General features: G+C 36.8%; 1 protein-coding gene and 1 long non-coding RNA gene across 12 annotated transcripts; one reads left to right on the top strand and one right to left on the bottom strand.

Annotated features, from left to right (window-relative positions):
• Positions 1-29,101: 29,101 nt before the first annotated feature.
• LOC307006898 lies at positions 29,102-55,317 on the bottom strand. Its single transcript, XR_013799543.1, has 4 exons — positions 55,246-55,317; positions 54,820-54,856; positions 32,547-32,655; positions 29,102-30,449 (listed from the first exon to the last, which is right to left on the bottom strand). It is a non-coding gene; the product is annotated as an uncharacterized lncRNA (long non-coding RNA).
• cntn6 (contactin 6) lies at positions 55,285-140,192 on the top strand. 11 transcript variants are annotated; one of them, XM_079628390.1, is made up of 25 exons: positions 56,029-56,130; positions 97,380-97,455; positions 97,680-97,827; positions 101,466-101,592; positions 103,805-103,980; positions 105,280-105,375; positions 108,607-108,810; positions 112,510-112,612; positions 113,587-113,771; positions 114,652-114,794; positions 114,996-115,125; positions 116,466-116,616; positions 122,754-122,881; positions 123,997-124,169; positions 125,544-125,661; positions 125,851-125,949; positions 126,038-126,196; positions 126,964-127,113; positions 128,507-128,577; positions 129,921-130,155; positions 130,456-130,571; positions 132,116-132,296; positions 135,787-135,899; positions 138,021-138,189; positions 138,334-140,192. In XM_079628390.1, the coding sequence occupies exons 3-25, from the start codon at positions 97,767-97,769 to the stop codon at positions 138,426-138,428; spliced, it is 3,183 nt and encodes a 1,060-aa protein (XP_079484516.1). In that variant the 5' UTR covers positions 56,029-56,130; positions 97,380-97,455; positions 97,680-97,766; the 3' UTR covers positions 138,429-140,192. The 11 variants fall into 11 exon arrangements, with proteins under 11 accessions (XP_079484519.1, XP_079484518.1, XP_079484515.1 ...); XM_079628389.1 differs by lacking the exon at positions 97,380-97,455 and having other exon boundaries at positions 55,982-56,135; XM_079628386.1 differs by lacking the exon at positions 97,380-97,455.
• Positions 140,193-144,179: the final 3,987 nt, after the last annotated feature.

Raw genomic sequence — 144,179 nt, 5'->3', positions numbered from 1 at the left:
TTTTATGGAGTAACCGCTTTATTAAAGCAATAAGCCTATAGACTTGTATTTTTCCCTGTCTGCTGTTATATAGAGTAATGAGTCACATCATGGAATTAACGGCTCAGGTGATTTGCTCTAGACATTGTCTCCAGAATTGACTGAGCAGCCCTGAAGCAAATATATCAGGTCACAATGATTCAAGGACTGTACACACCAGTTGAACAACCGCCATTGATCTAAATAGCTCTCTCCAGGACCAATTTGTTCAGAAAAACATATTAAAGTTGACATGAAACGGAAATTGTGATAGTCTTTTTTTCCCCTATTGTGACGTATCTACGAGTGAAACGGCTTCTCGAAAAAGAAACAAATATGAAAATGATTTTGAATTGATGGTTATGTTTTGCTATTGCTGAGATCTCATGTGATTGACAGGTAGTCCCGGCCAAAAAGGCCACTAAACACGCTTCATCAGAGAAGAGTTTGCAAGCCAAACCTTGAAAAATGTGAGGTATGATGACCAGTCATTTTAACTAAACACTAAACACTAATGAAACAAATATATTTCTGATTGGTCATCCTCAATTTACATTTCGTCTCTGTGTTGACAATATTGATATTGGTTTCCAAGTTTAACCTTCTACCACTGTTAAAAACCTGAAAATGTCAGACATGTTTTATTCTTCCCTCTCTTTCTCTCCTCATATCTCATCACTTACCAAATCTGCCTTTTTCCACCTCCGGAATATTGCTTGTTTACGCCTGTTCTTAAATATCAATGATGCTGGTACCCTCGTTCATGCTTTCATTGCTTAACGCCAAGACTACTGTAATTCTCTCTTTTTTAGCTTACCCACTACAACACTAAATAAGCTCCAATATATTCAGAACTCGGCAGCCAGGTCCTCACACATACCAAGAAATCCTCCCACATTACTCCTGTTTTACGCAGATAACATTGGCTTACCCGTTCATATGCAATACAAGGTACTTTTCATATTCACATTCAAAGCCCTCCATGGTCTCGCCCCCCATGAACACTTTTAAACCATCATGCATTCAAATTAATTACCTTCCATTAATTGACAACCCGGAACTTTCTGCACCAACCCTATAGTTTTGTGTTTGCGCATGCGCTGTGCATGTTGAGCCTAATCTTTTCTAAAAATGTGTATTCAGACTCAGCGAGACAGCAATACAGTAATGTCCTATCTGATCAGGTGAGTTGGAAACATTTAGCCTTATAATGTTGAGGGCATTTTGTGTGTTTTATGTTTTTGCACTTAACAAACTTTCATGTCAATGTTGCATTGGCTTTTGATGTTGAGGCCAATTTAGATTAGGTGGATTGTTTTCATGTATTTCACATTGTCACGTAGTGCTTATTAACTAATATCAAATGGAGCAATTACACACACACCCATTAAAAGCTAGCGGCGTGTTTTGGTCATTTATTGTTACTCGATATACGTTGTGCACGTGACGCGCGTCACCATGTGCCAGTGTATCGTCATCGTCAGAATGCTAAGGGGATAGTTCCCCCAAAAAATACATTTTTGTCATCATTACCTGTACTCGCTCTCATGTTGTTTCAAACCTCCGTGAGTTTCTTTCTTCCGTTGAAGTCTGGTTACTGACATTCTTTAGAATATCTTCTTTTGTGTTCAACAGAAGAAAGAAACTCATACAGTACAGGTTTGGAGCAACTTCAGGGTGAGTAAATGATGAACTATCCCTTTAAATCAATGTATTTCGGAAAATAAATGTTGCGTTATATTTTATATGCCGTTATATGCATCTCTGTTTATGGTACTGTCTAAGTTTGTCACTACTGTACATAAACAAGGACCTCTGAAGCATTATATTTACAATATAATATTTACAACATGAAGGCAGTAAGGCAGTGTCATTCAGACGTACATGTCAGCTTCATTATGTCTGGCACAATGTTTCACAGGTTGGAAATCCCGCATCTGACCTTCATGGTGAAATTATACTATTAGGTGCGACAAAGCCATTGTAGAGAAAATTGCTGGGAAAATGGAATGTAATCACGTCAGATTACCTAACCGTCTACCCACAGCACCTCCGACAAGGAACATTTAAGAATGTGCTGTGAACATCAGGGGGAAAGGTTCAACGGGTTAGCTTTGACAGTTATCCCCTGCTGGCAGGCGCTGTAACTGCACTATTATGCAGGCAGAACGCATGCTTCTTCTTTGTGATTGAAAAGTAGATGCGTATTGTTGTTTACGTGAGCATTGCATGGTTATATAAGGGGCAATAGCTCTTTGAAAGATCTTTTAAACTAGAAGTATATATCTTAAAACTTTATTTTTGTTTATTACACCATTTCTTCATACAGAATATGTGAACGTAGCCTGTGGTTGTTATTCTTCATATTCCATTCTTACATAAATTATTATTCAAAAGAAGTAACTGTAAACAACTTTTGTGTCAGTTATTAAAACTTCATATTATAAGTACAGAATATAGTCTGTGTACTTCCGCATACCAAACTCCTGGGGGATTCCTGAGGGTAATGTCACTAAAGCCTAATGCTGTCAAGATCCTGCCAAAGCCCAAAGCGTGTTTATATAGATCTGCATTGCCGCATTAGTCAAACAGTCAGCATGGGACAATCATTGGCAAAAAACACCCCTCCACGTCACCTGTCAGCTTGAGGCAAAAATGTCAATGTCAAAATGACAATGACAAAAGTATTACCTGTCAGAGTAGAAAACACTGCATAACCATTTAAACGTAGCCTACACTTACAAACTGCACTGCTGATCCACCCGTTCTATTTTCCCAGGATTCTCAGCACAAGAGTTATCGACATTCCTTTACCGTGTACCACATTCGTCTCTCTTTGATCCCTCTTTATGATGGACAGATCTTGTAAGCTGCGATTCCTCCGCCGACAGATTTCAAAGGCAAGGTGTAAAAGTTAACTGGCTCAGCTTTAGCTCCACGTCCGGGTGCATTAGCTTTGTGACATTTTTCATTTTTCATACACTGCTCTAAGCGAACACATTACCATGTGTAGTCTCAAGAGCTAAACGCAATGTGGCAAATTAAGTCAAATGTTCCACGTTCATGACCTCCAGCCATAGCAACATTCATGAATGGTGTGTTAATTGGGAAACAGGGAGTTTCAAAGCTCTCGCTTCAAGCACAGTGTACAAGAACGCTCATGTCACTTGTGTTATATGTAGACATGGTCTATTTTATTCTATAGACCAGGGGTGCACAATCCTGTTCCTGGAGATCTACCTTCCTGCAAAGTTCAGCTCCAACCCTGGTCAAACACAACTGAACCAGCTAATTAAGATCTTCAGGAGCACGTGATATTTACAGTCAGATGTGTTTGATCAGGGTTGGATCTGAACTCTGTAGGCAAATCTCCAGGAACAGGATTGGTCACCCCTGCTATAGACCTTATTTAACCCCTTTTCAGCGCTGTGCTCGTTGTGTTGTGTATTTCGGTTTGTAATTTCCACTATGAAAGTAATTTTAAAATCTTCCCGGTCTCCAGTTATGACATCAGCTTCAAACATTACAACGCTCATGATAACTTTCGTTAACTCTACAATAAGTAAATCCACTTTACCAGCTAATTACTCTTCGACAGCGATACTATAGAACTATACAGAGCTACCGCAAAAGTAAAAGTTCAAACACAAAAATTCTAAAGATGGCTGTGTGTTTGTCTCTCTGCTAAGATCTATAGAACTTTAATAACTGTTCGCCTGTACTTAAAGGATTAGTTCACTTTTTTAAAAACTTTTGCTGATAATTTACTCACCCCGATGTCATCCAAGATGTCCATGTCTTTCTTTCTTCAGTCGAAAATAAATTAAGATTTTTGATGAAAACATTTTTCCATATAATGGACATCAATGGGCCCCAAACGGTTCAAGGTCCAAATGACAGTTTCAGTGCAGCTTCAAAGGGCTTTAAACGATACCAGACGATGAATAAGGGTCTTATCTAGCGAAACGCTCGCACATTTCAAAAATAAATAAAAAAGTTTAAGTTTTATAAGCACAAATGCTCGCCTTGCTCTGTTCTGTGATGCGCGTTCTTGACGTCACGTAATACGCAATTATGTTGAAAAGGTCACGCTTCACCGAGTCAGTGTTTACAAATGTGCGGAAGGAGGACCATATACACATATTCAAATGTCTTTGTGTCAGTTTATTATTTAAAATGCCCATTTCGTGTGTGTATCCTGGGTGTTGTAATATTAAAAAGCCTAAAAATAAATTTGTCAGGACAGAAATTTTGGACTTTTCATAGAAGCGTGACCTTTTCAACGTAATTGCGTATTACATGACGTCACAAACGCGCATCACAGGCAAGGCGAGCATTTGTGCTTATAAAACTTAAACTTTTTTATTTATTTTTTAAATGACCGAACGTTTCGCTAGATAAGACCCTTATTCATCGTCTGGTATCGTTTAAAGCACTTTGAAGCTGCACTGAAACTGTCATTTGGACCTTGAACCGTGTGGGGCCCATTGAAGTCCATTATATGGAGAAATGTTTTCATCAAAAACCTTAATTTCTTTTCGACTGAAGAAAGAAAGACATGGACATCTTGGATCACATCGGGGTTAGTAAATTATCAGCAAAAGTTTTTTTTAAAAGTGAACTAATTCTTTAAAAAAATAAAGGTTCCAAAGGGGGGTTTCATAGTAATGCCATATAAGAACCATTATGGTTTCCCAAAAGAACCCTTCAGTGCACACTTCTTAAAATAACCATTTTTTTCTTAATGTGAAGAACATTTGAATAATCTGAAGAACCCTTCTCCATAAAGAAACTTTCAAATGGAAATGTTCCATGAATGTTAAACGTTTTTCATGGAACCGTAGATGGCAATAAAAAAATGTGTAGCATTAGATGCAGTTGCAGTGCACTACAGACCTGATCAAGACTCAAGTTCATTTGTAAACAGAAGTTAAAGCTTAAAGAAATCGCTCGTCCAGCAAAACAATGAACAAGCTTGCTTGTAACGAGAATCAAATGCGAAATATTACCTTCTTTCAATGTTTGAGGCACATTTCATTGATAAGGTAATGAAGTATGACGCAGGTCGAGTGCAGAAAGACAGTCATTTACAAACTCTTGAAGTATTCAGGGCCACCATCTGTAATTTTACGCTTGATCTGGAGTCCCTTTATCCTCTCTTTACTGCTGAGCCTTCACTATCAAATGTACATCAGGCGTCTTTGCTCGAACGCAGATTCTGCCACAGCAGCAAGACGGATTTAATTGCCATTGCTGAGGCGCTCCGTAAGGGACAATGCAGAGGATAGGCAGCAGATAGATATGGCTGGGAGGCTCGGCAATAACGTCGAGAGCAGTGATGAATTGTGACTCTAAACAGAGTAACAGCTGATGGAGTATTGAATTTGTTTATATTTGCAATGATGGATATAATCCAAGGTGTGAGAAGCCCAGTGCAGAGTATGAATGATAAATTCTAGGGACATTGCCTTTCTTATTGATTTCATGTATTTTTTTTTATTATTGTTATTATTTCAGCCAGTAAGGTCAGCCAGTGGATTATGGATGACTTTGATCCGATTCTCCAGTTTAATAGTTTTCCCTTCTTTGCAATGGTGAAAAAAACAGTTTTTGGTGTTTTAGGGCCAATTACAAATAAGGATGTAAAGCAGAAGTCTTAAAGGTATAGCGGAGGATTTTCTTTTTCCGGGTGGGTAGCCTATACTATTGATCCACCTAAGTGTCAATCATTCTGGTGATATATTTACGTAAGGCTGTTCACACGCTGGTGTGCACTAAAAGCACAGGTTGGGCTTCCCACTGATGCCGCAGTCGCAAAGATTACTAGACAGGTAAAGATTGTCATGCTACTTGGAGAAATCCATTTAAAATCACTGCTAGTAAAAGTTAATGTAAGCGTTCCCTCTCGGGAGCAAATAGAGTGTTGCGCATGTGCATTTTAAAAAAATTTGGAGAGGGCGGGTCTTTTCTAAAATTAGGAAAGATCCTCCGCTATAGCCTACCTTTAAGTTGATGTCTATGGCCTGAGCACCAATGGTGCGAGGACCCTCGGATCAGTTTATTCAAACATATTTTTCAAAAAATATATTTGAAAATAAATTTGCAATGTCAAATATCTTAATTTTTAGATTTTAATAAATGTTTTACATTAAGCCAATATTTAATAATCATATTATATTATAAAAACATTTAAATATATTTTATTTTATTAAATGGTATTAAATTATGCCAAAACATGTTGTTATTATCCTTTTTTTCCTCAGTGGAAATTTAAAAGTATATTTGTTGTGTGTATTTTTTTCTTTTTCTTTTGTTTTATTACAATATCCAGACAGTTTGCCACACATGTGTTTAAGTTTAACCCTTGTATGGTGTTCGGGTCTGTGGGACGCGGTTTAATTTTTTATCAAAAGAAAAATGATACGATCAAATTTTTTTTTTCAAAATCAGACTCATTGGCCTTGGCTCATTTTCTGTGAAGAATATATATCAGAACATATTTTCAATGACCACACACTGTACACCCCCCTACACATTTATATTACACACAGGATGTTCAGGTCCACTGGACCCGGGGCTAATAAAAGTGTGGAAATTGTAGGTCTTGTGTACCTTTATTCTGTCCTCCTCGTGTCAGGGCCTGATGTTATTGTGTGTGTGTGTGTGTGTGTGTGTGTGTGTGTGTGTGTGTGTGTGTGTGTGTGTGTGTGTGTGTGTGTGTTTGTGTTATATGGTTTATGAGGACACATAATGACATGGGTATTACAATGTAAACATGGTTTATGAGGACATCTGTGTCCTCAAACCAAACGGCTTAAAAAATCTTTAGTATAAAAAACATACAAAATGGTGTTTTTTGAAATTCAAAAAATGGCAAAAGTTTTCTGTGATTGGTAAGTTTAGGGGTAGGGTTAGTGTAGGGGGATAGATTATACAGTTTATACATTAGAAAAACCATTACGCCTATGGAGAGTCCCCATAAACTACATATCCGTGTGTGTGTGTGTGTGTGTGTGTGTGTGCGTGTGTGTGTGTGTGTGTGTGTGTGTGTGCGTGCGTGCGTGCGTGCGTGCGTGCGTGCGTGCGTGCGTGTGTGTGTGTGTGTGTGTGTGTGTGTGTGTGTGTGTGTGTGTGTGTGTGTGTGTGTGTGTATGTGTGCGAGGGAGATATTGTGTGTAAGCGTGAGAGAGTGTGAGTGCAAGAGTGAGTTTTGTGTTTCTACCCCTGCCGTTCCCGCACAAGGTTAAATTAAGGTAAAGAGAAAATATTAACCATATATGCTGTTTATATTGCTTGTAGTTGGGATGAATTAAACATCTGTTGAGTATTTTAACATAAAATTGTTTGATAGTGTTGAATTAAAAGCCCAAAAATGCAGCGGGACCACCAGACCCACGAACACTGGCTGAATAACAAAAATATGAACACCACACAAGGGTTAAGCATCTGTAGATCTATTTGGCTGGTGCGGTACTGACATTACCATTAAGCTAGCAGAATTATATCATAATTATAAACTTTAGTTGTCTGTGGCGGTGCTGAGAGGTTTGGGGGACTCTGATTTTAAATGACAAACTTATAAAATGCATACACTTCACTGTTGATTATAGTGTATAAATGCATAGTGTATAGTGCATCATTTGGGAACTTCGTGACCATTAAAAAAGTATGTTCTATATGGTATGAATGTGTGTACTAATGTAATCAAGTCATTATCATGTACCAACCAGCGTCAGTTGCATCACTTCACCTCCATTAATAAATGATCTCCCGTGGCCTCATGGGATAGTAAAGTATCCATCGAATGCGCATTTTTAAATACTATGTATATACTGTATATAGTAACACATACTACTCTATTGCCGTGCTGTTTTTCGCATACTATATAGTAGGGAATTATTCGATTTTGGATGCAGCGTCAGTGATTTGGATGATGCTAAGGACTGCACATGCGCATTTGGCTGGTCTAGCCTAAAAAATAAGCTTTGTAATGCTATTTGAGCATAAGAAACAACATTTAAGGCACAGTTCATGTCAGCGTGAGAGCGCAATCCCAAAAATGGGCTGATGGGAGTGGAACGTTCTGCTCGTGATCTACACTCTAAAAAAGGCTGTTTTTTTTAACCCAATTTTGGGTCAAATATGGACAAACCAAAAACGTTGGATCAAAAATGCAATTTAACAATGTAACCCAATGGCTGTGTTTGTCCATATTTGACCCAAAATTAGGTTAAAACAACCCAGCATTTTTTTGAGTGTACTAATGACACGCCAATTAAAGAACACAGACACAGCCGGATCTTTTCAGTAATGACCAACGCAGTGCAATTAGCGTCTGGTCTTTTTGGGCGGTAAATAATGCCACAAATACCAGTAAATTGACTAGCGCAAACCTTAGTTTCCACACCTTTTCAGCGCTTATTTTTTACTAGATGTCTTTAGTAAATCCTGACAGTCATTTTTTAACGCCAAAAGAGGGTTTGCAAAGGCGCAAGCTGTTAGTAATTTTGGCCATTGGTCTTGGATGCCCCAAATAGCTGCCCGGACGCATTGCAAATATTGCCGCCAAGGGAACAGACTTTCCTTGAAAGGGACTTTGATTATAGTCAATTAATGCTTTAGGCAATTAACGTTTTTTCCCCCCCCTTTGTTCTCCCCCAAATTACTCTGAATCAAATAACAGTACAGACTGTACAGCGTGAGCCTTGCAAGGGAGAAAAATCAGTCATCATTGTCTAAACCGCTAACAGAGAGATGAGCTCATAGCCGTTACCGTGTAAATAGAGGAATTACATAAATGATCTAACCACTTCTTTAGTGTGTGATTCTAAGTCACAGAATAGCTATATTTCATGAAGTCAGTAATTATGTTGTCTTAAAATTCTAACCATTAAAGTCTTTAAACCTAAGTCTTCCATAAACAAGCTGATGAAAAACATACTAGAGATCCTGATTTCAATCACAAGCGCGCTCTCTACGCACATAAGACACTCAGCCAAAGCTCATTTTGTGTGTGGTTTGATGCTTGACTTTAGAATGATTGTGTTTACCATCCTTATTATTTCCTCAACAAATAGCTAAATATTAATCATCCTTATTTGCATGACTCGCAGTGGGATTCCATACACGTCTGTAATGAGATTTGATTACGCGAGATGTGACTCCATGGCACCCCGCCACATTTCTACCTCTCACACCTGTTTACTGTGTAAATGGCTTGACTTCTGATTAAGATTACAGGGAGCAAACGTCTGCATAGAAAGCACAGATCAAGTAGTAAATGGAGAGTGAGTAACTTTAGCATATTGACATTGGTTTTAATGGAAATGGTTTTGCTTGTTTGTTTTGTCATCCGTTTTCCCAGCTGCATTGGAACCGTCATGTTTACGCTGTATTTAGCAGTTGCGTATTTGAAAGGATTTTTCTGTTCTGTTTAAAAGAGTTCAATATTTTTTGTTAAATCCTGGTTTATGGTTAGGTGTATCTGCAGAAACACTTGCACTTATAAAATATTGCAGCCTGTATTGTACTGTATGTGTGTGTGTGTGTATATATGTAAAACACCTTTGACCATTTTTTAAATCCATTGTTTTCTTAGTGTGTTTAAATATAATTTGATATTATAAAATTATTAATGTAAAAAATTGGATGTTCTAAGATGCCAACTAAAAAACTTGTTAGGTTTTCACTTTTTTTTACCCCAATTTTAAACCCTTTTGTTTATTTATTTTTTACATCTATACATGTTCTTGATAATGTTTAGCTTTTCATGGAACTTTCCTTTAACTGCAGCATTCAACATTAGTGATTCACTACAACAACTATGACTTGGTTATTGATTCCCATGCAGCAAACAATTAAATGCATGACCACAGTGGGGGGAGGGGGGGAAGAAACTGTGAAAAAGGAACTTCAGTCATCTCCAATAACTGGGTCTGGGTGGCTGAAAATTAAATTGCATTTTTTTTTTCCTGCTGAAAGCGAGACCTATGCTCACCCTAATTATACTTTTGAAAGAACTGTGGCAACAGACATCACTTCTCTCTGGTATTCTTTTCATATTTGCATCTCAAAGATGAGATGGCCTTGCCCAGATAGCCCTAATTGGTACAGACAAGAGCTGTCTTTTTCTTTGGGAATGACAGAGAATAAAGGAACGTATAGATACGGCCTGCTCAGCAGCTCAAGCACTGAAATGTGACATTCTGTGCAAAATTAGATCCTTGCCTTCAAAAACTGAGAACTGTGAGTGAAAAGATCAAGGTAGAAGCTTCCAATAAAGTTAAGCTTTTAACAATACATCTGTGATATGCAACCAAAGTTTTCTGTAATGGCACATTTAAATGTTTAGTAGAATTTTTAGTCCTCCGATACATGCTGTTCACTTAGAGAGCAAACATTTTGTTCAGAATCCATTTTGGTTCTGCAATTTTTAATGTATTTCCCTGAAAAAAATGGTATTAGATGTAGACCAGGACTTGATATTATTAACTGTGAATTGATTAGATAAGACATGAAAGCAAGTATGCTAAAATAATGCCTAAATAGTAGAGCTGCACGATTAATCGATAAATGATCGAGATCTCAACACCCACGTGATCCTATGCCTGAATGACAACAATTCGCTATGTCTATTAAACCTTTTAAACCTATTAAACCTGACAAGTACGCATCACAGCAGAACATATAAATCTGCGTTTGTGCTGCCGCTGAGCCAGAGAGAGCAGTTGTCATGTAAATGTTTGAAACATCTTCACAAACTTTTTTCTTTGGAGAAGCATAAACCATTGAATCATTCACAATGAGACTATACGTTTATGTATTGTCCAAGTAAATAGGACCCATTTTTATTTCTTTGTTCACTTTACATACATTATTAAATCATTCAGGATATGATGTGTAATCGCACAGAATGGAAATTTTCCAAAACAAGTACATCTTAATAAGCTCTACAATACCTGGCAATACGATTGATTAGTTTTCCTTAACTCAAGGATAGTCATTTTCTTTTGAGGACAGCTTTGGCATCAAAATGTATTCATTAAGGAATCCCTCGAGACCAATAGTCCTTCAAAGCTTGCGCTCAGAAGCTTTTCAAAATATCTCTGAAATGTCAAAGATGCATCCTGCCCTGTTTACCTGGCTCTTTTTTCTTTTTCTTTTTGTATAAGGACCTTGTGGAATAAAATACACGGAACACTTTTGCATATCCTATAGTTTTTCAATTGCACAATCATTAAAAGAAAGAGAAGTTGAAAGATAATAAGCCAATCTATGAAACCGGTCACCTCTCTCTCTTTAGATTAAAATCATCTTTACACCAATCTTCGGTGTCATATTTTTGCCTTTGAGCTTCATTAGCGATAATGTTGGCTTTATTGAAGTTATTTGTTTTTATGCCTTGAGACTCCTTGAGACCTTGATGGAAATGAAAGTCTGCTTTTGCATTAACCCAATTCAGATGTGCAATCATGATTTCACTAATTGAGAATGGGGCCTTTTTGGGGCTTGAAGGGGTACCAGAGTTTGGCACATTGTCCCCCCCTGACAATAGGTGAACTTAAATTGATTTAAGTTAAACAGCACGGTACGTTCCAATTCAAAGATAAGTTTAGTGGTGTGTTTCAGATCAAGACCTGAACTCTTTCTGTGCAGGCCTTTCATTGCTCCATGGCGAGATAAAGGTCATTTGTTGCACTAATCCTCACATTGTCTGGGATTAGTTCTTTATCCTGTGTAAAATTGCTTTCTCTGTGGTAAAGAGGAGCTCACCGGATCCTGACAAGAGAGCTTGCCCTTGAGCTTTACAAGTTTGGCCTTGACTTTAATCTGGCTAGTTAAAAGATCAAGTCAGAAATCACAGTTTTGGCCGAAAATGTGTGATCTTGCTCCTAGAGGAGCATTTCAAACATTATTTAAAATTCAAAATTGCCCTCACATTATTGTAAGTTCATAGATCAAATCATCAAAGGAATATTTAGTCTAAAAATAAAACCACTGCCTTCATTTACTCACCCTTGTGTCATTCCAAACCTATATGATTTTATTTCATCTGTGGAACACAAAAGGAGAAATACTGATGAATGTACTGTAGTAGTCACTTTTTCATAAAAAAAAGAAGAACAAAACACAAAGCTCCATAAAAGTATGAGGATGTCATTAAAGTAAAGTAGCTTATGCACTCAGATCAGAATGAATCATTCAGTTTACTAGATTCAAAAGAATGGTTCGTGCATGAATCAGATTCAGAAATTGTTACTTTTCCCATGAATGCAAAAAAAAGAAGAGCTAGGGCACTGATGTTAGGATTTTCATTAATAATGCCCTACATTTCAGTCTGTTTCAAAGACTTTGAATATAGCGCATGAGTCATGTGAGCAACTTTTATACTACTTCTTTGCTGCTTTTTTGTCATTTTGTAGTTTGCCAGCCTCGCTCGCTCACTTTCATTTATATTGAAAGGAGTGCGCATGAATAGTCTTCAAAAGTTCAACTTTTGTGTTCCACAGAAGAACAAAATTCATACAGGTTAGGAGCGTCATGAGGGACAGTGAATAATGACACAATTGTCATTTCTGAATGAGCTATTGCTTTAATGAATCTGCATTATATAGGCCACCTTTCTTATACTAATACCTGTCACAGACTTTGGCCTACAGGCATTTACTCGTTGATGCAAACATTTAGAGAGTGAGCAAGAGCTCTTTTTTCCCCTCGGTGCTGTCAGTTTTCATTCACTGTGTGATTCCGCATCCATATCAGAGATAATAAACTCGAAGGAATCTCTTCTGAAAATAATTTACTGAGCTGATAGTCGTCAAGAACATCCCAATGCCTCTTTTCTGATCTAATCCCTTCCACAAATGTTTGTGCAGGAATTGTGTGAATGATTTTTTTTTTAGTTTGTTTTTTTTTGTCCTGGAACGATAATGAAATGAATGAAAAGATATAAATGGCTCCAGGATGAATGATTGGATGTGAAAGCCGTGATAAATGACACCATCAGTTAAGGGAACAATAGTAATTCCTTGGATGAAAACATTCTTGATCACTCATCAACTGAAGCACACCTTAGAGATAATTAGTGTTATGTGGCCAGTTATGATGGATGATAGGAACGCTTTTCCTCATGCATTATAATAATTTTTAGAAAACACACTCCACTCCACAGGAATTTCTTTGACCTTCTTTATATTGCATATAGCAGAAAAACTTCTCTGTTTTTCTTTCTCTCATAAAATATTGTTTTGGTACTTAGAAGCCTGTTAAACCTCTAGGGCATGAAATATGTTAATAATGTATTTCAACGACATGGTCTTTTTTTTAGTTGATGTTTTGACATAAAATAGCTTCAGTGACTATAATACAAATACAATTTTGATAAAAGGCAAAGCCGAAAAAATTTTAAAAAAAAAATTTTTTTTTTAATTATTTGTAACTCATCAAAGTACAAAGGGAATTGTCATTTGTCCTTTAATATTTTTCAGATTTTCCTCTCTCTGGAACTATTGGTTGCACACCATGTATCAATACAATAATATACAGTATAGACCTCAAATATGTATTTCCAATTTTAAAACCACATTATTGGTTACGTAAAAAAAAAAAAAATTGTTCAAATACTTTCTCTTATCCCACTTTGAATAAGGTGACAGCAATGAATACGCCATTCTTAAAAAAATAAACTCTCAATCTACTATGAAAACAACTTCCTGTCTGAGCAATATTGGCTCAAGCTAAGTTTGGGATCAATGCAATATATCTTTTCTTTTTTCAGATTAGCAAGGAATTTAAGAAGAATCAGCTTGTCATGACTTAATTGTTATTATAGTACATTTCACTTCCTATAGTAGTAGATTTCACTTCCTACAGCCATTAGCCCTGACTCATTTCTGCATGCATATCTTCCTTTCTGCTCTCTGGTGTAAAGCCTATTGAATCACCAGCTGTGTCAAATGTCAGATTTGTGGAGATATAACTTGTACGGAGAATTTCGTATTAGCTTCTTCCTATGGCGGTACAGCAAATTAGAAGTGTGAACAGGGATTTAATTTGTTTTACAACCCAGCAGTGACATGGGTCGTTTTGGGTATAAGCAAAGAATGAGCGAATGGTGCAGTACAATGCTTGACCTTGAAAAACAAAAAACAAAAACAACTGAGGAACATTGGAAATCGCTGAGCAAATAACAATAAAAAGAAACAAACAGCAGATGGCTGTCAATCCACTGTGTATACTTTTGTTTTACAAATATGCCATGTAACCTAAATTGCAGTATATGTCATAAAAATTTCAAGCTGCTCCATCGGAAGTCCATCCCCCCCCGAAAAAAACCCAAAAAAAACAACAGCTATAAAAGTGCAAACAGAGAAATGTTTGTTCTTTTATTGCTATAGGCTCACTCCAGGGATGGGATGGATATCATAACACTGGTTGAAGTAACAGTCAGTGATGTTGGTCTTTGGACCTTCTGGATTGGCAGCTTTATTGACTATCCTCTGAGACTGAAGAAAATCAAACACAAAACGTTCATTTTTTCACTGAAAAGCGTCCTATATGACATTAATCAGTTACACCTATATTCAAACATAATATTATAACCTGCACAGTTTTCAGGATAGTCACTTAAATGCACCAACAACTCAAATTTTTTCTCCTCTACAACCCTCTTTAGCTTATTGTGCATCCCTAAAAGAACCCCATATTTATTACCTTCCTTTAAGAAATGCATTCATCCACCCAGGCCAACTTACAAAACAATTTCCAACTCATTATTTGCTAGGTGCATAATGATGAAGTTTGGCAATTAATCCTGTGGTTACAAAATGCCATTTACAGTCTATTTTATTGATTATGCACGATAGCAGTGTGAATAGCTTAGAATACCAGGTATTTTCCCTATACCTGCGCTATAAGACCTGGAATATGTTGCATTTACCACATAATTTGGTCAGACTTTAGCTTAGGGTGGACTTCTCACTATTAACTGAATTTTGAATGAGGTTTGCCTTAATGCACTCCTAATTACTCCTTATTAATAGTTAGTAAGTTAGTTGTTAAGTTTAGATACTGGGAAGGAATTAGGAATGTAGAATATGGTTGTGCAGAATAAGGCATATGTGCTTTATAAGTACTAATAAGCAGCCAACATCCTGGTAATTTGCATGCTAATACGCAACTTTCAAAGTGAGAATTGGAACCTGAGCTAAAGTGTTACCCAGAATTTCAATAACTAGAGGAATTTCTTAGACAACTCAATGTTCCCGTTCACTATACCTTAGTTTTGAAAAACAAGCTTAGTGTTATGATGTATGATAGAGCTGCTCGGGTTCTGCCCGTCGCCACATCAGAAACGGTGACGAATGGGCCTCGGGCTGGTGATTGGAAAGCACAGTCGATAGTGCTATACTGCCATAGCTTTATCCAGATGGCCCATCCCTCGGTCAACGCCCATTCATCTTATTCATGCGATGATGAAACTGCTGAAAACATAAAGGATATATTGTGGTATATAGCTCATATAGGCAGAGGCTGCCATATGGACAGCCTATTTGTTCTCTAACTGTCTTCTAGCAGAGGACCACAATCAACACTTGGACCTCTAACCCTGAAATGGAAAACAAAAAGACATTTTCTTGTGAAACTAAAGCAATGAGAACTGATTAGAAAGTTTACCGTTATTTCACAGTTAGAAAATACATGCTATTGGCTCGACACCTTTGATGGAGCTGCAATTTCCTGTAAAGGCTTTGGAATAGCCAAACTTCACAGACAAATCAATACATTTGAAATATGACTTTTTTTTTTTTTTTGGTAATTTTCAGGCTCATTAGGCTGTATAAAATCACATTAGAGAGCTAGCAGCTCATAAATGGATCAATAGGGTCGGTGCTGAAATTGGTCTCAGGTGTTGCAAAAATTTTTTTGTATAATAAGTTTAATCTCTTAAATAAGTTGCATATTTAATTTTTTCTTATACTAGTTTCTGGGCTGGAAAATGGTGTTTTGTTTTTTATACAAAATGTGTGTGTGTGCATATATGACCCTGGACAACAAAACCAGTCTTATTTGTTTCAAATTGAGATGTATACATCATCTGAAAGCTGAATAAATAAGCTTTCCATTCATGTATGGTTTGTTAGGATAGGGCAATATTTGGCCGAGATACAACTATTTAAAAATCGGGAATCTGAGGGTGCAAAAAAAATCGAAACATTGAGAAAATCGCCTTTAAAGTTGTCTATTTCTGTTGGCAATTGTGCTGCATCCACTCACAAAAATATATTTTTTATATATTTAAGGTAGGAAATTTACAGAATATCTTCATGGATCATGATCTTTATATCCAAATTTTTGGCATAAAATAAAAATCTATCATTTTGACCCATACAGTGTTTTGTTGGCTATTGCCACAAAAATATCCATGCGACTTGTGACTGCTTTTGTGGTCCAGGGTCAAATATAATATATTTTGAATTAATTCATCAGTATTAGCTAATACATGAAAATTCATTGTTTCATAAGATTTAGATATTGCACTAACTTAAAGGTTGATAGATGATTGCAAAGTATATATCTTAAAGGGTTCTTTTCATTGGGTTGCATGTTGTCGGAGTTGGCACAAACAATGGTAGTAGAGATGAGTGCATTTGTGAATAAAAATTAGTTTGGTTTGAAAAAAAAACCACATACACTTTCCCAGAGCAACTGTTATTAATGTTGAACTGCACAGTCAGATCTGTTACAGACACAAACAGAGCAGAACTGCAACTGAGATGAATAGAAACGACAGCTCTCTCTTGGTATTATAGACCTCCTTGGTGGTAACAGGGTTTTTAAAGGGTTAGCTCGCCCCAAAATGTAAATTATGTCAGGCTACGCAACTACCACTTTCAAGCTCCAAAAAGGTAGATCGCCCAGCCATAATTAGAATGAATTGTTAATTAGAGGTTTAGCCCTCTGTTAAAGCAAGAAGGTCAATATTTTTGTATGGACTGTTTAAAAGATAATAATTTCAAATCATAAAATTACCTCAGAGACGTTCATTGTTGCAAAATAAACCCAGACGGTGATCAGGACCCAGACATGAAGCAGATAACAACCGGCTTACTGCATCTCTTACATGTTACACAATGGCATATTTGCCTAGAGATAAGTACAAGACTAATTAGTAATTATTTTTACATTTCACTAGTTATTTTTAATAATTGTTGTTGCTCTCATACTTCGAACAAGTGAAATGATTGGGATACACATACTTCATATTCCCCCTAAAGGCGTCTTTATTCTCCTAATTAAACAATCAGAAAATGTAAACTTATTCCGCAGTTTCCCTCCGAGGCGTAAACACAGACAGGACTGCGGTTTAAATTCAGAGAAAAACACGATTTTTGCTCCATGAGAGGATGCAAGGATTGTGGATTGAGTCATGATGATGTTTCTTTTATCTGTGACAAAGCACAAGGTTACAGTGAGCCGTTGTCAAAGTGTAACGTTTATTAAATGTGACCCTGGATCACAAAACCAGTCACAAGTAGCACTATATTTGTGGCAAAAGACAACAATATGGTTCAAAATTATAGATTTTTCTTTTATGCCAAAAATCAATAGGCTATTAAGTAAAGATCACGTTCCATGAAGATATTTAGTAAATTTCCTACCGAATGCAGCACAATCGCGAACATAAATGGACAACTTTAAAGGCGATTTTCTCAATGTTTCGATTTTTTTGGCACCCTTAGATTCCAGATTTTTAAATAGTTGTATCTCAGCCAAATATTTTCCCATCCTAACAAACCATACTACACCGATGGAAAGTTTATTTATTCAGCTTCCAGATTATGTATTAATCAAAATTTCAGAAAATTGACTCATGTGACTGGTTGTGGTCCAGGTTTACAAATGTGTTTCATAAACCTCTTATGAAATATACAGACCTTTTCTTCCTGAGAGATGTTCATTATAATCCGTTCATTAAAGACCATTGTGCTCTCTAGCAGGTGTTTTTGAGTTTCCTTAGTTACCTCTCGTGAAGAGGTAGTCTTTTAATGGTGGCCTTTGAGATTCTCGACTGCTGTATTCAGAAATCAAGGCCCAGATGATCCATTCTTCATATGTTGCTCATAGTGATCCTCTGCATTCAGTCTTGCAATAAATGTGAGACGCTCCAAAGTGATATTTTTTTCCCATCAACACCTGCTTATAAAAGCACATGAAACATAGCAACAATTATCCATCAACAGAGTTTTATCTCTCATGTGAGATATACGGCAATATCATGTTTGTGTGAAACCCTGTGATTCATGTTCTTAGAAAATTAACAGTGGGCTACACCAAATTGATCAGCGTTTTGAAGACGTAATATCTTGAACTTTTGCCAGTTTTGCCAAGATGATTGACAGGTCCGTTTACAGTGACAGGATGCAACAGAGAGCAACCGTTAAAGATGCAATTGTATGACGTGATAGTAGGCCTATGTCCCACAGCTTGACTATACTCTTTTGCTACACACTCAAAAGTATGACATTTTTCTTCACAAAAAGAGTACACACTTTTAGGGCATATTATAAGGCGAATCGGGACGCAGCATGTGTTACCTACGAGCTGTCAAAGGGAATGACGTTAATATATCTCACTTCTTTTTTAGAGTTGTTATTAATATTGAAACTGGCTGATCTTGTCACTTTTCTCTTTTGAAAAGAGCAACATTTTTCACCCGTCCGAGAAGTGTTTGCTGTATGCTTGTCAGATGATGTTTGATGTGTGCTCTTTATAGTAAGGAAATGGAGCAGATACATTGAGCTGTGGCTCAAACTTACTGAGGTATGGTAGATATTTTTGGACTTTTAGCTCACACAGATGGACTCTTGGAGTTTTTTCTCTGAAGTCCTGCTCTCGTCTGATACAAAGATTAAGGAATGAGATGGAGCAAGCGGGTAAGCCATTTTACTGCACACCAGGAGCAGAAGTGTTTTGCTCTAGGGCACAATGGCAGCGGAAAGGGCTCTAACTGCTCAACCAACATGTTTTCGCTCTGTGGTGTGAAAACCATGTAGAGCTGTCAAAAAACACAGATGCCCAAATTGATATTTTGCCTTTAGTGGCTGGGGAGACCAGGAAGTGTTGTAACACATTGTATTTCGACATCTGTAATTCTCTCTCTCACTTTAACGCCGTCTCTCTTGATGCTTTGCAGGTTTTGCTGTGTTTGTTAATGTGTTTAGGCGTGGCTTTAGAGATCACGCTGAAAGGAGGGTGGGATCTCTTTTTTTCAAAGCCAGCTTGCTGTTGTTAGCCTCTCTGAAATTGCCTACCCTACCTTTAAACAGAGACCTTAAAGGGATACTTGAGGATTTAGCATTAAGCGTTGTATCAGTTGAAAACCTGTAGTATTTTCGAATTACCATGCTTTCCTCCCCCATATCCCCCTGAGACGAGAGATTTATGTATTTTTTGTCTGGAAAAAATCCTTAGACGCAAAAATCGTCATTTTGCGTCATCTGAGGCTTTTTTGGCCAGAGGCTAAAAACTACAGCTAGTAGTAGTAGCTAGTTCCGCATGTTTTCAACCCGCCGATAGAGGGTGGGATCTCACTCACAGAATGTACAAATAGTGTCAGCCATCTTTTATTTGGAAGCTAAGCTAACAGGCTCTTGTTCTGTAGAGAAAGCTGAATAGTAGGGGTTACCATCCTCTTTTTCCCGGACATGTCCGGCCGTCGAGATAGTCCAAAATGTCCGGGATTCAGCGAATCATTTTGGGAGATATCAAAATCCCGGGCAGACTTGTCACATAGACTCACTAGTAGCCTAGCCTTGTTGTTTAACTGCGCTCTTACCGGTAGGCGTGGCTTGGGAGTGGCCTCGTAGGGCAGCGAAGCAAGTGCATTCTGGGAGTTGTTGTCTGTCATCCCCATAAGCCAAAAATACATTTTCTGGCTTTTCTCAGTCTAAGGCTCCAAATTCTAAAATATTTCTACTACATAAATGACCCATTTTAAATACACATTCATCTTTCCAGGGGTGAAGTATCCCTTTAAAGTAATGAAGATGGATAATGGGTGCGCTATGTTCTCAGACGCTGCATTCTCAGCGCTGTTAAACAAAGTCAGGAGCGGCATCAAAATAAAAGTCTCGCTTCCGACCCATTGGCCAAACAGAAAAGCTAATTTATATTTTAAAAAATCCTAAGACCGATATGTATCGGTTGACCAATTGTTTTTTTCTTTTTATAAACTCGAGCTGCAGTTATGTCATCTGCCGCTTTAAATGCTTGCACTCTTAAAAGCAGGATGGATTCTGACTGGCTGTCAATGTTTTTATCATTCATCTAAAAAAAAAACAAAAAAACATTATAGTTATTGTCCTTGGTATGAACGGTCCTTTAAAGATCAATTCTTGAGATTGTATAATCGACTTCAGTTCATAAAAATGAGAATCGATTAAAATCAAGAAATCAGTATTTTCTACATAGCCTGAAAGTGTTGTGCAAAGAAAAAAAAAAGACAACTTTCAGTCACCACAACTTTGATTCAACTGCATCAATTTGATTCCACCTGCATCAGGTCTCTTTTATGATTGTACTTTTGGGTCTTGCGTCATCAATGAGGAGAGGAAAAGATGCCAGTTTCACTGTGTTATTGAAGTATTTGTCCCTTTAGATTTAACTCCAAAACTTTAAATAAACTTGCCTTTGTTGGGTGGATTGCAAGATATGCAAAGAATATGAGCTGCTCTCTGAGGACATTTGATTCGGGACAACCAGAAGTGAGAAATGCATTACACTACTGTATATAATTGCAACTGCAAATAAGCAAATTATACAGTACATCATCAATAACACGGTGCAATTTACGATGGATTGCTTTCGTAATTACCAGCGGTTCCCAGACCTAAAGTATCACTTTCACACTAACCATACAAACTGAACTCTGAATTCAAACAGACTCAGGTTTGCAATAAAATATCTAGTGTAGAAAAAAAAAGAAACATTCTTATCAATTTTGAAACCGGTTGTAGGACTTAATATTTTGTTGTAAACCATGTGTCACAATCTGGTTCAGATGAAGAAAAAAAAGTTTCTACACGAGTTTCCTCAAACAAAAGGTCCTTTAATAAAACAAACAAAATCCGGTCACACTTTATTTGAAGGTGTCATTGTTACATTGTAATTATATATTTAAGTACTGAGTCATATTAATTAACTACAGTACATGTACTTATATGGTTAGGGTAGGATTAGGGTTTGGTTGAGGGTTAATTGCATGTAATTGTGCATAATTTACTGTTATTACTATGGTAAGTACATGTAACATATGTAACAAGGACACTGCAAAATAAAGTGTTACACAAAATGAATGAAAAGGATGGAACTCACAAGACAAGCATGTGATGACTTGTTAATCAGAAACCATAGTTACAAACGAGGAGCGGGAAACTGGAACTAATGAAAACAGGTGACTGATAAAAACAAATAGAATGTTCATGAAAATGAAACAAAAACAGGCAGTTTGTGACACTATGATAAATTTTTTCATGATTCTTTGATGAACAAAGTTCAAAAGAACAGCATTTATTTGAAACTTATTTTTAACTCTGATTTTAAACAGTCTCAGGTTTTCAGTAGAAGATCTAGTGTAAAGAGAAAGGTGCTCTAAGGGTAGGCTACGTTTAATGTGCTTAAATGGAGATTTTTTTCCATTGAGTTTTCCGCGTAGCCTACAGACGACATCATTGTCAAAACGATCCCCATTCACACGGATCTGCGAAGCGACTGAAAACGCTGTAGCTATTCTGCTTCCAGGCCATGGCGGTGAAACACTATAGATTGAACACGTAATATGCATTTGCATGACATCATCGTCTTCAGAGATTCGCGTTTTTGTTGTTTACATGGAGACCTTTTTCAAAAACTTGCACTTTAAAATACAATTTCAAAAGTTTGCGTTTTCAAGCACCCAAAACGCTGTTGTCGTGTACACGAACGGCCAATACACATACAAAGTTTTACGTTTTTATTTGAAAATGGTGTCTTGTAAACAGCCCCTAAATTTCAGATTGAGACTTACTATTTTAATAATTGTACTCCGCGCCAGAGTGAATTATAGCCTTGCATATAAATATTTTTTATTCATTTCCACCAGCACAAGATGTTGATACGTTCCTTGATGGCTTTTGCTGTGTGGACTATATAAGCTGCCCTTGCCTTAGGCTTTAGCATAAAAACTGCATACTTTGTACTTTATTGTTTTGGAGGTGCTTGTTTATATTTAATTACTTAAAAAGAAATACTGGGTTGTCATACAAAGTAATAAATTGCCAATTTTGTCATGCAATGCATATACATTTAGGCATTAACCTTGAATATATAGTGTCAGCAATGCTCTTTTAAATTTAATTCTGCAATCACAGGATGTCCCTGTTAAATAAACATATTGTAGGACAACACTTATTCCGCATCTGTACGTTATCAGAAAATGATTTGCTTTAACAATACGCCTTAACTGACAGTTCAAACCAAATCCACCATTTTAGATGAGACAAGTACAAGTGAATAGATGTCAAGGCAAATCCCCCTTATTGATATATATGTTGGCTACCAGCTGAAGAAAAAAACAAACAAAAAAATAAAAATTTGACCCAATGTTCAGCTTTGCTAATCTGAGGTTATACAAACATGCATTGCTTTTCCGCATTGTTTCTGACCTCAAACTTTACCTGAAAAAAAAATGTCCGACCACAGTTGACCTACAGTACATAACTTTGGAAAATATATCCAATGTGAGCTTAGATCTTGAAAGTTTGTTTCTATTTTGAAACAACTTAAGATCAAATAATACAGCAATAGAGCACAAACAAAGCTGTAATCCCAATTCCAAAATGTATATTTAAAACCATACATTGCATAAAGAAAATAAGAATGTAGATGCTGACACTGTAGACACTGATATCAGATAAGAATTCTAACTTCTTACTAAAAAATATTTAGCTATTGAAAATAATAAATGAAAGTTATATTGTTTTGCTGCAAATTCATGTATATGCAAAGCCCTTTTATTACCATTTATAGTTTGCTACCTCTGCTAACTTTGTGCATCTTTCCTAACTGTTGACATGAAGCTAATCAATATGATTGTTAACAGTCCTTCATTATCAAAAACTCAAGGGTATGTTACTAAGAAAAATGGTTTTGTTTATTTTACGTCCCTTATTTTTCACACTTAAAAAGCAATTCACCTCATTTCTCGCCTGAGTGATTAATGATTGAGCGGTGCCACCGACATCTAAGTACTCAAGCACAGAAGTTTTTAGTATTATTATAAGATGTAAACAGTTTAATTTAGGGACGGCTGCCAGAAGCTCTCATGCTGTCTGGGGACACATACAAATTTCCTTCTAGCTCTCTCACACTATGGAATATTGAAATGAAACCTGGTAGGTGTCAGATGTCATGCACTGAAGGCACATGACAGGTTTGGTAGAAGCACCACCAAAAAGTGAATAAATCTAATTATTCACTATCGTTCAAAAGTTTGGTGTCGGTTTTGGCTCTTTTGCTCACCAAGGCTGCATTTATATGAGCAAAATAAAGTAAAAACTGTAGTATTGTAAAATATTTAACAGTTTACAATCTATTTGAATGCATTTTATAAAGTAATATTCATGTGAAGGCAAAGCTGCATTTTTAGCATCATTACTCCATTCATAGTCCCATCATTATTCTTCTGATATGCTCATTTGCTACTCAAGAAACATCACTTATTATTACCAATGTTGAAAACTGTTGTGCTGCTTAATATTTTTGTGCAAACAGTGATACATTTTTTTTGAGGATTCTTTGATAAATAGAAAGTTCAAAAGAACAGCATTTATTTGAAAATGTGTAATATTATACACAAGTTTACTGTAACAATTGATCAAATCAATGCATTCTTGCTGAATAAAATGATTCATTTCCCCGAAAATCTTACTGACTGCATGGTAGTGTATATATAGACTTTCTGTATATGTAGATACTGTATATAGCATGTATGCATATTATACTAATAAAATGTTTGTATATGATATGTAAAAACAAAAAAAACACGTCTTGATTATGAGCCAGGTGGTTTAAGCTACGTCACATTCTGTGTTGTCTAAAAATACAAAGACAGTCAAAACAGTAGTTTGCTGCTCAATTTTCTCTATTACTATGTATATTTTCAAAAAAATGTTCATCGCTGACAACCTTCTCTGAAGCCCTGCCAATCTCTGTTATGAAGGCCTAACAATACAGAATATTTGATGAACTAATGGTTTAAAGGCCTAATTTGCATTATAATATTTAATTAATTCCCTGATGCTCGTGGGATCATTTGTGTGTTTGAGTGTTTGTGCACGTGCGTGTGTGTGTGTGTGTGTGTGTGTGTGTGTGATAAAGGATCTATCTCTAGATACTTCTTCAGTCACTCACCATGCATTGCCTAAAACCACAAATGAACTCCGTGTGAACTTTAAAATGGCATTTGAAAGTCTTGTTGATAAACTTAAAAAGCTCAGTTTCATAGCTCGCCTCCTTTTAACTAGATGTTGTGAAAATGGTCTGCCTTTAAAGTGTCTTTTCAGTTTAGCATTTAAACTTCTTATTTTGATAGCCCCTTTATGTGGCTCTGTTCGAAATGGACAATTAGTGTCGCTATACACCTGGAAGTAATATCCATGAATTTAACATCTAAATTTATATATACAGTACATGTAGTATGATAGTATGACGATCCAAACAATGTTTATGATGCTACTTCCCCTGCCAGACTCATGTCACCTACACTGAAGTCTTTCATTTATCATATTCTTCAGGTCTAGATAAAGAAGGTTTTTTTTGTTTTTTTTTGCCCTCAAAGTTACAAAGTTAGAGAAAGAAAAGGGGGGAAATGACAATCATACAAGAACATAATTAAAAGGCAATTATAAACAACAAACAAGCTAACATTATAACTATCGTGGCTGTCACTGATTTGATTGGAAGACAATGTTCCCGGTAATGAAACACTACAAATGTAAGCAATTATGTTTACAAAAATAAAGGTGCACGGAAGAGAATCTGTACCGATTAGAGATGATGGGCCATCATTTACACACTTCAAAAGAGAAAGACAAACAGACATATCTGGCTGTGAAGAAACAATATTTGGATCATGTTTTTTTAATCATAATTAAAATTATAATTTCTTTACTTAAAAACTTTGAATTATTCTGCATTTATAAATCTCTCTCTCTCTCTCTCTCTCTCTCTCTCTCTCTAGTATCTATCTACACACACACACTGGCTGTTTCCGAAATTACCACCTATACCCTTAAATACGACACTATTTGACAGGACAGTCGACAGCCATTTGTATGGTGTCTGAAACCATTGTGGACGTTATCAAATGTTCTCATTCAATCCCATGATGCACTGCAATAACGAGTGTCTGATGTATGCTCAACGTCAAGAGAATATACCCATAATGCACTGTGAGGGTCCCACCAGAAGATGGCGGCCGCAGCTGAATCATCCATCCATTTTCCAATTTGCTGGTCCAATGTGGCTACAGCGTAATATCATACAGGTATAAATATCAAGCGTAGCGTTAGTTATGGCAGGTCACGTTAGTCAAGCTTGCATCAGCTGACTCTCAGCTGATCCATGTCTACCTATAGGAATACGACACCTACATGTATCACTGTATACATATATAAGCTCCTTCAGTATTATCAGCAGCTATTGCGTTTCTCATGAGCGAATTGCCCTCCTCCATCCCGAGCTCCTCCTCTCGCCAGTCAGGATTTTGCATTCTGATTCCCCTTGAATCAAAATTCTTATACATGCAAGGCTGCATGGATGCGCAGGAAGTTCTCGCCCAGAACGGAACCATACCGCCAATCCAAACTGTATGCTAATTGTCAATCGTATTTGACGATAGTGGTCCTGACAGAAACCATTTTAATTGATTATTAAATGGTTTAATCAAGGTTTATACATGACAGAGTTCAAGATAAATGTTTTTTATTCTGGAGCTGCTAGTTTGCTACGTTTCAAGTTAAGCTGTAGCCCTTCCGACACACTCAATCTGGATTTCCACCAACTGCAGAAAGGGCTGCGTATCGTCTCCGCTGCGTGTCGACTCCGGGCTCCGCCGTCCTTCAATACTCATCAGATCCGGATTTGTTGCGGAACGGCTGCGGCCATGACTGACAGCTGAAGTCACGAGGACACGCGAGATCTCGCAAATTCACATATTTATCTCGCGATATAACCTGTCCCGCACAATCTGCCCTGTGCTGAATTGCTCCGGCATCCGGCAAAAATAGAAGCTCTGCGTATCTGCTCCGGAGGGTATCCGCAGCCGTTCCGCAGTTGGTGGAAATTGGGGGTCAGTGTCTAAATTCGCTCACTCATTTTCATTCACTCCTTCAAGGGGACTATATTAGTGGACTAAGGTAGAGAATATAGTGAGTGAGGGTATATGGTGCGATATCGAACACAGCAAATCATTTGGTTTAATTTAAAGATTTAACTTAAAGATTAAGCACCATCAAAATCCACATCTTCTCCATAATTCTGTAATTCTCCATATCCATAATTCTCTTTCCCATGCAATGCAGGTTCTATAACAAGATAAATGGGATCTGTCAGCAAGCTCGAATAAGAGAGGAAATGCCTGTTAAAGTCGACCTAAAGTGCTGCAATTTTCTACCCTCTTGACATCCCCTGGGAAAGCAATTCTCAGGCTTCACAGAGGACACTTACAACGTCACAATGCACCGACATCCAGCAAGAGTTTGGGGAAGGTAGAGTTTTACTCTTCTCATCTGAAACCCCTCTCTCTCAAATGAGTCTGATAGGAAAGACCTAGCTGTAGACGAAATTCAAAAGCGGCGTGACTCAATACCAGCGCCGAGGCTCTCACCTCAGGAGACTTCTCCGATCCATGGCGAACAACAGAGGCACACCGCTCACCGCTGTGACAGCCTTCAAGGTGCACAGATAAGAAAAATGAGAAATGCCACCTCTGGGAACAAGGCCGCTATTGTTCTGAAAATGAAGTTGCAGTGTGGCTTTTTCAAATGCATTGTTTGCTCCGTTTGCCCAATTTAAAAACCTGCAAAGGATCCTTTCACATAGCCTTTGACAAGCTGCCAAGTGTAACTTTGTGCCCTAACGAACACTTTTCTTCTTCGAGTGATGAAGGGAATTCATAATTAATGTTCTAGAGTGCAAGGTTAATAGCTTATTCTGAGAAGAACAAAACAGTCTTTGAATTTTGCCACTTGGCAGTTGTTTATCTATTTGCTCCTGCAATGTTCTGACAAAGAAGAGTGCTTCAACCCTGGACTCAGAAAAGACCATCTGAAGGCTATTTTGGCTGCTGTTCTTCAGCAGAGCAATTACCACGCTATATTTACAAGACAAATCATGCTAAATGGGAATGGCCCTTGATACTTTGCAAATCACAGTTAGAGATTCACTTCGTGTCTTTTTGCAAAGTTTTGTCAACTGGTATACAATCTCAACAGGGGGGCTTGCCGGGACGCAGCTTACTGCATATGTATGAACTGAATACACTACACTACAGGATGCATACTTAAAACAAGCATCAAAAGAACATCATGTGTGGCCAGGGTTTATGGCTCTTCAATAATAGATTAAGAGCGGAGCTTTAGGCATCCAAGATATCCCACTTAAAGTATGCACTGAATATATTTCTTATCCTGTTAAATTAGCCCATAAGAGGAACAATTTACAAAATAGGCTAATTCATGAATCTTTTAATCTTCGATTATTCGTCATTATAGACAACATTCACTGTATGTTTACGCGAATACTCCACACAATGGGTATTTTGACATTATTGTGATCTATCTGGCCATTCAAATGCAATTTGACGCGAAAGAGAACTAAACAGAATCTCGAATGATGGACACTTTATTCCGTGTTCACGTTATACCGTAATAGCCCTAGTTCTAACAAAATGTTAATTGCTGCACTGTTTTTATATTTATTTTAAAATATGTAATTCATTTAAGTTAAAAATATCACAGTACGGTATAAGGACCTGTTCTTTCAACGAGAACATGAACTCAAAGGTCTTAAAGGTCTGAATTTCTCTTGAAAGCAGCTCATTATGGTAGTTTATAGTGGACTGTAAGGGCCTAGACAAGGTTTCAGGGAAAAAGTGGGGTGCTTCATAAAACTTCAGTAAGAGATGTGATGAATGCTTAAAAAGCTGTGATTGCAGCAGTGCTGATAAGTGGCATGAGGCAAATCAGCAGTGAACAGCAGGAGGGTGATAACTCTCCGCCAGATCCAAGATGGCTCCCACGCTAATGCGGAACGAACAGCCAAATCTAAGATGGGCTCCCTGGGAACTTCATGTTCACATTCAAGTGTATGGATCCTTTTTGGCAACAAGCACACACAGTTTCATTTTGCTTTTGTTTTGGGGATGAACAGCATGAGACTTTCAATTAAAAAGGTAAATTAAGAGTAATGATCACGATACAGTCGTAATACTAGACATTTGTTACTGCAGTAGGGAATGCAGTGTATTTATATTAATTTTATTTGCTGTGTTGAATTAAAATGATTAATATAGCCTACACTACAGTTAAAAAGTTTTAGGTCTATTATATTTTGAAAGTCTCTTATGCTAACCATAAAATAAGAGTTTTCTAATTTATTTTAAAATGTAATTTATGACTGTGATGACAACTAAATTAATTTTCAGCAGTCATTACTCCAATCTTCAGTGTCACATGATCCTTCAAAAATCATTTTCATATGCGATTTGATGCTCAAGAAAAATGTCTTATCAGTGTTGAAAACAGTTGTGGTTTATAAAACGTTCAAATGATTCCATTTATTTAAAATGGAAATAATTTGAGACCTCAATTGTACATTATAAATGGGGGGAGGGGGATTGTTGTGGTTGTTTTTAGGTGTACATTTGATTATCCCACTACATTTTTTTGCACAAAACCTTAAATGTAACATCAATACAAACCAATGTTGTCCATATTTTGTATTTGTAACGGCAGCTGTTTCAGAAAAGACAGGGCATTGGATTCAGATGCAGTTTGACATTTATTACTAAACAAAACAATCAGAAATTAAATCCAGGGAGAGCATAACAAGAAAACAGGCAAAGAACAAAATAATCCAAACACAGGGAACTCCAGACACTGAAACAACTGACCCAATACATCCACTAAGGACAACACCAGACAAAGAACATGAGAAACATGGGGTATATACACTCAAGGGGAGATTGGCAAACAAGACACACCTGGGAACAATCAGGAACTAAATCAACAAGAAAAACTACAAAGGACTACAAAACATGGCACAGACCAGGAAATAACAAAAGTCCCCACAAGACAGGAATCATGACAGTATTGGTGACAATTCACAGGTTTTACCAGTACTCGTAATATAAATTGACACAGTTTAGGGGACAAGTAGTATATTTCTAGGATTTAAGGAGAAAAATATGTGAATATGTTATCAAAGTTTAAAAGACACACGCACACATCCAAGTATGGCGTCAGTAGCCACGCTCATGTCCAATACGTCACCTTGTGACTCCGCCCCGGAAACCCGATTTGTTATTTGTAACAGTGGGTTTCAGACATAGGCTAGTAGGTTTTAGGTGGTTTTCAGTAGTTTCCAGATTAAAAGGGTTTTCTTTAGGCGTAAGGGTATTTTGAGTGGGTTTCAGTGCAGTCTGTCATAAAAAGAAAGTAAATGAAGAAGAATTGGGTGTGAGGGTTAAGTCTTCTCGATGCCTCTTCCTGACCAATACAATATTAAGAATCGGCTGCAGGGCGGAGTTTCCACTGAACTGGTTTGAGAATATGAGTAATGAGTAAATCACGGTAATGAGAATATGACATATTTGGACATGGGCGTGGCTTCTGATGTCGCACTAATCCTATAAGCGTATAATACACACATACCCCACACCACTAATCCCACTGTAAAGGGGTTTACAGTGCGTATCATGTAAAAACTATGTTCATGTAAATTACATGAAAAATACAATGTGTGTTATAGAAGCATTTCATGTGATCGGGTTGGGAATGCAGTCGGACACACTTGAAAATATATCCAGATAAATCAATGTTGAATTGAATCGAGATCAGAACTGAATCAAATTGCAAGCTTGTGAATCGAAATTGAAATTGAATCAAATTGTGAAATTTGTGTCAATACCCAGCCCTAATACCCAGTTTGAAAATCTTATGGTATACATTTTGATGTGCAAAATCACAATATCACAAGGTTAATTGTTTTGCTAACAGCTCAGCAGATATTGACCAGATGAGGTAATCGGTGAAATAAATCACTTCCGGAGACTTGCGCTTGGAGTGCCGTCCTCTTCTGCTCTCCTCCACAGTCAGGCCTCATTGAGGATTCTGCAGAGAGATCAGTCTTTTAATGGGCTATCATTAGCTTCTCTTCATCTGCTCAGTGAAAGCGAGAAGAAGGGGGGGGGGGTGCTGGAACCGGAAAGCCGCAGCAGAAGTGACGACTTGCTTGACCATGAAAGAAAATTAATGAGACATGCATGGGTAATGAGATTACAGTGCTGTATCTCACTGGCCGGAGAGCAAGATTACCAGGTACGCCGGTTTAGGGGTGCATAGACAAGCTTGTGCAGCTTTAAAACCAGAGATAGAAACAAAGCAGGCCATGCACATATGCAATAAGTCCATAGAGGTGTGTTCACAGCGGGTGTCTGTGCTCATTTGATGATCTGCTAGACTCGCTATCTCTCTCTCTGCTGGCAGTATGTTGGGACCGAGACAGGGCAGACTATTGGTCGCAGCTGTCTGGGGTTCTCTGAGGGCCCATGCCATACGGTCGGCATGAGAACTAGAGTGGCCCGAAGTCCTGTAGGATCATTCTGACCATATTCTGCATCCATTCTAGCGGTTAATATCAAGCACAGCCTGCCGTTTCCCCAGGAAGAAGCGCAGACAGATCAGATTAGTTGTAAATTGACTTGGATATGGCACAAAACCTGTTTGAGAATAAAAAGTGTTTAATGCAGCATAAATAACTCCATGAACCCAAGGGATAGCTCACTGAAAAAAGGTAATTCTGTCATTATTTACTCACCATGTCGAGCTAAACCTGCATTCAATTCAATTATACTCTATTCACATTTATTTGTAAAGTGCTTTTTACAATATAATTTCAAAACAGCTTCACAGAAAACGCATGTGTCTACATTAAAATTTAGAGTGATCTATTATCAGAGGTGACGGTGTTCAAGTAATGTCCATAATTCAGAAATGGACAGTTTTACGATCATACAAATTACGCAGTTCTAACTAACATAATGTATTAATTTAAGGAAGAAACAATGAGATCATTGAAATAATTATTACAAGTTGTGAACATAGTGATTACAATATACAGAAAACTTGGCAGCGGTGCATGACTTCTTCTTCTGTGGAACACAGTGGGGTTCAAAACATTAGACCTTATTGAATTTTCAAATATACACAAACAGTATATATACTTTTTTCCCCATTCAGTCATTCAGGTTTGAAACAACATGAGGGCGAGTAAATTAAATACATTATTGGGGAAATTAGACGAACAGGCTTTTTTTTTTAGTTTTATACAAAAAAATATGACAATGGATATTTATGTTAGGATAATATGTTTGTTTAGTGATGTGTGTTCTTTTTGTGCATGTACACTACCTGACAAACTTTTACAGTGTTAATTTCTATTTCAGAGAAGCAGCGCAACTGTTTTCAACATTGATAATAATAAAAAAAAAATCGTGAGCATCAAATCAGCATATTACAATAATTTCTGAAGGATTTATCATTGCAATAATATTTCACAATTTTTACCTGCTGTATTTTGATCAAATAAATGCAGTCTTGGTGAGCATAAGAGACTTCTTTCAAAAACTGTGCCATTCCGAATGCAACTGAAAATTCACAGTATCAGTGTGGTGCAATAAGTGTAGCTTTAAATATATAATTACCCTTTTGAATGTTCCTTAATTCCTGAACTGTGGACAGCAAGAGGCAAGACAATGTGTACTGACCTTTGAATGTTCCATCATATGTGTTACTATCCATCTTGTCAATTATTTATCACGCTGCACCTCGCTACGAGCTATTATCCCGTTTGATATTGCAAAGGTGGGAGAAATAACATGCTGTGCTTTCTTCCGCTATGTGTGTCAGCTGTGTCTGTCACCCAGACCTGTAGGGTGTGTTCAAAAATGAATGAGCTGTGCTTACAGTGTAAATAAGCAGTGGGACGACACCGGAGGATGTTTTTAAATGCAAACACCTGCTGGTTCTACTTTGATTGGTTATCTGTGCTGCGGATTGCTTCCGATCACCGAGCTGGGCAGGGTGCCCGCTTATCAAATGCAATATTCGCATGCAAGCGTGTTCCTTAAGTTTATAAGATTGATTTTGTGTTGTGCTTTGTGAGGCTGGATAATACAACTGGTGTACTTCTTTGGCTATGAAATATACCTTTTTTTTCTCCGACATAGTGGATGGTCATGTCTCAAAAATGTTGGATTCTCAGTCTCTGTGCCTCCAAGAAGGTTAATAATCCTCTGTTAGAAACTGCTCCAGGACACTGTAAAAAAAAATGTTTTAGTTTACTAAACTTAATTTACGGTGTTTGTCCAATTGAGTTTGCCAATGTATTTTAATCGACAAAAAAAAAAAAAAAGTCAATTGATTGATGATTATGGCTTACAGCTTATGAAAACCCCAAAGTCAAAAATAGAATATTGTGAAGTTTTTTATAGCTGTAAGCCATAATCATCAAAATTATAACAAATAAAGGCTTGAAATATCTCACTTTGCATGTAATGACTCAATATCATATATTAGTTTCACCTTTTAAGTTGAATTACTGAAATAAATGAACTTTTGCACGATATTCAAATCTTTTGAGTTTCACCTGTACAGTATATATAAAGGCTTCCTCTTATGCTGATAGTCGTGGTAATTGCTGACGATGAGTTGATTGGTTAGATTATTTGAAAGTGCTCCTCCCAAACTTTGTTAATAAAACATAATTTCACGAGGTGGTTTGAGACGCATTCCAGACGAAACTGGACAAGTGTAAATGCATCTGGTTGTTGAAACCACATATGTCAATTTTACTCCTCCCAAAATGTTAGAAAAATAACGTGAGAGCATGTTATAGGCTATATGACATGTTATAGCCAGAAATTCGCCACAGGTATGGTCCATTGCAGATGAATGAATGTTCGCCGTCCCATCCTGAAGCTCAACGCACAGTATTCTACATTAAAAGTAGTGAAACTAAATTATTGTACCAATGCTGATGCTGCTCTTTCCTACTGAGATGTTGAAACTAGCTGATGCTAAATTAAATACCGCTCATAGATCTTGCTTTCGTTGACGTGAACCCCGTTAAACTTGCATAAAGTGCGGGAATTGAAGATCGAATTTATATTCGTTTTGAGGAGACACGTTTATGTGACCAAGTGTAAATGGAACAGTTTTAATAAATCAGACGGCTATCAGATCAGTAAAAAGGCTAAACAGGCCCTAAAATCTATGAATAAAAGATATTGTGAAGAGGAATTAAGTTTACTTTAACGTGATCTTCGTAAAACAAAAATGAAAAGGTTGAAATATGTCAGTTCTAAATTAGAAATTAAACCCTGGGACATAAAAGTGCCCAAACTTAAAGATGTTGTAGGAAGGGACAAACTTCATGAAAGGTTTGGAACTAGAAACTTTGAGGCTCAGTCTGAACAATTTGCTGAATTTCACTTGAGGCTGCTTTCTGTTCAGACCAATCAGTCACCCAGTTGTGCTTGGGAGTTAACGTTCTCCAAGATAAGTTTCTCGGTTTCATCAAGCTTTTTCTCGGTTGAGGAGATCTTTTTGCATATCGACAGGCATATCAATTGCATCTACTCTCCGGTCCAGAGAAGTTGTTGATAACCCTTTCACTCATTCTAGCAATCAGATCATCCGCATCATTAGCCTATGCCATGCTAGGCTGCTTTGTTCTTGTTCAGTATTGTTTGGAGAATTCTTGTGTTACTCAGTGATGATCACAAATCAGACTGGGACATGCTTAGATCGTGTTCATTGCCTCGCCAAATGCATTCAGCTTAGCCGTCTCACTGCTACTGTACACCTTAAAGCAGATCACATGACCCTATGTTTGACTGTTTCTGTTTATCTAATGTACATTTGCTACAGGCTTGGTTGGGTTTATCTTGCGGAATACACGCATTCTAATCCACTGATCTGTAATCAATGTTCTCCGCTTTATTTTTCCCCAATCTGAGACAGTGCTGGCATAGAGGAATCTCTTTTGGGACTGGGAGGATTAAACAGAGAGCGAAAAACCTGGTCCATCAATCACAGTGTCACTCCAGCATAGTTTTACGGCGGATATATCCCTAAACAAGCACAGCGGCTCGTCTACTTAATTGCATGCCCCAGTGCTGATAGCACGAAAGTAATTGATTGGGGTATATTAGGTTGGCCTAACTTGTGTTCGTACTTGTCTCACAGTCAGTTCCTCGTCTCTCTCCGTGGCCTGGCATGGTCTATTTTCTGAGTGCATCAATATTTCATTCCTGCACAATTTTTCTTTGAGAGGATTATTATCTCAGAAGGGTTGGACCTGTTTTTGAGATTTCTTTTCACCTGTTTCTCAGTGGAGTTTAAGAAGACTTAGGGCCTGTTTACACCTGGTATTAAGATGCATTTTACTCGATTGGATCACAAATGGACGACGCAAAATACAGGTGTAAACGGGGCTAAAGCGTTTTGAGCTTGTCCACTTTCGACCACTTCCCGAGGTAGTTGAAAACGCATTCATTTGGTCGAATGCGTTTCAACAAACCACAAAAGCCCGCTTACTCTCCATTATGGGAAGCTCGCTAGCCAGACGGGGTTTAAACTTTGTCGGCTGGAGACCCAAGTTTGGTTTGGAGATGAAAAACGTACCATTCAAGTTCAAGTTCAAAGTTTATTTGAATGGTATGTTTTTACCATGCACAATGTTCTCTCACCATTCCTGATTTCTAACACACACCCACATAATTCAGCGTGGTCTTGCGGCTAAGTTGCTGCTCTCCGTATGTTCTTCAGTCGTCGTCTCCAATCGTGTTCATATGTAAATAGCGTGCTTATTTCATTAGATCGATCTGTGAAAGCCCATTTATTTACCCACCCATAGTCCCTCCCCTCAAAGAGATCAGGACAGAAGTGGCTGAGAGTGGACAAAAGAGACTGATTAAAATACCAGGTGTAAACATGTATGCGTCTCCCTCATCTACTTGTGACCAAAACACATCTTAAAGTGCCCCTATTATGCTATTTTAAAGTTTCCTAATGTTGTTTTGGAGTCTCCTACAACTGGTTTACATGCATCAAAGGTTAAAAAAACTGTTTAATTTTCTCATAATATACATTTGCACATCACCAGATTTTCAATGGTTCTCAAACGACTCGCCAGATGAATCAATCTCTCTAAATCCCTCCTTTCCGCAAGCTACTCTGCTCTGATTGGCCAGACAGCTCAGTCTGTTGTGATTGGTTTACCGCGTACAGCACGCATCGAAAACCAAAACTCCCATTGCCATAACAACGTCAGCTCTGCTTGTCCTGAGGCTTCCTACACCGTAAACTAAACACAGTAACGAACAATGACGTAATTTTACCTTATCAATGCGAGCGCGAGTGTGATGATGAAACACTAGAAGAACTAGTTATTCAACCCGAACCTCCATCGCAAAGACGACTCGAGCAGGATGTTTATCAGTGATACGCTACTCAGTTTGAGGAACATTATGCAACTGTAATTCCTCACCAACAGCATTAACAAGTGCATGTCCATCAACCGATTATTTTACTTGTACTAATTTATTTACAGAGTAGGTTTCTGATATATTGCGGTTAACACGTGGAAACTTCATCAATAACAGGTCATGTATGCAATACATTAGCCGAGTTCTAGCGTGAATGACTGATGTAACAAACGTTGGTAAAACAAATCTTGCTCCATGGTTAATCTTTCCTCAAAGTAGTGAGAACGACAGACAATCTGCATAGACATAGTTTTAGGTAAAAGTGGCCCACAACTGATTAGCAGAAGTATTTCAGTTAGATAATATTGTGAGTTAGCCAGTTAGCAGGAGACCAACACAATATAAAACTCAAAACTAAGTATTTTGAACACTGTCTTTCAAGAGCAAGGGGTTTGTGAATCCTGGATTGAATTTCGAGATTTGAGAAGCCGTCGTCAGTAAAATAAAGGGAACACACAAAAGTTCATGATTATACTGCTGTGGTATCGTGGTAAAGATGAATTTTAACCACAGATTCTTCACATGCTCGTTCTTGGGCAGTGAAAAAAACTGGCTTTACCTTCACATTGTAGAGCACAGCATCTTCTGGACATGATGCTGTCCAGTATCTTCAGGAATCAGCTGCCGGTTTGAGGTTCAAGGTTTCCCTGGTGTCTGCGTGCGCAATACGTGGCCGAGCAATATGCTAATGTTTCGTCTTGACGTCACGACGAAACGACTTATGACTCGTTTGAAAGAAGAAAAAAACTAGTCAAAAACAAACATTTCATTGAGTCTCGAGTCGACTCTTACTTTTGAAAGACAATAACTTTATATACGGTGCACTTTCAGATTTAAAACTTTGCAGGATGTTTTCATTCACTTAGAGCTGTTACACACTACATGAAAGGTAATTTTAAAAAATCCATAATAGCCTTAATTCTTTTATTAAAAAATCATTAATACCAGGTTTAAACAGGGCCTTAGACTATCAGTGGGACATATTTCCTTTTTTTTTATCAAACGGCACAAGTGAAGGCATTACAAGTTCATTACATTACATTACTTTCCATTAAAGATAACAGCTGGACATTTTTTTTATTATAATATAATTTTAATATAATACATTATATTATAGCCTAGTTGTAGAAAATGTGGACTTTTTAAATTGTACATAATTTTTCAATGCATGTGTGTTCTATATATATATGTGTAGTATATAAATGTTGAATATATAATATATATAATTTAAATGTATTCAAAATATTTAAAAATGACAATAAAAAATATGTAAATTAGAATATTTAACATAATTAACATATGCAAAGTTTTGCAGAGAAAACAAATATTATAACCAAATTAATAATAAAATGTGTATGTAATAAATAAATAAAAAAAAAAAAAAAAAAATATATATATATATATATATATATATATATTATAAAATCTATGGATTTTTTGCCTTATATCCAATATTAAAGGGGTCATGACATGAGAAACCAAATTTGCCTTGATCTTTTGGTATATAAGAGGTCTTTGTACCATTAAAACGTCCTGCAAGTTTCATAGCGTAAGACTTCCTCCCCATTATATACGAATCATTTATTTAATCAAGCTCTAAATACAGCTCGTTCTGGATCCATGGTAAGAAGTGACGTCACGGTACGAAGTGACGTACCAGCGTTTGCATATGACCGCCTCCAGCGCAAGGCAACTACGCTTTAAGCGCAAGACAACTACGCTCATTTCGTATCATCGTCGGGCCCGCACGCTGCGCGCCTCACAAGTGTTCAGTCGACGGACAGCGAGTGGGTCTGTGTACAGGGAAATTACGATGCCACGCAGATGTGCTGTTCCTGGCTGTGGACAAACAACATCTTTGAATACGCTGCGAAAGATCCAGACGTCAGGGAAAAATGGATGGACTTTATTTTTTGCGGACATCTCAGTCACGGCAGTGTTAATTTAAGCGTTTGTTCTATACATTTGAAGGATGACTGTTTTGAGAACAAATCCCAAAATGATGCTGGCTTTGCCAGAAAACTGTTGCTCAAAGATAAGTCCGTGCCGACTATATTCTGGGCTCAACAACGACGACGCAAACTGTCAGTAATGTATTTAAAACTTTAAACTACTTTTTAAATACGCTGAATCCGCAAATGTTCTGGCTGGGGGAGTTAATAATTGATGCATAGGCACTGACGTTAGCCAATCATAACAGTGGGCGTTAACACTGAACTCTTACCACCCCCAAAACACCCCCAAAACAGACTGTTTGAATCAGAGGATGAGAAACAGGATGGGAAAAGGTCATAAATCACTACATTTTAAAAGTAAAAAAAAAAAAAAAACTATAGTAATACTATAATTGCACCTAAGGGAACATAATAATAAAATAAAAAAACCCATGTCATGACCCCTTTAACACATTACTCATTTAATTGCAATTGGATGAATCCAGAACATGACAAAGGACAGTACGGTCAATGAGAAACTAGGTCAACATTCGTTTAGCTTTAGCACAATGCAATAATGTTTGCTAATGTTGTTAATTAAGAAATTCAAGCATTTTACAATCTGGAGTACCTTACTTTACTGTGAGCGCGAATGGGAGATCTCATGGTCAGAAAAAGTTGAAAACCACTGAGCTACAGAAAGTCAACCTTGCCGCCTCAGAAAGAGGAGAGCTGTAAATCATGCGGTTGGGAAGTGTGAAGCAGCTCAAGCTCATGTGACGTACTGTAATTCTGAATTAGCTCTGTACTTATTTACATGCGTCATCTTTATTTCAATGGGTTATATCAGGTCTTGCATATGCACCCAGCTAATCAGATACACTCACACGTTGCCTGCTCACAAGGTTCAGATATGAGACAGCACAACCGCTGGTGGCCTACTGAGGATACCTCATTATGTAGAATTGAGCTCGGGGTAGCAGAGCTAGCTGCAATAATCCCATGCCTCACTGCTGAGCTCATTCCAGGATAACACTCCTAATGAGCTCACGTCTTCCCCCTGCGCTCACGCTGAGATCGCTGGCAGCATGTGTGCGTAATATGTGTGTCTCTCCATGTTTCATCACAGGATCACAGAGAGAGAGTAGGAGTCGAGGCCCCTGAAGTGAACAGCCTCAGTCTCTCGGATGCATTTTCGCTGTGCAATTGACACGCTAACCCAATTGTGCCTCCAGGATACAGAATCAAACGAGGCAGTCAGACACTGGCAGCAATGCAAATAGTTAGTCCTTATTTGAAGGTACTTTTATAATAGCTAAAGTCTATATTTCAATGACCGTCTGATGAAGTATACTACTCTTAAAAATGGCAAGCTCTGTCTGAAATTACCAGGCCCAATCGCATTGGCTGCTTCACACAGCCATCACAGGGTTTTTCTTATCAGTTTGCCTAGAAACAAGTTTAAAAAGTAATTGGGTTGATGCAATGTGCACTTTTGAGGAAGAACAAAGAACAATGTTAGATAAGTTCCAGGTCAGTTGGATCAAAATCTTTGAAAGATAAACTAGTAAACTTACGGGTGGGTGATATACTGTACCAGTAGACAAGATTGACCGGTAGAGATTTTGGACTATCGTCTCTATCGCGGATGTATTGCATGGTCATGAACGGTTATCGTTTGCATGCGTTTTGACGCATTGAAACTAAATAAGAGAACTAATTTCGCTATGCGCGCCGTCTGAGATGGTTTCCGAGCGCTGTCTGAGAGACCGAGCATGAAGACGCTGTTCATAGAGCGTGTGAGTACTGAATTAAGTTATTTTACCACCAAATTGGGCTTCAACAAACTTATTTGTTAAAATGCCCGTCTTTGAAAGTATCCTCGTAAACACATTTATGTCTTAAGTGAAAGTAAACAGTTGAGAAAGAAAACGCATGTAACAGTATGTTGGATCCGTGCATTTGTTCATAAAGTGACAGCAGCCTAATATACCTGGTGTCATCTGTGTCATTAATGTTAATTAAACAACAAAAAAGAGAACATCTTTGAATGCGCTTGACTGAATCCTTTTTTTCTAATTCTAATAAGAATAAATGTATATTTAATTTAAGGTCTATTTCTTTGTTCTATTGTAGTTTGTGGTCCTATATTGCTTGTAATTAGTTTCTTTGTTCTTATTTGATCACTCTCACTGCTTATTTCTTCAGTAAGCTTGAGTTTTTTTTTTAGGCTAGTATTATTTTTTTATTTAATTTTTTTTTTGTGATATTGAAACCAGTGACAGGAATTATGAAATTTCAATGGTATATTTTTTTTTATATATAAAAAACATATTTAAAGTAAAAATAACTATATTGAGCTTGTTATCGTGAAATAAAATTAATCATGTTGTGAAATAAAATTTTGGTCATATTTCCCCCACCAACATATTCGCGGGCAAAACTGAACTCTACTATTCAAAAAGTTTGGGGTCAGTAAGATTTTTACTTTTTGATAGGGTATGGGATGAAAAAAAAAAAAAAAAAACGATGAATGCGGCCTATTAGATCTCCCGCTGCCTGTGATGTCATCAGTAATAATCAAACACCAGAAAAGCAGGAAAAGAGAAAAATCCTTCACTGCTCTTGACTGGAAAACATTCAGATACTTAGCGCTCTTTGTTTATTGCTTGTAATATCTTTATTTGTTCTTCTTTATTATTTACAATTCAATTGTATGTTTTGAAGCTACTTAGTCAGTTAGCCAACCTGCAATTGTTTTAATTAAATTTTTAATTTGTACTTTTGTTTTTAAAGTAATTTAAATAATTAAATAAAAAATTACATTTACAAATAAATGTAAGATTTAAAATTGGTAAACTGATTAGTAAGAAAAAATCTTACTAATTAATTACTAACTATCAAGCATTGCTTTGGAATTGGATTGTGACTCCCAGAATCGGATCGGATCGTGAGGTGCCTAAACATTCCCGCCCCTAGTTTTTGAAAGAATGGAATTATGTTCACTAATGTCACATTTATTTGAGCAAAAAATCAGTAAAAACAGTAATAGTGTGAAATATTTTTACAATTTAACATAACTGTTTTCTATTTGAATGTATCTTTCAAAAATAAATTATTTCTGTGATGGCAAAGCTGAATTTCCAGCATCATTACTCCACTCTTCAGTGTCACATGATCCCTCAGAAATCATTCTAATATGCTCAATTGATGCACAATAATAATTTCTTAGCATTATCCATTTTGAAACCAGTTGAGCTACTTAAAGGAGAACTCCGGTCAATTTTAACATTGAGCTAATTTTTTTTGTAAATTTGGAGTGCTGTCAATACAGAGAACAACGACAAAAATCGGTGTTGCCTACACCGTGTTATCCTCTTTTTAAAATTTGCACCCTGTTGACTTCAATGGGGCAAGTTGTTTTAAACCTGCTTTTAGCCTCTTAAGATCCTTAATGTTTCATTACAAGTGCCCAGCCATGTTAGATGATAACTTCAGAGTGAACACGAGTGAATCTGACTGCAGTAGATGTGAAAGATATGAATAAAAATGATGTTATTTCAGCCAGCGCAAATACCTGTATTTAGTTCCTGTTTTCGGTCGAAGTCCAAAGTAGTCGATTGTCGAGTTCACGCGCATAGGTTTAGTTACATATGATCACGCGCGTGAACTCGACAATCGACTACTTTGGACTTCGACCGAAAACAGGAACTAAATACAGGTATTTTTACAACTTGCCCCATTGAAGTCAACAGGGTGCAAATTTTAAAAAGAGGATAACACGGTGTAGGCAACACCGATTTTTGTCGTTGTTCTCTGTATTGACAGCACTCCAAATTTACAAAAAAATTAGCTCAATGTTAAAATTGACCGGAGTTCTCCTTTAATAGCTACTGGAGCTACTGGAAACCATGATAGGGATTTAGATTCACCAATATAGATAAAAAAAAAAAAAAATACATCAGGATTCTTTGATGAATATGTTCAATAAAGTTCAAAAGACCATTTATTTGAAAAAGAAACATGAAATAAATGGATTTACAATCGGTTTTAATCAATTTAATGCATTTTTGCTGAATACAAATATTAATTTATTTTCAAACTGTTAGTTAAAAAGTCCAAAGCTAATATTTCAATATCCTTATATTTTTTTTGATATAAATATATATATATATATATATCTCAAAACGCAGTTCAGTTTAACTTTTATCACATTGTGCTCAGTTGAACATAAAGCATTGGCGGTCCTATTTCTGTTTCAACACCTATATGACAATGATCAGCAGTGTTCCATCAACTTTGCTTGATGTATCACCATCTGTCTGCTTGTCTCTGATGACATGCTTGATAATTAGTTATAAACACGGCTAGATTTAGCATTGGCATTTCGAAGTGCAGACAGTGTGTGACAGTTCCTTTTTTTAGTCAATTGCTATCATAAGCAATTGTTCAAAACTTAGAAGCAAATGAAATTTGTTTTGATTAGTGACTAATAAAAATCATATCAAAAATGTGAAAATGATAAAAGATCCCTTAATGCATTGAACTACATATTTAACCAGAGAACATCACAAATCTTTTGGAGTGCATGGAAAGTGGCTCTCATGAGGGTTCAGGTTTCGTGCATGTGATGCTGATCAATTTCGGCTGAAGCTTTTCTCTGACTGGCCCAAATTCTGTCAGCCTGAATGAATCTGAAGTGCTTGTATTTTGCCGATAAGAAGATCAAAGGATGTGGAAACTGTCGCCCACTGACTTGCCGCTGGGGTTTGGGAAGGGTCTCTTTTGTATCTATTGGTCGCATGTGAGATCTTCAGGTGTGTTTCACTGCATGTTCAGCCATTCATCTGTGAGCAGCTTGTTCCTGGCAGCACGTAGTTAATGGTTTTTCACAATGCCGCCACAAATTTTTTTTTACACATCGCCGCTGTCCATGGTGCTGAAAGATTGATTATATGGCCACCTGACATGCCTGTTACCCAGAGCAATTTATTTCTGGTCGATGGTCCCCATCATCAAGGCGACTGCCGTATTGGACCGTGCCATAACGTAGTGAAATGCTTTGAGCGAGGTCTGTACTTTTAAAAAGACATAAAAGGCAGTAAAGGATGGGAAACTGGCTTGGAGATAATTACTTTGAACTTGGAGTAGCCAGACGGCTGCAAAAAGTAATGTTGAACCACACCAGACTGAGACTTGCATTTAATGAAAAGAAGATTTTGCCACCACCATCTTTCAGTTTCATAATATTTTGGTTTAGCAGCACCAATATGTCTCAATGTTTTTGGCATGACTCATTAAATGAGTGTATCACTGTTCTTTTGCCTCACTCAGCAGTGTTGCAAGTCAGAAAAAAAATGTAATGCAGAGTACAAACATTTGAGTCAAATAATATCAGGTTCTCTGACAGGATCATTTATAATCCTCACCTCGGGAATATCATGTCACATTACTTTCAAGGAAGATTTCCCTGATTGCTCTACAAACACTTTTAACCTCCATTAGCAAATTCACTCTTGTCAACTCAGTTGAAACACCTGACAAGGACAAAGGAAGTTGTAAAACGACATTTTGCTGAGTTTTACCTTGGGGGCGACACCGTTTTCAACTGTAAATCGGTAAAAACGGTAAAACGGAAAGTCTTTGTATGCGTTTTGGCAGTTCATTTGCACGACAGCTATGTTTTGGGAACCTTAAAATGCTAACTTTTGAAAACGGGTTTCAAAGTGCAAGTTTTTGAAATGGATACCGTTATTGTCTCTGTGTAAACAAAATTGGAATTTGTGAAAATGGTGATGTCATGCGCATGCGTATTACAGTACATGCTCAGTCTATAGGCATGCGCGAGTACTTAAGAACCAAAACAACAATGGCGGACTACAGGACTGTGTTTGTGTTGCTCAAGAGACCGGTTTATTCATGCTTCTCCAGCAAGGTGATTATTTACTGCACCACTAGAGCGGAGACGCATTATTTACATACGTCAAATTCTAACATAGCCAACTAATTGTAATTATGACATCGCCAACTACTGGCCATGCATAATACAGAGTTATTAGTCTGTGACAACGGGAATCACTTTCACGACATTGTCGTCTGTACACAAAACTTTACAAAAATGCAAAAGAAAAACTTTTTTTTAAATGTTTTTGAGAACATGGTTGTCATGTAAACGTACCCTTAGTCTAGAGATTTCCAATGGCACTGGAAGTCAACAAGGCTTTAGAGGAACAAATATGTTGAACAATTATTTGTATTCATAAAGTCTGTGTCCGCTTCCTTTCTAGTTCCTTTCCTTCTCCTTTCTACACAAAAGGGTCTGAATTTGTACACTACTGTTCAAAATTTAAGTTTTTTTTTTTTTTTTTTTTTTGTAAGAATCTGCTAGGACACATTCAAGTAAATACAGATCAACAGTAACAAAGTTATTTTACTTCTTCCCAACTTTTAATGACTTCTGCCGTCTCAACATTATGAGTCATATTCCTGTATTATTGGATAACCACATTTGTTTTAGATAAACTTATGGAGCCCCAAAAGGGACATGGTGAAGAAAACATATGAGATGGGAGATAAAAAATATTTGGCAATGTTTTTGCGTTCTCTCGCAAATGTTTTGTGTTCCCCGAGAAACTTTGCGTTCGCACACAATTTTTTTTACTTTGAAGCATTTAATTTTTTTCCGCCACAATTTCCCCTTAGGGGCTCAGATCAGTATTTCATTATACACAGTATGAATGGGACTTTATATACATGAAATTATATAAAGTAGCTGCATTTATATTTAACAAAATGGTTTCTTACAAGAGGACCGTTATATTTGGAGGTCCTTAGCATTAAAAAGTTTGAAAATCCCTGTTTTAACCTCAACCCGCTGCAAATGGACATTATAATGAATAGTATTTTCTCTTGAGAAATTGTGATATTTTGGAAGATCACGAACATTCATCATTGAACATATTTTGCGCAGTGGGTAGCCGCCTAGCCAAATGAAGAGTGGGGTGTTCCCGGGGTGCTGAGTGGCCCAGTTTACTCGCTTTCCATAATGATAGAGGAAACATTAGTCGAAACACACATCTTGTGTCATATTTTGTAATATTTGCTGTGCTTTATTTATTTACCACCACTTATTTAGAGTCTTCTCACTCCTCTGAGAAAGCACCTCTCGTTCAGAGAGTTGTAAATGCTGACGGTGCATGTCAATAAAAACAGAAGGTACGCTTAATAACATTTAATTCAGCCCAGGTGACAAAGAAACGACCACAAAGCACAAAACGGCTTATAAAATCATTAAACGATGAACGAGAGTGGAGCAAATCATGTTCATGTTTGAAATTCAGGAACATTCTTTTCATATTCAGATTAGGGGCACTGCACAGCCCTCTTAATTACTTACAGCCAGATTCTCTTTTCAAGCCCCATTACCAGCAGGGGAATGAAAATCATAACGGGCCTGGAAGTAGAGTTTATCATCTCACTGCAACCTTGAGTAAGTGAGATGCACAGATAGATGTGACACTCGTAGGGCAAACCTCTACGCCGCATATACCGCGCACACATCCATCTTTGCTAGCGCTGGTTGCATAAGCAAAAAAAGACAAAAGTTTTTGGAAGAATGTGGTGCATCATTCATGCTTTTTAGAAAAGTAGGGCAACCTTGACATGTTCCCTACATTAAGGAGAGATCCTGTGGTTGTCCCACTGACACTCAGGGCAATTTCTTTCCATTTCATGTATGCAGAGTGGAACGAACATAATGAGACTCATTTGAGCGGCCACAAGCCACTACAGAGCGAGTCTCATGCTTTTTTCTTTTTGTTGTTAGGAGGATTCTCTGCATGCTTTTTGACTTCAAATCTCGCTTTTGCTTTGATGTATTTGCTGTTGCTTTTTCACATATATTTCTCTTTTTAAAGGCACTGAGAAACTGATCCTTAAAGGTGCAGTATATATATATATATATATATATATATATATATATATATATATATATATATATATATATCCGTTTGGAAACAAAATATATTCAGCTGCTATTGTGATGAATAGGAATGCTAATGTTATAGCTGTCTCTAGGTATTCCAGACCTCCTTGTAGTGAACCGTGAATGTGTAACTCAGTGCACCTTGAAGTTATTGATTTAGTGTTTGTTAAGTCAAACATACTTTGTTTTACTTGATTTAAAACTTATGTTTTATAAGTCATTGCTTGCAGCAACTACAAAGTAATGCAACTTTGCAACTTCATAATATCATGAGGAATTAAAGCAATGTTTATTTTCATAACGTTAATTAAAATGTATTGTTGCATTGTTATTAACAGTGCTGAGCATATCAGTTCGTATCTGAAAAGTAAACACATTGTTTTAGGAGAAGATTTGCACCTTGATGTTCTCGCTCCTGAGTCAACAGGAACAATTCTCACCTCCCTTGAATTGATTTGACTGAACAGACAGAGCAACATGGAGAACAAAAACAAAATAAATCAGTTTATTCTGTCCCACAAATTGAGCCTAACTTGACTAAATTTCTATATAGATTTAACTAAAACATTATTTATAGAATTATAAGACATAAGCATATTCTATTGTAATTTTATGTTTTATTTATAATATTTTTTTTTATATATTATTTATTACTTGTATATAATGGTGCCATAGCTACATCTTTCTCCATTAATGGCTGGTCAAAATTATGTCAGTATTTTATGTATTCTTTATTTGATTTAAAAAAAATTGCAAACAATACATACACAGCAAATATCTAATGGTATTTTAAAAATGTTTTGACAGTGGCTGTTATTATTGTTTTTCTTCTCTGTGAAAATGACTATTTTCCTGCTTTGTCAGAGCTCCGAACAGAAGGTCATGTTTAGTCATATGCCATAGGCTCAGCCAATAGAAATGGCATTATATTGAAGGCTTCTATGATTCTAACTGTGAGCGAAAGTTTTGTTTCATTAAAGCGAGCAGTTGGATTGTAATACAGACGTGGTGGGACGGCATTTACGTGTCGAAATTAACACGTTTAATTAGCCTGCACTGAGCAGTCCATGTTCGAAAATATACAAGAACGCGCTTCCTTTAAACAGCTCACTGCACGTGAATGAGAGAGAAAGAGGGATGCAGTAGCGCTGATTTACTCACACTGTTTGTGAAATTGAAGTCTGAAGGAGAGATTTTAAATTATCATTTCCAGCATTATAATTGCTGAGCTTAAGGTAAAATTATGCACAATACTCACAATCCCAAGCAAAAATTAATGCCCAGAAAAGATCGATACTTGGCGCCCATGTATTGATAAACATCCCGCGCAAAATATCCCAATACTATGCTGTATCGATTTTTTTCCCCCTCCCCTATAAAACAGGTGACCTGTGAAGAACTGTAGAAATCCCAAATCTCTGTCTAAAATACAGTTTTTAGAAAACCATTGCAATTGGGCCTACAAATCACAGTGATGCACTGACCGGATTGCAGACAGCGAGTCTTTCCCAAGGCTGGGAATTATGGCTAAAAAGGTTAGGCTAGGTCACAGAAGGTTCTCTCTTGGTCAGCTCTAAAACTGGGTCATGGTTTATTTCACCTCACTTGAGAATCTTCTCCCAGTAGATGCAATTAGGAGAAAAGCAGTGTAGAAAGACTGAACTACTAGCTACTTCAGTAGAAGTTTCTGCCCCATGCCCTTTGGCCATTATAAATAGCCATTACAACATTTTACCACGGTTAAAGGGTTAGTTCACTCAAAAATGAAAATTCTGTCAGTAATTGCTCACCCTCATGTTGTTCCAACCCCGTAAGACGTTCGTTCATCATCGGAACACAAATGAAGATATTTTTGATTAAATCTGAGAGCTGTCTCACTATTGTAATTGAAACTTGCCGTCCCAGAAAGTTAGTAAAGACATTGTAAAAAAAAAAAAAAAAAAAAAATTGACTACAGTGGCTCAACCTTAAGTTTATCAAGCAACGGGAATACTTTTTGTGCGCAAAAACACACACAGAAATAACGGCTTTATTCAACTATTAATTTTCTTCTGTGTGGGCCTCTGAGTAAGTTCACGTATTGTAACAGCGCAGCGCTTCTGGGTTGTACATCAGCCCAGCATCACAGGCATCAAACACATGACCAGCGTCGGCCAATAGTGAGCCTACGTTCTGACGTACAACCCAGAAGCGCTGCGCTGTTACACTACGTGAACTCACTCAGAGGCCCACACAGAAGAAAATTAAGAGTTGAATAAAGTCGTTATTTTTAGTGTGTTTTTTACGCACAAAAAGTATTCTCGTCGCTTGATAAACTTAAGCCTGAACCACTGTAGTCACTTGGACTATTTTAACGATGTATTTACAACCTTTCTGGGCCGGCAAGTTTCAAATACAATAGAAGCCTATGGAGGAGTAAGACAGCTCTCAGATTTAATGAAAAATATCTTAATTTGTGTTCCGAAGATGAAAGAAAGTCTTACGGGGTTGGAACAACATGAGGGTGAGTAATTACTCATATAATTTTCATTTTTGGGTGATCTAGCCTAACCCTTTATGTCGTGATGTTAGGCATGACGTGAATCCAGTCAGGTTTCAGAGTTGGAAATATCTGCTTAATATTTTTTCAATCTAGCACGTTATTATAATAATATCCTTTTGAGATTATGGAGCATGAGGCTAGACAAAGTACTTGTGAAAAACTAGACAACCACAAAGCCCAAATAACAATCAAAACTCGGCCCTCATGTCATATAACTTTAAAAGGCCTTTTTGGAAATGATTGGTAAAACAGAGCTTCTTTAAGCTCCTTAAGAGAAGAAAAGGAGCTTCCTTTCTCTCTCGTGTGAGGTGGCATATATAGAGCTGGTTTGACATGTCAGGGGTCCGTCTCGAAGGCATTTACTTTCTCCAAACGGCACTGCTGCGTTCCCCTGTGAAGCAATTTGCAGTGGTGGCTCATAAATTACTGAGCGTGCCAGGGATGTCACTTATTAGCGACGGATCAGTCTCTGATTGAAAAGTCCAGATGTGAAACGCAAAAGGTCGGTTTGTCTTATTTATTTTTTTACCGTTCAGAGACACCACTCTGAATGCAACGATTCCCATCTGTCTTTTTTTAGCTTGTCTAACTGGGGATCCTGCAGTGCTATTTAGGAGGTATTCACTCCTTCACAGTGCAATTACTCTGTATTGTCCTATTGTAAAAACATTTACTGGTAGGATCTATCTTTCTGGAAAATATCAGGAGAATTATGGAAACAGGTTTACCAGCTAAATACCTTGATGCGCAACAACAACAACAACAACAACAACAACAAAAAATGCCACAACAGGGGATGTTATTGGATAACTGGACTAACCAGTGGACCGATTTCATTGCACAGCATCTTAAATGTCAGTTTGGTCATTCTGAAATGCCTGAGCCAAAGTCTATCATCAAAATGATTGGGTTTAATTACCTCCCAGAACTGTCTCAAATTATTACACCATACGCCTCCGCACACAATTACATGACAAAAACATACAAAAGAGCCAAAGTGGCAGCAACTTTCATTTGTATTAAAGATATTTTGCACCAATTTCCCACAAACTTAAGATTTTTGGATGCTTTATTTGCAAATGTTTTATGCTACAGTATATTCCAATTTAGCGCACAAGTTAAATTTGCAACTGAAAGGAAACATAGCTGTTGTTATTCTTATCGTTATTTCCCTATAGTGAATTGGAAGTCTTAAAAAAAATTTTTGACCACTTATATATCGTTTTAGTATTGCTGTCACTGTAACCTGTTCAGTTCACTTTTGACTAGGACAAGTGAAGCGTCCTTTCACAATGCATTCACTTCTTCAATAACATCAAAGAAATGGCTAGAGACATTCAACTTTTGGGCTCTTTTATCTAGAAAGACACATACTCACTCTCATGCATTCAAACATAAAAAGACAGGCAGGAACTCAAAATGTGAATTGGTGTGTGGCACTATCCACAGTCCAGTGCATCTCCTACAATATCTCCCTGGCAGCAGGTAAGATGAAAGCAATGTCTCTAGCAATAAATCTTAACCATGCTCAGACTTTATATGTGATGGCAGGCTACTAAAGGCCAGCGGTTCTCAAACTGGACATTACACATGGATATTACAATTTACAAATGTTTGTCCATGTACAAATTACAATATACTTTATTTAAAGGGGTGGTATAATGCCCTTTTCACAAGATGTAAAATAAGTCTCTGTTGTCCCCAGAGTGTGTATGTGAAGTTTAAGCTCAAAATACCCCAGATATTTTTATATAGCATGTTAAAAGTGTCACTTTTTGAAGGCATAAATGCAGTTTTTGTGTCTGTGCCTTTAAATGTAAATGAGATGCTGCTCCCGCACAGGGGGTGGCGCTACAAAAGCTTGTGTCCTGAATTTCAAAAAAACTTTTAGCCTTTTATGTTCAAACCGGAGTCAGACAATGATAGAGAGACTCAAGAAGAAGTGACAACATGTAGACAACATTTCTGAATGGTTAGTTGATGAATTTATGTAGCTGATGTATAGTTATCTTCTAGTCATTGATTAGCATATTCTGTCATGATAATCTATAAATCGCGTTCCCGGGGGTGGGGTTTAAGTAAATTTTAGATGTTAAACATGATGTCACTAACCCGGGAGGAATGTTGTGTAATCCCTACCAGCCGTTTGTTGTAGTCCTTAAAAAGCTATTTCTTTAAAAGAAAATAACTTTGAGCGCCGTAACTTTGCAAATGTTGTTTATGCTCAAACAGGAATATTACACACTAACTGAAGTTAAAAAAGTGAAATCATAACCACCCCTTTAAATTGGCATTTTTATTTTTCCATGTTTTATTTCTAATTTCTGATAAATATACAATTATACAATGCGTCTTATACTTTAATACTTAATACTAAAAATCATTAAAGCAGAACAACTGTTTTCTACTTTGGCAATAATAAGAAATGTTTCTGAGCAGCAAATCAGCATCAGAATTATTTCTGAGTAATGATGCTGAAAATTCAGCTTTCACCACAGGAATAAATTACATTTTAAAATATATTAAATATATTTAAACAAAATTCAAATAGATTTAAAACAGATTAAAACTGTTAAAAACTGATTAAAACTGTTCTTTTAAATTGTAATAATATTTCACAATATTACTGTTTTTATTTATTGATCAAAAACATTTTTAAAAATCGTACAGATCAAAAACCTTTGAATGGTAATGTATTATGTGTTTTAATGCATAGACTAAATTCTTACTTCGGCAATGCAATTCATTTGAATAGATCTCAAGATATCCATGTGACAGTTGTGCTATGCTCAATTTAATTTCAAGTTTTTATAGTGGACTTATATTGTCTCAAAAACTGAATTCTGCTTTGAGCATAAATTATCCAGCTTGACAGAGTTTCAATTGCTTTTAGAAGGCAGAATTTCAATAAACTACAGGGCCCCAAATTATGAAATATATTGAGTGATTATGGGTTTGAATTAAATAAATTTCAGTCAAAATTGCATATTAACTATGACGGATTAGTGTTTTACGCATTCATTTTAAGAACAGGAATATTGTTTTTATTCAAAATGTCTCTCATACAGTCCTTAAGCTTTTGCTTTCAAGTTTGTGTCGTTGAACAATGCTGGACAAAAATAAAGGGAACATTAATGTTACTAGTGTTAACACCAATGATCTGAACGTTTGAGAATCACTGGTTTAAGCCATTGCTACTTGCTTTAAAAGTAGTATGCGTGTAAAGCTGATGCTCAAAGTCATATCTGAAGCTGTATGATATACTGTGACATTTATACAAGGATGTATCTTGTCACATTAGGCAAAGAAAAGGTCAGTCTTTTTTTAAACTTTTTAACTGAGGCCCTTTTTCTCAGTAGAGAATGATTGTGTCAGAGTGTGTTTGCCAAGCGACACGTAGGGGAGTTTGATGACAGGACACATGACTCTATATGCGTCTATGCTATACTGAGTGTAAATGAGCTACAGGGATGGTAATATAGCACTAAAAGTTAATGCACTAATTGGAGTACAGATTGGACAATGCAGTAATGACCGTTTTAAGCCTTAAAAAAAGACTTACAACTTTAGAATCTCGCCAGAAGTATTTGATCATCCGGGTACTTTTTGCCTACTCTTCTATGAGTGAGTACTGTGAATTCGGACATACATCTTTTGTCCCATACTGTTTTTTTGCCTACTATATAGGAAAGCATGCGATTTCGGATGCAGCCATTGAGTTTGTTATCTTGTGTGTATATATATATATATGCCTTTTGTTTTTAAGTTCCTCATTGTCTGGTGTTGGTTGTGTTTAAGTATGCACCGTTACTCTAAGCTCTCTTTTGTGTTGTATAAAAAGACAGACCAAAATGTATTTAAAATACATTTATTTTTATATAATAATTAGTATACTAAATCCATTAACATTTTTACTGACACATTGCTTGAGACTTACATATATAAAAATTATAATTATTTGGAGTACTTCTTTATTGTACAATGCACCTTTCTTAATATTAAGCCTTAAAATGTGTTTAATATCACTATTAGTGAGAATAGTATGATCTCTGTCTAATATCAGTCTTTAAATGCAAGATATTTAAGGTGTACCTAAAGTATATTTGCAATAGTTCCACTTTAGCACAATCAAATATACTAAAATATATCTTTAGTTGGACCTCAGCACTATTTCCGGATAACTAAAGTACATTAAGTACTAAATCACAAAAGGGTAAAGTTAGAAAAATATTATTTTTTTTATTTTCGTCATTATTTGTGGATCAAATTGTGACAATAGTATGGCTTCAGAAGACTTGCTACTGTTCAAAAGTTTGGGGTCAGTAAGATTTAGTCAAATGTTTTTGAAAATCTCTTATTCTCACATCATTAATTTGAAATAGAAATCTTTTGTAACATTATAAATGTCTTTACTGTCACTTTAGATCAATTTAATCCATCCTTGCTGAATAAAAGGATTAATTTCGTAAAAATCTTGTTTCTCTATCTTGTTGATAAATCTTGGTGTTACTCTATGGCACTATTTAGACATTTATGAGTTGACTATTCAAAATAAAAAGCGTCCATTGCCTCCCATAAAGCACTTTGTACAACTCTGTAAACCCAGTGGCGAACAGTAAAACGAGTCCCGGTTGGTTATTAAAATGTAGAACTTCGGTCAAAAGCGCTACAAAATCGCCCACCGACCAAAGTCTGTTCATCTCCATCCACCTCCAGCTGCATGCACTGCATTAAGAGTCATTTTTAGTAAAGGCCAAATAGGTGATAAACATCATAGCGAAATGAAATAATGTACCGAATCAACACCCTGCCATCATAGTCTGTGTAAAAGTCACTTTCAACCTCAACCTTCAGAATCATATAACACTCCTGAGCCAGTCATTCATCTGCAAGCTTCAGCAGTATCAGGAAGTTCATTGTGTAACGCTCGGTGTCCCACCGGAATTTGTGGTAATTACATGAAACGAATATCTTAATTGTATGAACGTGTCTGATAGCTGTATATTTGTCCTGGGTGTAGTTTATATTCCTGGAACTCTTGACACTCTCTCTCTTTCTCCTGTCTTTCCCTGTAGATAATGAAATTGAGCTTTGCGGTATCCTTGCCATATCCTTTCTATTTCCGTTGGTGGTTTTTTTTCGCTGGGGAACTTGGAGTATTGATATGCGAACAGTCATGGCTCAAGTGATACCCTCCGGAGGACAGCTCTTTGCATACATGTCCCTTCAGGTTATAATCTGTTATGTTAATATTACTTTTATGTGCTTTTATACCTTGTGTGCCTTTGTAGAAAACACACACAAAAAAAAGGATAAGCCAGCCATCTGCTTGCTTCCACACGTTTGGGAGATTGCAAGGGTCCTCATCTGTCTGCAGGAAAGGGTACAGAACCCATCAGAAAAGGTCACAATTACGGTGGAAGAAAGTAAAAAAAAGAGACAAATTCCCTCATGCCAGGCCTTTTCCTGCTATGAGGATTGAAAAGTACTAAAGAGAAATCTGTTTCTGACTGTGAGAGTTTGTTGCTAATGACGGTTGGAATTGAAAGACAATGAGGAAACCAGACAGCCTAGGAACTTCTTTTCAAGAGTCTCTTTTCAAGGAATAAACCATGAGAGGTAGTTTCAGCAGTTGGTCGTGTGGGATGTGAGCAGCAAAGTTAAGACTTCTTTCAAACACAGGCCTATTAGTATATTTATATTAGACAACACTAAAATGACTCATCTGTAAGTGAGGAAAATAGGCAACAAACAGGTCGGTATAAATACATTTAATTTAAAATGTAAATTACATTTTAAATAAAATATGGACTACTCTACATGAATATACAGTGACCCCAAAATTATTTGGACATTTGTGGATACTTAAGTCAGACCTAATGTATGAATGTAATTAACGATAAACCTTTTCACACCACTAGCCTAACTTTTGCAGTTACTTTTAACCAATGGTCCTAAGGTGAGTTTTAGTGGATGTCTAAAGTCAGTTCACACAAGTGAAATGTTTTGCTTGAAAGTGTTTATGCTATTTTTTCTTTAAAATAATTGTCACTTGGTTTGATTAGTTATAAAGGGCAAAGACATAGTGTATTTAAATATGATGTCACCCAGTGATATTAATATGATTTATATTATATACTACTACTACTACTTATAATAATCTATATTTTTCATATACACATTTGAAAGCTTTGGGTTGGTAATAAGTCTCTTATATTGCTCACCAAGGCTGTATTTATTTGATCAAAAATTACAACAGGGTTTTAATTTTTTATTTTTATTTTTTTTATACTTATGCAAAGCTGATTTTTCAGTCACATGATCCTTTAGAAATAATTATTTCCCTATGCTGATTTGGTGCCCAAAACATATTTCTTATTATTATTATCAATGTTTTTTCTTTTTCTTTGATGAATAGAAAGTTTAAAGGGTTAGTCATCCAAAAATGAAAATTCTCTCAGTAATTACTCACCCTCATGTTGTTCCAACTCCGTAAGACTTTCCTTCATCTTCGGAACACAAATTAAGACATGTTTGATGAAATCTGAGAGCTAGCTCACTCCTCCATATGTAGGCTAATTGAATTCTGCCGGTCCAGAAAAGTTAGTAAAAACATCGTTAAAATAGTCCAAGTGACTACAGTGGCTCAACCTTAAGTTTATCAAGCGACGATAATACTTTTTGTGCGCAAAAAAAAAATGTAACGACTTTATTTTAACTTTTCATTTTCTTCTGTGTGGGCCTCAGAGTTCACGAGAGCGCTGCGACGCATGCGCTAAACTGAAGGAAAAAAAAGGGGAAGAGGTCTAAAATGGTTCTAAAGTGTGCATTTCCTAGATGTCCGAACCGTGAGAAACCAACGAGAAAACGTAAAAGTGCTGCAAAATGAATGGCTTACCTTGCTTTCACACTTTCCCACCGTGAGCGTCGACTCAGTTCTCGCGCATGCGTCGTGACGCGAACTCACGTCAGAGGCCCACACAGAAGAAATTCATAGTTAAATAAATTCGTTATTTTTGTGTTTTTTTGTTTTTGTTTTTTTTTTTGCGCACAAATAGTATTCTCGTCGCTTGATAAACTTAAGGTTGACCACTGTAGTCATTATTTTAACGATGTTTTTACTAACTTTTCTGGACCGGCAGAATGAAATTGCCTAGAAGAGTGAGACAGCTCTCCGATTTCATCAAAAATATCTTACTTTGTGTTCCGAAGATGAACGTACGGGGTTGGAACAACATGAGGGTGAGTAATTAGCCTACTGACATCATTTTCATTGTGAGTGAACTAAGCAAACATTTTTTAAAGATGTTTTGTAAAATTACAATAGCCTAAATAAAAAGTTTTTGGTAAGAAAAAAAAATCTTAATGACCTCCAACGGTAGGCTATAGTAGAGCCACTGTAGGCTACACAGATAGGTACAGTTGAACCTGCTATGGCTGAAATAAACCTCTTTTCAGATAGATATTTTGTTGCAAAACATTGACCTCCTGCCATATTTTGACACCGCAGCCCTGACAGGTGAAAAAAAAAAAAAAAAACATCTTGACAGCACACAGTAGTTCATTTAAGCGTGTATTCATACAAATTAATCCTTTCCCAAATACAATGTAGCTGAAAATATCATGTGTGAAGCAGGGGAGGGGTTTCGTTCAGTTAAGAATAGCTTGCGCTTTGAGAGGAGACAGGCAACAGTTCGGACAGCAGACCTCACTGTGTCTCCAGCAGACCACATCTCTCCCCACTGTCTCCTTTCACTGCCTTTACTGGAACCAAGCTTGCGAGGTAAGGTAAGACGACCCGCTTTCATCGGTGCAATGTGTTTATCCAGATATCAATGATATGATTAGTACATCTAAATATTTTGGGGGGGAGGAAAGCATCTAACTGATTGGTTATGTTGTATGGTGCGGGAATACGTGGACGCGCCAAAGCACGCCATGCGTCTTGTGCATTTTTATTAGTTCTCCTACGAATCACTTACCTGAAGGACACTCATGTTCCTCACGTTACTCTATAGCATTAACTATCGTTGATTTGATGATCTTGTGAATTATGAATCATGCATGGCCGAGTTTTTCTCTTAAGTTTTGTTCGAAATGGCATTCTAAAATAATGGGACTGTGCGCGCGTGAATCCGACATGGGATGCGTCACACACGGCGCGTTCTTGCAGCAAGACGGCGCGCAACGTTCACGAGATGGGTTTTAAAAAGTTGAACTGTTTTTACAGTTCTACTGTCTTAAAGGGACAGACCACCACAAAATTAGATTTCTGTTATCGTTTACTCAATCTCGCGTCGTTCCAAACCAATGTTACTTTAATTGGAACACGCGCTTAATTGCATCCTCATTCTATTCACTTTCACAGTATGGTGAAAAAGAGTAGTGAACTATCTCCTTAAAAAACGGGAATAGCGCGAGACGCGACGCACCTGCCAGAGATGTCTGGCTACATGATTAAAAGTAGAGCAGACGGAACACATCCTGCGTGAACCCCAGTTTCTTATTTTGTGACAATGCTCTTTTTTTAATGAGATCAGGTGGGTTGTTACACCTTGATATTGAGTGTTAGGGTGATTGCAGTGGTTACTTTGTAAGTCTGACCATAGAGTAACACATCTGTAGCTTTGTGTCTATGTAAACATAAACATCACATATGTGTATGTTTGATCATATTACAAAAGGTTTGCATGCACTGTACCAATGTGTGAAATCATCAGTTGATGTATTGAAAAGTGCTACAACTGTCCCCATCAGCTATTATATTCCTAGTTATGTGAAACGCTTTGATGTTTTGTATCAAATTAAATAAGAGAACCTGCTGATTCGGATGATACCAGCTGTGCTATCCATTAATGTGATAAAAAAAAAGAAATAATAATAAGCCATATGTGGATTTTATATAAATCCGAATACTTCTGGGAGAATACTTGAGATTCCCATGAGTGTATAAATACCAGAAGCTGAATAAATAATGAATAGGACAAGGGAGTGTGCGCACTTGGTTTTTCTGTATGTCTGATGTCATTCTGAAGCAGCTTCCCTTGCCGTGTCTCCAGATGGTGTTGAGTGTATAACCTTCTGCTAACATCTGCTAATAAAGCAACTTTCCAGAGAGATAACTCTTAACGTATCAGCCTCCCCCTAGCAACGCACACGCTTACCAAAACTGTGTTTTTAAACTGAGCATGCACAACACTGGCTTCCTTCTGTTGACTATTAGTATTGATATAGTGAACTTATCCTTAATGCCAACAAAGTATGACTCTATAGTCCTGCATAAGACATGCTTGAAAATATACAGTGAAATCGTGATGCACTGAAAATCTAACACCTTTTCCAAGGTTGTAGGTTTATACTTTATTCATATTACAATAACGGTGATTTGATCTTTTTTCAATTTGATCTTTAAAAATTAATGTTTTTCTATTTATTTAATGTCTTTTTATGGTATGAAACTTGGAGAATGGAGTGGCATGGAGAATTTAAAAACAAATTGTAATTTCCGATCATTACAGTACAGTGATTTCTGAGGTGATGAATATACATTTCTCTAGTTATGCTCAGCCCTAAAGGCCTGTTCACACCAAGGACAATATCTATAACAATAACTATGACTATAAAGTAAAATACTAATCTTCCTATGAGAATACCTGTAGCAAAGTCCACACCACAACTAACAAAAACAACAGAGGAACTATATCTTTGGAGACCCTTTCAGAATTTTATTTTTTTTCCAGCGGATGAATGATAAAAAGTTAAAACATAATCAAAATCAAAATAATGTTAAAAACATTCAGTCAATCAGCACCACTCAACATTAAAGAGCTGGAGCATTTAGCAGGGCTATGCAGTTTCGGGAATTTCTTCGCTGTATTCTCTCTTTTTGCTCGCAGGTTTCTCTATAGAGCTCCCCCTACAGCTTCGGAATAAATATTTGACAACACTTTCAAAAAACTTTTTGTGGACTCTGAGATTCCAGAGGCTAGTAGATAAACGACATCAAAGCAGATGTGACATTCTTTAAAACTACTTTTTCATTCGGGTTTGAACATTGTGAGGGAGCGCAATAATGACTGAATTTTAGCAGATTTTTTTGCCGTAAAGCAATTCGTTACATCGCGAGGGGCGGCACAAAGTTGCAAGGGTGATTTTTCCGCTCACAGGCGATAGGGGGGTCCGAGGCGACCACCATTCAACCCAGAAAAAGTAATATAATCATTCCAATGACTCCTAAGCTGTTCAGTTAAGGTAAAAAACCTGCATAACCTGAATAGTTCACCTTTAAAGCGGCAGACGATATAACTGCAGCGTGCCAGACTGGTATTGTTGCTGAAGCAACTTTTTTACGTTTTGTTTAATTATGCATAACTATCTTTTTTTCTTTCTTTTTTTTTAGAAAAAATCATGTTAAAGTTTATTTGTACCAAAATATGTTTGCTCGCTTTTGTCCTCTGAATAAATTTGATTTGAGTTTTTTTCTTCTTCTATGAGCTCCATATTCTCACTATATTATACATACCATATGAGCCATAAAAGCCTGATGTATCAAAAATAACAAACATAGGCAATGTTTATCTTTTTTATATATATATTTTTTTTTTTAATATTTTGTCTTAAGGTTAAATAAACTGTTCCATTAAAAAAAAAATATGACTATTATTTCATGCCAGGCGTTACAAGGTTAAGAACATTATGTATTAGATCCAGTAATGTGACGTGGACCCAGATAAGCATGTTATGTGACATTTAGCAAGAATTTCCCATGGGCGCTGATATGATATGCTTAAAGAGGACGTTTGAAGGTAGTTGAGAGGGCATTTGGCAAGTTTTCCAGGAGATGTGCTTCTGCTGGCTCAAAAGCCCAAATATTCAAATACACCTCTGAAAACACAAGTTATTATTGCTTGGTAAACAAGCTCAACATGATGATGAAAGACCTTAATACGAGCACTTTCTTCAAAGAAAGGCGTTTCTATTTCTCCTGGAACAAAGATTGGCACTCTCCAAAGTGTTTCCCAAGGTGAGTTTTGAAGAGGGAAATGCTTTAATTGGTTCATGTTGAGACAAATAGTTTTTCCAGTAGAGTTATGGAGAGGGTGCCAGACATGTGGTGTCCACACCTTGGTTTGATTTGTTTTGAACCTGTAATTTGCTTTTCTCAGCAACTTTTTTTTTTTGGCGCCCCCCCCCCCCCCACACACACACACACACACACCCTTTCAGTCACATGCTCCGATTTAATGCTTCTTGGCAGTATGCGCAAGGTTCATGAATAAATCAAAGCCCTCACTGTCAATGCTTAGAGCAAGAGGGAATGGAATTATCATGTTCCGTACAGTTTTCATCCGAAAAGTACTTTCATCATTCTCCTCTTTCCTCCGTGCTAAAAATATTGCGAGCGGTTAATGCCACAGTACGTTAGAGAAACATAGCTTATTGGCAGCTTTATAAATATTAACCCGCGTCATATTTTTTTATTCACCCAAATAATAGTATTCGTTATCCATTAATAATCCAGGCCTTACGGTGAACCGAACACTAACAGCAACTTTTTTGAGATGTCACACATTTTCTTTCCTTTGAGAAGGCTTTCGAATTGTCCTCTGCCAGTGGTATAGTTTCAACTGTACATCCTTTGAGATTGCTGTGGCATCATCCTTTCTGAAAAGGAAGGTTTGATTTATGGTCTTGAGGAAGAAAAGGAACTGGATAAAGGCTTGCCATTGTTCCTCCTAAACAATAGTACTACAATAGGACAGGTTTTACATTGCATTTTTAAATGGTTGCAAAATCTTCCCTGATATCTGGGAGTGTAATGCAGAACAAAACTATTTAATTGGAATTATCGTGCGTAGAAATGGTCTAGTAAACTAGCATGGCACCAGTGAAGTATGGGAAAGAACCATGGCACCATAATCAAGTTTACAGCTGCGGGCTCGAGTGGATTTACTGTTCTAAAATGCTTTTGAGGTCCTGCAACAGATTTGGTTTTGAATTTATAACCATATTCGCCATAATTTTGGCTTTGTATGGCCATTAAAGTCGGAAGAACTTGTAACTCCTCACACACAATGGCCTCTTTTGCTTCAGGGGTTCATAAGTAAAGTTCAAGTTGAAGGATATACCCACAGAATGGTTCTAAGATTTGCATGCAAATTTCTCCCTCAAGCCTAATGATTTCGCTCTAACAACTATTCAGAGGCTTGCGAGGCTCATTTCAACCTTTAAAGAGTTTACCGGCTCATCTTTGGGATGCGTAGCCGGCAGTGACAGCCGGAAGTGTGCCTTTGGAATTTTTTAAGAAAGACTTTCTTAATTATTTGTAGTGCAAATAATGTATGTTAAGAGGATTATGAAGTTTCCTGTTTAATTTACATTGCATTATCGGTGCATTAGGAGTAGAAACAAAGTTAAGTTGCAAACTTAAATTTTTTTATTTTTGTTTATTAAACTTGGCAAATGGAAATAAGTCATGTTGCATACAAATATACTTTAAAAATGTTAAGAAATTAATATACTGCATTTGTTTTATTGCTTTTAAGGACACTTTTTGTTTAGCAATCAATCTGAAAGGTTATATCCGGAAGCAGATACTATAGTATTTTGTGTTTGTTGGAAATGGCTGCTGGCTTATACAGTTGACTCTCATCCATGGTGTTTTATGTGATACAGCAGCAGAATGAATCACTCTGCATCTTTATTAAACATGCAAGTTCAACAACATAGACTCATAAATGTTTCAGTCCTCCATTTCTAGTGAATTTACTGGAACATGAAAACTGTTACTGAAATGTCTGTTGTGGCTGGGTTTTCTCTGACCCTTTTTAAACTTTATGCATGTTTTAGATGTATAAAAAACAAAGGCCATTCATAATGTAATCCCATCAGAGTGTGCTTGTCACAGACTGCATGACACTGATTTTTATTGTTCTGTTTGTGTTAAGAGTTCTGACAAGTTTGATCTAAAGCATTCACAAAGCACAATCCCTATGTCCCTCTCCAATGTACAAAAATCAAGTATGTGCCAGTCAAAACGACTCGTCGAGCTTAGCCACGTTTCAGGGGATCGGAATGGATATGTGTAGACCTGCGTGCTATTTTTATGAGTAGGTTAATTCGCCCAACCTTTTTGTAATGCAGTCATCTTCAGCACAGGTATTAACATCACATTAACTCTGAATGAAATTTCTGAGCTTCACTCCACTGCGGAGCGACAGGGATGTAATTGAGAAAAATCCCACAGGAAACGGTTGGAAAACTGCTAGTCTCGTATTAACTTTTTTTTCATCTCTTGCCGCAAATAGCTTAATGTACCATTGCAAAAGGGAGGCTTCATTCATTTCAGAGATTCCCCCATGTTACCACTCGGCTCCAAATGTCCAAATCAATCAGCGTGGTGTGTGATGAAGACACTGAGCCTCTATTTGACATACTTTATCGAGATAGAATCCATATCCGTGGAGGTGAATTCCACCATCATCATGGGTTGAATTACAGAATCCATTCTGCAAAGTAGACTGATGCTAGTCTGGTCATGATTTGCTTTACTGGTACTTTTTTCTTCTCTTTACTGATGAAGTAGCCATTAGGGATGAGCAAACCTACATGTTTTCAAAATCGATTAGCCAGTGGGTTGCCTTGTCCACACTAATACGTTTTTGTTTAAAAACTCACCATTTTTCTCACAGACAGTGTTTTTGTACTGCGAAAACGCTTTCCCAAGTGGATACATTTTCAAATGCATTTTTTTGCGTTTTAGTGTGGATTGTAAAAAAAAATAAAGGTATATGAAAACAATGATGCATGTTTAGTCATGTATACACCAATATTGTGCCTGTTATGTGCTATTCAATATTATGATTCTTCATGCTCCCTCCCAACCATTCTTTCAATATCTGAGCCTGATGAATCTTGACATTTCTTCGTGGAATATGGCCATTATGTGTCTTCCTACATGGTTGTTTAAGAAATGAAAAGCTACACACTCCATCAATTAGGGTTAGACGAACAGTTGCCAAACATATAACATGCTAGATACATAATCACTGCAATAATGATCCAATTATTGACTCATAAGCATTTGACTATTTGAATCCAAACAGCGATTTTTGGCCGGGAGGTGTACAAACACACACACACACACACACACACACACACACAATGTAATATTGTAATGAAAAATAAATCCATTATATTCCATCACCAGTGAATATGCTTAACTTTTGTCTTTGCTTGGCTTATTACAGTTACTGCATTCAGCAAAAAAGCTGTGAACCCAATTAATGTGCATTGATACTTGAGTCAGTTAAATAATGTGATTGAATAGAATCAATGGCATAGACTCCATCTGATGATGCTCAACTGTGAGTGTATTAATTCTAATTATATCACTGACTGCTTGTTTTTTTCTTCTTCTAAAAACCCAAGTTGCAAATAAATGAAACATTACACATGGAGCTCAAACAAACAATGCATTAGAGACTTTACTTGCTACTAAGCATTCTCGGCTGTCTATAAGAATTGGCGGTTACACTTTAATTTAGGGTCTCACCATTATCTACCGGTAATTAGCATGCATATTATTGCTGTTTATTAATACTTATAAAGCACATATGAATGCCTTATTCTGCATGACCTTATTCTACATCTCTTACCCAATAAGCAGTGTATTGAGGCAAAGCCATAGTTAATAATAGTTAGTTAATAGTGAGATCTAAAGTGTGACTGAATTGGCTCTTTTTGTGTGTGTGAGAGATGCATCTAACAAAAAAAACAAAAAAAAAACATTAAAAACAAAATGTAAAAGTGAACAATGAATGAAAAAAATAGAAATAGTTCATCATATTAATACCTACTATTTAACTTTCCAATTACATGTTTTGCGAAATTTATGTTTTTGTTTGTTTTTTTGCAACCATCAAGTGAACACTCAACAGCTTGGGACACCAGACGTTTGAGGGCCTCCTGCTGGCCACAGGTGATTGAATGAATGTCTCTGGGTTCTGCACATCTTTCTTACTTAGCCAGATAATCAGGGCTTACAATATATCATGTCACAAATCCCTTGGTGGTTTACAGTCTACGGTTACCATATGACAAACAGAAAATACAGCGGAATTGGTTAATTTATTAAGTGAATTGGTGAATTTGAATCCATCTTCCATCTTTCTGAAAGACGATGCAAATTAGCACTTATAGCGATGGACCGCGCTTGTGGATCAATATCCGCAGCCATTAAAGAGCCCACAAGAAATGAACTGCACGCATCCCTGTGTACTTAATTCGAAACTTTTGCTTGTGGCATCTGATAATGAGATATCAACAGGAAGCTATCAAATTGACTTTTGCATGATATATTACATCATGTTAATTGGATGCTAAAATCTGATCAGTCTTGCCTGTTTAGTAGTGAAAAAAAATATTAGATGATCTGATCAACTCAAATTTGGTTAGCATACAACATCTCAATCGATAGCTTTGGAAAAAGTCCTGAAACGCATGTTAGAGAGATATTTAAAGAGTCGCTCTCATGATTAAAGCTGCACACTAAATAGATTTCTAATGAGCCGTTTCTCTGATAGACTGCTTACAGCTGCAATAAACTGATGCCTGTCCCTCTTAGTGCTAATCATTCAATCAGTGAATTTGCACACTGAAACGTAGTAAGAGAGGATGGAGATGTGTGTGTGTGTGTGTATGTGTAAGGAGGATTAGCCTATTAGTGTCGCAGCAATGGTCTTATGGTGCTATTTTAACTTGACAGCTGAAAAGGAAACAGAGAACAAATTCACCAAGAATATTTCCGAAATATTTTAACACTGAATGCCACGATTGACCAATCAGAATCAAGGATTCCAGAGAAATCTTTCAAAAGTTATATTGTTGTTCTTCAACATTTAGTTAAGATTTGATAAATGTTCTGCCATGATCTCTGGAATATGTTCAAAAACATCTAAATTTTTTTATCTATTTCATGCTTTTCATATGTTGGAATTGTACAAGGCTAAATGCACACAAAAGAATCAAATAGCTCTGAAATGTGAGAAAAAGGTCAAATCTAAGGGCATAATTTATAATAAATATCTATAATAAGCCTAATTTACATAAAAATTAAGTGTGTTTGTGCTAGAAAGAATAAAAGTTATCAAATTTAAAGGGATAGTTCATCTGGAAATGGAAAAGGGAAATTCAGTCATTGTTTACTCAAAACCTTTTTTTTTCTGTGGAATAAAAAAAAATAATTTCTGAAAAAAGCCTGTGTTGTTGTTGTTGTTTTGTCCATACAATGAAAGCCAGTGGGGTCCAGTGTTGGTTTGAACCCCTTTGACTTTTATTATATGCCAAAAGAAATTCTTAAAATTCTTATTTTGTGTTCCTCAGACTACAGGTTACTCTGGAAAGACATGAGGGTGCGTAAATGATAACAGCATTTTCATTTTGTGGTGAAATATCCCTTTAAAGTAGTCACTGTATAGCATTACCTCTTGGTTAGACTGGTACATTCTCAACACAATAGCGTTGCAACTTTTTATTGAAGTAAGGCATCTCATTTGCCATATGGTCTTTGACATTTTCTCAGGCCTATCTCTTGCTGTCGCCTGTGTGTTCCATTCATCAGCACCCTCGCGTTCTATCGTCAAACCGTCTCCACTCTTTATTTTCCAAGGCAACACAATGTTCTACTGAAGTGAAAAATAACTCATGACATCTGTGATTATTCCAAACCTCTAAACTGTCTTTTTCTATTACACTTGCATTGGCGTGATTGATTTAACTTTATCTTCAGGGCCACAACGTGCCTTCGTTTTCTCCGCAGCCGGCTTGTTTATGTTTGTAGCGGTTTGAGAAAGCCTTTTTCTCTCTCTCTGCACTGGAATGGATTCATAATGTGGCCCAAAAGCATGACAGGCTTGGCTTTGCGAAAAGAAAAGGCTTTGCTTTCTCTTTCTGTTGCTGCCAGCACTTCTGGTTCAAGACCTTTGTAGTAGCCTTCATTCCTCTGATTTATGCATTGTGGTTTCATTGAGGTGTAATGAAAAAAAGATCAACGCAATGGCTTTGAAAGCTTGCAAAAATTGTTCTCCGATAGAAACAGGCATATCTTTGGCAATGCTTTGGGTTAGTGGAAAGTGTCCTGTAAACACGGGTAATTCTAAGGATCTACCGTCCTGCCATCTGCACCTTCACGTACATAAATCACAATCTGATCTTTTTTTTGCTTAAGAGATAGTGGCCGTAATGCAGTCCCCAGCTGGTATTGAACCAGAACACAATGTTCTTGGCAAGGGAATCCTGATTTCCCAACATGGACCTACGATTGCAGTCCATAAATCATTTGGAGCGCCTAGTTGGAAGTGCCTCCTCCCTTTATTGGACACATTGGTTATTGTACACCAACTTTGTCATTGGTATTGTCCCTGAGAGAAGTTGCAACTGCTTGTGGCGTTGCCTGAATATGTTCAACTATATTAAAGTTCTCTGAACCTGGTAGATTCATCTTAGCATTGCACATATTGACTCGTAGCGCCGGAAAAAAACAAGTTACGTCCGGGCAATCTCTGGAGCTCATTTAAATTTGGCTCTCAAGAATCTTAATAACTAGCTTCTGGGTTCTGGTGAGATCCACAATCTACTCCAGTAATAAAATCTGGGAAACTTGCTGGATCCAGGATGGATTGTCCGTGAGCACAAGGTCTTGGAGACAATGGGTTCCATTGGGGTGTAGAGATGATGGCTCATTTTCAGCATGGCTTCACAGAGTAGAAGCTCATTATTTAGTGCTTGAAAGAATCTCACAGATGGAGACTCGTTCCCAGGTTTAATGTGGATGTACTAAAGGACGAGTCTTGTACGAGATTCCCACGGGATAATTTGCAGGGGTGAGTGGGAGTTTTTGAGAACAGGCTACAATCTACCTTTATATGGAATGCGGCCCAATGTTTGCCAATTAGACCATAATCTACCCGTGTGAGGGGGAGAAAATGATTAAAGGAGAAATTAAAGTGGTGAAGGGCCAGTGTAGAAACTAATGGCGGAGGCGACAACACCTCTAGTGCACTGATAACTAGATTGAAGATATCTCTAATAAAAATGACTGTTGAAAGGGAGATTGTCTTCACTAATTAAACACTTACTTTTACCACTCTTCCGTTGTTATGTTTATTCTAGTGCACATTTCAGATTACTGTGCAATCATTCCAGTTCTTAGATGGCCATAAACAGGTTGTTAGGACTTAAAATGGTGCTGGCAAATTTGAAAGAACCATAATTTCAGCCATAGCAGAAACGTAATGTTAGTGTCCGAATTTCTACTCATCACATTTCCATTTGCAGACATATAATTACTTGTCAGTTTTGAATCAGTCACTGAGGTAAATTGTTTATCTGGCTGAGTGTCACTTGAATATGTTTAACTGGCCATTTTAGTCAAGTGTTATGGCTGCTATTGGATTTGATATTTAAATTGATGTTGATGAAGAAAAAGGACACTTTCAAAAATATTCATAATTACGTCATGAGGAATTAAATTATCTAAATCCTAAAATAGAAAAAAAAATCAATCTAAAATTTACTTATTCTGCTTACATATGGTGCTGGTAATATTGTGAATCCATACTGTTTAGCACTTCTATGAAATATGAACACTGCAAATATTTATTTTCTTATTTTTTTTTTGTTAAATTATCTAAAAATCCTTATGTCATTATGCTTCTAAATCTTAAGCAAATGCTTAAGACAGGGTTTTCTAAACTGAACTGCTTAGATGTAAGATATCTACTTGACATACCCCCTAAGATGATAATAATAATAATAATTAATATTATAATTAATAATTTGATAATTATAAATAGCAATTTTATTTGACACTACAATTATATTAATGATCGAATTCTTCACTTTCAAACCCTCAAGATTTAAATATTCCAAATCCTCACGCTTTTATTTTGGCAAACAACTACTGATCTTGTGTTTTTGTGGGCAGGGGTTCGTAAAAAGTCAGTTGAAATTATTTTAAGAGCACTGGTAAACCATATATTATTATATAATATAAAATAATTTGTCACAATACACAGAAATGAGTGGTTGTCAATAGAAAAACATGTTCTTCTGGCAGAATGTGTATTTCTGCCATCTACCAGCAGTGGCTAGCGGCTTTTTATAGAGCTGTGACCTGTTTCAATGGGACATGTGTCAATATAGGAAAGAAAAGTCTTGGGGTGTACAGACAGTCTAGCTGCTGGAAGCTGCTGCACTTTTGCTTTTTTAGGATTATGTTCTCAGCTTGAATACCAGGCTTTGATAGAATCATTGTGGGACTGTTAGAGACCACTATTAAATATTACAATATTTAAGAATCATGTATTCTTCATTTACACCATTTTCTCTTTTTTTTTTTTACCAGTTTGAATGTAACTGTGAAAAGCTAATGATAGCTTGAGGGACTTTAGCTGTGAATTTAGCCTGCTCTAGATTTAACAGTACATACCCTGCTGCTTTTATTAGAACAGTTACTTGGATTTATTAGCACGAATGTATATTTTGCACTATATGTGTATGCACATTTTGGATGTTTAAATATGTATTATGTGATTCACAAAGCGCTTAAAATGCTTACGAGCTTACATCGACCCTTCATCTATTGCTTCCTTGTGGGCTGTTACTGACAACAAGATAATTGAGGTTTTTAGCATGGGCTAAACCCCACCACCATTAATGGAGCAGAAATAAAAATGCTGTTTCAATTATATAATTGTCTGCCACCAATAATCCTTCCTCTCTGCCAGAGTAAATGAGTCTCATATAATGTTGATTTTAGACCTCATCTAATTCTAAGCACTAAAATCTCATTCATCTTTTGTTGGTGTAAAACAGCAAGAGGATATGAATTATAAATACTGTCTCGGCTTGAGCGAGTGCAATTTCGTCTACACACATATCAGTCCCATGTGCCCCAAACAAATATGCTTGTCACTTTGCATAATGTATAAGTTACAGGGCAGACTGGTTGTGTCTGTTAATGTAATGAGGAGGGTTACCTGAGCTCCCTCCTGCTAGCAGTGCAAAATCTGATGGTGGAAACTCAATCTCGTTGTTTGAGAATAGCAGGGTTGATTAGATTTCGGTTTATTGTCCAGAACCAGTTGATTTCAAGGACTAATTTTCAACTTTTGGAAGTGAAGTGCATGTGGTTTTCATTCAGCACTGTGCTGGTTATGTGTTTTTGAGTGCATTGGTTTGTTACCTCATATTGTGGCTGATTAACTTTAAATTAAGTCTTCAGAGTTGTTGTAGATTAGCGTTATTTGCATTATTCTTGTAATTAGCTTTGTAATTAGAAAATGTGACAAAGTCACGGCATGTGTCCAGAGATATTAGATAGAAGATGGACCACTACTGTTTAAAAGTTTGGGATTTTTGTTTGTTTGTTTTAAAGAAATTAGCAAGGATGCATTCAATTCATGAAAAGTGAAAGTACATTGTTACAACAACAACAAAAATAGTGTAAAAGAAGCAATCTCTCTGTTTTTAACATGTAAATCTGGTGCAAACTTTTTTTTTCACACAGTGAAGGTAGTGAATGTACGTCTGAATGAGTCTAAGAGCTGACCTTGCTGCTCAGATGCAGCCAGATGGTTAAGTGCAGTAAACACAGAGAGGGTCAGAGCACACAGAGTCCTCTGCCACATGGTGCAGTCAACACAGCGGGACTGCACGGATCAAGGCACGCGCAGGTCTCTAATGCAGATGGTAATTCGCGTGGAAATCCACATCAGAGTTGAAGTTAAATACTGTCTGATCTGCCTGGCTTTGACAGGTGTTGAAGATTACCAAACATTCAGATTGCACCAATCAGGACTGAATTGAGAATGGCAATTTGAATTGAGGCAGCAGACAGGATGCAGAATAATATTTAGAAAATTAATTTCAAGAATTAAAATTAATTTATTTTAATCGTGACAACTCTCGGAGTAGTTTTGGAATGTTAATGAATATGGCAATGTTCATGTATTTGGTCTTGGCGGAGTAGGTCTGCTATGATGCTGCAGGGCAGGTATGGACTGCCATTAGATACACAGAAAATCTGCTGTGAGCAATATGCTGCTGCCGAATATATTGAAATACATAAAACCCCATAACAGATCTAGACAGGTGGAACTAGGGGAGGTGGAGGGTTTCAGAAAAACTGATTGTGCGCTACAGGACGAGTCTGAAGTAAACCCTGAACCAGACTATTTGAATGTTGAGCAAGCAATCTCATTGGCTGCTGAATCAGCAGAGGTCAATCTGTTTGCCATGTATGTGGTAATGGTGTGATTGCTTGTAGATTTCATGTAAATGAATTATCAGTCTGCACCATCTAGTTTCATGGTTTAACTAGATATTGTATTTCTGTTTGTGTAGCTTTTAATAATGCATTTCTTATTTTAGTATGAATTACATTATGTAATACACACATATGGGGTATGTATGAGATATAAGATGTTTTGGATTAAGTTCTATATGTAAATAATATATTACATTTAATAGAACCTAATATATGTTTTTCCTTTATTTGACCTGTTAATCCCTTTTACCTAAATGGCAGCATAAAACACACCTAAACATAAAACAATATAACTAATATTAAAGCACTGACATTGGCTTTTGTAAAAGTATATTCCTTGAGTAAAGGCCCCAGAGTTTATTATAGAGTCTTTTGAAGTGTGTTTGAAGAAAAGGCAGTGGATGCAAACACCTTCCTTCAAAACTGTCAGTGCATTTTGTGTACACCTCCCCAAATGCAGATTAAGTTTACCAGGAGGTGTTTAGAGTTCCGATTATAGCATTTATTTTCATGACTAGTTTCAGGACTACCTTGACAACTGAACTGTTCTACAGTGATATGAAAATATAATTCAATGGAGCACATGAAGTGGGATTTTCAAGCTACCTGACAAAAAGCAGGTTGTTTTTTGTCATTTGTCATGATCCAAAAAAGTGTGAAAAACAGCTCTTTCTTGCACATCCAAAGGTCCCAGGATGTCACACAACACGTTTTGAGTCTGCTTTGGACCTGTTGTGGGAAAAAAAAAAATTCTCGCAGTGTTTTTGATCTCTCTTTACATTTGCATATGCCTGTAGGTATTAATCTGGAACTGGTTGATGTGGTGATTCTCTTAATGTTGACATTAAATTGACTTTCTTAATCCGGAACACGTTCCTGATCTTTCTATGCACAGTTCATCAGAGCACATCTTTTCCAAAGATATACGTTTGTCTTTCGTCATAACTTCCTCTGCCTCTGAAATGAAGTCACCCATACCCCATAGGTTTTTAGTTCATGTGTTGTTGTTTTTATTGGAGAGAATGCAGGTAATGAGACATGACACAGGCCATATTTTATTAGATTTATATATTGTGAGCATTTGCACTATCTATTGTGCCAAAGCTCTAACAATCTGTCATAATTTTTTCAATACTGTTTGATTTGATTCATGTTAACTATAAGTTATTACATTTGATTATATTTTATTTGTTTTCTATTTATAATTATTTGTTGTTGGTTTTGTTGTTTTTTTGTCATAATTTTAGACACTGTTTAGACAAATTTAGTCGCTTGATGTGATTTTACTGATAGCTATCCAAACATGAAAAGTCCAAATGTAAATGCTCTCCACGATACAACGGTAATCCGATTTCCAGATGCAGTTTGAGTGCATGTTGTGCGGGATTACTAGACTTTGTTTATTCTGTTTTGCAGAGACGCATTAATGTGGTCGAGACTCGAGTCTAAATGGGATGTACATACAGAATAGGAAAGCAGTGTGTAAAATTGGATGACAAAAATGAAAATATGCCTATTATGCATTGTGTATAAGCATACAATATAACTGCTGGTAATGATAGACCTGCTTAGTTAGCTTGACTATCAAGTCTAGTGTTATTTTGCATCTTTTTCCAGCTATGGCTTTTGTCACATGATTGCCATCTGCTCCAGCTTTTCTCCATTGATCCTCCCATGCTCTCAGTGCGATCTAACACCATCTAACAGAGATGTCGGCTGGCTCTCCCACTGACATGACCTTGAGTGGAGGGATACCACTCTCTTCAAACTGGAGTTGACAGAGCATGGATTTAGAAATGGCATCTTTTCAAATAATCACCATCTCCTGTTGGACAGGTCTTAGCGGGTCCCCGTAAGGACAGTGTCTCATTCACCTAGAGATAACATTTGACTGACATTAGCTTTAACAGGAGCCAAGGCGTCCTCATAAAACCTCCAGCCATGGCAGAAGCAACTGTCCTTCAGCCTTTATCTCGTCCAGTCTTGCTGTGTGTTCTGGAATATATTATAAGACCTGGCTTTACATTTGATATATTCAAATGAGCATGACATCCCCAGACCAGCTAAACCTCTGCTATCCTCGCTCAGGCTTATCTTCCTATAGGCAGATGAAACCACGTTTGAGATTACTTTTTATGCATTAAAAGTTTGGAAACCCCATTAATATGGAGAATCTCATATTTGCAGAGTTCTCACTCCATGTTTGAGCAAGAGTTTTTTTTAATTATTTTTTTTTTTAACATGCATCAGGTCGGATAGTGGCGTACTGCAAGTGACAGCGCTCAAAGTAATGAAGTCATGCACAGACGTTCGTATCAGAAATTTAAATAAAAGGACATATATATATATATATAGGTTTAAAACATGTTTATAGTGCGGGTAAGGGCGAGTAAATGACAGGATTTAAAATTATCCTGAAAAAATAAAAAGATTTTAATTTTTAAAAATGTATTTTTAATAAATATATTTATAAAACATACAAGTAAATATATTTTATTTCATCTTTTTAGATGTGTGTAAAATATGTGGTACCATAAACATGCAATTATGATTTCTGTTTGCATACATTTACGCTGTACATTGTTTTGCTTAGATATGGTTTCAGTCAAATAAAAGACCCAAATATATAAACCCACTGGTAGGGTGTTCTGTATGCCAGTGAGGTTGGATAGATTACTCTTAGCCTCTGTGTCTAGCGTGCGCCGTCAAGGTGATAAGTCCTCCCTATTAAGGGAGATAACTTTGACTAATCATACCGAATTGCTTTCATTAGGGTGACTGAATTGGGAGGCATACATATAAAAGACAGTCTCAGCATGTTCTCTTAAACACATTCCACACTGCTCGATTCTTTTGCTAACACCCATGCTGGCTGTTGAAGAGCCAAGCACTCAGGACATCAAAGGTAGTTGTAAAAGCAAGGTGAACTGGGTCAGTCACTCTGCCCGGCATTCGTGTGATTTCAGTCCAGACGTGGTTACGCAACTCGCCCCAAACTGAGACAAAGTTGTTGTTATTCCTTTGAACTTAATTATCCTTGATGATATTAGGATGCTTTCAGCGGCAAGGAATTGGTGTGATTCATTTCGTCGGAGAAGGAGAAAGCTACAAGTGAAAGCAATATTAAAGATGAGATTCTTGAGATGGCCAAAAGCATTTCTCAGGAGTCATTATGAAAACGCGTCGAAAAAATATCACAGCAATAAGAGACATTTCTTAAAAAAAAGATATCAAACGATAGCCGTAAACACATTTTGGCTGGCTTACAGTTATAAATGCATTAATTTGACTATGCCAGCACTATTATTTTGTGTCTATACTTATGTCACCCTCTAGCACTGTCTCGTCTCTTTGCATGATAATGACTGTTATAGAAGACTGTATATATTTTGATAGGAGGCAACTCTTTAATATTCATGTCTGCTCATGCTGAACATGAAGCGTTGGAAGGATTTTGGATCCCTTTTCTTTGACTTGGCCAGGCATACCAGACTTGTCAGAAGAAATTCTAAATGATGTCAGTAAAATGAAGCTGCAGGCATTTCTGACTGACTTCCAAGAATGGGTTTTGTATCTAGTTTGTAAGTGTGTTGAATTGTTTGATATTTACCTTGTACTAACAAGCTCTTAGTTGCAGCATTTATAGATCTAAAGATAGTTGACCCAGAATGAAAACTCTCTTATCATATATATATATATATTAGGGGTGTAACAATATATCGTGCCACAATATATCGCAATACAAAAATGCAACAATACGTATCGTGGATAGTGACAATATGTATCGTGGAGAGTTCACCCAAAATAGAAATTACTGTATAAGAAAAAAATCATGTTTTCAGAGTTTTAGTGTCAGTACTACATTAAACTACTATATAATGTTAATTATAATGTATAATAATGCAATGGTCAGCTTCAGAATCATGAATATTTTTATTCTGGTGTCACCATTATCCTTGAATTACAAGCACCAAGTCCAAACCTGTTCATTTAAACCCACAATGTAATATCAAAGTTAGCATTTTAATCAACAGTAAATTTTTTGTTAACCTTTTATCATATGTCTTGGGAGTATCGTAATAATATCGTATCGTGAGTTCAGTATCGTGATATATATCGAATCGTGAAATGAAGGTATCGTTACACCCCTAATATATATATTTTTTTTTTTTCAAAACCGCTTCGGGCCCCAATGTCTTTCATTGTAAGGACACTCATACATTCTTTAAAATGTCTTCTTTTGTGTTTTAAAGAATAAAGAAAGTCTCCGTTTAGGTTGTAGTTTTGGACATTCTCCGGGCTGTGATCAGATGCGCTAAGGCACAGCATGGCGTTTCATGTGTCATTGAAGTTCATTCAAAGGTTCAAATATTCATGTTGAAGAAGAGCATATTTCATTCTTGTATCTGGATTCGTCCAATTGAATATTATTATTCACAGTCACAATTGAGGGATTTTAATTATGAAACACATGCTTTGGTTTCTTTGGATTTCAGTCTTAACGACAAATGGTGGGATACCCCAGGGATTTGTCCTTGGAGATTGTGTCTGTGCATATTCTCACGATGAAACGATTATCCAGAAATGAAAAAAAAAGAAAAAGAAATTGTCATTTTCTCACCCACGTTTTGTTCCAATCCCATATGCTGTTGTTTTTATTGCCATGAAATATGAAAAACAATTTTTGAAGAGTCTTCACACTGGTCTTTTCCGTACAGTGCTGTAAATGACAGCAGAGAGGACGAGTCAGATGCACATTTAACTCTTTTCCCGCCAGTGTTTTTTTTTTTTAAATGGTTGCCAGGCAGCCACCGCCAGCATTTTTTATCATTTCTACAAAAATTCCATGGCCCCCAGAATATTTTGTTGGATATCTGACATGCAATATGGCATAGCTTCATGTATTATTTTTTTATCAACACTTGAAGGTCAATAAGTTTCATAACATTTTTTGGACAAAAAGCGGAGAAAATGTAACTTTTTTTCAAAGACTACAGCGTGCACAAGCAATGCTTTTATCGCCTGTTTCTGCTTCTTTATTGCATGTTTTGATCTTAAGATTAAAGCAGGGCTATGCAGGTTCGCAAATATCTTCGCTGTATTGTCGCTTTTTGCTCACAGGCTCACTCTATAGAGCTCCCCCTACAGCTTCGGAATAGATAATTGACAACACTGTCGAAAAACTCGCTGTCGACTCTCAGATACCAGAGGCTATAGATCAACGACATCAAAGCAGACGGGACATTCTTTACAACGTCGTCTTCATTCGGGTTCAAACAGCGCGAGGGAGCGCAATAATGATAGAATTTTAGCAGATTTCTTTTTGCCGTAAAGCAATTCTTTACATCGCGAGACCTGATGTCACGCGATACTTCCTGACTCCGCGTCCGGCGAGCCGCCGGCTCTAAGTTGCAAGTGTGTTTTTTCCGCTCACAGGCGCTCGTGGGGTGCGAGACAACCACCATTCAACCCGAAAAAAGTCATGTAACTATTCCAATGACTCCGAAGCTGTTCGGTTAAGGTAAAAAAAAGTTACTTAGAGCACCTTTAAATGAGTGATTAAATGTACTCTTTCAGAAGTTGCGTAATGGCACCCCCTACCTTAGAACAGTGAAAACACGGAAAGCATGCAGGGATAATTCCGAATAGTTCACTTAAAAAATATTTTGAAGAATGTCGGTAACCGAACAGTTAATGGACCCCATTGACTTCAATGGTAGGAAAACAAACTATGGAAGTCAATGGGGTACATCAACTGTTTGGTTACCGACATTCTTCAAAATAACTTCTTTTGTGTTTAGCAAAAGTAAGAAATTAATTTCCTATTCCTTTAACAGGCCCGGTGAGAGTTAACCTGAGCTGTGGTAGAAAAGAGTTGCATGGAGAATTCATTTCTTTAATTCACAATGTCTGTGATGGGTAATCACAAAGCTTTGATATCCAATATAGCACCGTTGCTTGCCAATTGTTTCCTGTGTGAGAGAGGCATCAGGAGAATAACAAGAACGGAATCTTTCCGATGCTTAAAAAGCAAATTAAAAAAAGTAAAGGCAAATCAGCGTGCTTTGATTGCAGCATGGACATGTTGATCTCAGGCGGTCCACAGACACTCTTTCTCTGCGCTCTCAGGTTGCCCTGTATCTCCGGATGAATAGATGTGATTGCTCGTCTGGGCTGAGGACTCAGACTTCTCCTGATCCAGGCTCTTGATATTTATAGTATTTGTAGCTGTGCTGCAGGATGATTGAATATACTGAGGCTGTAAATAATAAAGCTCTCCTAGATGCCAAGCACATAAACAAGAGCAGAGTGCATGTACTGAACCAAAGAATGAGGTCAGGTTACTCTCATGGGTGGGGAAGGGTTTTTGTCTCTTGAAACAGTCAATAACAGGGGCTCTTTCCTTCCCTCAGGGCTTTATAATATGGTGAAGATGAGCTGGATTTATGTTCAGTTTTGTTAAAAGTCTTGAAAGTACTTATACTTGGGTCGAGATTTCGTTGTGGTTTCTGAAGCTTAAATATTGAAATGCACTACAATTTAAAAGTCAGTAAGATTTTTTTTTTTTTTTAAAGAAATGAATACTTTTATTCAGCAAGGATCCGTTAAATTAACCAAAGGGACAGTAAATACATATCATAATATATCTTTATTTAAATATAAAAAATCTTAAACATAATGGTTCATTGCCAGCTTTCCCAGACATGGTTACGGTGTACCTTCAAAATTATATTTCTCATTTTTACAGCTGTTTTGCATATTGTCGTTTGGGGCATGTTTTCGTGTTTTCACATATTCCAAAATGTCACAGTATCTAATAAATATATGCTGGCAACGATTATGCAAGGATATGCATAACTCTTTGGCTCTTAAATTCAAAAGATGTATCCTTGATCTTAAGAATGAATGAAGACGACGCTCGCCTTTCAGAATTCGGAATTGGTTTAGCGTCCTAACAAACCACTGTGTGAATGAAGCATCTCTTTCAGTGGAGTCCTTGATGTACATTTGATGTCCCTCTATCTCTTACACACAGAGGCAGTTTCTGATTCCTCAGAGGAAAAGCTGCTGAAGGACTGTGCTGTCTCAGTTGGAACTGTTCAGTTCTAGTAATATCAAACACTAAACTGACAAATGCCCACTTCAAAAAAAGAGAATTTAGAAGGCAAATGTTACTAAGACGCTCACACTTCGATCCAAAATAAAGTCTGATATGTTTTAAAAAGCACAATTCGAAGTAGAGATTTATATATTCTGATGTATAAATCGTTTTTAATTTAGGTTTTATTTTGTGCTTTTCCGTGCACAAAACTTCTCTCTTTATTCTACAGTATTTTGGGCGGTTGCTTGCTAGCTGTCTGATGGTTAAATTACTGATATATCTTAAATAATATATTATTAATAATATAGTTGTACATATTTTTTTCAAAATTGAAACAAAATACACAACACTAAACATCCCAGTTGATATATTCCATGTTCACACATTTGTAGCCGACTTCTAAATATGAAGCAATTATAAAAATCTTCTAAAGCTTTGAAATGAGTAAGTGCTTAGAGGAGCCAGGCAAAGATATCAGTGATTTAAAGCCTGGCGGAGGTTTAATGGCCATTGAAATCCTGATCTCGGTGCGTAGCTGTTTATCTCGCTGTCTTTCTTTCTTTCTCTCAGTCATGCAGACCCTTGTCATGTCTTTTGCCGCAGTTTATTTATATCTGTCAGTGTGTAGTTGAAATAGGCAAGTATATGCAAATAACTTCATATAAGCCAGTAATCTAAAAATAAAAGAATGGTGATGATAGAGGCTTGAGAGAGATTGATTTCAATTGTCAGTAAATTTAAATGTATGTTTTTAACAACTACTTTTCCCCAATGTTAGCTAGCCACCACCTTCAAAACATGTTAGTATTCCAACTCTATACTCACCCTCATGTTGTTCCATACCTGCATAACTTTTTTTTTTTTCTGTGGAATCACAATAAGGTGAATTTTTGAGGTGAATCCTGCCAGTTCGTTTCAAAATAATGAAAGTGAATGAGTAATGGTGCTGTCAAGCTTTCAAAAGGGCGCAAAAGCACCATAAACAAGTATCATAAAACTGATTTATATGACGTATGTGCTATATTCCAAGTATTCTGAAGCTATATGGTAACTTTTAGAAGATAGAAGTTGTTATTCCCATGAGGGCGAGTAAATAATGACAGAAATTTCCTTTTTGGGTGAACTATAGACCTTATGTAGCTCCGCCCCTTTTCAGCGCTGCGCTCGTTGTGTTCTGTCTTCCGGTTTGTATTTCCACAGCATGAAGGTGAGATCTTGCAGATTTACGAATGAACCGCTTGTTTTAAAATCTTCCCGGTCTACTGACATTTATTATGACATCCGCTCCACACATTACAATGCGCATGATAACTTTCGTTAACTCTGCAATAAGTAAATCCACTTCACCAGCGAATTACTCTTCGACAGCGATGCTATAGACATGTACAGAGCTACTGTTAAAACAGAATTTCAAACACAAAATTCTAAAGATGGCTACGTGTTTGTTTCCCTGGTGCAAAAACAAATTGCGAGCACTGCAGTCCTGAGCCATGACAAGAGCTAATTTCTTGCCCAGACTTGCTGATATCACACATTCCCTATACCCTACATCCACAATGCAAATTCTTTCACTCTAATTGTGATTTTTCAGAAGCACATGGAGGATTACCAGCCAGTAGCTACAAGGAAGCATGCGTTCAGCATTAGCTGCATGGGTGGCTGTTGTTCAGCGTGCTTCAGGCACATGATTGGCATCCCTTTAACCAGAAAGCGTTTTAGCGCGTTCAGCTTCCCGCGTTCCGTCCCAACGATCTCTGTCTGAAAGCTAATTGGCCTTTGCGTTAGAGCCAGGATAGAGCTGGCAAATCTGTCAGGCTAAAGAAAGTTATGATAATTGTTACAGTTGCATTTCTTTGTGCAGATGGTGGTTTCCATGTTTTCTTGTAATGAATAAAATATGATTCAGGACAGTGCGTCAATCTTTTATTTTCATTTCACGTCCTCTTCTTATCGTGCAGTGGGTTTAATAATGCACCTCAGTTTATATTTTAATCATATGTACATGCACTACCAGTCAAATGTTGTGATCAGTGCAGTTTTTATAACCTTTTATTCAGCAAGGGTGCATTAAATTGATCAAAGGTAAGAGTAAACACTTTAACATTTATACAGAACATTTCAAAGAATCCTAAAAAAAAAAACGTCTGCTCTTTTTTTAAAAGTAAGTCTATGGATGATTCTTGTGATAATTGTCAATACAATTACACAAATTATCTAAAATATGGTAAAATGTTGTTGCAGGCGACTGAAATTAGTATATAAAGATACTCAGATTGGATATAAGCAGTATTCTTTGTCCTTTGGTTTGGAAGTGTAAGCTGTAAATGAAACATTATTTTGGACTTTTTAGGACTTATTTTTCTTTTACAGGGAAAAAATTGGAAATTAAAACATTAGCTCAAAAGATTGTTTGGGTTTGTGTGGTACCAGTTTAGCATGTACCTGTAACATGATTGATAATGTTGTTAAATTGATAATGCCAATGAACCGATATGATCAATATTTTTGCACTTTAACTCCCCACTTGTTGATGTATAACCAGAGAGCCAATCACCTTCTTATACGGTTCTAACTCGTATCTCATTAGAAATGGATTCTCCTTCCTTCTTAATCCCAAGGATTGCTGTGGCGTATTGAAACGCTGCTCCCCAGCAGCAGATAATGGAACCAAGAGCGATGTTGATGCATTATAGAGACCCGTATCAGCCCCAGACTCAGTTAGAATTAGCATGGGAAATCTTTTTCTGCTATGTATTATCTTTTTGTGAGGGTGCCGTATCATAGGAGAGCTTAGCTTGCTTACAGTGCCTACAGGGTATTTGCTGTGTTTACTCCCTGCCACTGGATTCAAGAGATTACCAGAAGAATCCAGCAATTTGACATGAGCAGGGCACCTGTCATTTTATTCCTAATATTGACATTTATTTTTCAAGCAATATTCTTTCCGTGGATTAAAAATGCAATAAGAGATTACACTGAGGTGCTGAGATTTTTTTTGTTGTTGTTGTTGTTGTTGTTTTTTTTTGGCTTTTTAATCTTAATTTAGTGTAAATTCAAGTCACTTTTGTTTATGTAGTGCTTTACAGATGGTTTTAAAGCAGCTTTACAGTAATAACAGGAAAATGATTCAATGATGCAAATTAAGTTCATTTCGGCTGTACAGCAGCTCTAAAAGAAAATCGTGCCATTGTTCAGCTGAAGTCTGTTCAGTGTTGATTCGCTTCCGTTGTAAAGATCATCAATTATTAAATTAGTTAATTTTATAAAGCAGTTCTGCAGAAAAGTGCGATGTCATCATCCAGCTCAGTTCAGTTCTCATCCAATAGTGTCAGTGCCATCAAATCAATAATATTGTTGAATATTAAGTGTCCCCAACTAAGCTAGCAAGCAAGTAAAATATTTATTTACATGTAACAATTTATTGTGATTATATATTGTAGGGATGACCGTTTCCTTCCTCTTCAGTGTGATAATGTTCTGTACTTTCTCAGCAATATTGTGTAATTTTCTATAATGATCAACATTTACTTGCACAGAAGATATAAAAAAAAAATCTATATTTGTATTGACCAGCTTTGCCAGTTTAGGCGAATTAGCATTTTTTTGTTGTTGAAAGGCAGAGCCGTACTCTAGTTTGTTCAGTAAATCACTGCTTAATAAAAAAAGAAGTAATTTTATGTGGGGTTTTTTTTCCTGTGCTTGTACTAAAAACATACAGAACCGTGACTTCAAAAGCGAAGTACGTCCCGGACAATTTACTCTAATTTAAGATTTACTCCTCAAAACATCTGTATCTAATGGTTCTAAAGGTGGTTAAATTATTAACATGATATTTACAATTGTATTGGTCATGCCACACACAAACTTTTGTAGATGTGCACAGTTTCTTATTATAGTTGTCATTTGTTCTATACCTTTTTTCTATACTGTTATGTTATGTTACTGTATGAATATCTTTCTTCTGCTGAACACAAAATAAGATATTTTGAAAATCTTGGTAACCAAACAGTTGATGGGCCCCATTGATTTCCATAGTATGGAAAAACATACTATGGATATCAATAGGGCCTATCAACTTTACACATGGTTAAATAGCTCACCTAAAAACCTCGGTCATGTCATTTGAATATTCATATTCATTGATGATTTACCAGACAATGAATGTGGATAGTAACTGGAGCTGCACTTCAAAAACGGATAAAAAAAACTGCATAAAAAAAATTATATATATATAGCCATTGCAATACAATTACTGTAGTCCAATGACTGTTTCCCACACAAAGCTGCCATATATCTTTAGAAGACTTGGTATATAATGTCTATAATATAATATAATATATTATATTATATATGTGTCTATAATATAATGACACATTTATGGTACTACTTTGTCCTTTTCGGAGCATATTACTATTATTTTTTCATTGACTGACAAAAAAGTAACTTCGGACATTCAGCTCAATAAATCCTTTGTGTTCCATTGCAAAAGAAAAATCTCGAGTCTGGAATGACATGAGGGTGAGTAGAGGATGACAGAATTTTCATTTTTCTGTGAACTATCCCTTTAACAATAGACCGCAGAGAAAAAAGAAGACGAAAGAAAGAAACTAATAGTGTTCCTCATTTATAGGAGTCAGATATTTGTAATTGAACCTTATTTTTATGTATTAAAAGCTGCAGGCTCATTGTTATTGGCCTGCCGTTTCTTCTTTCCACACTCTGTTCAATTTAGCTGCCTTGTACTGTTCTGGTGTGATCATTCCTGGTTTGTGCAGGGTTGATAAGGGGCGCTGAGGTTCATTACAGTTTGTCACAGGCAGCAGACATCATGTTCACCATCCTACACTCTAATCCTTTGCATGCAAATCACTGGCCATGCGGGTCTCCAGGCAACAGAGACGACTTTGAGACAGAAAGTGTTTGTTTAGTACTGTATAGCTGAGGAGACTTACCTTATAGGAGACTAAATCCACCTAAACACAAGTCAAGGTGCCCCAAGTGTTAGTTCACCCTGAAAATTCTGCGAATTATTATCATGTCATCCTCATGACATTATTTCTTGAATCAATAATGACAAAATAATGAAAATTAAATGAAAAGTGTCGATTGCAGCATTACATTTTAGATCTGCTCATGTTGCGTCATACTTTTTACGCATTTTACAGTGTGCACTATAACTAATTACAGTTTTTGAGTTAGTTTATGAATGCAATGGTCAGTCAGAGACGTTAAGATGTGTTCAGTGAACGAGCTGAACTCTGAATTCTGACTGAATTCTGCACTCTCGCGAATACTCTCATCATAAACCGATAAACATAAACCGATTTGGTGATTGTGCTCTTGAGAGCATTGAAACTAATAGGTTTTCTATTTACAGCGTATTTTTGCCGTGTTAAGCAATGTAGCCAATCACAAACATATCTTTCTTGAATGCAATGGCCAAACAGACGTGTTTAAGTTGCAATCCCCTCACCACTGAAGCCAGAGTTTTGGTGCAGATCTGCACAATCAAATCCTCTCGTTATAATTTAACTTGTAAGCTTTATTTTAGTATTATTTAAATTTGACTTTGTTTTTTTTTTACTTCAATTTTAGTTTTAGTCATTTTAGTATGCCAACTTCTATATAAAATAAAATAAGATTGAGATGTTTAAGTTCCCCTTTCAGTCGGTCACGTTCGACGTTACGTCGACGTGCCGACATAATTGGGACGTAACCTCCTTCAGGGAACGAGGGTTACATACATAACCGAGACACTTTTAATCTACTATTTATATTTTATTTTAGCTTCTTTTTTTTTTTCAATTAACAAAAATTATTTCTAATAGGTTTAGTTTAACTTACCAATAACAGAACAACACTGGTTTTAGAATGTCTGTCAAAAATCGAGAAGAAGCGTCATACGTTTTCTGAAGTGCTGTAAGAGTTTGTTTGTTTGTTTTTCAGTGTCTTTTTTTAAGCTCTACTCCACTTGCCATGAAAATAATCTTTGATAAAGAAAAACAATCATAATGGATATTAAGGGAGTGCCAGCGCAAACCCTCTTTTTACGTAAAAAAAAACCTATTGTCAGGATTTACTAAAGACTCAAAAGGGACAGTTATTTTTGCAGCTGACCCTATTGCATACGCATTTGTAGGAGTTTCCCTTTCAGACGCAAAATTTATGGGAAAATGATATAACTGAACAAATATGTTTGCATAAACATATCCTTATTTGGAATCTATACCATTTGGAATTGACACGTAAAGTCCTTAATAACAAGTGTTAGAAAAGATTCCATTTATTGTAAAGTCAATTTAATTGCATTAGTTTATTTTTTGACAGGCAAGCTCATCTGCTATGAGCTTATAATATATGTGTGAACTGTGAAGTGTGGCATATAAATAGACTTGATTTTCTTTTCGCATTTTTTTTATTTTTTTTAAACAGTCAGACGTGTGATCAGAGAGCATGTCTCGGTTAATGATCACCTCTGGCTAACTGCAATCAATTAAACCACCATGTGAAGATCCTCAAGGCGAAGAGTGGTGCTTAGTGCGGGGCTACGTGTAAATGAGGCTTGAGACCTAAAACTGAACTAGTAGCTCCACTTGTGACCGATAGTGTCATAGCAATTAAAGGAGTCTTTCACTGAAAAATCACAGCGAGACACACTACAACATAGTGTTTTGGAGACTGAGAACTCCCAGACCCAGAGGTATTGGCTATAGCCGAAGGCTAGAATCACTCGAGTTGGAGTAAACCTTGTCTCAAAGTGTGGAATTTCTCCAATGATTTTGATTTTTCTAAAACCCTCCTGCCGTTTTTCATTGGTCAGACTAACAGATACAGATAGTTGTGCCTCAACACCCCTGGTTGAGCGAATGTTGTAGTGTTGGTCTGAATGCGCGGACTAGAGTGCCATAGTCACAGTTTATACTTTTTTGGGGTGGAATAAGCATACAAATGGCTCACTTAAAGTGCCCCTATTATGTATAATTAGTTCCTAATTTTGTTTTGGAGGTCTCCTACAATAGCTTTAAATGCTTCAAAGATCAAAAAATTATTTAATTTTCTCATAATATACATTGCACATCACCACATTTTTCAAAGATTCTCAAACGACTCATCCGAAGATTCAGTCTCTCTAAACCCTTCCTTTCTGAGAGCCTACTCTGCTCTGATTGGTCAGACAGCCTAGTCTGTTATGATTGGTCTACCAATTACATCGCGTGTCGGAAATAAAATACCTATTGGGCCCTATCTTGCACCCAGCGCAATTGACTTTGTACACCGACGCATGTATCATTCCTATTTTGCACCCGCGCACAGCGGACTTTTCCCTCCACAGACGCACGTGGGTAAATTAGGGAATGAACTTGCGCTCGCGAGGGCGGTTCGGCGCAAAGAGGAGGCGTGTTCCGGCGCAAAACTCCCCTGGTGCTATTTTCCAGGTTTAGAAAGCAATTGCGCCACTAACCAGGAAAAAAACAGTCTAAAGACAGTGGCGCGTTGCGCGTTAGTGATATGGTATTTTAAGGGCGCGTGCTTGGCCATAATGTAGCGTGTTAACGCGCATCCACTTTGATTCTCTAATATAGACAGACGCAGCAGTTTTCATTTTTGCAAATCATACATTATTACAAGGAAAAATATTAGCACACGAGGGAAATCATTGTTGTGTCCGTGGAGATGTGAAAAAGATCTATCTAGATTTTTAAAAAAATATATAGATTAGGCTACACATTTACCCAAATTATAAGCCTGTTTAACCGAAGCTAATTTGGGTGGGTTTCTCCCATCATCCCCAATGTCACTTCTCTGAGTTTTACGGTCCTGACGAGAACGTCGGCCTCCTCGGCTGTGAACCGCTCCTGGCGTGCGCTGGCAAACCCGCCGTTATAATAGCGATCCGCCATGGAACAAGCGCGCCTGCTCTTAAAGGGAATGTGAGAGGACGCTCTGATTGGTTTATTTCACGTTACGCCCAAACCACACTTATGAATAATGAAGCTACTTCAGACCAACCCATTTTAGATTTGCGCCAGGCGCAAGAGTCATTTATCCCGCCGGGAAAATAGCAACAGCGCCGGGATCCGCCCACAAAGTTACTTGCGCTTTGCGCTTTGACACTTGCGTTTCAGATCGTTAAAATAGGGCCCATTGCCTTATCTGAATTTCAGCTTCTTAAATCCTCAGCGATTGTACATACAGTAATGATGGTGTCGTTTTTACCATATCAATTAGAGCGCAAGTCCAATGATGAAACATTGAAAGAACTATATATTTTGAACACCCGGTAGAACATATATACATCAATAAATATTCATACTTACAGGTTTTGGTTTTGAGGAGCAAGGAGGTCTAAATAAAGTGGGTACTGTCCCATCTATAATGGATAAGCGTTTTGTAAATCCCAATTAGACTTCACAGAGATTTGAGAAGCAGTCGTCTGCTGTTGTATCGCGGTGGTAATTTTAACCACTGACTCTTCACATTCTCATCATTTGGAAGTGTTTACAAAGAGAATTATATGTTTATGCAGAGCAGAAAAAAAGGGTCTTCTCGACATGTATACACAACAAGAATCAGCTACAGTGTTTGAGGACGGGTCAAAGTAGATGTTGTTCATGGGCAGCCAATGAAGACCATTGCTGAGCATTATACAAATTAGTTACATTGTTGCATTACCGAAGAAAAGACCGGAAATAATGACTCGTTTCGGCAGTTCAGAATTGATTCTTTTTTTTTTGAGAGAGAGAGAGAATAACTTTATTTATCGTGCACTTTGATCTTTAAAACTTTGCAGACCTTTTACTTTCACAAACAGCTACATTACACACTGCATGAAAGGTGCATAATAACTGAAAAAGCATAATAGGGGCACTTTAAAGTTGTCTGCCTATTAACTGTTTAACATCAAAAATAATTCACAGCTTTAACTGGTAATGAAGAGATCACAGGTGTAAAACTTAAGCTGGAATAAACATAAAAATGTGTCGTAATTCTGTATAGCAGAGTTTTGCTCTGAGACTCACAGGAAATGCAAACATTCATCGATATGAGAACAGACATATGCATATAATCTGCATGCACAAGCGGTCTGGCCATCTAGCATTATGAAATTCGACAAGATCTTTCACCCCCTTTATTCGAAAAAAACTGAGATGATATTTGTTCTTTGGAGGACATGTTTACGTCTTTTAAGATGGTGTTTACCTTCGGTTCTGGTTTTGCATTTACACGAGTATAACAGCAAGAGCCTAGATTGCATTGAGAGATGTTGGATCTTTCATATCCTGCCTGATAAAATAATATGAAAAGCTGCAATACTTTACGGTTTGTATTGTTATACCGCATTGTAATAATTATTTGCAATGCGAAAGTCAACATGAAACCGCATTCGCAAACAATATTTACTACCGCAATGTGATGCATTTCTAAGCGAAGTGAAGTAAAAAAAGTGGAATGGCGCTTGATTTTACTGATTAGAAAGAATAAAACACCACCAACATTCATTTTAAATCAGACATCGACTCTGTAAGCTCTTTGACTATTGCTTTTCCCCTCCCATGCGGCTTAGGTGACATCAGCAGAAAATGAAAGTTGTTTCAGAGGCAGACTAGGAGACATTTCATCCACAATAAGGCCAGGAACGTGCAAATGGGGTCAATTTCGTTTTCTCTTTGACTCCATGCATCCATTCTGCAGACCAAAAAAAGAAAAGCTCAGTTACTCAGATGAAACAAAAGCTATTTTGGTGATTAATGGTGCTTGTCATTATATAGAGATACTCGACTCACAGTCATACTGCGGTTACGTACAGAATCAAGAGAGATAATTGTGGTAGTCTTAAACCCTTGCTGTGTTTTGATTTAAAGCAATGCTACTCCTGTGGTTTGAGCCCGACAGGTGATCTGTATTTACTTCCGCACAAGCCGTACACTATTTAATTATGTTACCTTAAATTCAATCAAACAGCACTCAGATTTGACATTTAATCACTTGTTTTATATGTTGCTCAGTGGGAACTATTTGGTTAACATTGATTTTCTCAAGTAAGGTGAGATATATTCAAACAATTCCTCCTGTTAGACAAAATAATGTTGAGAAATGCATGGTAATGGCTGCATTCCTATAAAGTCTGTGTTCCTATAGGTCCTATAAGGTTTTGAACCAGTTCTAATTGAGACCTCTGAGATAGAAGTAGCTTCAGTTGGCCGTGTAAAGAGCGGTTTCACATTCAAGCTTTTACATATGCAGCTGATAAATATGGATGCGCGCAGAGAGTGTGCCGTGTGCTTTCACAGCTGTAGTATTTGCTTAAATGTTTTAAAGCACCCTCACACTCGCGGGGATTTTGACTAGCCAAGCCATTTGCGCGAGCGGCAGCTGGTAAATGAGTTGCATAGCTGTTTATGCATGAGAACAATGTGGGAGGATATTTCATTTGTCTCTACTCTCGACCTTCAAAGCTATCTGATTGTTGAGCATTTTACTACAAACCCTTTAACATCTAATCATGCCACTCTCGACCTTGACATGTTGAATCGAGAGCCATTTGACTTGAGTATCGAGTGCTTCTAACATTGCCCTTTTGATGCACCGATACGCTGTAGCTATAGATTCGCCAGGTGGATTTGTACGGGAACAGTGTTTAGGAAAAAGTCAGAATGCAATCATTTGCAACCTTTTAGTTCATTCAGTTTACTGATTTGTAGCTCAATGGAATTTGACAAGAAATATGAACAGAAATTCTCTCTTATTTTCTCTCTGTCTATATATATATATATATACAATGTGTATAATACGTGGTGTTTCTTAATGGAAATTATATTTGTAAATACTTATTATTAAATAATAAATGATATAAAAAAATTATAGGTGGCATTTCAAACTTTGGTTGTTCATATCGTCTAAATCTCTGTTTAATCACTTTTTCTATTTCCATTTGGTTTCATGCTATTCCTGTGGTGTTTCTTAGCCTGAAAATTGTATTATGTTTCTTAACATGGGAAAAAATATATATAGCCTAATATTTGGAAATATTTAATAAGTAATAAATCATATTGCAGAAGTTATAGGTGGCATTTCAAACATCGGTTATTCGTATTTGCTCAATTTAATCCGAGTTTAATCCTTTTTCTATTTCCATCATGGTTTAATTATATTCCTGCTACTTATGTGGTGTTTCTTAACCTGAAAATAATGCACAAGATGAAATTTCCCCCTCTCAGTATACTTCCTTTCTAGAGGAGCAGAAGATCATTGGACACGCTGACCCTCGTTTTTTTTCCCTGTGCCATATGTCTGCACTTTGTCAAAGGATCCTGTTGTGGGGACCGGTCACAGTTCACATCTAACCTTTAGCAAGATTAGTCTCTGAGTGACCTATCCTGGATGATGGACTTCCTCTACTCTCTGAAATACCAGCAGTGTCTGTGGCATTATTCAGGTGAATGACAGCCCATATTCCCCCGAGGAACCCGCAGCCTGGCTGTGTTGACAGAACTCGGCACCGCTTTGATGATATTCCACAATGTGATGATGCCTGTTACAGCATCAGCACTTTGTGATTTGATGTTGTTTTTGCTCTTCTCCTTACAACCCTTCATCTGCACAAATCCTCACAAGGTTTGATATTTGACCCGAGGCAATTCATTATTTGCTGTGTGTCAGCTTCTCACCTTGAATTACTGCAATGGGAGATAATGCAATGTGCATGATAGCATGTGAATTTTCCTTTATTTACTTAAAATTACACATTTAGCTAAAGCTATGCCTGTTGGATTTTATTTGTCACATTTCAGCTCTTGTATATGATTGTTAAGGGCATTTGATGCAGTATGCGGTAGGTGACAAGTATGCAATCTTGTTGTCTCTCTTTTGTATGTCTCGTTTTTAATACACAAATGCCCGGTTTCACAGACAGGGCTTAGACTAAGCCATGATTTGGCCTTAGTATAATTAAGGCATTTAAGTATAGCTTTAAAAAATGTGCTTTAGAAAAAAGAAAAAAAATCTCTGGTATGCATTTTGAGACAAAACAATGGCACTGACATCCTATCTGTCCATCTATCTATATCCGTCTGTCTGTACGACGTTCTGTCGCTCTATCTGTCTGTCGGAATAATAGTGATAGATGCCCCTTTTTTACATTTGAGCCCCTGCATGAGGAACTCTCTGGACGTCCCTGCATGACATGCTCAAGTGCACTATAACACAATGCCCTGCTTCACTCTTAAATACACAGGACATTTTTATTTAATCAAATTGCTGCCTTTGCGATAATAATAAGCACACTGATGATTCTGATTTTTCACATCGGCGATTACTGTAAATATTTAATGTAGGAGAAATAAAAGGAATATATTACACAATAAATGTATACGTTCACAAAACCTTGCTGCCTGAAGGCCGTTTTTACATGGTACCCATCAAGGGTTGTTGATGTATCTCGTGTAGACCTACAAGGAGAGCCAGTTGGGGATGGAAGGGCCGGCCATAACTCAGTTGAATATTTCGGGGTGCCATAGTTTGAGCGAAATCAATTATGCATGCGTGCTTGTGTAATGAATGTAAAAAGAGTTGCCCTATCATTCATAATCTGGAGGGAAGAGGAAATATGAGCGGCTGGCTTGGGCACTTAGTGGCGTTTCTAAAGGTCTGGGTGATACTTGAGCCGAGGAAGAGATAGAGCCCTTTCCTTTGTGCACGCAGATTACAGCTCCAAATATAACACCTCGGACACTGATAATGCTGCCTCTAATGCAGCTAAAAGTGAGACAGTGACTCGAACTGACAGGGTTTTAGATGGTGCTGCTACCACGAGGATGAAGAGGGAAAGCCAAGGCTCCTGAGTTTGTTATAAGGTGGTTTATATCCCGTAGCCGCTAATTTGTTTTACCACAAAATTGGCAGAGCAAGACTGAAGTGCGGCTGTGTGGGTGTATACATCTGCTGTCACAATACGGTAAATCTATGATCCCGTTTCCTCGTCACGTAACCTTGTAGGGAAGAGAGAAATCGCTGGCATTTCTGATGACCTTCAATCAGAAAAGCTGTAAAATATTACAACCATTAGTGTTCAACGCCAACATATGAGGGAGAAAATGATACACAAATGGGTGGTAGCATGTTATTGATGGTGTTTATAAGATCCCATGGGGGGTGTTATGAAATACCCATTCTCTGTCACCAACAGACATTGGGCATTGATTGGAAGAAGATCATGTGTCCTTCGATCACGAATGGGATTACGCAGTTGCTAGCTATTTGCAGCTCAAGTAAATCGTGTCAATAAAGCATTTTGTCACCTTGTCCCTGGTGCCATTGTAAACCTATTAAGACTATTATTCCTGGAAAATGAGATAATTAGCAATAAGCCGCTCAAGGATGTGCGTTAGAGTGATTTTACAATGCATATTAGAAGTAGAGTACCTAACACCCCTTTAAACCAAAGTGTAACTCCATTAACTAGTAAAATCATTATAATACCCCATTTGCACTGACAACAGTTTTTATAGCTTATAGAGGTCATGAGGTCAGCTGTTTCTGCCCATTAACAGTAGTGGGTTGTGGCATCAAGACTGATCACAGTTGAGATATATTGGATGTCATTTTATTTAGAAAAATAATGTATTGCTGCTAAAAAGTAATTGTCATCAGCGCGAAGCATTTATATATACAAACAATTATGTATATAGGCCTATGTTTTGCTTTATTAAAAATTGGTTTTGTTATATTAGATATGTATATTTTCATTATACATCATTACATTTTAATGCACTGCTTATTCACACATATTGGCTAAAATAGGTAACGCATTGAGAATCAATGACTTCCGGTTACTTTTATTGCTCTACAATATCTGTGAAATATTGTGAAATAAAAATACCTTTGTGTACACCCTCAAGTGGCTAATTGCTTTTAAAAACTGTGTGATAAAACATAACAATGTTCAATTCTGCCAACAAATATTAAAATAAACAAATGAATGCTGGTAGGACAGCATAGCAACATTGTTCATTTACTGTATTTAGAGTTCAACTGATGTGTCATCACAAGTGTGCATGCCTCATGTTATCATGTATTTTTTTATTTAAAAAGCTAGAGCCATTGAATCGTGACAGACACATTACATTTAAAAAAAAAAAAAAACAATTATTGATATTAAAAGTGAGAAATAAATGTATTAAAGGGTTACGTACTGTTCATGCCCACACCTTCTGTTTTGTTTTGTTTTGTTTTGTTTTGTTTTGTTGGATATATTAAAGATGCTAAACTCAGCTTGGTGAATTTCAAGGCATTTATAAGGTCAACAAAGAACCACGCTTGATGAAAATGTTTCTTGACATGGAGTGGGCGTGTACAGTATCTAACCCTTTAATACATATGTTTTTCACTTTTAAAATCAATAATTGTTGTTTTTTTAATCAATAAACCTAGTTGACTATTCTGTGGAGAGCTGATTCAGAATACTTTACCTTCATGAATTTGAAAATTGAGGTCATGAACTTACAGTATGTGGGAAAAATATGAGTTTTGTTTTTTTCGCAAGCTATTTCGTCACCCCCTGAGAGCTAGCTCGACTTCTTGGTTCCTATGTTAGCACTCACCCGTAACATCCACAGTGTTGATGCTTTTGTTTTATTATTCATAACAAGTCAACAACTACTTGTTTAATGGGTGTTCTCTGAGAGGCTGGCGAAACTGCAGACTGCATGTTTTCTCACAAGCTTGCCAGCAGGCCCCTATTATAGGAGGAGGGGGGGCTATATGCAGAGTGCTTTTTTATTAGGCCACTGCAGCCTTCTCTTCATCCTTCTGCTGAAATGATTTGTCTTTTTTTGATAGCCCTGCTGGAGTCTGCCTGCACAAGGAAACCAAATTGCTGTGAGCAAAGGCCTTGTTGGCGTTGGCCCAGGAATCCAGGTCATGTGTATATGTGTAAACCGTGAATCCGCCCCTCCAGACATTTGTATCACGTAATCTACCGTCAGAGCCGTGCCCTAGTGGTTGTGCAGCAACCAGTGTTATTTTAGACATTTTTTAAATATGATTTTGTTTTTATTCATATTTTGAATTAGCTTTTATTTTTATATTTTCAGTTTCAGTTTTTAATTTTAGTTAAATTCTTAGTACCGGTTATCATTTTTATTTATTATTATTACTATTTAATTTTTTTTAAGTGCTTTAACTTAAAGTTATTTCAGTTAGTTGCCAATCAACGTTTCTAATTTTCATTAAGTTTAGGTTTTTCACCAAATATGTATATTTTATTTTATTTTATTTAAGCTTTATTAAATTTGTTTGTTTTTAGTTAACAATAATTCTGGTTTGTTTAAGCATAACCAGTGCAGTGTGTGTGTGTATATATATATATATATATATATATATATATATATATAAATATATACACACACACACACACACACACACACATAAATACATACATACATACATACACTAAAGTAATACATACAACTTATGATTGTCATTCTGTACAAAAACATAAAGGTCCCACTTTACCTATATTCACCCTATAATGTACTTTACATTTTCTCAATAACATTTTAAGGAAAGTGTACATTTTGCATTGACGTGATCAGTTTGTTATTGCATTGTTTGGCATTGTTACTGACCAATGTCAGGCCAAATAAATGGCCAAATATCAGCCAAAATAACGGTCGATGATTAATAATTGAAAAGAATAGTGCAAATGTGTATTGAGCTGCTGTATATTTAAGCACTTGCAAAAACAGTTCATCAAACGCTTTTTATGCTTTTTGTATAATTTGTGTGTAATTTTAGAGCATCTAAAACTGTATTATTTAGCATGGCACACAGAATGGAGCAGGTTGTGGGGCAATGAGCTGGCAGATTGTGTATGGTTGCGGCTGATAGCTGGTTGGTTGGTTTGATGGAAGCTGTCTCACTGAAGCCCATGTTGAGATTCTGTTCACATCGGCTTAACCCAGCCGGCGTTTCTGCCTCTGGCTTCTGCAGGCTGGTGTGGAGCTCACAAAGGCTCTTTGAGGACTCAATCTGCAGTCAGAGACTATGTGATTTATCTAATGCTGTAAATGAAGGTGGATGCTGGATTTTTTTATCAGGCCAGTGCGAGTTAGGGAAGCATACGTCATGTCTTATTGAGGAGTGCTATTACTCAGGGTTTAGGCAGCGTTTGACGTCTGGATATTTGGATAGGCTTTTTATTTTTTTATCAGGATATTGAAATGTTTGTAAAAATATGTGAATTGCCACCAGCCTATGAACATTTTCTATAAACAAATATCTTCAATTATTTTCAGATATTTATAAAACCAGTATGATTGCGAGTGTGATATTGCTATACAACAGTTCAATAAACAAATTAGAATATTGAACAGGATTATTAGACGCAATATTCAAGTTGACAATATTAGACACAATATTGCCAGATCCAACTAGTTTAGGGTTATGCATTTTTTTATTATTATTTAACTTTGCTCAAATTAACTACCCTACTTGGTAACACTTTATTTGAAGGGGTGTGCATAAGACTGACATGACACCTTCATAATCATGACATGACACAAGAGGTTTTATGCATGTTTATGACAACTACCATTAATTGTCATTCGCTCAATTATGACATTTATAAATCAAATATGACATTGTTTGAGATGTCTTTGTTATAACAACTTGACATAAACCAATACATCATAACCTGTCAGTGTTGTTGTCATGACAACTTGACATTACCAAGACAACATAACCTGTCATAAATATGTCTGAAAATGATTAATGATCAAACTTAAAAACCCACTTAGCTTTATGGGTTAACATTACATTAAACTGTCATGTGATTGGTTTTGACATTGGCTGTCATGAAGCCATTATAACTGTGTCAGGAATATTTTCCGTGACCTCAACTACAGTGGTACAAATTGAATTTGTCATTAAAATGAAAAATAGTGTCATGTTAACCCATAAAGCTAAGTGGTCTCTTAAGTTTGATAATGAATCTGCTATGTCATGTTTATGACAATTCATGTTTTCTTGGTATTGTCAAGTTGTCATGACAAAGACACTGACAGGTTATGATGTATTGGTTTATGTCAAGTTGTCATAACAAAGACATCTCAAAGAATGTCATATTTGCATTAAAAATGTCATAATTGAGCGAATGACACTTAATGACAGTTGTCATAAACATGCATAAAACCTCCTTCATATTCATGACGTTTTATGTCATGATTATGAAGGTGTCGTGTCAGTTTTATGCACACCCCTTCAAGTAAAGTGTTACCAACTACTTCAATTAGTAGTTCAAATTTTAAAGAACCAGGTCATTAAAATGTGATCTTGCCATTAATTATTGTGCATTTCTGTGTTGGTGCTTTGTTTCTGAATAAATCAACATGTTTTGTTTGAGTGAATGATTCAGTGACTCGATCCTAAAGCAATTCACTTGTTTACTTCCTGATCAATCGGCATGTTGTAATGAATCAGTTGAATGATAAATGACTCAACCAAGACAAGACAATTGTTACCACCTATGTAACCTGCAGAAAGAGCCACTGAAAAACATGTAAATATATATTTGTTTATATAATTGATATATATATAGCCTATATTTATACCTCTTCCTGTAATTTTTAACTATAATTTAAATAATTGTATATCAGGTCACTACAGCCTTTAAAAATTAGGTTCATTGTCAGACTTGGCGCAAGTATTCTTGCAGGGAAGCACAAGTTTGACACCATTGTCAGCCTTTTTTCTCATACAGCTGTGCATTTAGCTACAAAGTCATGAAGTATTCCTTCCAGATCACATTACACTGTGGTGTCCCATCTTTTTCAGCACTCTCGCCCACCATATCTCCATTTTCTCAATACGATTTAAACTAGCTCTGCATTTATCGCTCTGGACACAGGCAGCATAGTCATGATAATTCTCATCCCATTTCATAATGTCTGCTATGCAATCTCTTCATCTGCCGCCAGTGGAAGGGGGAAGCACATTATCTATGGCAGAGTATTATAAGAGATTATCCCTGACAGATCTTTTCCCTTGCAGGCACCATTAACCAGGCTCCGGCCCACTTGATATTTCTACCACCTGTGACCGTCATCCGCTGGGCAGAAGAATTATTGCCATTGTATTTTTTCCCTGCTCTATAAATTAATCATGTAAGGAACTACTCTGAATCCGGTAGGATAGTGACCAAGAAACTCCTTCCCTCCCTCCCCAAAGATGCCAGAGACGTCATGAATCGTTAAAACGTGGGATGCCTTTTGACACAGAGATAACGCTCGTTGTTGCCCCAGTATGTTTTGATGCATATTATATGCTTTTGACAGAAACGGGAAGCTTTTTTGTGACTTTGAAATGTACGAGAGCCCCGGATGGATGACAAATAGCGATCTGACCTCTCTCTGAAGTGAGCGGGGACTGCTGACGAGACTGAAACATAAATTAGCATTGATCATTTTTGCTCAACATGCCACCTTAATGATTTGAGCCTTACAGGGCTTGTTAGACATCTTGTGGAAATAGATTATAATGGTCTTACTAGCTGTCCCAGAAGTCCAGCAACTCTCGATTGTTTTACAAATGGCACATGGTTCTCGGTACATTCAAGGACAACATTTTTAGAGTCATTAATGTTGCATTCCTCTAGGGAATTGTTTAACGTAAGGAATTACTGCGGGTGGATCTTCAACCTTTTTTTTCCGAGTGCCTTAAAATAGGTTTCATTTGTACATAAACTTTTACCCTCTTTTCAAATTATGATAAAGCAGAGCAGCATGGATATCAGTTATCTTATTCGAGCATATTAAACAGTGGTGCAGGGAAGTAGGATTGAATGGATTGATCTGAAGAAGTATGAAAGCAGGTAGCATTGCGGGGAATCAAATGTGCAGGTCAAAGTAAGATCTTCTTCCCCCATCGCGCATCTATAGTTTCATTCTTCATTTCGCAAACTCACCGGTTATAGATCACCCTCATGCATCTCATAAGGAAAGACATCAAACAAATATCCGGCTATTGACCTGTCCTCCCAGACTTGATTGAGACTCATAGCGGGCTGCAGGAGCAGAATGACAAACAAAGGAGGCAGGAGGTTAAAAAAATGGAAACCAAATCGATAGAGATGACTGAAATGACGAAGGACTTGAAGGTCAGAGCTCGTGGTCCCTTAGAGTAGATAATACAGGAACATAATCAATCTCATCTAATTTAATCTCTCCCCCCATCTCAGACCTGATCTGAACTCATTTTTTTCCTTCGATTGTCAGGTCTTTTCATTTTCTGCCCAACAACTGAGCTGCACTTGATATCACATTAGCATAGAAGTTAGTTAAATGGGCTAAAGAACAATACCAATACATGAAGAGTAGTGGTTCTTCATATGTTAATTATTTAGACGAATATTGATGCTTTGAAACAATAATGATTCAGTACAATGCTGATGCTTCAGAACTATATTGAAACTTCAGAATACTGTCGCTTCTAAGTAGTTCGATTCTTTGAAGCAATATTGTTTCTAAACAGATTTGACGCTTCGAACCAATATTGACACTTCAAAGAAAGTCTGATGTCAAAGCATTGTTTGTTTTAAAACGATACTGATGTTTCAAACAGATTTGATACTTCCAAACAATGATGGCATTTCAAAACAATATTGGTGCTTCAGTACAATGTTGATGCTTTAAAAACACTTGTAACTTGTAAAAAGTACTGATGCTTCAAAGCAGTATTGTTTCAAAAAAGACTGCTTCAAAAATACTGGTAATTCAAAACGGATGTGATGCTTCAAAGCAAATCTCATGGATTAAAACAATGCAGATTCTTCCAAAACAATCCTGATGATTCAAAACAATACTGATGTTTCAAAGCAGATTTGATTCTTCAAAACAATGGCAATGCTTCAAAGCAATGCAGATGATTTAGAAATAGTTCCGACTAAACAATATTGATCCTTAAAGGTTTGGTATTGCGTTCGAAAAAAAAGAAAAGTCTGAATGTTAAACACGTTATGCATTACGATGACTTGCATGGCTTATTCGAAATGTGATGTCCCTAGTGTTCATATATCGCTCATAAACCACAAGCTGTTCTGCACTCAGAAATGTCAAAAATATTACTCTCATTTGCAAGACATTTGTTACAGTTTGACACTTAAACCGCACGCCCCACCAGGGCCCGTATTTGCAAAACCCAAAGCGGTGGCGTTGACCCTTATAAATTAAAGTGGGTATTTGACAACACTGATGTGCTTTAAAGAGTATTGAATTCCTGTGAGGTGGATGAATTGCACGCCATCGACTCAAAAAGAGGGAGGGCTGATGCCGTATAGCTTACTCCTCTATCATATTCACTGCCCTTTCAAAGTGTATCACCTCCCCTATCGAATCATAATCCTGTTCTGAGATACGGCGGGCTGAAAATGAAATATGTTTGCAGGTTTATAAATGTATCACACGCTTTCCCCCCCCCCCCCCCCCCCCAAGTGTAAGTGTGTAGAACCAATACTTTTAGCACAATCCAAACATTGCCTTTGGCAGCTGAATATGTGTTCAGGTTTTGCTGCCGTAAGCCACTGAGGATTTTTCCATATCTCTCTTAGGCCCTCGCTCTCCCCGGGTCTGTCTATCTATCTCTCCCTCTCCGATTCCCTCGACTTCTTGGGAGATATATTGAGGGTATGCTCAGTATCCACACTGCAGTTGATCAGCTGTGAGCTGGCCCATAGGCATGGAATCCTGTCTGTCCTTATTTGGATGAATGAATTATTAATATTTCACTGGTTATATGAATATACAGTACAGCTCCTCTTGCTTGTGTTGTTTTGTTTTTCTAATCTTTTGTCTCTCTCTCTCTCTCTTTCTCCCTCTCCCTCTCGCCCTGTCCCTTGCTCATTCCGCAGCCAACAAAGCTGACTTTACATAGGAAGAACACGGCTCGCTTCTCTTGCAGTTGAATGGAAATAAAAGAGATTCTGTGACCTTGGAAGATGAAGATGTTGTTGCCATGGGAACTCTTAATCCTGCTGTCACTCAAGAGCTGCCTAGCAGGTACGATATCCCCCGAGTTGCCTTTGATAGCTCACCTGTTCTGCATAGTCCCCACTTCAGCAGAGAGAGTGGCTTTTCATGCCTCTGTCTAATCATTTCCACATTCCTCTAGAGACAGATGCATGCTGGGAACAAGCGCTCGCGGTTGCCCCGGCAGGACATTTGTCTTGACACAGTTTCTGATTTTTCTTTTCAGCAATAACTTCTACAGTAACTTATATTGGCATGCTTTATTTGTTCATAATAATAGATATGAAACTTTATTCGTTTATGTAGCTTTGAAGAATGTTCTGAAGCAGTTCGGTTTTGATTTTATATTAGACATTGAGAGCTGACCAGCCATTCAAAAATGCGTTTACAATCAGACATTTACATTTATTGATATTGCATAAATTGGTATTTTTTTTTAACTTGTTATCCATCAAAAAATATCTCAAATTTATTTGAGAAACAATATTGCATAAGATTTTTTAGTAACACTTTACAGTAAGGTCTCATTTGTCAACATTAGTTAATGCATAAGCTAACATAAACTAACTAATTTGAAATAATTTATTAATATTTGTTAGTAACAATATAGTTGTTTGTTCTTGTTAGATCACAGTGCAATAACTAATGTTAACAAATAAAAAACCTAGTTGTAAAGTATTATTTACAAGTTTGCGAATATATAAATGTATTTAGTCTTACTCCACTGGCTGATAAATATCTGATGACTTTTTCTTTAAAATAAGTGAAAAAAATCTGCCTGTACAGTAAGAAATATACTCTTATTAAAGATACATTCTCTGAAAGTCTTAATATTTTATGCAATGTTGGCTCTCTGAAAAAGGTATCTTGTTCCAAGGATTTCTGAATCAAGATGCCAATGTCAAAAGCTGAACAAAAACAATGCATGATAGAAATAACACTGGAAGAAAGTTCAGAAAATCCTTGAAACAAGATAAATTTACCTAAGAGGCAACAATGCATTAAATATTAATACTTTTTTTCAGAGATTGTATCTTTAAATAAGAGTATATTTATTTTATTTTTTCTGCACTGATAGTTTTTTATCTACTAAAATCTACTAAACTTAACTATGCACAATTACATTTTTAGTTGAAGTTTATCATTTGGATTTAGCATATTTTTTTCTCTGCCGTCCACAATCCGAACAAACCCGTGTCCCACCAGCTGAAGACCACTGTTTTAACAGAATATTGATAGAGTTAGACATTACTTATAGCTCCTTGCAATGAGCTATAACTCTCCACCATGTCTAAAACATACAAAATGTTCTTATTATTTCTCCTAAGGTTTGTGCAAATCACAGCACATAATGCACCGCTGTAAGGAAGCGGCCGTCTGAAGAGGCAGGTGCCCTATTTAAATGAACCAATGTCCCCCACTCAGTGCCAGTGCTCCAGTTATTGCCGTTGTTGTGCTACAGTAACTATGCCAACTCAAATGGGCATTTGCATTCAAGCCACAGGTGCTCTTTTGATTGCGCAGCTTGATATTCAGAAAGCTTAGCTGGAGAGAAGGAAGTGCACAGGCCAGACAGCCTCAGATGGAAGGGCAGAAGCTATTCAGCACAGAGGACCTGAGGAGACCAAACACACACATACTGTATCTAACAACCCAGATCCTAGCTTTGAAGGCACACTTTTATTTAATGTCTTGTACAGTAAGTGTTGATGAAACGTGTGCATACAAGCTGTGTGGTAATGAACTGCAGTGCATTTAGATCTCTTGTTGATGATTGATAATAACGTCATGAAATAAATAAAAAATCTCACGTAGCCTACGTATATTTATTTAGGGAATAAGTTATATTGAGTAATTGAATAATAGTGATCTACCAAAGTGAAATAGTTATTCAACATTTGGATACTGAATATGAATGTTAATAATTAAACAATGAATGGACCCATACGGATGTGGTTATAATGAGAAGTTATTAAACTAGGTTGAATGTCCCTTTATTCATTGTAAGTGTAAGTAAATGATTAATAACATTATAATTAGAAATAAAATGTACAAAATAATTTAAGCAAAAAAAATTCAATGGCATATTGAGGCTGATTTTTTAATGTAAAATTCATGTCTCATTACACAGTGGAACAGTCATTCTTGTTCAAATTAAATTGATGTAAATTAAAATTTATTTTTGTATCAATCAAAATGTCTGGGTCTGTAATATTTCTTACATTTTTTTAATCGGAAACACAGTAAAACAGTAATATTGTGAAATATTGTTACCATTTAAAATGACTTTTCTATTTTGTATTATTCTTGTGGTGGCAAAGCTGAATTGTCAAAAGCCATTTCGCTAGTCTTCAGTGTCACATGACACTTCAGAAATCATTCTAATATGCTGATTTCTTATTATCACAGTTAAAAATAACAGCATTTACCTCTATTTGAAATTATTATTTTTTGTAACAATATAAAAGTCTTTGTCACTTTTAATCAATTTATTAAATGTGCCCTTGCTAAATAGAAGTATTACAGAGCCCAAAGGGACATGGTGATGGAAACAGTATTGGATGGGAGGAAAAATATATATTTCAATGCTTTTGCGTTTAATCGCAAATGGGTTTTTTTCCCTGAGAAACTTTGTGTTCGCATTCCCTCGCAAAACTTTTGCGTGCGACACAAAAGTTTCACAGGGGAACACTAAACATTTGCAAGAGAATGACATTGACATACAAGTTTTCCTCCCATGTCATATTATTTCTTTGTTTAATGTTTACAAAAACAGATTCCCGATCACCTCTTACTTTACCCACTATAATTAACTACAGTGAATAAATAGTTGTGCTCAAGAACTGTAGATGCTTCTTTTGTATGATATGTATCCCCGGGCAAAAATTGTCCAAGACTAAAAGTGACGGGGACATGTCCTCACCGCAAATGACACCTAAATGTGGAATACTGTAAGTGTGCTACTCCCCGCTCTAAATGCTTCATTAATTCCCGTCGTTCAAAGGACACAGAAGGGAAAGTGAAAAAAGGTAGCATCTCCCCCAGCGTGAGGAGGCAGGGCCCTCACCCCAGGCAAACACGCCTGGACACTTCCATTAGCTTGATGATGTGGGAGGGTCATTTGTGTGTGTCCTCGTCAAGGTTAGAGACCTGTAAAAAAGAATTTCATTCGCTCAAAGAGAACGGGAAAAGTCACAGGTGAGTTTGATTGGGAAAGGTTGAAAGAGGAAGTCTACTAACATTAGAAAGCACAATCCCTTTCCCTGTGACATGTTTCTGAGAGCTTGTTTATTCATTTAAGAAATGATACATTTCACTAGAGTAATTACCACAACATGGGGTAATTAGGGAGGTGGATTGGTGTCTTGGCAGCAGTCAACCGAAACAACAGACCTAGCCACGCTGCCATGCGTGTTACGGGCCTGCCAAAAGGAGGACGTCGTGTTGATACTGTTCCTGCTACAAGAGGGGAAATGAAAGCTGTTCCTCTGGCACGTGTTTACGTTGCAGATCTAATGAGCTCAGTGTGGGAAGTTGCTGAAAATAAATGAATAGCGCACATTAGAGATAATGTGGACCTGATGTGTTCACACCTGTTTACAATCCAGATTCATGTTCCAGATTGTGGATTATGAGTTGTTTGTGACTCTTCTTGTTCTTTCTCCTAGAGAGAATTATTCGACATGGCCCGGTGTTCACGCAAGAGCCCAGTGACAGTGTTTTCCCTTTAAGTGCAGAGGACAACAAGATATTTATTAACTGCAAAGCCAAGGGAAGTCCAGAGCCACATTACAAGTAATGACTTTTCCTCAATATCTTCTTACAGTTTTTTTCGATAGCTAAACGACAGTGAGCACAACTGGAGCTACGTGTGCAAAACTCTAACTACAGTCTGCACTACCAACAGTCACCTGAGCTAAACAGTTCACATCACCTGCAAAACTCACTCCAAGCAACACAACTCTTAACACATGGCTCAAAACAGGCTCAGTGCAGCCAAACACTATACACAACCCTCACTGAGATAACACACACTGTCACTCAGAACACACTGAGAGTAAAAACACTAGCATCAAACACCAATACAGAAAATACAAACTTTTCATCTTTACAGTTTGAACAATTTCAGTGACTTCATACAAAGTAATATTTTCTTCAAAGAAAAGAGTGACATTCTTTCACATGATTTATTTACAGTAAATTTTTAGAACATAACAGTTCTTTAAGGTAAATGAAAATTAGCAGTTTGCTTCACAATAGTCTGTAGTAATTTACAGAATTACAGTATAATGAGGAAAAAAAGGTAGAAACTAAAAGTACATGTAATTCAAACAAATAATTGAGGGGCTAATCCTGCCTCTCTCTAGCATCAGGCCACAGGTGTTCATCAACATCTCATCTAATGTTCTCTCTTGCCATGCACCTTCTGGAGTGCCTTATCCATCCCTGCAGTCCTCTGGACTCGTGTCCTCACATCCGGCACGCATGGCTTCCAAAAGAGACATTTGGTCATGTGGGTGGTGACCAAACACTTTCCACCTCCAGGCAGAGAACAACTCTATTGGGTTGAGGAAGGGTGAATATGCAGGCAGGTACAAAACCATGAATCTGCGACAATAGCATTTTCCTGCGCATCTGAAAATATGTTTCCTCTTCCTCCTGTTGGGGCCAGCCTTTGGGTCCTGTTGTATATTACAGTATATACAGTAATACAGTAAAAATATATTTTACAGTCAAACTTACTGTAATATATATCTGTGTAAATATTCTATAATTGCAAAACAAAATATATTCCTGTAATGTTCTCATTTACTGTAAGGATGTAACTCTCACCTGTTTCAGCTGAAGTTGCCATCAGCAGTGTTTGAAAGGCACAAGGCTGAAATCTATTCTGTTTTGAATGTGTGGTTCACAGTTTTGACAGCAGTGTGTTAGCATTTGAACAAAGTGCTGTAAATCCACAGTGTTGTGCAGGTTGTGGTTAAAGTCATGGGATAAGTGTGTAGAGTTTTGAAAACTGTGTTCAAGCAATGAAAAACGAACTAGAGTTTGGTCCACATGAACTGCTGCTGTGCAGACTGTAGTTAGAGTTTTGCACATGTAGCTCCAGTTGTGCTCACTGTCGTTTAGCAATCGAAAAAAACTGTAATATATAATAGAATCCAAAAGTCTGACACCATACTGAAAAAATATATATTCATTAACACCTGGATATAAATGACATTATAGGATTTTGAAACGTTAAAACAAGGAAAAATATTAAACAAATTTGTTACATTTGACTTTCCAAGGTCAGATTTTATTTTATTTTTAGAACAATTGCCCGATTTGAACAAGAAAATATGACAATTATTAAATTTTTCATTTTTAGCTATTGAGTGAAATTTGTAAATACTAGTAAATTAAAAAAGGTATATATATATTATATATATATATAATGAAACATTTGGTCAAAGTTCAGACTTTTGGATGGTGTACTGAATGTAATATTAATTTAATTTGTATTATTAAATAGTATTTATTTTTTTCAATTTTTATTTTAATAGTATTTTAAATTCGAGTACCGATCATTTTTTAAAATATTTTTACAGTTTGTTTTTATATATTTCCATTTAGTTTTTATACATTTTTATTTCAGTAATTTTAGTACTTAAAATAAAATTAGGAATTGTTATTTTTTTTATTTCTAATATTTATAATTTATTTCATTTCAGGTTTATTTCAATTAACAGACATGTTTTAATCGTTTATTATATATATATATATATATATATATATATATATATATATATATATATATATATATATATATATATATATATATATATATATTTATATAATAGTTTTGTTAATGACAACAATACTGCTTTTGAGCTCATTGAGGTTTTTTCTCTCTGAAGGAACTGAATATAAACAATTTCTTTGAATGCCACTGAAAGTATTAGTCTGCCTAAGTTTCTTCTCATCTTCATTATTCTGTGCTCACTCCACCTGTTTTTACATTTAGGTGGAAATTCAATGGGAAAGATCTTGACTTTGACATGGACTTCAACTACAGTCTTGTTGAGGGAAACCTTTTGATCAGTAAACCTCAGGCAACTAAACACCCCGGTGTTTACCAGTGTATCGCCACTAATGCATTTGGAACCATTCTGAGCCGAGAGGCTAAAGTTGAGTTTGCATGTAAGTGCCAATTAAACCGAATGTTTTGTATATGTGAATGATTTAAAATAGCTTTTGACCGTCTCATTCACACTTGATTACTATTACTTTGACTATGCTGTCTTTTATATGAGTCCTTTGGAAGCTTAAATGCTTAATAGGTCAAATGTCCGCTATGTTATCTTTCATATTTCATGTTGTCATTTGGTCCATTAGTGGGTAAGATATACTTACTTCCATGGATGTGGCAGGCTTTTAAACTGACAAGTACATTTTCCCATCTGAAAGATTCCATCAGGAGATGTCCAGTGGTACTAACTGAAATGCAGCCTGTCATGGATAATTGAAAAAAGATCTTAAATCGACATATAATCATAACACACAAAGTCTGCCTCGTTCATATTGTGTGTACATATGAACACATTGTTCATTTGAAATTATACAAGTAAGATGTGTCTTTTCAGGGCTTGAATGATGCAGAAAATAGTTGCTGGACTAATTGGTGGCGCTTCACTGGCAAAATTGGCATTCACAGAGTGGGAAAAAGCATTTTCACAATGATTTACCTTGAGTCTTGAGGAATCTTTTTTTCTCTTGACGTATGAAGAAAGCTTTCCATTATGTGATTTTACTTAGGTCTTTTTTTTCCCTGTTTGTGCATTTGGCAGACACTTTTATCCATGACAGGTATACAGGGAATCAAATCCCTTACATTCTCAACTGTTTAATCTCCAAGAATGACTTTGTTACTTGGCACAAAACACATTTAATTAATATCTTTAAACCACATATTTTAGTGTTCAAGGGCACATTTTCCTTTATTTTCATCCATAAACTATAGATCTGACAATACATAATTAACAAACTTACCACGACAACCACATATCTACAGAAATCCACCCATACACCATGTCAGAATGTGTTAATTGCATTTCATATAGCTAAGTTTAAAAATTATATTTATTTGTTTTCCTCACTTGGAAATTCTTACCTAATTAAACCTATATTTTTTTTTCTTTCTTTCTTGATTTATGCATTAACCTCGCTAAATTCTAAAAATAAAAATTATTGCAGTGTCTTTTGGTTACACAAAACTCATACCACACAGCCATACAGCACATTCATGAGGCTGGAGAACTGACATTTGAATAAACACCACAGCTTTAGCCCAGTGTGGGATGTCATTTTTGCCTGTCCCTTCCTGTGCTATAGAGTGGCATTTCTAAAGGTCCCTGCTCTGTGAGTCGTCTGTTGCACGTCAGAGCGATGACACTGCCTTTAATGAAAAGTAATGGCGATCCCATTATTTTGTTTTTGCAGACCTGCAGAATTTCAGCAGCAAGGCCAGAAGTCCAGTATTAGTGAGGGAAGGACAGGCTGTTGTGCTCCTGTGCGGTCCGCCACCCCACTTTGGAGGTACATTTTATTGTATTCCGTATGAATTTGAATGTTATTTTCTTATGCATACAAAACACAAAGCCCCTATTCTTTGAAATTATAAATTCTTTTCCACTTTCCGAGACCTTCATACAAAGCAAGAGTGACAATTGTTTGCAAAACCGGTTGACCTCTTTCCACAGCACATTTAAAAAAAAATGTTTTATCAGTTTGAGTACTATGTTTAGCCTGTGGAATAATGCCAAGCAAATCCAAGGTCAGGAATTCACCGCAAGTGGCAATTCCGTGCTAGTGATGTCAAAGAAAACCTCATTCCGCTCTGCTCACTTATTATGTATGGTGCATGTTGGTTCAGATTGTGTCTTAATCATCTCATATTGTGAGCAAATCAAGCTTTCAAATGACCGGAGCACAATGGCTCACTCTGGAGCTCCCGATCTTGCATTCATGCACCAGCCTCGTGGCATTTAGATCCCCCTCCTCCTCCTTAATGGCACTTGTGCCCTTGTGGTCATTTGGAAAGGTTATTTTCTTAAGCCTTGGCCTTCTGTTGAAAGGTAATAAAGGCATGTGGTGGCTGGTTTAAAGCGACATGTCTCTTTATCCCCCAGTCCAGCTGTGCACCTCTTCTGTGTCTGTATAGAGCTGATTAGCAGCCCCTCAAAGAGCCACGCGCACATGCTCCAGAGGTGCAATTTCATGCCACCGCACCGGCGTTCTGTCATTCTACCACATTTCCAGTCGAATCAATGGCCTTAAGTGCCATATACCTTCCCCACTCTCCGTATATCAACCCCACAATTCCGTAATCCGAGGCTCTGTTGTATGGATCATACTTTATTGGACTTTATACAATGTTTAGATGCTGCCACTCAGTCCAGGAAGTGATTTTATGCAGGGCTGGAAGTGATTTTTTTCACCCCAAAGGCAGTTGCTGGGCATGGAGGACCACTCAGAAAGTCTTTTTTGCTCTTGGGAACTAATTATTTTTACTCTGGTGCATGAGAAATATGTACGTCATGTATATATCAACATGTATATGGTCACGGCATTTGCATATGGTTGCCCTATTGTTCATTTGACTGCTTCTATTGCTCTCTTCATGTATAAGTCGCTTTGGATAAAAGCGTATGCTAAATTATTAAATCTTAATGTAATGTAAATATTTTGGTATGCATTACCATTAGTTTGGAGTCTCAAAAGAGAAATCTCTTGGTCTCAAAAATATTATCTTATACTCACCAAGGCTGCATTTATTTGATCAAAATGCAGTAAGCACTGTAATATTGTGAATTGGTATTACAATATATAAATTCTATATTGTGTGTGTGTGTGTGTGTGTGTGTGTGTGTGTGTGTGTGTGTGTGTGTGTGTGTGTGTGTGTGTGTGTGTGTGTGTGTGTGTGTGTGTGTGTGTGTGTGTGTGTGTGTGTGTGTGTGTGTGTGTGTGTGTGTGTGTGTGTGTGTGTGTGTGTGTGTGTGTGTGTGTGTGTGTGTGTGTGTGTGTGTGTGTGTGTGTGTGTGTGTGTGTGTGTGTGTGTGTGTGTCGATTTGAAAGCACTAAATATAATGTAATTATAATGATAAATTAATGAAAGTAAGGTGAACACTTAGAAGTAATTTTGGTGGCTTATTTATTTTAGTATGACTTTAATATTAGTTAAATTATTGTTGGCTCTCTTTCAGTGCGGATAACTTGGAACATTGAACTGGACCATGTGAATTTTAGCAACAGCTCTACATTAATGTACAGTATTTTTACTGATAAATAGCTCTGTACATTGGGCTACGGTCACGTGATTTCAGATTATAGTGTCTGGGAATTTGGTTCCTAAGAGAGCAAAAGCCTTAAGCACAGTGCCCAGTAATGACGAGAGGTCGCCCACCTTGTCACTGCTCCATTTATGATGGTTTTAATTCACCTTTTTCTATCTGGAAGCCAAATGGTTCTTTTTTCTTGGTGCTGTAGACTTTTAGATATGCTGTTTGAACCTTAAATAGCCCTTATCAATCCATATTTCAGCTACTCTAACCCCCTGTCTGCCCTCTAATAAATGCTGCTTAATTTGATACTTTGATACTTTATTTTATACCACAGGCCTTGCTGTGTGCTTTTCCTGTATTCCTTTTATCCCCTCTTCCTATTACCCTGTCTCATTAAGAAAGAGTGAGGGGTGACATGAATGATTATAGATAAAGAAAAAAATGAAAAGGCTATCAAGACAAAAGGAACTTGCATCACCAAAAAAAATGTCTGAAAAGCAAAATCAGTGAGTGAGCTGATTAATTTGAAGACACGCTCATTTGCTTTGTGTGGATTATAAAACAAATATGCTGAACCTTTTTGCTGTATTTTAGCACACGCTTCGACTTTTATTTTAGATGAATGACTACAACAGTAAATTAGGTTTGTAAATTAAGAAGGCCTGTCAAATCCTATTTTATTAAAAGATATTCACATGACTGCTGAATCTAGAGTAGTTTTTAATAGTGCTTTTTCTATGAAGTTGTCACAAACCAAAGTGTTTGGATGTTTTGTGGTGGCTTTGAGCCTTTTTTATGGAACGTTATTAGTTTGCTGTTGCTTGTCTGTTAAAATCGAAACTGTATTGCTTTAACCTTGTTATATACAAACTCTTTTCCCACAGCTGAACTCTAACAAGCTTCATCACCAAATAGTTACGTTTAATAAAAAAAGTTTTTAAAGAGTCTTTTTCATAAGGCATCAAGCTGTACACTAAGTATGGCATGCAGGATATTCACTATCAAGACATTTTATATACGTAAATATACAGGTGAAACTCGAAAAATGTGAATATATGATTTATTTCAGTAATTCAACTTAAAAGGTGAAACAAATATTATATATAGACTCATTACATGCAAAGTGAGATATTTCAAGCTTTTAGTTATAATTTTGATGATTATGGCTTACAGCTTATGAAAACTCCAAATTCAAAATTAGAATATTGTAACAAGGTTTTTATAGCTGTAAGCCATAATCATCAAAATTATAACCAATAAAGACTTGAAATATCTCACTTTGCATGTAATGAGTCTATATATTTGTTTCACCTTTTAAGTTAAATTACTGAAATATAATGTAAATATAACTTTAATATATGACGTTTAGATATGAATTTTTCGAGTTTCACCTGTACACATACAGTATATACTGAAAGTGTTTCTTAAAAAGAATTGTGAGAGTTGGCATAAACATTTTTTTAATGTCATCTAACAATTTTCTCAGATATCAGATACTCCTGGATATTTAATGGCCGCCCCAGCGTCGCTGTTGGAGACAACCGACGCTTTGTGTCCCAGAGGACTGGAAACTTGTATATCGCTAAGGTAGAGACATCAGACGTGGGCAACTACACATGTGTGGTGAGGAATGTGATGACCAACACGACGGTCCACAGTTCCCCAACTCCAGTGGTGCTACGTCGGGATGGTGAGTAGCCTAAAGGAACTGCTAAAAGTGATGAATCAGTGGATTTGAGCATGACCGTGTTTGCTTTGCTGCCACTCAAGAGATGTAGCACTTGTGTATTCATAGTCTCTGAGCCATGTTCAGCCAACTGTGTGTGTGTGAGCGAGAGAGAGAGAGAGATATTAAGAAACAGAGATGAACAAGTACACCCTCTCTCTCACACACACATACCCCGGAAGGCTCAACATCACCAGTCATTAGTGTCTGTTTAATATTCACCCAGACAAGGTATACGGGTCCGTGTATCATCCGATCATTTAATTTCCTATTTGGAATGGAATAACGAGGAATGAAAAAACAGCTCGTTTATTCGTTTTTTTGTTTAGTTTAAAAAACGAAAAATTAGATTTTGGCTCGATTTTTCATTTTTCGTTTGTGGTTTACAAATCGGTTTATGGGTTCGATATTTCGTCCGCGCATGTGGGCGGCGCTGAAACGCCCCTTTCATCTGATTGGTCAAACCGCTCCGCCTTCAGTACAAGCTTTTCTTTCTGTCGGCAGAATAAGAGTCAGTACGAGTGCGCACTAATATTATTGCACTTTAATAAAATAATGTCTGAAACCACCACTCACTTGTAAGTTGCACAATACTTGAAGCAGAAGTATGTTCCAGCGACCCCATTAATGTGAGCTACAGTAGGCTATGACAGATTATTTTAGCATGATGTATTTCTCATTGATAGTGCAAATAGTTCCGTCTCTTTGGATAAAAGGGAAGTGGAAATAAAAACCAATAATAGGCTGAACTGTAGGCTACTATTATATGTAACACAATTATAGTGTGTAACATTTATCACTCTACTAATTTAGTAATTTTGAAAATTGAATAGAAATAAAGTTTATATTTATGAATGTAAGCATGTGTAGCCTATACTCAGTTCACATGAAAAGAAAGAGAAAGAAAAGAGAGAAACTAAAATCAGTGAACGTTAATACTGTCAAAATTAGCAGGGTTTGGGATTCATTAAAATCATGTCGGTTGAAGAGCACAGCATACCTTTAAAATGTTATTAGTTTTATTATAAACTAATACGATTTTATTACATTCTGAATTGGTCAATGTTTCTCTGAGTTGTCTTCATTATGTTGACTTGAGAAAGCCATGCAGCATATTTTAAACATTATTATTATTTATTATGAGAAATTGACTCCGCTTAGTGCTTCACTTTAATGCTTCACCAAACTCAGCTCAGACCTCCAGACTGGTCTGACTCGCTTATATCATTTATAACCCTTTATATCCTGTCTATGTTTATAACTGGTCAGACATACTTTCCCAAAAAATCCATTGACTTGCATTATCTGAGCAATGAAAGCCGTAATAGTTCATGCTCTCCACTAGAGGGGGCGACAGGATAATACGTCTTTTCTACTCTCTTTTCCTGTTTGCATCAGTTTAAATGACAAATAAATATATGAATTTCATTCATAAATAGGCCATATCTGTGTATGAGAACAAGCTTTACACTTCAAGCTGTACAACTAATTAAAACTTGAACCCTACTTCAAAGTTTGCCACTCTAAGATGTTGTTATTCACACTGTTTTTTGCGTTTAAATTTGTCCATCTGGAACTTTTATTTGTCATGAGCTCTATATTTTAAGATATACTAGAAAAAATATGATTCAACAACACAAGCTCTGTTTTTACTCAGCAAATTTGTTTTCCTTTTAAGTAGTATAGCCTACAAGTTGCCATGGCTTGCCATGTTCTGTTTAGGCTATTGTAGTTTGTAATACTTGTTATATGTGCCTAAATTTATATAGGCCTAACACATTTAAACTTCTGTCTGTCTGTCTGTCTGTCTGTCTGTCCGGACATTTATGCACAAACATTTATGCACAAATAATCTTAAATAACAGTTTAAAAAAGGTGGTCTGCTATATTTCTCAAAGGAAGCGGTCGTTGGCATTATACGAGGACATTCTGAATATTAGCCTATAAAATTAGCTGTCTTAAAAATGCGGATTGATCATTGCAGTTATTCCAGACGCCTCGATCCCAGTGCTATTCGTTTCGTAGCCTATTGAAATTGTATAATTACGGATTATGAACAGATGTTTTACACAACAAGGATATATTCCCATTGGGTTGTTGGGTTTTCATGTTTTATGGGAACCATAATGATTTTATACTGTACACACTGTGTTATCCCCTAACTCTAACGTAGCTAACAGTTAGGCCATCTACGGACATCTAATGTTAAGGACATATGGTACAGTTCAGCCTATATGTTGATTTTTATTTCCACTTCCGTTTTATCCAAAGAGACGGAACTAGGCTATTTGCACTGTATTTATCAATGAGAAATACATCATGCTAAAATAATCTGTCATAGCCTACTGTAGCTCACATTAATGGGGTCGCTGGAACATACTTCTGCTTCAAGTATTGTGCAACTTACAAGTGAGTGGTGGTTTCAGACATTATTTTATTAAAGTGCAATAATATTAGTGCCGCACTCGTACTGACTCTTATTCTGCCGACAGAAAGAAAAGCTTGTACTGAAGGCGGAGCGGTTTGACCAATCAGATGAAAGGGGCGTTTCAGCGCCGCCCACATGCGCGGACGAAATATCGAACCCATAAACCGATTTGTAAACCACAAACGAAAAATGAAAAATCGAGATTTCTAATTTCAAAATCTAATTTTTCGTTTTTTAAACTAAACAAAAAAACGAATAAACGAGCTGTTTTTTCATTCCTCGTTATTCCATTCCAAATAGGAAATGAAATGATCGGATGATACACGGACCTATACGAAGTAGGGCGGAGAGGTTTTGAATATTTTGAGTTAATGTGAATATTGAATATTTTTTATCTATGAATATTTTGGGCTCAAGACCACTGCCAAATTCTTATTACTTTACTAATTCTTATTTCTTACTTTTCCTTGTGTTTGATCTACATTCCCTGCTGAAAAGACCATTTTAGGCCAGCATAAATTTACATGATTTTTCTAGTTGGTGCTAGTCAATCAGCTGGTCCACCGCCGTGATCTTTTTGCTAAAGCTAAGCAATGTTAATCTCAGTAAAAAATTAAACAAAATAACTACCAAAAGTGTTAGTTGAAGAAAGTTGTATTTATTTATTTTTATAGTTTTTAAGAATTCACAAATTTATCTAATACAAGCACTGTTTCCATGTTATATTTCGATTATCTTTTATGTTTGTATGAATATGGTACATATTTAAATTAATGTTTTTCATAATGTATGTCTGTTAGTGTTTTATATATTCATTTATTTATTTTACTTTTTTTATTTTAATTATTTTTTTCACCAAAAAAATTACAATCACGTAAAAAAATCAAGAAAAAAGAAAAAAAGTATAATCATGAGTCAGATGGACTGCAAGTAATGAATATGACATGCCAAAATATTGGATACGTTTCCATGACATACAAAAAAAAAAAAACTTGCAAAATGATTAGTTTTGTTAAACTAGTTATAAGCCTTGTGTGAACATCAGCATCCAAGGCACTTACATATTCTGGTGACCAGCCATTCTCTTTTCAGCAGGGTTTGTTGGCAAGCTGCATGTGTTTGTAAACTTGTTTATAAGCCTTGTTTGCACTTCAAGTGATATACTATAAATAGTTTCATTTGAAATGATGTGCATTGCTTTCACCCTAAAAGACTTGTTTATCCTTATTTTACAGCTGTGATGGGGGAATATGAGCCAAAGATCGAGGTCCAGTTTGAAAAAAATCTCCATGTTGCCAAAGGATCATCGGTTCGACTGGAGTGTTTCGCTTTAGGAAAGTAGGTCTTTACTTTACTAACAGATGGACTTCTTGCCCTCAGAGGGTTGCCTTGCTTAACTGGGGATTGCCACACTTGGCACATAGTACATCTTAGCAGTTTATTTAAGAGAAATGTCTCAGAAATCTACAGGATCTTTTAATCTTTGTGGAGTACTAGGAAGCAGATGGAGGGGGGCGGCCATTCTTTTAAAAACAGCTGCAGACTGTGATCCAGGGGTTGGGTAGGGTTCTGGCTTTGGATTGTCCACAGGTAATGTGTTAAGGGATGCTGGGATACTGGAGGTTGAATAGGTCTAGAACAGAGATGCTGCCATGCCATGCCATGTATTTTTATATTTTATTTATTTATAAATGTAATAAAGCTACAATGTGAATAAAGCAACATTGCGTCAATTCCTGTGATGGCAAAGCTGAATTTTCAGTCTTCAGTGTCACATGATCCTTCAGAAATCATTCTAATATGCTGATTTGGTGTTCAGGAAACATTTCTGATTATCAATGTGGAAAACAGTTGCGCTTCTTTTTATTTTTATGAAAACTGTGATTCAGGATTTCAGAATCCTATGATGAATAGAAAGTTCAAAAGAACAGCATTTATTTGAAATATAAATCGTTTGTAATAGTATACATCGTCAATGTCGCTTTTAAACAATTTAATGCTTCTTGCAAAATAAAATTATTAATTTCTTAAGAATATATATTACTGACCCAAAACTTTTGAATTGTGATGTTTTTAACATCTATTTTATTGATGGCTGGAAAATGTTCTTAGCCAAAATGCTAAATAAACAAACCTGCAAGGGATTTGGGAATATATCATTATATCCATAACTGTGCAGGAATGGATGTTGAATCACATTTTACTCAAAGATGTTGACCAACTAGTAACATGTTCTGCTTTGATGAATCATGTAATAGATCATCTCTGCACAGTGTGATGTAAATATGGTCTCTTTTCTTGACTTTCCTCAGTCCAGTGCCTTCTATTTCCTGGAAGAGAGCAGACGGAAGCCCTTTCCCTGGAAAAATGAAGATAAATCACTCAAATGGTGTCCTAGAGATCCCATATTTCCGTCCAGAGGATTCTGGACTTTATGAATGCGTGGCCGAAAACTCCAAAGGACGCAGTATTGCAAAAGGACGTCTTGTTTTTCAAAGTAAGAAATACAAAGTTCTGTCATGAAACTCTAGATGGCGCTGGCTAGTAGCTCCGTAACTCAACCTGCTTGCAATCACATCATTCTCAATAGGGCACAGATGATTGGTTCATTCTGTTTCCGTAGCCAATAAACTTGCATGCTCAACCTTCAAATACTTGGTTAGCATTTGCCTTAGCAGTGCAGCGTGCTTTCAGAAACCCTCCACCTTCCCCAGCTCCACCTGTATAGATTTGCTACGGGTAATTCATGTACGTACGCTATGTTGTACAGCAGCAGCAATAAAAGCAGCAGCAGCGTAGCAGATCTTTTCCACCAAGACCAAACATACCAACATTGTCATAGTCATTACCATGCCAAACATTCTGAGAGTTTTCATGACAGAAATATTTAGACAGCTGTGTCTAAAAACAATGTGTGCAGAGTATTTTTCACAATGTTAAAATACCTTGTTTATCTCTCCTATCCATGCAGCATTTTGTCTGCCATCACGATTACTGCAGGAGAATCAATACGAGAAATTTAAATTTTTAATGAGTCAGATAACGGATCACACGGCAACCTGTGGTAAATAATAAATAATGAAAGAATAGATTTTATTGTCAAGGCAAGACTAATTAGAATGGCTATAGGTGTTGTTTAGTCTGCCCAGATATCCACAATATATGCACTGCAACAGTGCTCTTCTACAAGACAGGAAGAATCCTCTCGAATTAATGTGCACACAGTAACCTCATTTTTTGATGGTTTACAAAAAACAATGCTTTCATTATTGTCGCAGTGTATTGCAAGGGAGAAAGTTCAGAGAGACAAACGTTGTGTTAAGGCAGTATGCAGACCTCTGCATTTGTTATATTTTAGTTCATTGCTGTTCACGCAGATGTGGAACACCTGCAGTGGTCGCAGACTCTATATGACGCAAACATGGCTATTGAGTCTGATCTTCACTGGGAGTGCAAGGCTAATGGAAAACCTCAACCTGTTTACAGATGGCTCACGAATGGACAGCCTTTGGTCTCTCAGGTGATAATACTAACCGCCAGAATAACATCCCTCAACGCATTTTACATTTCCCTCAACGCATTTTACATTTTCCCTGAAATGCTAAGACACTTAATATGTTGTGTGCTGTGCCGGAGTGTATATGTTGAAATGTGTATATATTTTAAATCTGGTTTATTAGTTGTGGTCACAATCTGTGCTGACAGTTTTGTTTATGCTCAGGACAGAATTCGTGTTGATGGTGGCAGGTTAACCATCTCCAACATAAACCTGATGGATTCTGGGATGTATCAGTGTTTGGCAGAGAATGATAACGGAGTCATATATGCTAGCGCTGAACTTAAAGTTGTGGGTAAGCACCTTTCAATGTTATAACATTTTCGACAAACATCTGTGATCAAAACTGTTCAGACCTGGAAAAGTTGGTATTTAATGGAATTTGGTATGTAGAGAATTGTTTATTTTTTCTAGTTATGGTAGTTTTCTAGTTCTGCCCTAAAATATTTAATCAGCTATTTTTAAAGGTACACTATGTAACTTAAAAAATAAAATAAAATAAAAAGTTAACAAATTTTAAGTTAAAATCCATGAATCCATCTCTTAAGCCTTGTAGTGTTTTTTTTTTTTTATGAGGAGTAGGTTAACCACATTCATTCGCACAGTTCCGCAGAAACCAAAGCTGTTCTTCCGCAAAATGCATGTAGTTTTGTTTATTAACCGCTAGAGGGCCAAAAGTTACATAGTGTACCTTTAAAATCATATTAGTAATCATTAAAAGTAGTGATGCACTGAAATTCCGGCAAACTAAAATATTCGGTTTTGATCGAAACAGCCTACCATCCAATAATCACAATAAGCACTGTGCTTTAAAAACTTTTTTCATATCAAAAGTATCAATTTCTATCTATTTTATAACTAAATTTAAACAATAAATTTCATTTTGGCACTCTTTAAAGGACAAGTTCTGTATTTTACACTTAAAGCCCTGTTTTCAGATCGTTTCTGATGAAATAGAACGGTTAAGATTGAAATTTGGACACATGCTGCTGGCCCGAGAATTTTCGGTTTCTGTGATCACTCGGTGAGTTTCACGTCTTTGTAAACGAAAGTTTAATGCGTTTTAGGAAGGATTGTTCCAGTGCACCTATGCAGCCATTGTGGAGGTGGGGGGGGGGGTGCTACCACAGAAACCGAAAATTATCGGGCCAGAAGCATGCGTCCAAATTTCAATCTTAACCGTTCTATTTCATCAGAAACGATCTGAAAACAGGGCTTTAAGTGTAAAATACCGAACGTGTCCTTTAATGTGGCTTGACAGTTCAAGTGGCAGCGCAGAGCATCGATCATCATTCTCTTTAACAGTAGAATAGCATGAAATAAACATGAATGAACATCAGAGGTTATGTTGAAATATACAGTACAACGTACTGAAATGGCTTGTGTAATGGCTCAGCATAATTAAAAACTGCCTTATGTGCAATTTAAATGTTTACATTCGACTCAGTTTTTTTTTTGTGCTGATTATTAAATAACTGTAATTAATTTATTAATTATGAAATACATTTTTGGTTTCAGTTTTTGAATAAATGAAAAGGTGTTTTGGTAAAGAAAATTTAATTTCGGTGCCATTCAAAATGTGTGGGAACCCTGGTATTCAGTATTTATAATATATCACATATCGCATGTCTTTAGCCTCACCTCCAGACTTCTCAAAAAACGCACTGAAGAAGAGCACACTGATCCAGAGAGGGGGAGAAGCTGTCATCGAATGCCGACCGCACGCGTCCCCCAAAGCTTCGTACTCTTGGAGGAGAGGCAACGAGTTCCTGAAAGACAGCAAGAGGTACGGGTCAGCAGACCGGTCGCTAATGAAAGGTGCCAAATGAGCCACTTGCACTCCTGTTGTCCCCAGAGCCTTGGGGTTTGTTTGCACCGCAGCAGTTCAGGGTGGGGAAACCTCTTTGCGGTCATTCACACAGGGCACTTTCTTGCATGCATCGGCACAGTTTTTTATTCGGTTTCATTGTTACATTAACACCATGATACCCAATATATTTTCCAACAAGCAATTTATTTAATGATCAATGCAGTTGAAAAACTCACATTTTCCCATGTTGGCAGAAATAGACGTAATTAGGTTCACTTGCTTAATAGTACACTAACACTAGCATATACACTACCTTTCAAACGTTTGGACTTGGTAAAACATTTAAACAAATTTTTATTTTATTTTTTGAAAGTCTATTATGTTCACCAAGGTGTATGAAAAATACAATAAAACAGTAATATTGTGAAATATTATTAAAATGTTTTCTATTTAAATTTTTCTAGCTTTCTATTGTAATATTTTGAACATGTAATGTATTACTGTGATGGCAAAGCTGAATTATTAGCAGCCATCATTCTAAAATGCTGATTGGGTGCTCAAGAAACATGGTTGAAAATAGTTGTTCTCCTTAACATTTTTGTGACAGCCATGGTAATTTTTTTTTTTTTAGGATTATTTGATGATTTAAAGGGATAGTTCACTTTAAAATTAAAATTCTGTCATCATTTACTCACCCTCAAGTTGTTTCAAACCTGTATTAATTTATTTCTTCTGCTGAACACAAAGAAAGATATTTTGAAGAATGTCAGTAACCAAACAGTAGTCTGTACCCATTGACTTCCATAGTATTTTTTTTTCCTACTATGGAAGTCAATGGGTACAGACTACTGTTTGGTTACTGACATTCTTCAAAATATCTTTCTTTGTGTTCAGCAGAAGAAATAAATTAATACAGGTTTGAAACAACTTGAGGGTGAGTAAATGATGACAGAATTTTAATTTTAAAGTGAACTATCCCTTTAAAGATGAAAAAGAACAGGATTCATTTGGAATATATTTTTTTGTAACATTATAAATGTCTTAACTGTCACTTTTGATCAGTTTAATGTGTCATTGCTGAATAAAAGTTAATAAGAAAATTCTGGGAGAAAAAATATTTAACAAAATTACTGACCCAAAAAGTTTGAACAGTAGTGTTGGTGGCCTCAAAGCTTATGGACAAGGACAAAACTCCCAATTTTGATTTTATGGGATTTAAAATGGCAAAAAAAAACTTAAGTGGAATCTAGTTGTGCTCATTATAAGGATGTTGCAGATAGAAATGGGGGGAGGGTGCAATATTAACGTTACTTCCCATAAAAATAACATTTTATTACATTTTAGAATTGGAATACATTTTTCTACTTCCTGTTTCTTTCTTTTCCTCCTTCAGCAGTCATTATTTGAAAAGCATCAGCCCATTACTGTGTGATATTTGTCCATATTTTTATTCAAACATAATTGCCTTTTGTTGTCCATATTGAACACACATTGCTGAGGCACAGATGTTGCACATTCAAAACCAACAACATCCTTCCTGATGGCACTTTTCACACAAGAGTGAGTGCCTAGCGGAACACTAATTAATACACCCCTGGTTCTGCGTCTTTCCTGTGGGGTTTCAACAGGACAGAATCATTCTAGCATGGCCATGTCAGAACAGGTGGCAGGAGGGACGAGTGTATGATCTTCAGTAATGGATGGGGATGGAGCGATAACCAATGGGAGCTCATTCTGTGCACTGTGGTCCATCTGGACCTGAGAGAGAACACACATGCCATGACTCACTGATGCTGCCCAGGGTCTCTGTGGAACTATGTGATTATTGGATGAGGGAGAGAGGGAGTGATGGAAAGGGGGAGAGCGAGTGGAAGTTAGAGCGAACTGAGGAAGTGAGACAAGAGGTGCAAGACTGCGTATCAGATACCGTCTATCAGAGGGTAAAGGTAAGCCTCGGAGTGTCTGAAACTGCACACTGCACAGTATGTACTAAAGCTTTGTAGATAATATGGAGCAATATGCAAAAATAAACAGGTTAGTAAAGAGCTCATGTTTAATTCAGAAAGCGGCATCCAGTTATCATTTTGGAAATGGTTATTTTGCAGTATTTTCAGGTTTGGAGTGGAATTGGCCACTCAAATGTGTCAGGAAGCAAATGGAAGGATCGATTGCACTGCATTGTGGGATACACTTGCACATTGTGTATACTGCATACTGTTTTGGAAATAGTAGCCTACTGTATATAAAGCAATATGCACTAATGGACACGTTTAATTCAGGAAGTGGCATCTAGTTGTCATTTTCCAAGTAGTTATTTTATGGGTTTGTTTTAATGTCTTAACTTTTGACAATGCATTGTGGGATACACTATGGCACAGTGTACACACTGCATTTTTTTTTTTTTACAAATAGGAAATGTGAAATAGAATGCAATATGCGAAAATCAACATTTCAGTAAACAGTCCATGTTTTTATCAAGTCAAGTCATCTTCATTTATGTAGCGCTTTTAAAAAATGCAGATTGTTTCAAAGCGGCTTTACAGAGATAAACTGATAATTTAAGGTAACAGAGATTGTTTGGCTATATAGCGGTTCTTGAATAAAGATATTTTCCAGCTAAAGTTAGTTTTGATTGATTCACTTACTTCGCAAGGATCATTAGTTATTAAATTAGAGACCGCTAAGACGACACCTTTCTCTCTACACAGACTTTAAATGCAAACCTGTGAGAAACGCTGATGGCGCTCACGTGCGCATTAAGAATTAATTCTATAGTTATGCACATTTGAATATATGTGCGCAGGTTTGTTAGACAGAATTTTATCAATTTTATCATATTTTGAGTAAAGTATTTTGACACTTCGCTCAAACAATGAAAGGAAATGGTGTGTCAAGTGGAGTGCATTTGTGGGATTTGATATTACACTCTATATTAGTTGTGTTTGGGATGGTGTACTGCATGTTGCACACTACATACTGCAGACTGTTTAAAATATATATTATGTAAAATTGAAAATATTATGCAGACATAATGTTTCAACCTACATTGTTCAAGCAATAGTATTATTGAACATTTAATATACAATATTGTTATTGAATATTACGTTCAATTCATCAAATGGTATCTAGTTTAAAATTAAATTTAAAAATGAAAAAGTATTCAAGAAAGAAAGAGTTTAAAATCATGGCTGATATATTTGTTGCTTTAGAAAATAAATTTCAAGGTGTATTGCATTGTGGGATACAGTTTTCCACACAGTGTGCTCTGTGGTAGTAGGTTCTAGGTTCATCTATATATTCCATAGATAGTCAAAATGTGTATACTATGCATACTGCAATTCAAATATTTGGGGTCGGTAAGATTTTTTTGAAATAAATTGATAGTTTTATTCAACAAGGGCACATTAAATTCATCAAACGTGACTGTGAATAAATGATAAATATATTTCTTGAAAACTGGAGTAATGACTGCTAAAAATGCAGCCTTACCTTCACAGGAATAAATTAGATTTTAAAATATATAAAAATAGAAAGCAGTTACTTTAAACTTGTAATAATATTTCACAATATTGTTGTCTTTGCCTCGGTGAGCAGAAGAGACTTCTCTCTAAATCATCTCACCGACCCCAAACATTTGAACAATAGTGTAGGTATTGTGCCCTTGTGAACCTGCTGACACCTACATTAGTCACGAGTAAAGGAACAGATTGCTGCTCTGTTTTAGTGGGTAAATATGCGTGATTGTCTGATTTTCACAGCAATTACACTGTGATTTAGTTTGAAGAGGTGCAAACATGAACGTGTCAATCTAATGTTGGATCTCGCACTCCTGAGTTTGTATCAAGTCAATGTGTTGCAGCCTCACCGAAGTGATTCTCTGGACGTGCCCCAACTCGTGAGGAGAAGCATCGATTAGTCATCATATTCCACAGGAAGGATCAGAGACTGATTACAAAGCCATCATGTCTTGACGCAGATATAAATGTGGCTCTGTGTGGTCAGAAGTTTCGTTCCGTAAGCAGATATAGCTCTTGCCTTTTTTCTATTGGTTTTGCAGCTCATTGCTCACGGGTCGTCTGGTCGGCACGCTTCTATCGCTCAGCGTTTGATATTTTTGTCAATAAATCAGATGAAAGCTCTCGGCGTAAAGCATGTTCTCTGAGCCATAGTAAATACATATTTATTTTTAAAAGCTGCGGCTGAAATTGTTTGATTTCTGAGCTGGCAGGTCTGCTGCGCTCATGTTTGATTTGTTCTGGGAGAAGGTCACAGCGGATCTCAGCGTCATATATTTACATTGCTGTATTTATTTATCTATCATTCCTCCCAATCCCTTCCTAGTTATTAAAAACAAAGCAGCATTGCTTGTTGATGCACATCATGGTAGGTGAAGCACTTCTGAGAACTGTTTCCTCCAGTTATATGAAATATACATGCTAGGAATAAATCAGAATTCAATTTTGACATTTTCTGAAGAAAATGTGAGTGGTACAAAAGTCTACCACAGTTGATACGGTGATGTAAATGGTTGCTAGATTGTTCTGATTATTTTTAACATGTTGCCAGGCAGGTGCTAAGGTGGTCTTGGTGTTGGCTAGATGGTTACTTCCTGTTCCTAATCAAAAGATCCAAGTATGGCCATTTGCATAAACTTAGCCTCAATGTTAAGAACTAGTCTGACCAACTAGCAGTTAACCAAGGGGTAACCAGTCTCATTTTTCAGATTCAAATGATTATTTGGTAAGATTATTAAGTAAATATTGAAATTAACATTTAACATAGATTAATAAATGCTGTATACGTGCAGTTCATTATTACTTCATGCTAATTAATGTAGTTAATTAATAATGTACTAACGAACCTTGTTGTAAAATGTTACCAAAAAGTTATGATCAGTCTTAAAGAAACAATAAGATGACTAAGACTAGATGACTTATGTCCCTCCTTCAATGCAAGTCTATGGGATTTTGTTAGATGTTTTATTCTTGATTTAGTTTTATTGTTTTTTTATATTTTAATTTTACAATGCATAAATTATCACTTACAATGGACATATCTCACACCCCACTCCTACACAACACATAATTTTAGCTGTCACTCAAATACGCCAAAATATGTGTTTAATACTGAGGATTAGGGGTTGTGAAAAATCCATAACTTGTGTAAGAACAACCACCACTAATAAAAACCTGTTTGAAGAGAGTGCGAGTTTCAGTTTTGTTTGTTCTGTTGCAGCTCTATTGCGAAGGCTAGCATTTCAGTCAGATGCTATCAACATCTCCTCGCATGATCCAGACATTTTTGGAAACGCCTTTTAATGTGTCGATAGCATCTTTCGTGTGTTGGATAATGATAAGACCGCAGGTGAGAATTCAACCCTGAACGAATCAGCTTCTCCTTTACATACTCTTCCCTCTCTTTATTCTTGGTCTTAATATAGCAGTATTCACCTGTGAATGTAGAGGTTTAATCTTTTAGAATCCATTGACTAACTGTATCCTGTTAAATTCTGGCTGTGGTTATTTAATATATAATTTCCTACAGTTTTCGCACTTTTTAAAAAAAGAAACACAAGCATACAGAGACAAATACGGGGTTGTTTTTCTGTATGGAATAGTTGGGCTGAGTCTGACTGAGAATTTATTTTGGGAAGGCAAGACTAAAGGAAAGGAGGTTCTTTTAACACTGTTGCAAAATGACATCCAAAATCTTCAACTTATGTATAAAGGAACTGTGTAAATGTTTTTACTGTCACTTTTGATCCATTTAATGCCTCCTTGCTGGATAAAACTTTCAATTTCAACAATTGGGGCAGTCGTGGCCTAATGGTTAGAGAGTCTGGTAACCTGGAAGTTGCAGGTTCGAGTCTCAATACCCGTAGGAAAATTGCACGGCACCTAAACCCCAAAAATGACTGTCCACTGCTTCGTGTGTGTGTATATGTTCACTACTCACTGCTCCTAGTGTGTGTGCAGTGCACTAACTTGAATGTGTTAAATGCAGAGGACTAATTCAGAGTATAGGTTACCATACTTGGTCTTCATGTCACTGTCATTTCTTAAAAACATTTAAACCAAACATTTATTCCAAAAAAAAATTGTTTACCATTTTAGGCGGACCATTTTAGAGGACGGCACCCTCAGGATCGCCAACGTTACCAAGTCTGACGCAGGGAGGTACACTTGCGTTGCCAGAAACCCCTTCGGTACATCCAGCAGTTCTGGGACTTTAGTGGTCAAAGGTAAAACACCTTTCACATTTCACAAACAGCACATTTCTCTTGCTTCTAAGCGGACGCCTTAAACCGGATGAGAACCAGTGGAAAAACAGTGAGCAGCCCAAGCATGAAATTGATAATGAAATATATAGTTGTTTTATGTTCCTGCTGGTTTGACAGAGGTATAACTCATCCAAGCTTTTGTCATGTGTGAGTTATTGGTCCAGCCGTTGGTGTGAAAAAATCCTTAGCCGTCCACATCACCGGGAGCGGATTTTCTCCTCGTCTCCCAGTCACTTTCTACATGTTTAATTAAAAATATGCTGCTGTTGCAAGCTTCTTTTTTTTTTTTTTTCTCAATTTACTCCTTTAATAACTTTAGGCATTACATATGCATGTTTTCAAACACTTTGATGGCTTCAAGTAGGGTTATTCAAATTCAGGACATGAAAATATATATTTTTTTTATTACATTTTTTTTATTTTTTTATTCATTTTAAAATTAGGCAGACTCCCTTTTTATGGCTACAGTCATTGCATCAACATGTACATGCTGACAAAAAAAAATCATCTATTATTTTAGCTGGTTTAAGGTTGTTTAAGCTGGTCTAGCTGCTCTCCCAACCGGGCCATGCTGGTTTCAGCTGGTTAAGCTGATTCAGTCTCCAAGCCTGACAGGCTGAAAATTGCCCAAAAACTTCTCTAAAGCAGGGGAATCAAACTCCGTTCCTGGAGGGCCACTGTCTTGCAGAGTTTAGCTCCAACCCTAATTAAACACACTTGAACCTTAAAAGTTTTTGGATCAACACTCCGCAGGACAATGGCCCTCCACAAGTGGAGTTTGACACATGCACTCCATAAGCATCATGCCCCCCATGATCCGAACCCCCGCAAGGAACGCAATGGAAGCGAGCATGATTTCATCTGATGGGGACCAGAACACCCCCCACCATACCTCCCCGGGATACGATTTCAACCGCAAGACCCCCTTAGAACTATTAAAGCCCCCCAAGTCCTGTGTCCTGGTGCCAGGACATTTTCTTTTTACAACAAATCTAAAGTATTTTGAAGTAATGCATGTGACAGTCTCTCATGGTCCTTTTTTCCCTTTGTCTCACTCAAAACTTTTTTTTTAATAGAGCCGACCAAGATTACAGTCCCCCCTTTGAGTATGGATGGCACAGTGGGGGAGAGCATTGTCTTGCCTTGTGAAGTATCTAAAGACTCCACTCTGCACCCCGTCTTCAAGTGGTTCTTCAACGGGAAACTCATCGATTTCAGTAGACATGATCACTTCTGGATGATTGGAGGGGTGCGTTTCTGTCCGTCATAATTCAAAGCTACAAATGCTGTATTTCTGAATTACTGTAGCCTCGGATTCCTCTTTGAAAGAACTAGGGGTAGTGGAATGCGAGTGAGGAATGATTGAGATTTCTTGCCGTTTTATCTTTTTTTTGTAGCTCAGCTAGCAATGGAGGGAACCTGAGTACAAGGGCACCTGGCTGCTCTCTGAACATAGAGGCACAAATCTGTCTGATTACAGGATTTTCATCGCACACTGTTTAACACACAGTTGAACGTCAAATAGCTATCCACAGGACACACTCTCTGACTGTGTAGATCATCCAGCTTTTCAGGTTGTCAAGTATTGCTTTTGAGAACCTGGAGAGACCAATGATCAAATGCACAAATGGCGGACTCTCACTAACAACAGTAGGATTGCTTGTTTAAGTGAGATAAAGGATCCTTATCTGAACTGAAGAGCCAATCAAATATGAGAGCAGAGGGTCCTTTGCTACTTTATTGGCATGTGTTCCCTGATGTTTTTGAAAAAATTTAAATATATTTGATTTCTGAGACCTAAAAAAGTACCACAGTATTACCATAACACTAGCGTTCAAAATGTTGGGGACAGTTAGAGAACAAATTAATACTTTTATTCAGCAAGAATGCTTTAAAGGATTAGTTCACTTTTTAAAAAAACTTTTGCTGATAATTTACTCACCCCCATGTCATCCAAGATGTCCATGTCTTTCTTTCTTCAGTCGAAAAGAAATTAAGGTTTTATGAGCACGTGACCAAAAGTCTCAGTTGGCATCTATCAATTTCAAGTAAATCCTGTTCTTTGAACTTTCTGTTCATTAGCATCCTGAAAAAACATTGTTTCCACAAAAATATTTAGCAGCCCAACTGTTGTCAACATCGGTAATAATAAGAATAATTTCTGGTTGAGCACCACATCAGCATATTAGATTGATTTCTGAAGGATCATGTGACACTGACGATTGGAGAAATAATGTTGAAAATTGAATAAATAACATTTAAAAATATAAAGTGTTAAATTAAAAAATTTAATTATATTGATCAAATAAATGCAGCCTTGGTGAGCATAAGATACGTATGTTTTAAAAACATTTAAAAGTCCTCAAACCTTTGAACGGTAGTGTACCATACAGCCTACTATTTGTAATTGTCAGTTCAATTATTTACTCATCTGCAGAATAACTTATTTGAATTTTCTTCATTTGATGAATTACCTTAAAAATATACCACTGTAATACTATAGTTTTTTTTTAAGTACCTTAGTGTAGCATTTACATTCCATAATACATGAATATAGTGATAGATGGATGGATGGATGGATGGATGGATAGTAACTTTTTATATGATACACTTTTTTTTATAGGGATCTTCTGGGGATCTCATGATCAGAAACGTGCAGCTGAAGCACTCTGGGAAGTACGTCTGCATGGTGCATACGGCAGTGGACAGTGTGTCTGCAGCGGCAGACTTAATTGTCAGAGGTATGTGCGTCTTGCCTCGAGTAGGCTGTTTAGTATTCTACACTCTTCTGAGCATTTATCAAATATAAATTAAAAAGGCCTTACAATTTTCCCTGCTATTTCTGTTGTATTCCGTGATTCAGCTCTTGAAGTAATGACTACAGGAGTATCTGAAATCAATGCATTAATTCCCTGCTTCGTGCTCTTTAGAACCTTTTGTATTTCCATCATCAAGTGAACGATCACTCTCCCTGGTTCTGAATATTAAACATGTCGGCTTTTGTGGGCAGACTTGTCTCACATCGCAAGGTACTTGGTCACCTTGCTGTGCCCTTCTCTGATGAGAATACACAGCAAGTTTGAGTCCTTTTTGTCTCTTTGGCGGCGGTGTTGTCAGGGCCCCCTGGTGCTCCAGTGGGTGTGTTGGTGGGGGACGTTACAGACAGGACTGCTCAGCTCTCGTGGGGCCCCGGACCTGACAACCACAGTCCCGTTACCCTCTACATTGTGCAAGCCAGGACCCCTTTCTCTATCGGATGGCAGGCAGTCAAAACCGGTATAGTAATCTACAGAACTTTCTCGTAAAATCAGTTTATACACTGCCCGGCAAAAAAAGGTAGCTGATTGGATTTAAATAGGCAAATGCTTAAGAGTCAATCATTGGATCATTATAGCAGTGATTATTATGTTTCTATCATGTTATATGTTTGGCAACAGTTCTTCAAACCCTAATTGATGGAGTGTGTAGGTCTTCATTTCTTAAACAACCACGTAGGAAGACACATCATGGTTATATTCCAGGATGACAATGCCAAGATTCATCAGGATCAAATTGTGAAAGAATGTTTAAGAGGGAGCATGAAGAACAATTTTCACACATAAATTGGCACTTCTGAGTCCAGACCTTAAACTCTTTGGGATGTGCTGGAGAAGACTTTACAGAGTGCTTGACTCTTGCATTGTCAATATAAGGTCTTGATCAAAAATGTATGCACCTCTTGATGGAAAGAACATCACAACATGTTTTTGTAAACATAATAATCACTACGATAATGATCTAGTCATTTAAATCCACACAGTATTTTTTTTTTGTCTGGACAGTGTATAGTAGAAATATAAGCAACTTTTCATATCCTTTTTTTTTTTTTTTTTTTGTGAGTCATTTAAATGTGATTCATGCAAATGCTTTTTTCAAATGCACTCTAAAAGATAAAAAAAGAAACAGGCAATTGCCAAGATAGACCAAAATAATTATGCTAGGCTACTCATTTGTGCAGATGGGCATTGATGTGTTTTTCCATTCCAAATTTTCTTTAATCCTAGTTCCTGATTCTGTGCCTGGACAGATGATTCATGCGACGGCAGTGAATCTAAATCCGTGGGTAGATTATGAATTTAGAGTTGTGGCTATCAACGGCGTGGGGGTTGGGGAACCCAGTGTGCCATCCAAACCCGTTCGCACCAAAGCTGCAGGTATGCGCCCATCCCTCCTGATTCCATATCTGTCATCTCTAATACATCAGGAAGGAGAAATGTAATTTAATTCTATAATTAGTTTAAATCACCGGGAGTGACTCCTCGTAATAGAGTTCAGCCATGAGAAATAAACACTCGAGCATTCACACAGGTTTTCCTGGGAACAACCAAATTGCAAAATAATTAGGCCACAAATTAAGTGTGCAGGAATCGGACTGGCATCACAGAAGGTTCACTAATTTGAAACCGCAAGAAAATGTAGTTGCTTGGAAATTTAGGACAAAATAAAATGTAGCTATATTATTTAAGGCAAGGCCCAAACCTGCTGCACACGATCAGGAAATGCAGCTATCAATAATTCATGTCAACACCAACAAAAACTGTGTGGACTTCTCCCGAATTCTATGAGGCGGTAACACACGAAAGGCGCTATTTTAAGCTCAGGTACCGTGTGCAACTGCTTCGATCACTGACATGCAAACAGCTGTTTCCTTCAGATCCCAACCATTCAGCAAATAAAACTTTGTTCACAAAGCGTCTACATTTGCCAGGATTATACACTATTAAACAGCAATGTCTTAGAATAGAATACTGTAGAAACTGAAAATTAAGGATATAGGTCATTTTCTGTCCTAATTACTGAAAAAAAGTTATCATATTACATTGCGGGATGAAAGTGTAAATAGTTATGTAGTGTAAATGGGTATAATTAGAGTTATTAGTTTTCTCTTTGGCTGGAGAATTGGGCATTATTTACTTTTAATTAATTTTCTCCCAGCCAGTGTAAATGTGTTACAATAGATCACAATTGTCTTTCCTGTGTGCACTGAGATAATAAGCAATATTTAGTGACTGACTCTTAATTTAACTCGCAAGCTACACTATATACATACAGATACATCATATTATAAATTATATTAAAAAACAAACAAAAAAACACTCAACATATGTCTATGAAAAAGCATAATAAAACAAACTTTGGATATTAAATTCCATAGCAAGTATCATAAAGTGACATAAACAACAACCAGTGCATAGTCAAATCTTAATTAAAATTTTAAACCAGCCTGAACTGGTTTGGTTTGCTAGTCTTATCTGGTTTAAGCAGGTCTAACTGGTCTCCTAGCCAGGCCAGCTAGTTGGACCAGCTATAAAAGTGCAAAAAAAAGAGAGAGAAAAACCTGGCTGGGTGACATGCTAAGACCATCTTTCAGCGGGGAACTAAACATTCTACGGGTTATTACATTCTACCTCATCCAAAATCTTTGAAGCATTTTGAAAAGAGCCTTGAGCCGCTGCTCAGGAAGAGGAAGTGTGATTTGCCGCCAATCCCACAGGTATAAAAGCCGTTTCTTCTGTTATGCTGTCTGTTCTCTGTTCTGGCTCGTAGATCCTGAAGTCGCCCCAGCTAACGTGAGTGGAGGTGGAGGCAACCGAGGCGAACTCGTGATTGTTTGGGAGGTGAGCTCAGCGTATTTATTGTGACAGGAGCATTTTCAAATAAGTCTTCTCTGGTGAATCGGATTCTGAGGGAATTCTCCACGGTGACGTGGTTTAAATTAGACAAGGTTTAATTAAAAGGCAGTGCTGTCATCTTTGCTCTTTGCCTCAGTGGGATTGCTCCCTCTGGTATGTAAATCATAATGAAGACGCAGATATGAGACAGCTTTCATACCAGTAAATCTGAAATGACAATGTTTATCAATGGCTTTCTTGTAATCTTACCGGCTGTCACGACAGATATTCAGCGGCGTGTTTAAATACAGTATTACTTTCCAAATACACCGCATTTTTCACTAAGTCCAGGGGTTTCTTGACTGACACAGTAGTGCTTAAATCTGTCAACTTTATTTACTTGCATTCAATGGATTTCAGATTATGTAGGCAACAATGTAAACCTACCACGGAAAATTGCTTGTCAACTTGCAGTAATGTAACGTCATGTCGGCTGAATGATTTTGCTTTAATGCATTTTAATGCATTAACGCATTATTCCTCATACTTTGAACAACCCCTTAACCCTGTGAAACTTTGCCTTGTAAATCATCCCACACCGTTTTGTTTTGAGTGACACTTCAAATCACGGGACTTGTTGAGGAGAGCAGTGAGCATTTTTTATTTTTTGTGCTTATAATGCTAAAATTACTCTGTTAGCTCTGGATTTTGAATTTGAGCGGTTCAGTGGCGCTACAAGAATGCTAACAGAATGAAACAGTCAGGTACCAGACTTAAAAATCCCATTAATTTTCTCCATGATTCTGAACAATAACTTAAACCTTTAAAGACTGCTAGCTACAAGTTTGTTAATTGAAGGTATGTGCTTTTGTTTAAGCAATTTGGAGAAAAACTACAATCTCCATCAATTGGAGAATCAAAGCAAGCAAATAGCATCAAAAGAACTTTAGCGCCCATCCACTTCCATGAAGCATTAATAATCTCGTATACATGAGCAATATCACATGAGTATGGCTGTATGTCAGCATGGTTGTGATTTACGGCTACAGGATCTAAATAAATACATTCTCGCCTAAAAAACATTTAAAACTACATTCCGTGACACAACAGAAGTAGTATTTGTAAAATGATGGTGGTTAGCTTGTCCGCCATAACACTCTGTGTAAGAAATGTTGCAAGCGGAGTGATACCAAAGGGGGAACGGTTTCAGTGCTGATACTGGGGGAATATCGCACGACTGGATATGTATAAACACTGAATGATTTAGGAACAAAACAAGTAACTTTCTTTATGAGTGAGTCATTGAATCGTGCGGAACTATGTTTGATTCTCAACTTCTTTTCTCACAGCCTGTGTCGGAGGAGCTACAAAATGGAGAAAAGTTTGGTTACGTGGTGGCATTTCGTCCGCTTGGCACTACCACATGGAAACAGAGCGTGCTGGCCTCGGCTGATGCATCACGATACGTTTATAAAAATGATACTTTCCCACCACTCACACGGTTTGAAGTCAAAGTCGGCGTCTACAACGACATCGGAGAGGGACCGTTTAGCCCCGTGGTCGCTGTATATTCAGCAGATGAAGGTTAATATGCTTGTATTCTGTGCTGATTGTATGCAAATTGTGCGAGGACATTATTGGACATCATTTAAGAATGACAAAGTTGATGGATGCATTGCAATTTTTAATTACACTCCCTCTACAGCTGTGTTAGTGCACTTTGATGGTAATTTCTTTATTCGCAAGTGTGCTAACACCGCAATTAGTTCTTGCAAACAGGTGGTACATTTAAGCACTAAAATCCTGTAAACTGTCTGTTCTCATTAGCTGTTGTTTTTTCCATTCCTTTCCACTTGTTTTTGATATGGCTGACCTCACACACAGAACCCTCTGTAGCTCCTCCAAGAGTCTGGGCCCGCACTCTGTCCGCGTCTGAGATCGAGGTATTCTGGGAACCTGTCCACCAAAGCGGCAGCAAAGGACGGATAACCGGCTATGAGGTACGTAATCACCATAAATGGAGGAAGGGAAAAAAAGAGACTCTGACCTCAGACTGCATCACCTCAATCAGATTCCGTAATGTATGCATTGTGCTGATGGCAGGGTGTGCAATTTCCTGTTCCCCAACAAGAGTCTGCGATCCCCCGGCCACATTTTTCACAATCTCATCTGCAGAATGAAGAGGTCTTCTCACAGCTGGTCCTGTCTCCCGGGGAGCGCCAATACCCAGGCTTTCTGGGCACTTATATAAATCACCTTTCAGATGTGTGGACATCATACATCAATTCCCCCTCCTGCAAACACTTCAGCTGCTAGGTCGTTTCTCACCGCGTGAGAAACCCACAGGATTCTGCCCATTTCTCTCCTTCCCAACCGAACGAGGCTTCCGCGAGAAATCCCAGGTCACGCGGTAGCTCCGTGGTGAAACCACAAAGTCGTTCACAGCTCCGGGTAGTAAAAAGAGCACATATGAAAATCCACAAATACTTTTCAGAGTCCCTTGCTGCAGTCCGCAGATGTTTATTGAACGCAGTAAAAAAAAGAAACTGAGTCACAGTGACTTTGTCACCGTTCATAGTGTATTGAGCCCTGATGCAAGAACAAAAATGACATTCCTCTCAAGTCGATTTCTTAGCTGTGAGGTTGGAAGCACACTTACTCAAGCGGAAACATAATGCCCATTCAATTCATTAAAAAGATTGTGTGTATACACGGTATTTTTCGGATAAATCATAAAATATACATTTTTCAGATAAATATAAGTCATATTTTTTTATCATCTGAAACGTGATGTGATTTTTATAATGCAATTAACAATATGCAAAAAATGCGCACTTTTGGATTTGTGCCGATCGAGAGAGGTACGTTTATTTATAGTTTATTTTTATAGCGCATTTCCCACACACCGGTAGTTTCCGTTTTAATAAATGTGTTCATGCTTGTTGTTTATAATGAATGCAACTTTAATTAGTTTGTTTTATACTTATATTTTTCACTGCTGTTCTGAAAAAAAAGTTAAGGATTTGTTGTGAAGTGAGGGGAACTAAAACTCATGCTTGTAAGCGCTTTGTTTTTGACTTTTGCACCAATGTGACTTTTTTTTATTTGTACATTTTTATTGTGTTTGTGTGTAATTTAGTGTGATTTAATAATAAAAAATACCCCAACAAAACAATTACATAACTAATCATGGTCCTGACCTGCACGTACATTTCATAAGCATCATTTCCCAATCATATGAGCACTTCAAGTACCAACTGCTGGATGGAGAACTTTGATTAATTATGAATATAATTTGTAATCAATTCAAAGCCCAGATTTTTAAGTTGCACAGTTTTTGTGTGTGTTGTAAATAGTGAAATTATGTAGAGGACGTCACACTGAATGCGCTATTTTTCCATTGTTTCCCAAAGTAAACACTGTAGACTAGTTTAACAACAAAAAACGCATCTCTAAACTTTGTGCATTTTTTCATTCCGCTGATCTGCGTCTCTGTGTGAACCGGCCCTTACTGTCTCTTTAAATATAACCTTTACTATTACAGGTGCAGTGGTTGGAGGATGGGTCACCAGAAAGCGATGCAGAGAGGGTAAGGGTCACGGAAAGCTCAGTCAACATCACAGGCCTGAAGGGAAGCACGATCTATCTGATGTCAGTCAGAGCACACAACAGCGCCGGCACCGGGCCCTCCAGCGCCCCCATCAGCATCACCACCAAGAAGCCACGTAAGTCTGTCGTTTTTAAACGATTGATTTCGACTGAAACAAAGTAAATGAGTAGTTGACAAAACGCATTTGTGGAAGTTGACATTTCCTGCGTTGTGGGATGAGTCCTGTATTTGTTATGCATGTAGCTTTTCTGACATACTAGTATATAAACTAAAAGCAAAGTATCCAGTATAGTCAGTGGGCCCAGTGCCCTGGGGCCTCAGGCTTCCTGGGGCCTCCAAACTGGGTGCCCAAGACTGGCAAAGGAAGCTGTACGGCAGGCACCTTACCACATAATAGCGCAAGTTAAGGCCCTCGGGCTGCACATGCAGCATAAACTGACAGCTAGAGCACGCCATATAGTATGTATGTATGTATATATAAATGGATATACCATTATCAATGAATGTAGAATAAGTGGTCTGCCACTAAATGAGTAGCGTGGAACTTCAAAGATGTGAGATTAGAGGCCTGACAGGATCATAATCCGACCCTGTTAAACTCTTAGTGGGGTGTTTTCAACACTATGAGAGATTAAGGTGGGCTCTGTTAAACTACCGTTGCTAAATAGCCTCATTATCTGATGCCAATAATCAAGAACAAAACACAGTGTTTAACTGAGCCAGAAACTGATCAGATAAACTATGACATTACTATGGAGGGAGTCTTATGGCTATTTTCAGCTAATAGACTGAGCGTACAATTAAAGGCCGCTTTAGAATAAAGAGCTTAACAGATCTCTTTCTTTGTGTTGGAGCAGATAGGCGATTGTTCTTTTTCCTTTTTTACGGTAGATTCTCTGAATAAGTATAATGTGATAGCGCAGACCGCTGTTATGATCGAGTATAGTTATCATAATAGCATGTATTGTAGACTCGGTGGGCTCAGTATCATTAGTTAAATTGCTTCAAATTACGATATCTATTATCCTCAATTTTTTAAAGCATGAATGCCGGGTGCACACCGTCCTAGCCAAGACATTTTATGAGAAAGGAGATCAGATTTTCCCCGGTTCAGTGTTCTGTTGGAGTTAAACTATGTTTAAATTCCTCAATTACTGTGAAAAGTCATTCATTGAAAGATGTTTTCTGAATTGTTTGAGTGAGCACATGACCGGGCAGTGGCAAACACAACATTTATACAATTGATCCTAAGCAATCTTACATCAGGAGCAACTATTTTACTGTTAGGGAGTTTTGGAAATAAAGGAAAAAAGGACACACTGACATTCAAGCAGTCTGTCACATCAGAAGATTGAAAATTGCAATATTACATTATAATACAACAACATTACAAGTGTTTGAAAATGTTTTAGTTATTTGCTTGTTTATTCTATTTGAACATCTCTGCTAAGTCGCATTAAATTGATTAAATAAATAAAAATGATCACAATTCTTATGTTATGAAAAGAAATGTTTGCCTTAAAGGGGTGATTCACCCAAAAAAATAATTTCTAGTATTATTTACTCACCCTCATGTTGTGCCAAACTTATATTACTTTTTTTCTTCTGTGGAACAAAAAATAATGTCTACTCAGATTTGTTGTGTTACTATGAAAGTGGATGGGGACCAGGGGCCTCATTTATAAACGTTGCGTACGCACAAAAGAAGGCGTACGCCACTCCCTACGCAATAGTTGGTATTTATAAAAAGCAAACTTCACGGGAAAATGTGCGGTCCTTCATGCAAGCTCTGACCCAGGCGTACGCACAAAAACGGGTGAAATGAGAAATGGCGACACCGTCGGCAGATGGAAGAAACACGTGAAAGTGTGTGAAACTGTAGACCGTTGTGTATAAGAAATGGGAATAGGCCTACTGTTGCCTCTCATAAATAACATGAAGACTTCACAATTCCTACAATTAACAGCCTACACGAACACCCGTTTGATCGATCTGTAGTGTAAAACAAACAAAATCAAACGAAATTACAACAGAAATGCAAATTAACACATATTTGCAAAAAGAAAAGTGAAATATGTTCTGCAATTCATCCTCATAAATAATATGGTAAACACAACTAAATAATGTACAAAACTGATATTCTCGTCAATGTGTCCGTCTGGCGGAGCAGATATAGATGCAATTATAGATAGATAGATAGATAGATAGATAGATAGATAGATAGATAGATAGATAGATAGATAGATAGATAGATAGATAGATAGATAGATAGATAGATAGATAGATAGATAGATAGATAGATAGATAGATAGATGTAGACTATTAATTGTCCACTGGGGAAAGTTGTTTTCATAGTAAAAAAAAATTCATCAGCTACGGAATCATAGTAGCCTATTCATGCATATGCCTTTAGTTTGTTTTATTTTTGATAAAATAACGTATGACGTATGTCTCAACCATTCAGAAAGCTGCAAGAAATGACATTGGCACTGAACTATTTCCCATTTTCACGTAGATTATAACAGACATCTGTAGCTTGTCAGATACAATTAAATGGATGGAAATAAAATGCCCCATCACAATGCGTAATGACGCACAATGGCTGATCTTGTCCGACCATTTCTTTTTTGTTTCGGCCACGGTCCGTTGTGAGGCTACAGCATTAACGGCGTCTACAACCTTTTGCCACTCAAGTGCCTTTTTGGCATTAGTAATGCCCACACAGTGCCCTCCAAACAACATGTTCTCCTCTTTTCCACCTCGCCAACGATAACTTCTACTTCACATTGAGTGAAGTTACTTTTTTTTTAAATTTCCTCTCTGTGTTTGCCATGATTTCGCAATCGATGAATATTAACTTGTGGGCGTTTCACGGACTATTTATGGGCAACTATGGGCGTGACATGAAGCCGCAAAAGCTGCGCTACATTTAGAATTGATTGTGATTTATTAAGGGAAAACTGCGTAGGATGTGCGTGCGCACGGTTTTATAAATCCGAATATTTCTGTGCGTACGCACGTCCTATGTTTCATCCGTACGCCACTTCTGATGCAAATCCTACGCAAAGTTTTATAAATGAGGCCCCAGGTCCTGTCAAGCTCCAAAGAGATGAAAGCATAATAAAAGTAGTCCATACAGCTCATTTACCATTTAAAAAAATCTTAAGAATCCACACAATTGCTCTGTATGATTAATAAACAAACATTTAAGTTGTTTTTTCACTTAAAAATCTTAACAGCCGTGGTCACCATTCACTTTCATTGTATGGAAAAGAGCAGCTTGGACATTCTGTTACAGGATGCGAAAGACATGATCACAGAATTTACAGTTTTGTTTGATATATTCCTTTTAATGTTCTGCATAATGTTTCATAGCAGTTTTTTTTGCTGCTTGCTACATCAAAATAGCTCTTAAGGATTACATTTATAGTCCAGCTAATTTAAAGTGAGAGCTACGCTGTATTGAATCCGTGCCACTGCGCTTTCTTAAATTTAAGTGATACCTCAGCTGCTGATTGTAAAGATTGCAAAATCTAACCAGGAGATGTTGTTCGGTTATATTACACGGGTTGGAAGTAAATCAGAATATGATTTATGTCTTTTAGCTCCAAGTCAAGCCCCAGGGAACATTGAGTGGAACCTGACCAACTCAAAGGTCTTTCTGAACTGGGAACATGTGAAGGCGATGGACAATGAATCAGAAGTAACAGGCTACAAGGTAATCTGTTTTTTTTTTTTTTTCGCTCTTCTGTTTCTTTGCTGATAAACATGCTGTATCAGTGTGCCACATACGCTGGTGTTTCACATAAAACAACTCAGAGATAAATGACCGAGAACATTACCTTTGAAAGCTGCATTATATACTGTTTTTTCATTTCACTTTTTTATTTTGAGGTGCTAGTGAAGCCTTTCCAGATACCTTCATGCAACTTCTTTTGAACTTCTTATTTGAAGTGCAAATCTTTTTGCATGACATTATTTAATACCAGTTTTAAGTGACAACTGGTTATGCACAGCATTTTTAGTTACTAAAGACATTATCCATTAAATATCATATGAAACCTTAACATATGCAACCTTTCTGTAAATGGTTACCTGCCTTTTTGCACTGTTCATATCAGAGTTGGGTTGAGTTGGGCTGTTGAAATGTCATCTTGGGTGAGATTGGTCAATACAGATAAAATTAGCATAAGCAGTAGCCATTCTCTCTCCTTTTTGCTAGAAAAACTTTTAGTAAAATTATGAAAAACTCTGGAATAGATGCATGCTTTGCGCAAGACCATTTAGCAAATAGTATAAACTATAAACGGTAAAAGTGAATGGATTAAAGCTAATGTCTGGCTAGACAGTAAATGTTAAGGGTTTTTTTAAGACTAGATTTGATTTCCCCTTTAGTATGATCTTTTTTTTTTAAATCTTTTTTTATTGAATTTCTGCAATAAAGCACTCAAGGTCATAGATACAGTTCAGAAACATCTTAGTCTTTTTACATTTCAGAACAAGCTTCTTCAAACTCCTGCTGCGCTCAAAACCCAAGTCGTCTGTAGCAGTAGTTCATACAAAATGTTCAGAAAGAGGATTAAAAATTGTCCGATGTGATTCATTTCTTTTGAGCAAATTAATTTGCTGCAGCGTTCTGCCAGCTAATTGACGACGGCCTCTCTGAAATGTAGAGGTTTGTCGGGTCGGCGAACAGCTGGGCGGCTCTGATGCTATCCTCCATCTGGAGCTACGAGCTTAGCGACTCCTCACCAAAGACACTTTCATGAGGGAGAAACACTATTCATTTGCAATCCTAACCGTCCGCTGTGAGGCACCTGCAGAATAATGCAATCAATAATCATAAATTCTCTTGTCTGTGTGAGCAAGAAAGAATATCAGTTTGGTGGCTATTTGTTTTGCACTGTCGATCTAAAAAAAAAAACGACATTTAAATGAAAAATGGATTGTAAAACCAATTTTTTTTCACAGCGAGATATGTCAGCAAACATTCTAATCTTCCCACTAGAAATCAATTTGAAATTTGAAATTGATAACGATTTTTTAATTTGTATTCTCTCTTTTACCTGGGTTTTGGAGATTGCATGGAGACGGTGGGGAATATTAATATTAACAGACTTTCATGCACTTTCCAATGCTGCTGTTGGCTTATTTTTTAGGGAATATTTTTAAAAAAACTTTTAAATATTTGATATTTTGTTATTTTAAATACGAGGGAAGAACACTAAAGCTTGTTAAGGTTTTTATCTGATCAAATTATTTTGAGATACAGGTTTTATTTTACTATGCAATACAAAAAGCTCACAGGAAAAAGCATAAATTCACTACTGCATAGTAAGTTATTAATATTTAGTTGTGTTCATTTTTTTTTTTGTACGACAGCCTGGCCCAAAAAGATCTCCCAAATTATGTTGCGTTCTCACAATTAAAACAATTGACTCCAGGCATAACTATGCAATATGCTTTCAAAATCTTTCACTTTTAACTTTTTTTAATAATATTTCAATAAAATTTGAAGATGCCACTTTAGGCCACTACTGTAGGCCTATTGCATTCCAATAGTGAGCGTTTTATCATTTGTTTTCTATTGCAAAAAAATTGTTTTATAAATTTACAAACATGACCTATTTTTGTGAAATGTTAAGTGTGCTCGTGCAATTTTTTCTTCACAATAAATGCTACTTCATGTCATCACATTTCAGCATTTTTTGTGTGTGTTCAAATATGTTTTGTGTCCGCTGTGCGGCATGAAATATCCTTCTTCTTGTGACTTATTAGTTTATTTTGGAGTGTTTTTAGCTAATATCTGCATCTCACTGACCCACTTTCTCCCCCGTAGGTTGTGTATCGTCAAAACTGGCACAGAGGAAGCAGCGTAGTGGAGACCAACAGGACGTCCGTGGAGCTTCAGGTGCCGTCTGAAGAAGACCTGCTCGTTCAGATCAAAGCCCTGAGTGACGGAGGAGACGGCAGCAGCAGCAGCCCTATACGGATACCAAAGATGTCAAGTAAGGCTTCATGCGAGCTCATTAAATATAGTGCACGCTGATATACACAGAATCGAACTGCTAACCTTGCAATTGCTTGACATTTGTAGTTGCCTACTTCATATAATCCTGTCTGTGATGTCTTTGTGTTCGTCTCCATCACAGGCCTGAACTCGAGGGGATACTTCAGTTCAGACGCGAGCAAGATGGCCCATGTTCACGGAGTGGTGTTTCTGATGTTGTCACTGGTGTTTTCATAGAACTTTGCCTTTATTTAAAGCTGAAGTGTGTCATTTCCGTGCCACTAATATCACTGAGTGGAATTGCAAAAAAAAAAAAAAAGACTGTTGTTTCCCAAACACTGTTTGCTGGAGTGTAGAGAAATCAGCCTAAAAATTACTTGCTTAAAATTGTTGCATAGATAGGAAAAAGTCTTTTAACATTTGAAAACAATAAATTACACACGTCAGCTTTAACACTGCAACCCATTCTTTTTGTCCTGTTCCAGTACACACATCTAAACATTCTTAAATCAAGATGCATTTATTTGAGAAGCAAAATGAGTAAAGATATTAATGAGAAAAATGTATCAAAATTATACTTGGTTTTCCTGGTTTCCTGGTTTCCCTTTGAATGAAGGTTATTTTTCTGAACACGTCGGCAGATATTTTTTCTCGTTTTAAACAAAAAAATTGCTTAATTTAGATGCCTTTTTTTTAGAAAACAAGACTTCAAATTAAACAAGATCAAGTGCCTTGATTCAAACATGTTTAGGTATTTGTACTGGGAAACAAGGCAAAAAGACTAAGGAAGAAAACAGACTTTAAAAATGTTTGATTGGTTGGTTATAGTTCCATTTTATTTTCCTTTTTTAAAGAAGTTTAAAAAATGCTGAGTCGGCTCCATTGCCTTATATTGTGATGTTTTTTTTTACCTCTTTGTCAAACTACTTGTCTTTTGTATGTAGATTTTATGCAACAACAAAAAAACAGGCTTTCTCTTTTAGCTAATAATTTTGCTTAGGTGTTCAGAACTGAGATTCAAATGGAGCACAATATTAAGTCGAGTAATGCAGTAGTGACCTGGAATGTTGGATCTCCAAGAGACATCCTTGAATTATGAATTATACCCATGCTGTTTTTCCTCATACACACGTCAGTCAAGTCAATGACGCTGTGTCTGTTTATGTAAAAAGGCCTTTAGATAGATGAGATGTATTGTGTTGTTTTGCATAAGCCTGAGAGATATTACTGTTTTGATGAATAGCAACAGTGTGGTTTAATACATAGTTTCTGGATAATTACACTGATTTATTGCTGCTAGTTAGTTTTGAATTATTATTCTGGAAAATTACTTTGACAGTCAAGCATTTGATGGTTTAAAATGAGACGTACAGTATATATTGTTCCTTTAAATTGAACCCATTGTTTATCAATTCACTTATGATTTCTTCTGTCATTTATATTTTTCCTATGGGAGTCAGTTAAACAGTGGGATTCATTCCTAACATCTTTTAAAGATGCTTCATCATGTTTGATCCTGTGATAATCTTTCTTTCAAACATCTGCTGAGTTTGTATGCTTGAAGATGAGACCAAAGTGTGTCATCAGAACTGTGCGCTTAACCAGATATTCCCTCTGCCAGTTTAATGTTTTCTAAATATGTGTCTAAAAGAAGTGTTTTATATCGTCTAGTTTTTTTTAAATATAATTTTTATTTGTTTTAAATTTTATATTTATTAGTAAAGACCATGCCAACGTAAAAGCATTATTTATTATTTACTATTATTTTTGTATTTTTATAAAATGTATGTTGTTTATTGTATTTATATGTTTGTTTTATTTTTGTGTCAATCACCTGATAGTATCCATATTTTTTGCCTTATTTTGAAATTTTGCATTTTATAAATGTAACATTCGCCTGGTGTTTTCTTTTGCTGTTATGTAAGCATTTTGAGCTATTTAATACCTTTGTATTAATCCTGTACAATCTCTGAGAGATAAAATAAATGCAATTTCATATTGAAATATATGTAGAGCAAATATGTGATTAGCTACAGTATCAGTAATAGCCTCCAAATCGCACTACAGCATTTTTGATCTGGGAGGAGACATTTCATTCGAATTTGATGAATGGATGAGAGCTTATTGGCTGATCTATATGGTTGCCTAGAGACGATTCCTTCAAAGACTTGCATACTGATTGGTAATTACCAATAGACTGAGATTAGTCTCTGCTGGATGAGAGCGTAAAGATGGCAGGCATACACTTACAGTTATTTAAATTACAGAAAAATATACAGTGGATCCTGAAGTCTGAGCGTACTAGTTAAAATTCTTCTATTTTGCATTTTTCTAATTAAGTACAACTTTCTTTTTAGTACAAATTATATTATCAGCATAATTTGATTGAAATGTTGAAGTGAAAAGTGAAATTAATTTCTTTGTATTCGCATGATCCCCCTTTAACTTTAATGCTTTGAAACTGACATGAACTTTAAAAGTTTGTGTAAAACCTGTTATGTTGATCATGTTATCCAGCATGATTTGAGAAAGATCTAAAAAGCATCTTGTGGTTTAATGAGACTTGAAGCATCTCTTAACTGATAACCTTTCCACGGAGCCCCTAAAGGCACATGGTGATGGAAAACAATATGAGATGGGAGAAAAAATTTTTTTCAATGCTTATGCGCTCTCTTGCATAAGGAACCCTAAAAGTGACATGGTGATGGAAAAAAATATGAAATGGGAGGACAAATTATATGTCAACGCTTTGGCATCCCTCGTAAATGTTTTGCATACCCCCAAGAAACTTTGCATTCGCTCAAAAAAAATTGCGTTTTCCCGAGAAACTACTTTCAACCGCAAAATGTTTGCGTTTTCCTGAGAAACTTTGCGTTCGCTCTCAAAATATTTGCGTTTTCCTGAAAACTTTGCATTCGCTTGCAAAATGTTCTAATTTTCCCGAGAAAATTGACTTTCGCTCGAAAACAATTTGCCTTTTCCCAAGAAACTTTACTTTGGCAAGCAAAATGTTTGCGGTTTCCTGAGAAACTTTGCGTTCGCTCTCAAAATATTTGCGTTTTCCTGAAAACTTTGCATTCGCTTGCAAAATGTTCTCATTTTCCCGAGAAAATTGACTTTCGCTCGAAAACAATTTGCCTTTTCCCAAGAAACTTTACTTTGGCTAGCAAAATGTTTGCGATTTCCTGAGAAACTTTGCGTTCGCTCTCAAAATATTTGCGTTTTCCTGAAAACTTTGCATTCGCTTGCAAAATGTTCTCATTTTCCTGAGAAAATTGACTTTCGCTCGAAAACAATTTGCGTTTTCCCAAGAAACTTTACTTTGGCTAGCAAAATGTTTGCGGTTTCCTGAGAAACTCTGCGTTCGCTCTCAAAATATTTGCGTTTTCCTGAAAACGTTGTGTTCGCTTGCAAAATGTTTGCATTTTCCCGCGAAACTTTGCATCCGCTCTCAAATTATTAACATTTTCCTGAGAAACTTTTCTTTCGCTCGCAAAATGTTTGCGTTTTCCTGAGAAACCTTGCGTTTGCTCACAAAATATTTGCGTTTTCCCAAAAAACATTACGTTTGCTTGCAAAATGTTTGTTTCTCCGAGAAAAGCAAAACATTTGGCAGAGAACGCAATGTTTCTTGAGGGAACCCAAAACTTTTACGTGATAAGGCAAAAAAACAATTAAATAATTTTCACCATGTCACTTTAGGCGCTCTGTTCTTTTCCTTGGTTAACCTTTTTCAAAGTTCAATTTATTGCTCTTTATTTCTAAGTATAAATGAGGAAAAATACCATATTTTAAGTGGTTCTTTGGATCTGTATACCTTTCTGTACCATGATAAATAAACTGTCCTTTGAGGTGCTAATATTATAAAGAATCAATGCATATTGCATATTATATTGTAGCCCTTTACAATGCCAAAAAGTGTAATATTTGACACAACAACAACAAGTAACCAAATGTTTTTATCTGTTTTGGAAGGACTTAAATGTTCACTCAATAAGCAGCATCTTACATGTTTATTTACCAACATTTGACATTAAGTTATGAAACCGGGCTACAGTTGAGGTGTGAAATGGAGTTTGCTAAAGTAGATTTCACAGTGAAGGTGTAGGAGTTTATTCCAAGAGCTCAGAGGAATAAGCTTGTCAGGAACACTGACAGGTAAGTGTGCGAACATGGATGTAATCTCCAGAGAATTGCTCCGACTTGTTGGGCTACCAGGGGATTTAACCGTAAATACTAGTCCAGCTGAAACGGGAGCAGTCGTAGGCAGTCACAGAGCCTTTTGGAAGTCCTCCTTGCATGTCATTTGGTGCTCTTCAATAGTGCCTGTGAGTCCGACCAAATTTTGGTGGGGACTGATATTTCTCGCACTGATCCTTCTAAATTAATGGCTTCACTGGAGCTGTAAAGACCCATATGGAAGCGAGACATGGGAAGGCTGTTTCCTAATCACTACTTTTGCCAAGCCAATGTGTCTGCATAATCTCACAAAATGGTTGTAATAAACCCCTGCTCAATTGTGAAGGGAGTTTCACCTTATCTGATAGCAGTTCCATCCCATAAGTCGGACACTGCTGCCCAGAACAAAGGCGTCAGTGCCCTGATAAAAAGATGTGATTTTTTTCGGTTTTGGATTATGTCTGTTTTACTTGAAGTCTCCATGAAATCAAAATTGATCATTCTTTATGGAATATTGCAGTATTTATTATAAATGATTTATCCGTGCACATAATTATATCTTTTTTATCAAAATAACTTCCCCTCCCACTTGCAGCTATATCTTTTCTCTTCCCTGATGACGTTTTTTTTTTTTTTCAGTGTGAGGGTGGGACAACCTGTCAATCACATGAGATCACAGCAATAGCAAACTAAGGGTGTATTCACACCTGCCTTGTTTGGTTCGATTGAATCGAACTCTAGTTCGTTTCCCCCCTTGGTGCGGACCTTTTGGGCAGGTGTGAATACAGCAATCGAACTCGGGTGCGGACCAAACAATCGAACCGAGACCCAGCTGAAGAGGTGGTCTCGGTACGGTTCCAAACGAACTCTGGTACGGTTCGTTTACGATGTGAACATGAACCGACCCAATATCGGCCCAATATCAATATCGACCCAATATTGTTCGTTCAAGTGCGAAAGAGAATTCCATTCCGGCGCGCTGTCTGGCCACACGATACTGTTGCGCGTCGTTCTGCGCGTCGTGTGTGCATCATTGGCAGTGTTGTGCATGAACGCGTTCAATGAACGACGTTCATATTTTCGCCGAACGCTGAACTGAACGAATCACTTTTCATACAATGAACGTGAACGAGAGATTTTTCGAGAGAACTCATCTGATTTTTTGTACATATAGCATAGCCTATTTGTTAGGGATTTTAGTATCATAATGATTAGGCTAATAAATGCACGCACAATTATCCGTGAACTTGATTTAAACAAATGCCTTTCAACTTGTGTGTGCAAAATTTAGAATTAAATTAATGTGCAGAAATTTGTACAAATAGAGAGTAGGATATGTAGGCCTACTATACTGTTGTAGCCATTAAAAAAGCGCGTTTCATATTTGTTAAAATATTATAATGTTATTTTTTTCCCATTTATGTTGATTTATGAAAAGTGAACAGCACGACCGAGATAGGATGCGCAATATGAGACATGGAGCGGGTCAGACATGATTTTGACCGTTGAAGTTGAAATTGTTATAGAAAGCCTTTCTTTAAAGTGAATTTCGTTTTGTATAAATTGTATCTTAATTTTAATACATTTTTCATCAACCAATTGCCTGTATTTAATGAATAGGCCGACGAAACAAATATAACGGAGGGAGGCGCCCGCGCGCTCACTTGCACGTAAACTAGAGCACATCCTAACTTAACGAATCTCAGTGTATGCCTCACACAGACATGACAAATACATCAAATACACAAAGCTTGAAATGTCTTTAAACGAAATAATTCAAAACGAAAAAAGAAAAAGGCTACTATCTGA

The sequence above is a fragment of the Phoxinus phoxinus genome, assembly GCF_949152265.1.
Source record: "Phoxinus phoxinus genome assembly, chromosome: 11".
Classification (NCBI taxonomy): domain Eukaryota; kingdom Metazoa; phylum Chordata; class Actinopteri; order Cypriniformes; family Leuciscidae; genus Phoxinus; species Phoxinus phoxinus.
Note: the sequence above shows the minus strand (reverse complement) of the source record. Positions and strands in the feature narration are given on the sequence as shown.

Coding starts and splice junctions, on each gene's coding strand:
- cntn6 (XM_079628389.1), top strand. CDS start 97,767: ATGAAGATGTTGTTGCCATGGGAACTCTTAATCCTGCTGTCACTCAAG. Junction 112,613..113,586: donor GAGTGTTTCGCTTTAGGAAA/GTAGGTCTTTAC, acceptor GACTTTCCTCAG/TCCAGTGCCTTCTATTTCCT. Junction 135,900..138,020: donor CAGAAGTAACAGGCTACAAG/GTAATCTGTTTT, acceptor TCTCCCCCGTAG/GTTGTGTATCGTCAAAACTG.